This window comes from Euleptes europaea, chromosome 19 (genome assembly GCF_029931775.1).
Source record: "Euleptes europaea isolate rEulEur1 chromosome 19, rEulEur1.hap1, whole genome shotgun sequence".
In the NCBI taxonomy this organism is placed as follows: domain Eukaryota; kingdom Metazoa; phylum Chordata; class Lepidosauria; order Squamata; family Sphaerodactylidae; genus Euleptes; species Euleptes europaea.
In genome coordinates, this window is record NC_079330.1 from 21,375,032 (window position 1) to 21,497,260 (window position 122,229).

The 122,229-nt window shown below is 44.5% G+C and overlaps 2 protein-coding genes across 2 annotated transcripts; both read right to left on the minus strand.

The window, feature by feature from the left end:
• Positions 1-417: 417 nt before the first annotated feature.
• ANKFY1 (ankyrin repeat and FYVE domain containing 1) lies at positions 418-57,954 on the minus strand. The gene is made up of 25 exons (XM_056865301.1): positions 57,901-57,954; positions 44,016-44,208; positions 39,833-39,951; positions 35,641-35,776; positions 31,577-31,700; positions 29,282-29,431; positions 27,546-27,711; positions 24,289-24,493; positions 23,151-23,219; positions 22,158-22,357; positions 19,959-20,056; positions 19,253-19,478; positions 18,708-18,806; positions 16,252-16,405; positions 14,958-15,126; positions 14,029-14,147; positions 13,316-13,472; positions 12,191-12,391; positions 9,911-10,087; positions 8,602-8,749; positions 6,515-6,605; positions 4,948-5,072; positions 3,923-4,069; positions 3,089-3,179; positions 418-568 (listed from the first exon to the last, which is right to left on the minus strand). Exons 1-25 carry the CDS (start codon positions 57,908-57,910, stop codon positions 436-438), a joined length of 3,507 nt encoding a protein of 1,168 aa, XP_056721279.1. The 5' UTR covers positions 57,911-57,954; the 3' UTR covers positions 418-435.
• A 10,266-nt stretch (positions 57,955-68,220) lies between these two features.
• On the minus strand, positions 68,221-98,771 carry UBE2G1 (ubiquitin conjugating enzyme E2 G1). The gene is made up of 6 exons (XM_056864947.1): positions 98,670-98,771; positions 79,049-79,151; positions 74,521-74,618; positions 72,821-72,999; positions 71,289-71,413; positions 68,221-68,886 (listed from the first exon to the last, which is right to left on the minus strand). The coding sequence occupies exons 1-5, from the start codon at positions 98,713-98,715 to the stop codon at positions 71,327-71,329; spliced, it is 513 nt and encodes a 170-aa protein (XP_056720925.1). The 5' UTR covers positions 98,716-98,771; the 3' UTR covers positions 68,221-68,886; positions 71,289-71,326.
• Positions 98,772-122,229: the final 23,458 nt, after the last annotated feature.

The window sequence follows — 122,229 nt, forward strand, 5'->3', positions numbered from 1 at the left end:
GAATAGGATCATTCTCTCGGAGAAGGTAACAAAAAAAAGGGGCAAATCGAACAGAGTTACCCAGAATTTACTGCATCAAGGCCTGCTAAGGCCTATTGTATTACATGATCAGTTAATGCAAGAAGTTTCACTTTCAATGCCCCATACTATGATAAGCGGAGGGTCTAACCCAATTTGTGTTCATTTTCTCACTTTGCAACAGTCCCAGCTTGTTTCTGGTCCAGTTTCTAGCCATCATCCACCGTTAATGTTCGGCAATCGTACAATAGACTCATTTATACTGGAATATAGTGTTTATGTGGTCCCTTAAGTTGGTCGAAGTCTATCGTAACAAGGAAGACAAGTATAAGCTCCTCTCTGTCTCCATTACAGGCGACTGCAAGGCGGGTGGGAGGGGCAGGGCCTGGAAGCCACTCCCCCTTCCTGCAGGCCACACTAGGAGACTCCGCCCAGCGTCAGGACGTCAAAGCAGATGTTGCAGACGCGGACCGGCTTGTTCAGGTCGAACTTGATGATGGGGATCTCCTTGGTCGAGCACTTGTGGCACAGCAAACGCCCACAGTGCCGGCTGCAAGGAAGGAAAGAGGCTTAATGACTGAGAACTCTCACATTACTTCTGGTATCCAGGGAAACTTGGGGGAGGGGGGGAACCAGACAAGGGGCCTGCTTATACATGCCAGGAATCCCAGGGTGTTTTGTAAGTATCAGGCTGCAAAGCAACCCTCTTTGGAAACTGAGTGGAGTTTAAGCAGCAGTAGAAAAGAGCAAGAGTCCAGTAGCACCTTAAAGACTAACAAAATTTCTGGCAGGGTATGAGCTTTTAAGCAGCAGTTTGTGATAATGGAATTACAGGGAAGAAGGGAGATGGATCATAATAAAATTAAGCCCTTAATTCCAACAACAAGGATCTCAAAATTGTTAGATATCCAAGGACTCCTTTTTCTTTTGCCTTCCAAATTTGGATACCATCAGCTACATAGTTAAGCAGGTTCTAGGGCTTGTATGATCAAGATTCCAACCATGCCCATACAAGTTTTTGAAGGATGAAACCTACTGTGGAGCATGGCATGATAGATGGGGAAGGAAGTAGCCTGGAGACCTCGGTTCTCATCTGCTCCTTCCAACTGTGCTGGACCTCCACACTAAGTACCCTGGGACCGAACTGCCTGGTGTCTTCCTATGCAGGCCTTTGGGCTGCACCCCGCTGAGTTCTCCTCTCTGCATCATTGTCTCTTTGCATGCTAGCATTCACTCAGCTGTGCATCCTGGTCCCCCACCAACCAAGCTATCCTACTGTTAACTTTCAGAGTTGTCGGTAGTACAGGTTGAGTATCCCCTATCCAAACATCCAAAATCTGGACTGACCCAAAATCCAGGCCTTTGAAGCCGACATGCAGTCAGATCCCCACTGCCAGGCCTCTCCAAAGTCTGGAGAAGTTGGGTGGCTGGGACCTCGCTTTAGCTTCCCTGCCACCATCAACTCCACATGGAACACATGAAGCAACCTTATACTGAATCAGGCCCTTGGTCCCTCAAAGTCAGTATTGTCCACTCAGTCTGGCAGCAGCTCTCCAAGGTCTCAGGCAGGGTTCTTCCACATCACCTATTTGCCTAATCCCTCTAACAGGAGATGCCGGGGATTGAACCTGGGACTTTCTGCATGCCAAGCAGATGCTCTGCCACTGAGCCACAGCCTCTCCCCAGTTTGACTGCAGCGGAGTTTGACTGCAGCGGAGAAGGACGCTAAACTGAAGCCTAGGCTTGCTCGCAGCGCACCCAGACTTCAGTTTAGCGTCCCTCCCCACCGCAGTCGAATTTCAGATACAAAATACTACAAAATACGGACCACTTCTGGTCCCAAGCTGTCTGGATGAGGGACACTCAACCTGAAGCCTCAACTGCATTGGGAATTTTCACTATTCCTGCCAGCTTTTGGAAGATCATTTGCATGCATTTTCTCTACCTCCCAAAAGCGCAGCGTGTCCTACACCTCCACCCACACAGAGGTCATAACACTTCCCAGCCGCTGTTCAAGACTTAGTTAACTGCACACTATTTGTGTGTATGTGTGTAAAGTGCCGTCAACTCACTGCTGACTTACGGTGACCCCGTAGGGTTTTCAAGGCAAGAGGCATTCGGAGGTGGTTTGCCTTTGCCTGCCTCAGCGTGGGCTGAGAGAGTTCTGAGAGAACTAGGCTCCTAAAGGCAATGTTTGCTCTTGAGCTAAACCAAACTCTGCTTCTCCAGGAGGAAAACTGAATTGCAGAGGGCGTTCCTAGCCCAGGGGACAGGAAGTAAAAGTTTGAATCCTGCCTCCCTGAGCACAGGAGGGACATCAACTTTAAATACCTTTATTGGCATACCATCAAGCAGTCGATCGAAATCACCCGCTGATGAACGTGTCCTCTGACTTCAGAGTGAGAACTATGACTGGCCCAAGGTCACCCAGCAGGCTTCATGTGGAGGAGCAGGGAATCAAACCCAGTTCTCCAGATTAGAGTCCGCCACTCTTAACCACTACACCACGCTGGCTCTTGCATACTATTAACAAGCAGATTATGCTGCCTCTAAAGCAGTCTACTTAGGTAAGTGGTTCCAGGTGTCTTCTGTAATTGAAGGGGATGCAGCTCAGCATGCTTTGTACAAGTTTCGTATGAAACAGGTCCCAGATTCAATCCCCATCACCTCTAGTTTAGCAAAATCTCAAGTTATTGAACATAAGAACATAAGAAAAGCCACTCTTGATCAGACCAAGGCCCATCAAGTCCAGCAGTCTGCTCACAGTGGCCAACCAGGTGCTTCTACAAAGACCACAAGCAAAACAGCTGCAGCTGCATTATCCACCCTGTGTTCCACAGCACCTAATATAATGGGCATGCTCCTCTGAGACTGCAGAGAATACGTATGCATCATGACTAGTATCCATTTTGACAAGTAGCCACAGATAGCCCTCTCCTGCATGAACACGTCCACTCCCCTCTTAAAGTCTTCCAAGTTGGCAGCCATCACCACATCCTGGGGCAGGATGCAGGCGTATAATGGACCAATGGACTTTGTGGAGCCAAAAACTGACACAAAGGTTAATTACCAGTGATGCTTCCTTGTCGTGACCCCGAACTTGGCAATGCATTCATAGCAATTTGAGCCATCACACCAGGGAGGTTCCTTGGACAGCATATCTGAAAGAAAAAAAAAGAAGGAACTCTTGCTTGGATCTGCATAGCTCATGGCCCACCAAGGTGTATTGTGACCTTCCAGACCCAAGCAAGCAACATGGCCAGAGAATGGCCATAGTTTGCCTGGGTCAGTTCCAGGTTGTGAAGGTCTACAGATGTAGAATGTCCAGAAATTTTAAAGTCATGGGGGAAAAGCCCGTTTTCTGGAGGTGGGGGACAGGTGGGGCCTGAAATATATGAAATACTTTCCTATCAAAACTTCTTTTACTGACCGAACAACATAGTAAAAGGTAAAGGTCACCTGTGCAATAACCGGGTCATTCCTGACCCATGGGGTGACGTCACATCCTGACATTTACTAGGCAGACTTTGTTTACAGGGTGGTTTGTCAGTGCCTTCCCCAGTCATCTTCCCTTTACCCCCAGCAAGCTGGGTACTCATTTACCCACCTAGGAAGGCTGAGTCAGCCTTGAGCGGGCTACCTGAAACCGACTTCCGTCGGGATCGAACTCAGGTCATGAGCAGAGCTTGGACTGCAGTACTGCAGCTTACCACTCTGTGTCACAACATAGAAGGCATTGTTTATAACAGCATATAAAGCTGCTCTACCGCTGAGCCACGGCCCCTCTTCCCTGCACCTCCTATCTTCTATCTCTCTTCTATCATGGACCTCAATGTGGCGTTCCAAGCGTTCCCATGCAAACGCTGCTTCAACAGCACGTCAGCATCATCCCGACCTTCCTTACCTAAGAGCCGGAAGAGAAGCTGTTTTGTGGCAACTTGATAGTTGAAGATGTTGACCCCCTGGTTGTTGTTGACTCCCAGGCGTGCCCCAGCTCGCACGATGGCCCGGCACAAGTTGGCATTTCCCTTCATGTAGGCCAGGAGAAGCACTGCAAGAGAAGAGTAGGGAAAGGCTTTAGCTCTGTTCGTGGACCCCCTCCGATAGCGTTTAAGACTGGAACCATTTTGCAGCGAGGAAATAAAAAAATGCTGCAGCAGCTGCACATCAGAGAGAAAGTGTTCGCTTTTGCATAGCAACTAGCTCAGTGCTGCCTTCTCTGACCAGCAGCGGCTCTCCAGGGTCTCAAGTGAAAAAGGGTTTTGCCCCAACACGTGCAGCTTGAGAGGGCACGAATTGAATCTGGGACCTTCTGAAGGCAAAGCAGGCAGCTCTACCCCTGAGCAAAGGCTAGTCTCGCTTATCAGAGCCTTTCTCTCAAAATGGTAGCTTACAGTCCTCTCCTAGACCCCAAACCCTTCCCTGTCCTCGTCCAGGTAACACTATGAAACTGCCTGATTCAGTTCACGCAATCAGATATAAAACAAGCCCCTATGAGGTCATGCGCATCAGCAGGCCAACATCAGGAGACGACAGATGTTCTTATCTTTCTTAAAGAGGCCCTTAGAGCTGTTCTTCTGCCCTCCGCAAATCTGTTTGGTTTGGTTAAAAAGGGAGGGGGGAGGAGCTGCAACATGACCAATGTGCAACTCTGTTATGGGATACTTTTTTTCTGGTAGAACACAGAAGTGCCACACACTGCTGTACTGCGTCTTTTGCTCAGTGGGAGAACGATGCCAGGTTTAACCCTCGGCATCTCCAGTCTCTGTGCCTCTGCAGACAAGATTGAACTAAGTAGACCAGTGATTCAATCAACATTATAAATAAGGAATTCTGTATGTCCAGTTTGAGAACAATTAGGGAAGTCGTCTTTTTATTTTAGTGATTTCTATCCTGCCTGTCAACAGCCAGACTCCCCAAGCATCTTACCTGTGTTCCCTTCAGCATCTGGTTTGTCAAGAGGGTACTCCGGCATGCATTCCAAAAAGAGGTCAAAGATGGCTGCCGCGTTGTCTTTCCCATACTGCCCCAGAATGTGCATCGGAGACTGACCTCTGGCAACAAAGACATCCAACACATTACAGAGATACACACTCTATCTCTGATCCAGGTCTACCTCTTACACAACGTACACCTTTCAAAGAGACTGCTTTGAAGCAAAGAGATGCTTTCTAAATGCACTGGCAAACCGTTCCCAACGGTGTGTTGTGCCAGGATGCAGAAATTTATAGTGTGGAGCGGGAAGGCTCAGACCTTGCAAAGCAGCCAAGATCAGCAGACGGAACAAGTCATGACAGCCAGCACCACAGGCAAATATCCCCAGGTCTAAGGGAGGATCCAAGGGGTGTTTCCAGCACTGTTAGTCTTCCTCATGACTGAATCTAGAAGTTATCAAACTGTAGCTGAGGTAACTGATGCAATCCTTTTGAGATATTTGTACAGGATGCCTTGATAATGATAATCGGTTAACTCTGGGCACACTGGCCTCACCCCCACCACCACCCACACACAATTGCTGGAACATGAGCATGCAGTCTGTGACCATATAAAATGTATGTGCGTCAGCTATGTTCCTGATGGTCAGGAACACTGTTTCAAAGATTCACTATCGTGGGGTCAGCACTTATGCCTGCACAGTTTGTATACTGAGACAAGGAGCCTATGCATGGACCAGAGTGCAACAAGGGGGGCCTCATTATGACTGCCGGAGTACCACAGACAGGTGATATGATAACCATCTTCAAGTACCTGAAGGACTGTCATATAGAGGATGGTGCCGCGTTTTCTGTTGCCCCAGAAGGTAGGACCAGAACCAATGGGTTGAAATTATATCAAGAGAGTTTCCGTCTAGATATTAGGAAGAATGTTCTAACAGAGCGATTCCTCAGTGGAACAGGCTTCCTCGGGAGGTGGTAAGCTCCCTTTGCCTGGAGGTTTTTAAGCATAGGCTAGATGGCCATCTGTCAGCAATGCTGATTCTATGACCTTAGGCAGATCATGAGAGGGAAGGCATCTTGGCCATCTTGTGGGAGTGGAGTGGGGGGTTGCTGTGGGGGGGGGAGGTAGTTGTGAATGTCCTGCATTGTGCAGGGGATTGGACTAGATGACCCTGGTGGTACCTTTCAACTCTGTGATTCTATGACTGAAGACATCCATCCATTAAAGAACTTCCTGCACACAGTAAACTAGCATTCCACCACGAGTTAATTTCAAGTATCTTCCCTGATAACCTAGTTTTCCAAATGCATGGAACTTTTTTTGAAAGGGGCTTTTTGGGACAGAATTCGCCATTTAATAACCTCAGCCCCTACAGAAAAAGGCTTCAGCATTTGCCAATGGTACACGTCCAACTTAGACATGGCTCACATGGTGAATGCGATCATTAGCCAGCATCTCTGAGAGAATTTGGGAACCCAGTAGAGGAAAGAAAAAACACAGGGATCTATAGAAATGGGCAGGGGTTCTCTCTCCAGGTCAAGAACCTGGTTAGGTTTACCTGACGTTAAAGGCTTCTGCATCCACAGAGCATTCTGTCAGGAGGACACGGATGTTGTTCAGACGCCCCTGCATCACTGCCAGATGGAGGGCTGTGTTTAGAGATACGAAAGAGAGATCCGCCATTCAAAAACCAGACACTCAAGTATAAATTCATGATCCTGGTCAGTGCAATTTTTGAAGGCCAATCCCTGTAGGATTTGCGGTTTCCTTTTTTTTAAGCTTCAATTTTTAAACAACTTCTAGTCTGTCCTCAACACTGTCCACCCCACCCTCCCAACCCTGTAAGAACAGGCACAAATCCTCACCTTCTGCTGCCCATGCTTGGTTTGCCGTGAAGTCATGACTAAGTCCTTTTACAACACTGCACAAGTCCGGCTCTCTATCTCCACACCCTCCCCAGAGAACCCCCAATTCCCACTTGAGTCATTGGTCACCTTGGCCACGACCACTTCTCCTCCCTCCTCTTCCGCTGTCACACCTCAGCCCCCTCACCTCTACGCAGCACATGGTCATTCCTTTCTCATTGTTCTGACTATGCAATGTGCCTCTCTTGGTCTTCTCCCGGACTCCACACAAACTGTCTACCCTTATCTCTGAAGCTTTCTAGGAGCCTGGCTCTCCCTGCCTTTGCTTTCCACTCTCGTTGCCCCAGCCAGTGATCTTGGCTTCCTCAAACCCAACCGTCCAAAGATCTCTTGTCCCCACACACAGTTCTGTGTTTTTTTCTTGCTGCCCATTATGCCTGAAACTGCCTCCCGGACCACCTTTTCCTTAATTCCATTCTTTATGCTCGTGGACCAACAGGTCATAAGCAAAACAAATTCAGTACATTCCATAAATAACCATACATACAAAAATATAATATCTAAACAGTACAGTTAAAAAGAGGTATCATTAAAAACCATAGTAAAAATTTGTGCCACAGCGAGGATTACGTTTGGGTCAGTATCAGCCAATAACTTTGCAACTATATCTTGTTTTAGGGCAGGTCCCCACCTCTGAATGTATATTGTGATCCATTTGTCTCTGGTGAGAACATGCTCTTTACAATCTACAAAAAAATGCCAAATAGTGTCCAAACTCCCTGATCCCAGACCACCTGCATACAGCTTCTCCCATCAAATAACTCCTCAAAGCTCCCCTTTTCCACGTAGCCACTGCCACCACCCCTTTGTCTCCCCTCCCCTACTGAAGGTAAGCCAAAGTATCTGAAACTGGAATAAATGCAGATTTTCTCCCTGTTTTATCCCCACCTCTGCCTCCTTCCTCTGTCTCTAACAAAACATAGATATGAACACAGAAAAGAAAAATAGATTAGTAAGGTCCGATCTAAAAATCTTGAAGTCACAACATTCATTAAAACGTCTAACAGTTTAACCAATAAACAAGAGTTAGCCAACAATTATCTTTTATGAAATACATAGTAATGCGTTATATATCAGTGATGTTGTGACAGTTCTCAATAATCCTAATACCCATCTTATAATAAAAAGTTTTTTAATATAATACTTACAAAACAATATTTTCAAACTGAACATCATTATACAACCAAATGACCACTAAATCGAATTATTGGGTCAGATATAAGATACCACATTGGCAAGAATTCCTGCTCCCATAACAAAAGACAAAACAGTTCCCTTTTTCGCTGATGGATAGAGATCCAAATATAACATCGGCCCTGGCCAAATATCTCTCCATCATATTTTCCTCTAAGAAACAACTGCTCAGGACCTATGGGTCATAGGAGCAAAGGAGGAAAGGAAAGATACAAAATAGAATTTCAGTTGCAGAAAATTCCCTCCCCCCCCCCCATTCCCTCCTCTATTTCAAGCTTTAGAATGCAAGTTCCTTTAAGGGCAAGGGGACTGGTCATCTTGTACTCTGTAAAACACGACACACACACACCCCTGCTTAAGGCATTTCTTAGTTGCAGAACTGGTTTAGAAAAACAGCATTTCCTCCCCAGCCCAAAGAATATGACTGAGCAGGGGAGGGGAATGGAGCAAATCTGAATTTGACAACTGGATCTCTTGCAAGCCAGTATAAGGGGAGAGAAGGCCAAGCTGGCATCAAGGCAGTTACCGTTGTTCCCATTTTCATCCACGGCTGAAAAGTCTACCCCGTTCTCCAGAAGGACTGAGCAAATTGTGGGAAGGTCTTGCTGGGCAGCAAGATGGAGGGCCGTCTGGCGGTGCTTGTTCAGCTCGTTGACCTTGGCCCCTGCAAGCAGCTGTTGGCAGAAAGGAGGAGAGTTCTGGAAAAAAATCTGCTTTAGCAACAAGTGAAACATGTCAGAACAAGATGAGCAGCCCATTACTACTCACACACCAATTCCTGTAATACCCTCCCGGCATGAAAAGTTCTCAGAAGTGATGCAAAAATCTGCAACGAGGTTTTTAACTGGGCACATTGCTATTAACCGAACCCCTTATATTGCAACAACTGCCCTGGTGTTTGAGCACAGTCGGAAGTGGGGGTTTTGACCTGTAAAGCCCTGAACTATCTGTGCGTGGGGATCTGAAGGGCCTGTCTCCCATATGAAACAGCCCATGTCAAGAGATCTTCCTCTGGAGGTCCTTCTCTGGGTCCCTCCATACAAGTGGTGACTGATTTAATAAAAGGTATTACAACCTGCTTGCAAGAACAACCCATATAAAAAATAGGCCTTCTAAGAGAGTTGCTCAAAATAACGCAGACACATATGACTTGCTAGCTTCCAAGCTGAACGCGTGAAACGAACTCCACTGATAAGGACTATGAAATTATTAACTTTATTTATAGTCTGACTTTTTTGCTGGGACTCAAGGCAATTAGACAGAATAACTCAATGCAAACAAAGTAGGATATTCAATAGACAGTGCAACAGGGTTTGACGGGTAGAAATCTGGAATCAGATCTGAGTCAGAGATAAAGCAAGGCATAAGTATTAACATGATGCATTAAACCAGGGGTGTCAAACATAAGGCCTGCATGCCGGATCCAGCCCCTTGAGAGCTCTTATCCAGCCCACGAGCCAGCCGAAGCAGCCACCCCTCCCACTCTCTATCTGGGCTGGCGAAACATTGCCCAGCCCGACCAAGTGACATTTATGTCATATCCAGCCCTCGTAACAATTGAGTTCGACACCCATGCATCAAACAATGCTAAGATTACATAGAAGGGACCAACTTATCCAACAAAACTATGCACAGTGATATTGTTTACAGTCCCTAACCCTTTACCTCAAGCGTCATTCTGAACCATTATGTTATTGAACCTCTGCCTGCTGAGTTATTAGCAGCTGCTGTGGTTACCGAATAAGGAAGGTGAGCCCTGGCAGAAACCATTCACCCACCCACCCCTTCCCCAGCAATGAGTGGTGTAAAGTTAAAGCTGCTCCCCCAGCACATACCAGATTGCGCACAATGATTTCCGAGCCAGCTTGTACAGCGAGATGTAACGGCGTGAGCTTGGAGGCATCCTGGACCCTGGAGTTCACATTCGCTTGGACGCTGATCAGGAACAGCACACTCTCAATGTCAGAATTCTGAACAGCCACGTGGAGGAAATTCCGGCCTTTGTTGTCCATCTGAAGCAGTGGTTGAACAAAAATAAAGTGAGCAAAAATATCCCTGCGCAGCGGGTTTCCAAGCACCATGCCCTAAACCCAACACCTATATTCTTAATGCAAGCTCCAGATGAGTACTTTTGAAAGCTGCAAACAGACAAAAACCTTTGCTGAAGACTGTGTGGCGTATACTCTGAAGCAAGAACTGCTATGATGTGCATGTGTTTAGTTAAGCCAGAATGACAGCTATCTCCACAATTTAATGCTACCAGCATTTAGCACATCACATCAGGATGTGGCCTTTGCCATACGCATTAACTTGAACCTCCTCCCTTTTTTATCCTGCTTGTCCACCCAAAACCAGACACTCAAGGCAGCCGATGGTCCATAATCTACTAAAACATTAACATATACAGCAAACCACCCTGACACACTCTCTAAAAACACAACCGCAGATTGGATTTTAAAAACCAGGCGGCAGGTTTATCAAATGCATTTTTTAAAATCCCACCTTTTCTTCAAGGAGCAAAAGGCAGCCTATGCAGCTCAACCTCCCCATTTGATCCTCACAAGGAGGTAGGTTAGGCTGAGGGAGAACGACCGGCCCAAATCTCCCAGCAAGCTCCAAGGCACAGCGCAGACAGGAACCTGAATCTCCCAATCCATTGCTCTAGCCTAGCCACACCAGCACACAGACAGAAACCAAAAGCCCACAATCATCAATTTGATGGTGCTAGAAGAGACCTGGCACCTGGAGGCTAATGAAGCAGCAGGGGCAAATAACCTCCCAGAAGAACCCAGGGCTGGGGCGCTACCATGGGAAAAGGCCCTCTTTCTCTGCCCTCCAATGGCAATGGAAGACAGAGCGGGACCACTGCTGATAATCAAAGTATGCAGGCACTTTTGTTTGAGGGGAGACTGCCCTCCAGAGCTCCAGGGTGCTCAAAGCTTTCTAATCCCTTTACAGATTAAAACCACCACATTGAATTGGGCCCAGAAATTCACAGGAAGCCCAATGAAGGATGATATAATGCAATTTGCTGGTATCACCATTTGAAGCTTCGAAACCATTCTTGAAGGCAGTCCCATATAAAGCACATTGCAGTAAACTAACCTCAGGGATCTGACGGGGGTGGGGGGGTACTGCATCTTATCTCACATTCACACCCATACACGGACAGTAAAGCAAACACAAATCCATCAAAGTTGATAAAATCCTACATTCCTTCAAAAAGGGATCTACAAATTCCAACCACTAACATTCAAAAGTCATAGCAGCCACCTCCAAGCATAGATTCCCCACTCTCCTGCATATTTAAGAGCTCCCCCTCATGGGCCCCTCTTCTCAGTGGGTGTCAGCCAATTGCATCACACTAAGAGGTCACATCAAAAGAACCCATAACGCCTCAGCTCCTGTCTTGGGGGCATTTGCATCTCCCCATAGAGCCAGCATGGTGTAGTGGTTAAAAGCGATGGGACTCCAATCTGGAGAGCCAGGTTCGATTCCCCCACTCCTTCACATGAAGCCTGCTGGGGGACCCTGGGCCAGTCACAGAACCATCTCAGCCCATGCAGAGGCAGGCAATGGCAAACCATCTCTGAACGTCTCTTGCCTTGAAGACCCTACGGCAGTGGTTCCCAAACCTTTCGGGCCACCGCCCACTTGGTTCCACAAACTCAACCCCAGTGCCCCCTATCCTATAAAAAGCATTATTCAAAATAGGGGTTTGCATGACACACTAAAGAAGATAATAACAATAAAATTGCAAATCAAGATTAACTGCACATCTATTCAAAATCAAATTAAGACTTTTTAGTTGAAATTTATTCAACAAAACTGATGAACTTGATCCAGTGGTACCAGCTCTTCAAAGTCTGGGAAAAAAATTATGATAAGTTTCCACCAAATTTGCCAGCATGGTGCCATAGCTTGATCTATAAGAAGTGAACAACACAGTTGAAGGGCCCCACCTCTAGCGCCCCCCTGCTGTCCCCTTGCCTCTTAGTGCCCCCCTAGATAATCCCAATGCCCACCAGGGGGTAGTACTGCCCACTTTGGGAACCACTGCCCTACGGGGTTGCCATAAGTCGGCTGCGACTTGACGGCACTTTACACACACATACCTGCTCAGCAGCTCCCGGCTCCCGCTTCAGGATTGCTTCGGCCGCCTTGTTATTTTTGTAAGTCATCGCACACGCAAAAGGAGTCATGCCTTGCCGGTCACGCATGTTGAGATGGATGTCGGGGTGAGAGATCAGCAGCTGGATGATGACAGCGTGCTGATTGATAATGGCAACGTGGATGGGAGTTCTCCCTTCTGCATCCTACAAAGGAAAGTGCGAGTAGATGGGGTTTACAACACAGAGTATGCTCGACCGTATGTAGAAGCTGCCACAGAGGATCCTGTAAATCCCAAGAGGGATTACTACAAAATAAGGGACATTATGAAATTGGCCACAAGGTCAAAATTCTAGTTCACCTCTGGTACAGATTACTTGTGTGGATTCAAACACACACACACATTTCTTTGGAAAATGTATATGTCACTTCCCCAGAGACCTGCTTCAGACAGCTTGCAACTGAGGCAACAAAAAAAGGTAAAGGTCCCCTGTGCAAGCACCGGGTCATTCCTGACCCATGGGGTGACGTCACATCCCGACGTTTCCTAGGCAGACTTTGTTTATGGGGTGGTTTGCCAGTGCCTGCCCCATCATCTTCCCTTTACCCCCAGCAAGCTGGGTCCTCATTTTACCGACCTCGGAAGGACGGAAGGCTGAGTCAACCTTGAGCCGGCTACCTGAAACCAACTTCCGTCGGGATCGAACTCAGGTCGTGAGCAGAGCTTGGACTGCGGTACTGCAGCTTACAGCTCTGCGCCACGAGGCAACAGAACCAAGCCTTTAAAAAACAAAGCCATTACAAAAACCTCCAAAAAACCACTCAACACTCTTAAAACAAGACAGGGCACCAAGCATAAATTACAAACGGAACAGCCTAAAATAAGGTAGATACCATGATTCTTGGGCCAGAGGAGACTGCAGAATAAAATGGGAGAGATAAACCCCCTGAACTGAAAGCCTGGGCAAAAAGGAATGCTTTCACCTGCCATCTAAAAGCAAGTAAGGCAGCCAGCCAGGTGATCCTCAACAGGGGCCAGGGAAGGAGAGCGAGCCTGTTCCAGGCACAGAGAAAGATGCCAAGGGGCCTGCCAAGAGAGGAAGGCCCAGAAAACGTTCCCCATCTTGTACCTGTGCGTTCACATTGGCGCCAAACTCTAGAAGGCACTGCACCACCTCTTCGAGGCCCCAACAAGCTGCCAAGTGCAACGGTGACTGCCCATCATGGGCCTCCTCGTCCCCCTCTCCGTTGGCACCCGGCTGCCTTGGGCTGTTGACATCGCAGCCACTAGAAGAAGAAGACTTGGTTTTTATATGCTGACTTTTTGTACCACTTAAGGGAGACTCAAACTGGCTTACAATCACCTTCTCTTCCTCTCCCCACAACAGACACCCTGTGAGGTCGGTGGGGCTGAGAGAGCTCTAACAGAGCTGTGACTTGCCCAAGGTCACCCAGTTGGCTTCATGTGGAGGAGTGGGGAAACAAACCCAGTTCACCAGATTAGCCGCTGCCGCTCATGTAGAGGAGTGGGGAATCAAACCCAGTTCTCCAGGATCAGGCTCCACCACTCCAAACCACTACACCATGCTGGCTCTAAAGAGAAAGCAGCATGTCAGCCTAGCCCCCAGACCGCATTTGCACTTTTGAGAAACCACAGGTCAGATGGTACCAAGTCTTCCCAACACAGTCGTGCAGACAAGGAGCTTGCCAACCAGTTGGTCAATGGGAGGCCAAGAGAAGTCCCATTTCGTGTAGTCCATGAATGGCCAGCATCAGCCCTTGGAAATCTAGCTTGAACTGACAGCACAAGCACTCTGGCTTGCCAAACAAGCTTGAATCTAACCTGCGGATCAGGAAGCAGGAGATCTGTTCGTTGTTCTCATCAATGGCTCTGTGAAGGAGGGTCTGTAAACATCCGCCTGGCCCCGGACCCCAGCAAGTTGCATCGCAGCCGTGTCTTACCTGCAGGCAGAGACGCAGAAAGATTCAGAGGGAGGGGAGGGGCTGTGGCTCAGCGGCAGAGCATCTGCTTGGCATGCAGAAGGTCCCAGGTTCAATCCCCAGCATCTTCAGTTAAAGGGACTAGGCAGGTAGGTGATGTGAAAGACCTCTGCCTGGGACCCTGGAGAGCTGCTGCCAGTCTGAGTAGACAATACTGACTTTGATGGACCAAGGGTCTGATTCAGTGTAAGGCAGCTTCATGGGTTCAAATTCTGCTCATCAAGAGCTAGTGAACATCTGGGCAGGGTAAAGCGATCTGTAGACACCAGGATCACAGATCTTTCCCTTGTTTTCCCTCCCTCAGCTGTCCTTTCTGACTACAGGAATGCACATTCCCAGGGACACGGGACTTACATGGACTAACAGGCACCTTGATGGGGCGACTTCACTGAGGGAGGCAAAGAGAAGGGGGCAAAGTCACCCTCCTGTCCGTGGCTATTGATCACTGTGGGACCCACAACTCTGGGAATCAACTTTGCTGATATCAGAAAGGACTGCAGGACTGGAGGGATTTGGGGGAAAGGGGAAGATCGGAGTCCCTCAGAAACCTGCACTTATGGTTGCCAGATCCACTGATGAGGTGGAATTTTTCATAGTTCTTGTCTACCTTTAAGGTTTCGATAAAGGGAGGTGGAAATAACCGGTGACATAATTCTTATTAAAAAGCAGCACACATGACAAATATTAATTGTGCATTGGGACCCGGCGGCCATGCAACGTCTATTCTTTTAAAACGGAAAGGACTGCACAAGATTGGCCATCCAGCCCTACCAGAGTCGAGGCGATATCTTCCAGGTCGTTCTCTAACGCGAGCCAGAGCGGAGGATTGCCTTTGTCATCTGGCACGGACATGTCTGCTCCCCTTGTGCAGATCGCATCGACCACGAGCGGAAGCTGGTTTTTGATGGCCAGCTGAAGGGCCGTCTCTCCATCCTGCGTCCTGCAATAAGCACACATTACTGTATGTGGAACCAGCCACCGCAGGGATGTTGTCACTAGGCACCACTTGGCACCTTGCTGAGGAGCCTTTCCCTCTGGACTTTGAAATGCTTATCTGTCTCTACGCACACATCTTTACAATGCCTTGCTTAATCAAAAGAAACGATTCTTTCATTAAGATAAAAAGATTCTGCAGGTGTATTGGTCAAGTGCTGGTTGCTTTTGGATTCAAGGTCCAAACAATTATATTGTATTGTCAAAAGCCAAAGAAAGAGGAGTAACATTTGCTGGCATAATAAAGCAAAGAGAGATGTGAGACTGTTATTGTTTTGAAAGCAGAGCTTCCGGAGGAATTCTCCTTTCAAAATCTCTCTAAGTGTTGTGAGAGAATAAGTTTCACGCTACAGGAGGCCCCTGCAAACTTCTGGAAATGTTGCTCCAAATCTCTACCCGCTCACTGGGAATCAGCTGCCCACTGAAAACCAAGGTTTCCCGATGCCCAATGTTTGCCACCAACTCTCAGAACTGTGGGGCTCGCACAATCGCGTGTATTTCCCATTGTGTGTTAAGTGCCGTCAAGTCGTTTCCGACTCAGGCCATCCTATGAATCAATGTCCTCCAAAATGTCCTATCTTTGACAGCCTTGCTCAGATCTTGCAAATTGAGGGCTGTGGCTTCCTTTATTGAGTCAATCCATCTCTTGTTGGGTCTCCCTCTTTTCCTACTACCCTCAACTTTTCCTAGCATGACTGTCTTTCCTAGTGACTCTTGTCTTCTCATAATGTGACCAAAATACGATAGCCTCAGTTTAGTCATTTTAGCTTCTAGGGTCAGTTCAGGCTTGATTTGATCTATAACCCACTGATTTGTTTGTTTTGGCAGTCCACGGTATCCATAACACTCTCCTCCAACAACACATTTCAAAGGAATCTACTTTCTTCCTATCGGCTTTCTTCAATGTCCAGCTTTCACACACATACATAGTAATAGGGAATACGATGGCATGAATTAACTTAATATTGGTGGCCAGTGACACATCCTTACACTTCAGAATCTTTTCTAGCTCCTTCATGGCTGCCATTTCCCATTACTCTCCTACAAAGTCAGGTTGCTGCCCGAGCTGTACCTGATGTTGATATCGGCTTGATGTTCCAACAGGAAGAGGGCGCTCTTGCTGTCCTGCCTCTGGATTGCCATGTGCAACAGAGTTTGCCCATCTGACATGGTGTCATTGATAGAGGCCCCGGATCCGAGGAGCTGAGCCGCTATGATGTGCATGCCTGGGGGGAGTGGAGGCAGCATATTACCTCACACGATGTCAGGTTTTTAAAGAAAAAACTTTAGGTTTCAGCAAAGTTCACACCCTTTCCATTCAAGAACAACTGTTTCCATTCAAGGAACAACTCAATTAACATTTGCAGCTGTCCACAAATTCTGAGACTACCGCTCTAAACAGCAAGCAGGTTGGGGAGGGAGAATTCTCAAGGGGTGGTTCCTATGGGCATGTGTCAGGGCCTTACAAGGGGCCTCCCCTTCCCAGCATCCCTATCCACAGTGGTGCCAAGCAGCAGCCAGCTGGTGGCTTTCAGGAGGGAGGGGTATGGCACTGCTGCTAGCAAGCCACTGTTTGCTCCTCCTCTTTAATCTCCTGAAAAGCCACTGCTGAGGGTTCAATACAAGGGGAAGCACTCCCACTGCAGCAAGAAAGGGTTAATTGGCTAAAACCGTCCCTTCCCTGCTTCCCTCTTGCATTGCTGAGGGAGAAGCAAGTGGGAAAGAGCTACTTCTGCAAAACTGTTCTTGTTACACAAGCTTGGAACCATATATACTTTTGTTAAAAATGCTTAGTGAGGTTTTTTTATTTGTAAACAGACAGTGTTGGGCCCTGCTGTTTGAACACCACACATGACACTGCCTTATACTGAATCAGACTCTTGGTCCATCAAAGTCAGTATTGCCTACTCAGACCGGCAGCGGCTCTCCAGGGTCTCAGGCAGAGGTCTTTCACATCACCTACTTGCCTAGTCCCTTTAACTGGAGATGCTGGGGATTGAACCTGGGACCATCTGCATGCCAAGCAGATGCTCTACAAACTGAGCCACAGCCCCTCTAACTGACACACGGGATTGGCCACTGTGGTTTAAATCCAAGGCACCCTGGGCACATCAAATTAACTTGTATAGATACGTGCATAGTTCTCTGGCCTTAACTCTTTGTCTCATCCAAGCCAGCTTCAATCTCCAACCTGAAAACAATCTAAGGGGTGGGAGGGGAGAACAGGTGGAGATGACAGAGACAAAGTAATGGATATAGTACTAAGGCAGAGCAACAGAGATCCATGTTTAATCTCTCCCCACCCCTCCAACTTGTGGCCACTCCAGGCAGTAAACAGGTCTACACTGATTAACTTCCATCAGCAGTTTTAGGACTTGGATCTGTCTTGCCTTTCTGTTTTACTGCTGGTAAAAAAAAATGGCAGCAGATAAAGAGCTGAAAAAGAGGATCCCAAATAATTATTTGGGGCCGCTTTGGCCCCGCCACCATTCCCCCCTCCCTCCCCTATTATTTACCTGAGACAGATGAACGCTGCTTGCAGTCTCCGACCTCCAGGTGGAGGTCAGATCCAGCAAGCAGCGGAGATCTGAATGTCCCAGTGGTGCAGAACTGAACACTGGCCTCCACAGAGCCCACCCTTCAGCTCTGCGCCACATATTTTTTGGGGTCAGGTTCAATAAACCCAATTTTCTAAAAAAATTCAGAAAAGTCTAATCCATTATATTGGCTTTTTCAGATTTTTCAAAAAATTTCCAGGTTTATTAAACTCGAAAAATACTGGAAAGAAGGTGCACAGCCCTAGTGCCTTCTTAATCTGTCTAGACATGGCAAAGTTTAAGACGTCCAGGGAATAGCAAAGAAAACACTGGTCCTTAACCCCAGCGGTCTGAAACTATTTTTTTTTGTTACAGACATGCCAGAGCAAACCAAATGCAGAGTATGATATTATAGTACCACTACCACCAGTCCAGTCCAGGGTAGCTTTAAATCTGCAGCTGGAAAGCCGTTACCTATACGGGGTCTTCATAAATTGGATTCATCCCATCTACCAGAAGACTATGCAAGAAATTGACTATGCATCATGGCTTCCCTTTCCTCATCGGGCAAATAATCATAGGAGGGCACTACGACGAACTGCCCTGAGGCATGGATCTACTTTTTACAGAAGAAGAAGGAGGAGTTGGTTTTTATATGCCGATTTTCTCTACCACTTAAGGAAGAATCAAACCGGCTTACAATCACCTTCCCTTCCCCTCCCCTCAACAGAGACCCTGTGAGGTAGGTGGGGCTGAGACAGTGTGACTATCCCAAGGTCACCCAGTTGGCTTCATGTGTAGGAATAGGGAATCAAACCAGGTTCCCCAGATCAGAGTCCACTTCTCCAAACCACTGCTCTTAACTATATACCACGCTGGCTCCAACTCCTTCAGAGAGAGCTGCCTCTAAGTCTAGCTTGTCCTTTTTGTATTATTTTCCTTGAGATCCTCCACAGAGCACAGGCATGTTCCACGATATCTTCAAACTTACCTGTCCATAATGCCAGCCCCAATACTGTTTGGTCTCTGGAGTCCTTGAGACTGAAGTCAGGAATGATCTGCAAGTTGTTGGTGGCATGAAGGGCATTAGCTAAAAACACAAAATCACAACAATGTTAACATTCTATTACTACTCTCCAAGTTATCATTTTGCTTTTAAAAGAAATACCGGGGCTACAACTGTATCTGGTTACGTGTCCTAGTATTTGTGTGGGATCTCACATATGAACACATGAAGCTGCCTTATACTGAATCAGACCCTTGGTCCCTCAAAGTCGTTATTGTCTACTCAGACTGGCAGCGGCTCTTCAGGGTCTCAGGCAGGGGTCTTTCACATCACCTACTTGCCTAATACCTTTACTGGAGATTCCAGGGATTGAACCTGGGACCTTCTGCATGCCAAGCAGATGCTCTACCACTGAGCCACAGCCTCTCCCCAGAAACGAGATCTTCCACCCATAAGAATAAAGTCAATGTTTTAAATTAAAAAAAAGATAGGCAGGATGATTATCGCATGCCTTCCAATAGAACCTTTACCTTTTTGTTCCAGTATGACTGACACCACATCTGGGTGGTTATACGCTATTGCCATATGAAGGGGAGTCTGCAAATAGATATTATCTGCTGTGCTTGGGACAGTTGCCCCTTTCTGGGCAGGCACCGCTTTCTCTGTCTGGATGTTGGGGTTAGCTCCTTGCTGCAACAACTCTGCTGTGAGGTTGGCCAGACCATTTCGACAGGCTGTGTGCAGCGGCGTTTCTCCCTTTAAGAGAAGAGTTTGGTCGACTTAAAGACACAATTGTTGGAAAGGGGGGGAAGAGGGAACCCCTTGAATAGAACTTGAAAGCAGCATCTGTATATAGAAGAAGAAGAGCTGGTTTTTATATTCCGATTTTCTCTACCTTTTTTAAGGAGAAATCAAACCGACTTACAATCTCCTTCCCTTCTTCTTCCCACAACAGACACCCTGTGAGGTAGGTGAGGCTGAGAGAATTTTGAGAGAACTGTGACTAGCCCAAGGTCACCCAGCTGGCTTCATGTGTAGGAGTGGGTAAACCAACCTGGTTCACCAGATTAGAGTCTGCCGCTCATGTGGAGTGGGGAATCAAACCCAGTTCTCCAGATTAGAGTCCACCGCTCTTAAACACTACACCACGCTGGCTCTCAATCCATTCCCCTCCCCATGGGTTGCAAAAGGGAGCCAAACAAGCAGCCATTTATGGACAGGTCTTTAATTCTTTACCCATTTGTTCCTGTGGTTAACTTTGGCACCATGAGTGGCCAGGAAAAGCGCTGCAGCCTCGTTTCCTGCCCCAGCTGCCCTCTGCAGCAAGCAGATTCCTAGAGGCAACAAGAAAAGGGCACAGAGAGTTACAGCGGTAGATAAAAAACCATTCAGGTCACCCGATTCAGATGCATTTATTAATACGGCAAATGTCATTAAAAACATTGATATCAGTTTCAAAATGAAAACTGGAGAATATACAGTAACTAAAACTATGAGATATACAATTTATAGACAGTTTATATAGACCTCGAATTAATAAAACATTTTCCATTTTAAGTTAAATTACCAAGGCCCAGCTTTGTCTGACGGATCTTATATATTGCGGCAAAGAATTTAGCTACTTGCTTCACCCTCTGGTCTGATCCTTCCCATAGGAGACTCCTCGGTCTCCCTTCCTCGGAGCTGTCCTTTATTAGATTAAGTAGACGGGGCACCATCTTGTCTTAGCCAATGCACGGTCACAGCATAGAATTTTCTTCATCAGCATCCGATTTACCACTTACATCAGATTTACCCACTTTTTTAAATGCAATGTTGAGGGATTTTGCCAGATTTTAAAAAGAGTTGCAGGAGAGACATAGGGGAGAAGCAGATTACCAGCCCCACTGCTCACAATCCCCAGAACACTTCACATTTGAGCAGCACGACTTAATAGTACAATGTGAGCCTCTAGCTTTCTACTTTAAGAACAGAGGAGTCAAACTTCAGGAAAGAGGGCATCTCTCTTGAAATAAGCAATGTGCCTCACTGGCAGAAGAGTTAAAGATGCTCTTTTCCCTTTTTAGAAGATTCTATTCCAAAAGGGATCTGGATCTATCTAGAGAACATCTGAACTACCCTAAACTCTATTTTGATTCTCCCTCCCATGAAGCAGAATAGTTTGAAATTTCTAGTTTCATCAGAAGACAGTATTTTTTGCTTGAAATTCAGAAGCAATGAGCCGTTTGAAAATGCTTGCTGTGCCTATCTCCATATGATCTTATAACTAATTCTTTGCACCAGAGCAAAATAGACAGTCATTAGTTTCATAACTCCAGCGTTGCCACCCTGCTCTCTTCTGATTAACTTTCATCTTTCCTTTGTCCGAGTTCACTCTTTTCCTACAGGGCTACCATTAAGACAATGCAATTCTGACCAGTTTTTCAATCGCTCACATCACAAGTGTTCCAGTTCCCCATTCCCAAACAGCGTTTCAAACCGCTCAAGCCTATGATGTCCTTTATGGCTTTGAAGTAGACACAGTAGATTTCAAAGTCAAAAGCCGCTTTTTGCACAGTTAGACGTTGTCAAAGCAGCAAATCTGCACACTTGAGACCTCAAAACATCTAGTTGCTGGTGACATTTAGACTTCAGACAGCAGTCCTGCATTTTGGAGCTCTTGGGAAGTTGGAACTCAGTCACAGGTTATTACTTCTGTCAGTTCTTGGACCCAAGATGACCTAAAGAGATTTCATCTTAAGGGACTCTGTTCTTAACATCTAGTTATATCACTGTGATAGAAACCCTAAAACCTTGTGTGTGTAAAGTGCCAACAAGCTGCAGTCGACTTATGGCAACCCCATAGTGTTTTCATGGCAAGAGGTGGTTTGCCATGACCTTCCTCTGCACAGCAACCCTGGACTTCCTTGGTGGTCTCCCATCCAAATACTAACCAGTGCCAACCCTGCTTAGCTTCTGAGTTCTGATGGGCTCAGGCTAGCCTGAGCCATCCAGGTCAGTTTCCTAAAACCTTACTAGGGCTCAAAAGTACCAGTTACACTGTCTAGGACCATGGACCCCTGGGGTTTACTTTAGAATAACCCATTCAATTCCATTCGTCATTGAACCATCCTGTTGAAATGTACTCCTTTTTAGACAACAAGAGAACCAGTTGGATCAAGACCCCATTTTTCATGCCATTTCAGGTTCATTAACAGATACTTGGGGGGGTAGGACTCTCATTTTAATAGTTTTCTATGCCTGCAGAGCAGGGTGGGGAGAGTAGCCTGTTCACAAATATCCTTCTCTACCGGTGGAAAAGGGAGAACCACACCCTGACTTTCAGAAGTCAATCTGGAGCCATAGGGAAGTCATTTCCTACCCACACACAAAAGAAAACGTTAAATCCCAGTTTCTTGCAACCATCGATCTCTGCCCACCACCACCTCCACTTACCTGTGACTGTATCAGGAGCGTCTGTGTTGCTGCCACGCTGGATAAGCCTGGCTGCAAAGCTGTTCTCGTCAAAGGAGGTGCCGTTCTCCACTGGGACATCCTCAAAGGGGTTTACAGACGGGTCTGAAGAGACGGTGATATACTGAACTGCAAGCCACAGAGCAGTGCTTCCCTCGTGGTCCTTCAGTTCCAAATCAAGCCTTAAAAGAAAAAATGCAAGTGCCTTATTCTGAACCGTAACACTCCAAATGTAATTAGATTAACTTACTTCTACCCCCATCTTTCAGCCTCATCTGACCTCCAAAAAGAGGGTATATCACAAAGAAACACAATTTCATAAGAGGACTGTAATAGTAGTAGTGAAAACAGTACCGGCAACTAGTAGAGAATCCTAACCTGATGTCAAAGGTCTAGTTGAATGAAAGTGTTTTATCTGGTACCTAAAAGAGGAAGCCATCTGACAAAATGTGCCCAAGGAGGATACTGCAAACTCTGGCTTCTGCTACAGGTCTCACTTCTAGTAGCCACCTGCTGACTTTGAGGGGAGTACCAACGTTGAGATGCAATCTTGCTCTCAGAAGGACAAGGGTGCACTGGAGTGGATTCTTTCCAGACAGCCACTTTTTGAACTGTTCCGAAGCTGAAGGCTGCCTAACAGTCTAAGTGCCAAATGGGTACCAGCTTGCCGCAAACTGTATTTCATAGTGATACATAGCACATCTTGGACATCCATCTCCAGCTAAAACGGAAGATCTAGCAAAATCCCCTCATCTGGGGCCTTGGAAAATGGCAGCCTGTCAAAGTAACACAATACCGCACTAGGTGAACCAATGACCGGACTTGCTATAAGGCAGCTTCATATTTTTTTCCCCTCCAGTTACCGTCATTTCCTCATGCTCAGACGAAGTCACCTATTTTGGCAAATCAGAACCTCCACCCTATAAGTTACAGCAGCACAATTAAAATCTGTTGGATTAGCTTGTACAGACTTACTGTTTGCACTGGAGCAGCTGGCTAAACACTTGGTCATTCTTCACGATAATGGAGGCGTGCAATGGAGTCCTAGGAAACAGAGGTCAGATCCATTAGGGCAAGTCTCCCAAAGGCTTAGTAGCAAAGTCTCCTACGCAATTCAACCAACCACAGGTCTATTTCCAAAGAGCAAGAGGCTAACCCGTTTTCTTGCTTGGCTCTTCCAGAGCTGTTTTTATTTGTACAAGACCATAAAATCTATATTACTATCAGCGCGTACTAGTGATAGCTTCACCAACCAAGTTTTAAATTAATATTCCGATTTGTGAAGAACCTTTTGCACCAGCTCAAGAAGTTCCACTAGCAATGCATTTTTTAAATCCACTGCCCCCTCTTCCTGTGCATTATATTCTTCTCTCGACTATTCTCAAGGTCTCTCGCCAGCCATCAACTGAAATAGACAGTTGTATCGATATGCAAAGAACCAGTATCAAAGTTGTAAAAGGCTGCACAATCTAGCCTGAGTCCCTAGACTTCGGGTGACTCTAGCAGCATCTCCAGCTTCAAGCGCACACTCCGTATCGGACATCTGGTCCACAACAGCGCCGCCCTTACAACAGATCCCAACAATTCTCACATTGCAACCGTGCTGGTGGGCAAGCCAAGCAACATCGCAAGTTAGGAGAAGACCCAGGAGCCACAAGCAAGCAGAGCTATTCCCACATAGTCACCTTACTTCTATATGTGGAACCCAGGGCTACATTTCTTGCCGGGTTGGTTTCTGGCCTAAACACTTGTCCTAGTGCCGAGAAACTAGTATTTTTGTTAAAAGATACCGATGGGTTTGTTTCTCATAGGACTGCCCTGCATGCTCTGGCAGCAAAGAAAATAAGGCCCAATATGGCTGCTAAGGGAGCTGATCCTTCAAGTTGATTTTAATGGTCGCTAGGTCCCATTGGCCGATTGTGAAACCATCACAATTTTTAGTTATTATTTTTTTTTGTATGCATCGATTTAGCATAGTTTTATTATGTATATTTATTATTAATCCAGAATTCTATTAACCTAGTATTTCCTTTTATTATGTATCTGTGGTATCCTTGACATGTTTGTAATGGCCTATGGCTAAATGCAAATAAAACCATTCATTCATAGTCACCTTCCTTGGATGTCTTGCATGTTCGGATTGGCTCCTGCCTTTAGGAGGCACTCTGCAATCTGCGCCATCTCTGCCATGACATCCGGCGTGTGCTTCTTGGGGTTGTAGGAAGCCACCAGGTGCAGGGGAGTCTCCTGGTCTCCCAGTGTTGCAGCATTCACCCGGGCACCGTTCTTAACAAGGAAGTGAGCGGCAAACTTATCTCCTTTCAGGAAAAGTGAGAAGAGAGGTCACACTTGGGCCAAAGGTATTATCATTATAATGGTTTAAGATCTTCCCAGCATGCAGTGGTGGACCTACACTTTTGAGGCCCTGAAGCTTGAACTGTCATGGGGGCCCCTTCGCAACCAGTTACAAGAGGGCAACATCCAACAAGGTCCAAAGGGCCTTGTTGCCTTTGCAAGGACCTTGAGGCCGAAATGGTGGAGAACAGGGTGGTGGGGTGGAGTCCTTGAAAATGGGCCATACAGTGATGAAATAAAACCACAGAACTATTAAACTGTGCACCAACAAAGGATCTGAGGATCCCGCTGCTGTGTAGGCTGTGAATAGATTCTGGAGAGCTCAGTGAGCCCGTACAGCTGGGGGGTTCGAGCGCTGCAAACCCCCGAGAAAATTTTGAAATTTGACCAATTACAGGGATATTTTCAGGCCTTATGAATGGGTATTAGAGCATATTCTAAAGTCAATATTAAGTACTTCCACTCATTGGCTTATGATTCTATCACTAAAAAGCTCCATCGACTTCGTTGAGAAATTAACTCATTAAAAAAAAAGTTGCTTCAGGTGGCCCCTCCAGAATTAGGGGCCTTGAAGCTTAAGCTTCATTAGTTTCACAGGAGATCCACCTCTGCCAGCATGTCACTGAGATGAAACACAAAGGGCAGGAACAGTTTCGTTCACCACAAGCCCCAATGCTGTGATCTTAATAAAGCAGGGACTACTTTTACTTTTAGTGTGGTGGCCATTAATGTACCTTAAACTGTTATTTGCAGTTATTTCCCAAAAAGCAGTTGCTCTCTCCCCATCATTCCCCCACCCCTGCAACCATGCCACTGATTTTCGGTCCCACAACATCTGAAATCTAAAGATTTGCACTCTGTTGTGACCTAGCTCAAGTGACTTAGAGTGAGGACTGCACTCACAGGCCAGCAAGAAGAAGAGTTGGTTTTTATACCCTGATTTTCTTTACTCAAAAGTGGCTTACAGTCACCTTCTCTTCCACTCCCACAACAGGTACCTTGTGAGGTAGTTGGGGCTGAGAGAGTTTGGAGAGAACTGTGACTAGTCCAAGGTGAGCCAGCTGGCTTCACGTGGAGGAGTGGGGAATCAAAGCTGGTTCACCAGCTCATGTGTAGGAATGGAGAATTTAACCTGGTTCTTCAGATTAGAGTCCACCGCTCATGTGGATGAGTGGGGAATCAAAGCATGAAGATGCTGCGATTCATGCCAAAACCAGAGCAGTAGAGGAGCAAGCATTTGCTTGCTTTATATTTTTGCATTTTGACCTCATATGTAGCAGTCCTAGGTGCTTGTTTGTAAAAGTCACACTGGGCGCTAAATACGGAGAGATGGGTTAATTAAAAATAATAATAAAAAAGGAAAACAAATTAGATTATAATATCTTTTTGGTAGAAGATAACAACTTCTTTCCTATATGCGTTTAGGTAAACTTACTTTTCTACAAGCTGTTAGCCCAAAGGCAGAACAAAGAATGCCTGCCATTGCCTTGCATTGTTACATAATAGGAGCAGGCCAATTTATAAAAAAAAGTCCCACTAAGTTTAAAACCAAACCTCACGCAGTCTCATCTTGTCGGAGAAAGATGTAACTCAAGAGGTTTCCATACTCGTAAGCTCTCTGGACATCACTGCCATGGCAACCAATTCCCAGCCAACCACACGAATCCTCAAGACAATCCCTTCTCTTGTATTAACAACTGTATCTGTGTACATCAAGCCTCTTGGAGATTTTGACTTAGACTAGTGACTCTACAGTGGCCATAACCAATTGACCCTGGTTAGGATAACACACAGTGGACGTCTCCAGATATAAAGGGTACATCAGCAGAGAGCCTCCTCTAAAGCCAGAACTACATGCTCAGTTGCTAAACACAATTCCCAATACGTTTTATTTATTTTACTGAATTTATAGCCCACCTTTCTGCCCTCATCAGGGTCCACCAAGCTAGCTCCTACCAGCTTTCTAATGGCACAAGTGGAGCAGGGTTGGTTTCCCCACTCCTCCACATGAGGAATTAAAACAACCCTATCCCGCTCATCGGGTTTTCCCTGCTAATGATATCCAGCCTTCCCCTTCAGTGGCAAGCAAAGGGTCAAGGAACCCCATGGTTGCTGCCTGAAAAGGTACTTCTGCATAAGACTATAAGCCAGGGGTGGGGAACGTCAGGCCTGGGGGCCATTTAAGGCCAGCAAAATCATTTGGTCTGGCCCTTTGTGGGTGTTGGCAGATCGCTAGCTCAGGATCTCAGACTGGTGATCCGCCCCCTCCCGCGGACAAGAATAGCCTCTATTCAAGGAAGATGTGAGTTTGTTTTGCCAAGAAAAGGAACCTTTTTTCCCCCTTGCAGAAGAATCGTTAGCTATGGAGTTGCTAGGACTGCCCAAGAAACTGTGTTAACCCTTTCCCACCCAGGCCATGGAGAAACGTATTGGTCAGCTAATATTTAGGTTGATAATTTTGTATGGCCCGCGAATGATGTTATAAATATCCAAATGGCCCTTGGCGGAAAAAAGGTTCCCCACCCCTGCTATAAGCCATCACCAAATCAACATGGCGTAGTGATTAAGAGCGGCGGACTCTGATCTGGAGAACCGGGTTGGAGTCCCCACTCTTTCCACACGAGTGGCAGACTCTATAATTTAGTGAACCGGGTTTGTTTCCCCCATTTCTCCACACAAAGCCTGCTGGATGACCTTGGGCCAGTCACGGTTCTCTCAGAACTCTCTCAGCCCCACCTACCTCACAGGGTGTCTGTTGTGGAGAGGGGAAGGGAAAGCAACTGTAAGCAGCTTTGAGACTCCTTAAAGGTAGAGAAAAAGCAGGATATAAATACCAACTTCTTCATCATCAGAGACTAGAATTTCATATTTATAATGCAGATACACCCTGACCACCCAGAAACCTAATGTCAGTAGCTATGAATCTAAGATGCTTGCCCGCTGTGTGCAAACGGATACGTGGCAGGACACTGAACTGCCCTGGCGCGGATGTTTTTTTCGGTCTAGCGTCCTTACCCCTCTGAATAGCTTTATGCAGCAGACTCCAGCCTCTCTTGTCCACCATGTCAACATCTGCTTTGTGACTGACCAGCGTAGTCGCAATGCTTTCCAGTCTTCGAGAGAGCGCCAGGCCTAAAGCCAGGTCGCCATTATGATCGAGCTCATTGAGCTTCCCAGGTAGCTGTGGAAACAGGATTAGAGGACAGGCATTAGAGATCATAAAATAAAACAGGCTTCCAGTGGCATCTTAAAGATTGACAACATTTATTTCAATGTGACTCCAAAAAGCTCATACTGAAATAAATGCTAGTCAGTCTTTAAGGGGCCACTGGGATTTTGGTTTCTATAAGATAGAACCAGTATCGGAATAGTAGTGCCTATCTCCAAAGAGCCCTGACCTGGATGGCCCAGGCTAGCCCGATCTCAGCAGACCTCAGAAGCTAAGCAGGGTCAGCCCTGGTTAGTATTTGGATGGGAGACCACCAAGGAATACCAGGGTTGCTGTGCAGAGGAAGGCACTGGCAAACCACCTCTGTTAGTCTCTTGCCATGAAAACCCCCAAAAAGGGGTCACCATAAGTCGGCTGCGACTTGATGGCACTATACACACACATCTCTAAAGAAGTTCCTAATGAAATATACAGGGCACAGCCTGCTTCTAAACGTACATTTATTCATTTACATTCATTCTAAAAGTACACTTATTTAACTTCCAATATACCCCCACCTTTCTCCTCAATGGGGACTCAAGACAGCTAACATCATTCTCCACTCCTCCATTTTATCCTCACAACAATCCTGTGAGGTAGATTAGTCTGAACGTGCATGACTGGCCAAGCTTCCACAGCAGAGTGGGAATTTGAACTTGGGTCTCCCATATCCTAGTCAGACATTAACCACTACTACTGTAACTACCTCAACAAAGAAGTAATCACTACCCTATGGAGAAAAGTTAAATTAAAGCTTCTTTTTTAAGTAACAGCAAAATTACTACTTGCAAAGCCTTTAGCATTTTATACCGGTAAAAAACCCTCTATTTTGTAAAAAGAAAAGAAAACAATTGCAGGAAATACTATCATGGCAGGGCTGTGCTTATTTCATAGCTGCAACATGGGAGCAAAAGGCCAAGACGTAGCCAGCCATGTCTGACTGCTCCAAATTTCCAGGGCCATCAATGGAGCCGGGGGATGGGGGGGGGTGGGCAGGACCGCAATCTGACATCCCACCAGCATTCCTGGATTCAGTTCAGCTTAGCACCTTCTCCCCAAGGAACATTGGCATTAAGTTGTAATGGCATAGGTTCTTGATTCCTAAGAATGAGCCTCTTCTGAAGTGAATTTCATCTGAAAAGCAGGATAAATATATAATAAAGCAGCAGGGAACCTGGTATTGTGACAGACTCTCGGATCCTGAGGATTTAAACTTGGGGTCTTGCAAAACATGGTTCTGGCACAAGGCTAAGAGGCAAGCTGGAAAGCACGTGGACAAACCCAAAGACAGGAGGATTTTGTGGGGGTAAGACCGTTGCCATACATAGCTTTGTGATGCATTTATGCCGTCTCTTTCTTCCTTGGAGGACTATGTGGGGCTTCCAGGTCCTACAACCAGCATCAGCAAGGCTGCCGCTCTGCAGCATGCATACCTCCCCCATTCCCCTCCCCCTCTTTGCACTCTTTTTGCAAGCCATCTTGAGACCTTTGCCTCAGCTTTCCAAAATTAACCTCTGCAGAGATTCAGGTGGCCCCGCTGTACCTGTGAATCCATTTCGATAAGGTACAGGAAAACAACATCTTCCCTCTCCACTTTAATAGCTTTGTGCAAAGGAAATTCAGTTTTGGACTTGATCATCTTGTACAAGAGCTGAGCACTCATGCTGCTGAAGTCCTCTTTCCTCAAGTCGTCCTGGGAAGGGAAAAGAAGAAGCTGAAAGGCTGCTTGCCCCGCTCCTAAATACCACACTTGTATTTTAAGCCACTGGTTTATTCCTTCAGAGCCATATAGCGTGGCACCACACAGAACCACACACCCTGAGCAACACACCTCAGCCCAGGTATTGATGAATGGTGTGAAGAAACCTGGGTCTCCAGCTCTTCTGCACCCCCCCCCCAAAGACAACAAGAATATACAGGAATTAAGAAAAAATAGGGAAGGAATTAGAGGAAGAGCGTCTTTGTGGAAGATTCCTTCTTTTATTTATTTGCCAATTTAAACAGTCATAAGATGCAGCCGAGGAGATACTGTGTGCAAGCAAAAAAAATATCTCTGGATACTCTAAGGCTTCAGGAACCAAGAAATGACAACTGCTGCTTTAAAAATATGAAAGCTAGCAAAAACTCTGGCTCGATACAGCTGAACAAACCAAACTAAACTTTGTGACAGGGGTGACCTTATAAATTGCAGGGCTCGAGGGCTCCCTCGCACAGCATGTAAGGATTAAAGGTGGAAGTCTTCAACTCACTCAAGTTAGTCGTGACATCTGAACACAGGCCCACTAACTACCCAAGGTCTAGCCCAACAACCAGGATTCTTAACAGATTAAACTCTGGCTCCTTCGTGGCAACTGAACTGAGCCTACAGTACTAATAGAAGTGTGCATGACCCATGAGAGGCACAGAGCAGAAGAAAAATGTGGTGGGTCTTACACCAAACTATGCTGGGGGATACCCAGTGCAGCCACCCAAAAGGGAGAGTGGCAAGCTGGGAGAGAAGGGCTTTGGACTGCCTAATGATGAGGCTTTGCTGATGCAGGGAGAACACATGTGCTCTGACTCCTGGACACCACTACCCAATCCAGTTTCCATTGAAGAAGAATTGGTTTTTATATGCCGACTTTCTCTACCACTTAAGGAAAAATCAAACCAGCTTACCATCACCTTCCCTTCCCCTCCCCAGAACAGGCACCCTGTGAGGTAGGTGGGGCTGAGAGAGCTCTAAGAGAGCTGTGACTAGCCCAAGGTCACCCAGCTGGCTTCATGTGTAGGAGTGGGGAAACAAATCCAGTTCACCAGATTAGCACCCACAGCTCATGTGGAGGAGTGGAGAATCAAGCCCGGTTTTACAGATCAGACTCCACTGCTCCAAACCACCACTGTTAACCACTACACCATGCTGGCTCTCTTCACCTGATGTATAACCTATTGTACATTCAATTATTTGGTGCTTCTTTGCTGAACACAAGCTATCAGTTTTGTACGCAAGCATTTCCTGTGTGCATGGATAATTCCTCCCACATTTCATTGCCCTAATCAAGAGAATTTATATTTGAGTGTACGGCACAGGCTGATGATCTATAATAAGGCAATTTGCTCCCACTCAAAGTGTTTTCACAGAACAACCTCGAGAATGAAGCTGCAATTCAGTAATCACCGATCGAGAAACCTCGTTTTCAGTGCAAGCAGGGTTCAGGTGATAACATCCCATCTTATGTACCCGCATAAATATCCAGACGATTACTACAGGCAGCAAAGGGAAATACATGACTCTGGCATTGCTCCTTCTGCAGAAAGCTAGAAGGTCAGTTTAGACGGGAGGTACATTCAAACCAGGCAATTCCCCACCTTCATTCTTCAGTGGTACAGCAGAGATATTGAGCAGCCCACAGAAAAAAATGGTGGTAGTTACGATCAACCCAAAGAGCCATATTTACTTCCATCCCTGGATGGAGGCCTACACCGCAGGGAAGCTCCACAGCTTACCCATCCTTCTGGTGGCTGTTTTGAGGTGGGGGCCAATTGCTAACCATGAACCCCACCATGCAATGACCTTGCCCACTTTCCTGAAATACGGACGTGGTGGATTGGGTGCCCAGAAGTGCCACACGTGGCTCCCAAGCCACTGAGTATCACTATGGTACAGGCTTTGCAGCACATATGAACTGGCTCTTAAACTGCAATAGCAAGCAAAAACATGCAGGCGCTTGATTTAGCCCTATCCTTTACATAGAGTTTTGCCTTAGAAGTACAAAGGACCATCTATTATAGAGTTAAGTATGACAGATCCTAGGATATCATCTTCAAGCACTCCTTACTCCGATCACTTGGCACTTACCCAGTGACTGGCAATGATCTCGGCACAGTAGTTCATTAAAGTGCTGGCATTCAGCTCCTCGGCAGTCTGATAAAAGCGGATGCAGTTTCTGACGTTAACTAGTGACATGACTCCCTTCTCACATCTACCAAGAAAAACAAGGGAGAACAGGAGAAAAGGTCAGCAAGAGGAAGAAGAGTTGATTTTTATATGCCGACTTTACCTTTTTTTTAAAGGAGAATCAAACCGGCTTACAGTCTCCTTCCCTTCCCTTTCCCCAAAAGGCACCTTGTGAGGTAGGTGGGACTGAGAGATTTCAGAGAGCTGTGACTAGCCCAAGGTCAACCAGCAGGCTTCATGTGTAGGGCTGGGGAATCAAACCCGGTTCTCCAGATTAGAGTCTACAGCTCTTAACCACTATACCACGCTGGCTCTCAAGACAAGAATGAGGATTAACTATGACGTTTTTTCTGTTACCAGGGGTTAAAAAAAGAGCAGACTTTCTCACAGCAGGGGAGGGGCTGTGAGGCACTAGAAGAGCACATATTCTGAATTCAGAAAGTCCCAGATTCAAGCCCTGGCATCTCCGGTTAAAGGGCTTCCGGTAGAAAATACTGAGGAAGACTTCTCTGCTTGGACCCTGAACAGCCACAGCCAATCACAGCAGAGCTAGATAAGCCAGTGGTCTGACTATAAGGCCGCGCTCTATGTCCGTAGCAGCTGAAGACCAAGAGTGTTCAGGCAATCTATACCCCTAACTTTCCACCCAGAGCAGCTAAGCCACTCGCTTTATACTGGTACAACTGTTCTGAGAAAGGTTCTGGAGCAGAACGAGGATGCTCTTCGCCACAGTTCATCCACGTAGAGCTGTCCCTGCCCCCACCAAACAAAGTGACAGCCAAGCCAGAAAACAGCCAATTTCATATTTAGGGCTCAAAGCTGTTCTAGACTGTCAAGTCCTTTTTAAGGCTGCTGCATTCCAAAGCACCAAAGGGCCTGCAAAGAATGGGGGGGTGTCCCACTTATCAAGAAGAAAACAGCAACCCAGCCTCGCTGCCAGCAGCTAATGATGTGGGGCAGGGTAAGGAATTGTACAACATCATCCTCAGGAGAGGAAGCTTGACAGGGGGCTGCCTTTTCCAATGGTGCCACCACAAAAGAGGACATTACTGCCGTAGTCAGTCAAACGAAGTCGATGTAAGAATGCAGAACGTTTCAAATAAGTAGGCATTTTAGGGATAAATGGTTTTTAAAATTCATCCAGGTATATAGCAAGTGGTTCCAGGATAGAGCCACAGGCTGATACAATAAGTTTGCCAGGCACTGGAGATACATTGTTATGAATCTTAGGTAGGAGATAAAATTGGGGAACTCTATTTTCTGTTTGAAGTAGAAATTCATATGTAGATTTAGATAAATATCCTGCAAGTAAGCCCTCATCCAAAGTTCTAATAATTTCCTTTTTAATATTTCCTGTAGGATCCCCCTGAATGTTTTTATAGTGTGTCGTATTCTGTAGCTGACTATGGGCTTCTTGAATATAATCATTCCTGTCCCAAATAACAACTGCCCCAACTGAATGCAGAAAGCAACATCACATGCGTTTTCGACCAACTGGAAGCAAAGGTGGTTAAGGAGCAACTTATAGCTCCCTAGTGCCCGCCGACCCTGTACACAGAAAAGTCGGTTTTCTCGCTTAAAAACACAGTCTTCCAAGACTTTTTACATAGGGCAGCTCTGTAGCCGAAATCAACTGCAGAGCATCTAGCTCGATTAATTCTGAGACTTTTGAGTTTCTGTTGCCAACAAGACATCCTCCCTTCCTGAGTATCACACAACCTTTATTGGCATAAACATCAAGAAAACAATTACAAAAATGTCAGGAGTCAAGAGAAAATCTCCTCCTAGTAGCATAGTAGAGAAATTTCGCTACCGATTCAATGATATTCCTGTTCTTTGTTACAAGTTTTCAAATTTTACAATGATCAGATAGCCCCTCAAGAGATTGCACACTAGACTTTAAGTGAATGGTACGAAGAGCCTTATAAAATTTGCAGTAAAGTAGGACATGTTCGTTATCCTCAATCTTGTTCATCCCACAAGGACACAATCTCTCTGTGTATGGGATTTTCTCAAATCTCCCATATAACACCATAGAAGGATGAACATTAAAACGAAACAACATAAGTGCCCTACGAAGGGACGGTTCAATCAAACAGGAAAAGTATTCCGGAAAGGAGGGACCATACGGAATACCCCAGAGCACTGGAGAGCAACAGCCAGAAGCAAGGCTTTTCAGTTCTTGTAACTCCACATCGATAAGTCTTTGTTTGCATCTAGAGCATCTAGCTCGATTCCTTCTGAGACATTTGAGTTTCTGTTGCCGACAAGACATCCTCCCTTCCTGAGTAATAGTATCTAAGCATTACAGCCTTTTAATGCTTGCCTGGAATATTACCTCACCCATGTTTTAAGGAAAAGGCAAATGCAGCAAGTTTGGGGATCAAGTCAATGGACTCGCAAGACGCCAGAGCAGAAAGGATTTCTCCACATTAGGAGACTTATACTCTTATCAAGTTACTTGAAGCAAAGGGTGAAAGACATTGAACACCAGACAGACCTCAGAAAATCATCATCTTTCCAAGTCCCTGATAAGTCTAGATACATAGTCTCAACTGCAGCTTATTTTTCTCATCTTGAGCCTATTGATTATAGGAAGGCCTTTACCCTTGCCATATGACAGGCCCTACCATCGGCTGTTTTAGAAGGGAAGTATATGAAGATCCCTATATCAGAGTGGTTATGTCCGTGTGGGACAGGGGACATTGAAACCATCGAACACGCACTGATATGTTGCCCATTCTACTGCAAAGTTAGATCAAAGCTTATTTCCCCCTTGCTTGGTAAATTCCCTGAACAGTCAGTTGAGCTTTTGGCAAAGCTCCTATTAGGAAAAGATCCTTAGCTTAAGCTCCAAACTGCCAAGTTCTGCATTGTTGCTATCAAAATACGCAGAACTTTATTAGAGAATGATCGTTAAAATATTTTACAGTTTTTAAATTTTAAGGCGCTAATTTTAATCAGGGGTTGTTTTTATTGATCTTACACCGTTATCTGTACTGTGATTCTGTGGTGCAAAACTATTGAGTCTGGGCATTTTGCTGTGTTGGCATGTGATTGGTCAGTTGACTATATTAATAAATTTGATCTGACTCATACTCTTAACATAAAATCTGCTTAGCAATGTAGGTTTGAAGAGACATTCCCAATTAAGTTAACCAGATCTATAACAATACAGATTCTCAAAAAAAACAAAAAACAAGATGGGGAAACAGAATTCCATGCCTGCAAGGCTCCAATGGACATTCCACCCCAACCAGGAGATAGGTCACCTTGTACCAAAAGCATCTTTAAGCCATGTCTTGAAGGGAGGAGATTATGCTCCTGGTTCCCATCATATTAGCACAGGGAACGTCTGGTTGGGCAAAGTAATATTTTTGTGCCAGATAGCCAAATCAGTGGAGGAGTTCCTGCAGGGAGCAAGATGGAGCCCTAGGCAACGACTTATGCCACTGGACAGATGTAGATCTATAGCTGCCTTACAACAAATGATACCATTGGTCCATCTAGCTCAGTTCTGTATACTATGACTGGCAGTGGCTCTTACATAGAGGAAGCTCCTCTTCCACTAACATGTGCTTACCTGAACTTGGGACTTCAGTATGCAAAGCCATGACTTCTAAGAACCCGACACGCCAAAATGAAAGCAGCCCTTAGTTTTGTACTTTCACTAACACACATTAAATTAGAAAGAGACAAGGTGCCGCCAACAGTGGAATTCTTGGCTTCAGGGAAAGCTTGGACCATGGTCAAACCACCATCAGCCCACTGACAATACTTGCCCAGCATGCCAAGCCCAGGATCACCTACAGACACATTTGCATTATTTAAAACAGTGACATCTGAATACAAAGCCACCTCCCGCAAAGCCCCAGGAACTAATGATCTGCATTAGGACCAATAGCCAATTTGCACCCAGCTTGGCTAATTACGAGGCAGGCACAACGGCTTCTTCAGAGGCTTGCCTTTCCCTGAGGAGCTGCAGCTGAAACCTGTTTGCCAGTTTCATCAGCTCCGTCAGGAACACATCGTCTTCTCTCAGCTCCAGTTCATCCGTATAGATCCAGCGCAGCATCGCCATGGTTACCTCGGGGTCAGCATCTGGGGAACAAGCATTAGATATATTACTGGGGTGGGGACTATTGCGCTTCATGTCAATTTACTTTAGGAGTCACCAACCAGGGAAACCCTTAGTCAAACTCAGCCCTCCGGTGGGCGTTTGACCAGCCACTAGCAACCCAGATGCAAAATAACCATAAAGCACAGAGTGGCAGCTACAAGAAGATTGGTTGGTAGAGCATTTAACAAGGCTCCAAAAATATAAAATCTGAAATACTTAATTTTTTGCCATGCCACCAGTGATTTTACAGAACATGGGAGTATACCATTGCTGAATTCAGCAAGAACACTGTTGTGAATGAATAAAAGGCATGTTATTCTGATGTCCTGTCTTCAGAAGTGTAACCAGAGTACCACCCAGTCCCATGTCAAGAAACAGGAATGCAATCCGGTGTTAGCCCAGTCCCTGGATCCTGACCCAATGAACAGGACTGATGCCACAGGCAAGGAAGCTACATCTCTGATGCTCTCCTGACAAAAGAGACTCACCCAGCAATCTCCCCAGGTCTTCTGGTTTCCTCAAAAGAGCCAGGGTCGAGTCATGGTTAACAGTACAGTAAAACAGGTATCTAAATTCTGTGCAGTTGCCTACAAAGTCTACCGCTTAAAGTTGGGTCATGGCAATTAGATTTAAATCTATAAAATCTTTTAATATTTGGTGAATTTTAGATTATTATGTATTATTCAAGAATTTTAACTAGGTACTGTTTTCGTAAAAATCTATGTAATATTTTATTTCATGTATAAATGACGTAAGTGTTCAACTAGCAAATGCTGTGTTAATTAACCTGATACTGATTAGTGGTTAGGCTGTCAACTAGGCTCTGAGAGACGCAGGCTTGAATCTTGCTTTCAATTTGACTCCAAGTTATGGATTTCTAGCTCATGGAAAGATTGGGTGCTTGTCAACTCCCTAAAATAATCTCCAGGACTTCAAAAGGGAAGCCTTTCCTCGTGCTTCCAGGTCTCAGGTTCAGTTCCGCCGCTTAGTTTTATTTGTTGGGACTAATTTTATCGCGAGTTAATGGGCAGTAACTTGGATTGCTTTTAAACGGTGAACGGCTCAAAAACTAACAGGAGAAAGACATATAACCTTAGTAAATAAACCATTTCTCCAATGGGCACCGCATTCCCTCAACAAAAAGATTTTGGTTTAATCAGCTATGCAATCATATATTAATATTATGCAGCCATATTAGAGCAGCCTGGGCTTTTAAAGGCTCAGATAGGCCACTTACTCTGGTTTCTTTGACCAACATATCCATGCCAGAGAGGCTTCAGTTATGCACCCTCGGGCTTACTCCTCGGCTCAAGATGTTAGCAGATATGCTTGTTTTGGTAATGTACTGGGGGGTGATCACTTGCAGCAACAGCTTGATTATGCATCTGTTCCCCAAGACAAGGAAAACACAAGTCCTCCTGAGTCTCGGTCTAGGTGGGGCTTGCTCGTAAAGGTGGTATTTATAGTTTTTCTGCAGAGTGGGAGCTGGCTTCCCGCCCACCCCCTGGGAAGAAGAGCCAGCTGAAGTACTAACATTAGAAGCAGCCACGCAGCCAGAAACGCAAGGGATGCGATACTGACCGTGTGGAACAGCCACACACTCAACACCCCCGCACACGTACGCCCTCAGTCACTAAGCACTATGAAGGGCAGGTAGTCACTCTTTTCCCTGCAGTATCAACACTTTTTAGCTGCAGTTTCGGTAACGAAAAAAAGCCATCCTTAAAATTCTGCAGTTTCAGCACCAGCCTGTTTCTTATATCTAATTATCAATCCTGGCAAAAAAAAATTAAAAAAGGGTAATGCTTAGGCGTCCTAGGACTTCCATTTTGATAGCTAACATTTTAGCTGATTTATTACTGTTAAGGCTGGGAACTTTTTATACTGGCATTTTTTTAATATTTCTTGCAAGCTGCCTTGAAAGTACAGGTTAAAAAAAAATCACTGAACTAAATAAAAGTCACATTACTTATAAGAATGCTCACTCTAGGTGCATGTGCAATTTTAAGTAATAATCTTTACCAATCCTCAGGCAATTAATGCTTTCTTGAGCTCTTTCGTCAAGTCACCAAAGCTGAACTTGACAAATTTTACACACACTTGTTTAAAAATAGCAAAGTCTCAGCAATTGGACAGAGCAGACAAGGAGCCAGGAAGCCGGGTTCTGCTTTCTGAAGTCACAAACTACAACCTTTAAAACCCAAGGGAACCTCCACGCTCAGAGGTAGTCAACCTCTGAATACTAGTGCAAAGAGGCAACTTCAGAGCAAGGCCTCAGCCTCCATGCTCTGTTGTTGGGCCTCCAGAGGAGCTGGTTGGCCACCTGTGTGAGACAGAACGCTGGACTAGATGGACCCCTGGACTGATCTTCTCATGTTCTAAATCAGTGATTCCCAAAGTGGGCAGTACCACCCCCTGGGGGGACAGTGGGATTACCTAGGGGGGCGGTGGGGGGCGCTAAGAGGCAAGAGGGCAGCAGAGGGGCACTAGAGGTGGGCTCCTTCAACTGTGTTGTTCACTAGTTTACAATAGATCAAGCTATGGCACCATACTGGCAAATTTGGTAAAAATTATCAGAATTTTTTCCCCCATACGAAGGCAGGAGGAAACTGAGCTGCTCCAGGCTATTTTCCCGCCAGGAAGACAGGAAGTTTGGTTTTTGTCCTGCCTTCCCCGGATGGATCAAGGAAAATAACCCATTGCTCAAGATGCCTGGAGCCTCGGAGGAGAAGAGCTGGTACCACTGGATCAAGTTCATCAGTTTTGTTGAATAAATTTCAATTTAAAAGTTTTAATTTGATTCTGAATAGATGTTACTGTTTTGAAATTGTATTGCTATCATCTTCTTTAGTGAGTCATGCAAACCCCTATTTTGAATAATGCTTTTTATAGGATAGGGTAGGGGCACTGGGGTTGAGTTTGTGGAACCAAGTGGGCGGTGGCCCAAAAAGTTTGGGAACCACTGTTCTAAATGGTCTGGGACCATACTACCTGAAATCAATGAGTAGTCTTGTCAACTCAGGTGCTTAGGTTATCACCTAGGGCCCTTCTCTGTGAAATGTTTTTGCTATGGAAAATGAAATATAAGTCACCCTGTCTTCCAGTAGATATTCTACCAAGGAGGCCTTAGAGGTTTTTCTTTTTTACCGAAGCTTTTGCAAATTATGTTGACGTGGCACGCACTGGGATTTAAGTCTGGTTTTTAAATTAACTTTAGGAAATGGGTTATGGCTTTTAATTCTTAATTTTAAGATGCTGGCATTTTGCTCCATAATGGTTACGGTACTGTCCTTTAACCTACCCTGGGATACCGTTTTATGGATGATCAGGACATAAATGATTGGCTGGATAAAGTTTCCACCCCTTTCGGCAGACCCCAGTCCTTTCCCTTTCCCGTTAGAGTTGCTCTATTCCATCAGGCTGCTCACGTTCAACAAAACCACAGATTCTGCAAAAGCCTAAAGTTTCCTGCACAATTTTGGGGAAGTGCATGCAAGTCTGCTGGAGTTCTGATCACACCACTCAGTTTTTCGGTAAGACAGCTGCAGCCCACTGGCTTCAGGGAAGAGGAGGCAAGGTCTGAACTCCAAATAAACACACTCCAAGTCTCCAAAGATATACTGGGGCAGTTGCAACCGTGCTTTACATGACACCAGCACACAGGAGGCTTTGACAGAGCAATCCTCAAAACAAAGGAATAATCCGGCGATTATGGGCCGCTTTGTTTCGGGGCTATGACAAGCTCTTGCTCAGTTAAGATGAACAGACCCCCACACTGAGCAGCCACATCATTAAAGTGAAAAGAGGACAGGCCACTGATTTAACTAGCGTTAACACCCAGCTCTCAAAGGCCACCAGCGTGTTTCAGAGACAAAGGCTTCATAATTAATGGATCAAGGGCCTCTTTCTGTAGTCGCGGCACCTCCTCCTGAAGGATAAGATGCAACCCTCCTTTCCCAAAGAGGCCTTTCATCAGCTCTTCCAGAGGCAATGAAAGCATCTCTCTCTCACATACACTGCGCCCATCAGAAACCAACCTGACAGATCCAGCTCCTCAGTCGACACCAGGTTGGCCAGACTCCAAGCCTCGCTGCGAGCTGCCAATACAAATTTGTGAGCGCTGATACACTTGTCTCCAACCTTTATCTTCAGGTCACTGAAGAGATACAACATACACACATACCCCTGAGGTTAGATGACTGAATGAATCTACATAACTGTAATTAATTCAGGAGAATCTACCATGGGGGAAAGGGGGGGGAGAAATGTCACTGCGTTTGGATCCCCACCATGTTTTTGCACTCAGTGGCTACTTACAATTCCAAGAACCACAGAACAAAAGGCACCTCCGCCCTTCATTCTTGCAGAGGCATTTGAAAATGTGACGGAAAGAAATTAGAAACCAAAAGTGCAACCTATAAATTAGTCACCTCTAAGTGTGTTTTTTTCTTGTAATTCCCAAGTTCATTATACAACCCACCCGTTTTGAAAGAAAAGCGTCACAGAAGGAATGCAAACACTCTCTTACCCACTAATCTTGAGGTCTCTTACCAGCTATAACAAAGTCTTGCAATCCTATGAAAACTAACATGTTTAATTGTAGCATAATCTTTTGAGAGTTGTGTGGTCGGTGGCATAAAGTGATAACACTTAGAGGACAGAACTTATACCCAAAGCTGCAAAAAGCAAAGGAGTTATTCGAAAGAGAAATTTGAAGGTCCAAGCCCCCATGACGAGGTCTGAAACAGTACACTGAAGAGGGCAGAAGAAAACAAGATCCACTTAAAACAAGCAAGGTATATCCATAGTATGCAGTTTTCCACACTAATTTAATACCTGCCATTCCCAGAAAGCGAGCCCCATGGCGCAGAGTGGTAAGCTGCAGTACTGCAGTCCAAGCTCTGCTCACGACCTGAGTTTGATCCCGACGGGAGTTGGTTTCAGGTAGCCGACTCAAGGTTGACTCAGCCTTCCATCCTTCCGAGGTCGGTAAAATGAGGACCCAGCTTACTGGGGGTCAAGGGAAGATGACTGGGGAAGGCGCTGGCAAACCACCCCGTAAACAAAGTCTGCCTAGGAAACGTCGTGATGTGACGTCACCCCATGGGTCAGGAATGACCTGGTGCTTGCACAGGGGACCTTTACCTTTACCATTCCCAGAAAGTAATATTTATTTGCATTTTGCCTTACTTTTTAGCCAAAAATTAGTTCCCAAATCACCATGTAACAATTTCAAATACAGACCTCAACAATACGAATAGGTGCTCTGGAAGGCAGAAAGGTGACATCCAGGCATACACTAGAAGGGTCTCAGCTGCTTCTCACTCGAGCCTCTTGAACAGCAATGAAGTTAATGCTGCCTGAACAGGCAGTATTGGCAAGAACCCATATTTCTGACATGGCACTCTGAGAGCTAAATACATCACTGATCCCTTATTTCCCAGGGCCCTCGAATACACAAAGCTTTAAATCCCCCACTAGTAAGTGCAGTGAAATTGAAATCCCTGTTTCCCTTTAACAAAAAATAAAACCATTTGATAGACCAAGTCTAGAGCCAGTAATGAGCCCCGTGGGGCAGAATGGTAAGCTGCAGTACTGCAGTCGAAGCTCATGACCCGAGTCTGATGCCAACAGAAGTCAGGTTCAGGTAGCAGGCCAAGATTGACTCATCTCCTTCACACTCCACACTGCAGCCTTCCAACCTGTGTGGCTATTAGTCCACCCAGGTCCTGCAACCAGAGAAATAAAAGTTTCTGGGAAGGTGCAAGACAGAACCTTCTACTGATGGATTACTAAACCCAACAAAAAGGGCTGCATTGAAGGCCAACGACAGATGCCTACTCACACTTCAAAAACAATTAGGGAAACCACTCTATTCCCAAAGTGAAGGATATTATAACAGAACTGTTCAACTAAACCATCTCCTCTCCTCCAATGTCTGCAGGCCTGCCTAAAATAACACACAGCTGGAAAATACCCAGGTTCACACACTGGTACATCTTCAAACCATCTGCTATTTGACATATGATGTGTACCCACCTCTGCCAATGCATACCCACATGACAGCGGCTGCTATGCTTTTTAACCACAGCTGGCACCTAGAGCAGGGGTGTCGAGCTCACTTGTTATGAGGGCCAGATAGGATATAATGTCACTTGGTTGTGCCGGGCCATGTGTACCATAAAATTTAATGCCAGGTACCAGAGATACAAACTTTATAGGCAAAGCCAACTAACGATATTTTTTTACTTAAAGAAAGAAAAATACTTTACACAATAACACTCTTACAGTATTTTCTTTTATTTAACAGTTTTTGATCGTTGAGACCTCAGGACTGGGAGGGTGGCTACCTCGGCAGCCGAGCCCGCTGTAGGCTTGCCTGCCCAGATTGGGAGTATAGGGGGGCGGCTGCCTCGGGGGCCAGATAGGAGCTCTCAAGGGGCTGGATCCTGCCCCTGGGCTGTATGCTTGACACTCCTGACCTAGAGCTGTAGCACGCAGTATATTCATAAGCATAAAACCATAACTCCCCAAGCATGTAATGCAGAAAGCATCCATTTCAACCATGCTGAACTACAGAAACGAGAACATACGCAAATGGCCTATACCTCGAGCATCAAAAAGGTTTGTTTGGCCTCTCACAAACTAAGAATTGCAAGCTAGACATTTTGGGGAATTCTCCTCTGCCCCAAAAACAGAACTCTAGAAATTATTTTTAAAACACTGGAAGTTAGGATGAATCTTACAAAAAGGTCAAGGGGTAAAGTAGTCACTTAATTTTTTAAAACAGGCATGCCATTTTAACTAGCAAAGCACATCTGGTTCCTGGCCAATACTTGCAATAAGCGGCATCTGTGTACTGTTAAGTAAACTGCACCTCAAGGCAGTTTCCTTTAATAGGGCCATTTGCTACTAGTCACTCACACTTGCATTCATACAGGGCCGCCAGCTGGCTCCTCATTTGTCTGGGTCAGACCTTCCCACATTGATCCATGCAACGGTTACCTCCAGATTAAAAGGTAAAGGTCCCCTGTGCAAGCACCGGGTCATTCCTGACCCATGGGGTAACGTCACATCCCGACGTTTCCTAGGCACACTTTGTTGTTTACGGGGTGGTTTGCCAGCGCCTTCCCCAGTTAACTTCCCTTTACCCGCAGCAAGCTGGGTACCTCCAGACTGGACTACTGTAATTTGCTCTATGTAGGGCTACCCTTGAAAACACTTGGGAAACTGCAGGTAGTCCAGAATGCAGCTGCCAAGTTGCTGACAGGAACATCATGGTCAGCTCATATTACTCCAATTTTGAGGCAGCTGCACGGGCTACCAATTAGTCTCCAAAAACAATTCAAGGTGTTGGTGGTAACCTTTAAAGGCCTTAATTGTCTGGGACACTCATGCTTACGGGACCGCCTATCCCATTAAAAAACCCCGCACTCCCTTTGGTCATTCTCTAGGGGCCTCTTGCAGGTCCCTGGACCGAGGATGGCTCAGCCGGAGAAGGGCCTGCACAGTAAACAGAATCTAGGAGAGCCTGCTCTAGTTAAATATTGTAGCAGCATTTGTCCATCAACTCAGTATAGAAGTTATCCATGTGGACACACATACACGCACACCCTAAATATACAAGATAGAAAAACAAAAGCATACAGAAGATTAAAACTTCTTAGTCTTAAGTGCCACAAGACTGGGTGTTGTTGTTTTTTGCTACAACAGATTAACACAACTACCTCACAGGAAGTGGGTTACAAGATATATTGGTTTATGTCGCTAGCTAGTGAAAACATTTTGTAGCATTTTGCAGCATACAGACTATCCATGGCTCTCGTCTTCATCTCTATTTATAAAGAACTGAAATGCAGGATGTTTCATGGCATATATCAGGTATATCCTGCCCCAAGGAGCTTATAATCTAAAACTTGCCCTTTGGGATAAATGGTGGGGATGGAAGCAGAAAGAGAATATTCACTCTATTTATGCATACTGAAGTTCTGGTAGAGGCTATGCCAAAGGCTTCGTGAAAAAGTTGGGTTTTGAAGGACTTGAGGAGGCATCATGCAGCTATTCCAAGAGACAGTTCCATTTTTTTAAAAAAAGCACCAAGGGAGAACTGGAGAAATTCCCAGGAATATCAGGATATGAGAAGGACAGAGCCACAGAGGGCTCTGCAGGTAAGGAAGGGGCATTCGTGCCAGATTAAGGTGCAGAGAGCATGCTTCTTACCTGTACTGCTCCTGCCCATACAGCTCAGCTACAATGGCAAGCAGCCGACTGATGAAGGAGTCACTGGCATTCTCTTTGTTTGACTGAGCAGCCAGGAGGGTGCACCTTCTCTCCGTCTCGGTAAGCTTCTTCTGCAGCTTGACATATTCCTGACGGAGAAGCATCAAGTGTTTCTCCAATTTGGCCACTTCTTCTGCAAAATAAAAGAAAAAAAAAGAAAAAGGCAACTGAACACATTATATGAACAGGAAGGGGACTCAGCTTAATGACAGAAAATACACTTTGCACTCACATGGGCCCCAGGTTCAATCCTCTGCATCTGCCATGGAAAGATGTTCAGTGGCAGGTGCTTAGAAAGACCGTTCTCTGCCCAAGTCCCTAGAGCACCGCTGCCAGTCAACATGGACAATACTAAGTGGGTATGGACCACTGCTTGGCTTCTGCAGAAGGCAACTTCATACGTTCATGGGGAGGAGACAGCAGGCCAATACAGTACAAGCCTCATCTTCAGAAAGACTTAGGCCCAAACACGGGCATCTCTAGGTTAAAGATCTTATGCAGTAAAGCTAGGAAAAACTCTTGCCGTTGTTGTACTTTGGAGATGCACCCCATATGGAGATGGAACTGACCCAGAGAAAAATAATTTTGCTGTGGGGCACATCGGCCCTAGTACTTCTCCCCCTCCCCAGGGAGGGAGAGAAAGAGGTACTTGCCTCAACAGCTGCCTGGTATTACAGTCACTTGCAGGGGGTGGCTCAGCTAATGTACCAATATGCTGCATCCACCGACAACATTGAAGAGGCTTCCCTTTGTATTTCATTGACCTTCATGCTGCCAAAGTCGCCGGCAACGACCGATAGCTTCCATCAAGTACCAGGCAGCAAGATTTGCCAAGCGGCAATGTACACGGTATTACCTGTGCTCGCAAGTATTTTTAGAGCATGCGTAAGGGGCTTTCAAAATTTATAGGGGCAAATGACAGCCATTACAATTTTTAATTGGTTGTAAAAATTATTTGGAAATGACATGACATCATCAAGCAGCCCCACATTAGCAGAGGGAGCAAAAAAAAAGCTTGAATCACTAAATGCAACTCTGTAGGTCTGTTCTGCAGAACTGTCACAGACCGCTGACAACAGCATCAGGAAGAGTCCACAGCTTAGTGGGGCAGGACAAAGACAAGTAGTCTGGGCTGTTCCAGAAGACATCTGGACCCCCTTGAAGGTGCTATAGCCAAACATGTAGAAGAGCAGCACAGCAAAAACAAATGGAGCCATGATCCACTGTCCCACAGTGGTTCTTAATCTTTAATCCACTACCACCAACAAAGTACCCCTAAACACACACCCCTTTCCAAACAAACAAAAATAATACATGAACCCAGTACTCCAGTCAAAGCAAGTGTATCTAGATATATAATAGACAAGGGTGAAAACCGTTCTCCAAAAAGGGCCAGTTTTTATTTGAACCTGATCAGCGTTTTGGGGATAACCAGTTTCTCTCTTGCCCCCCGTAGCTCTTCTTTCTGGAGGTTTAGGACATATGCTTAGTCTCATGGATGGAGGAGGAATATTTGGGGTGAGGGTTGTCCCAAGTGTAGATGAGCATTTCCGGCTATGGCGATACCTTAAAGCTTCACTAATAAGCAAATTGGACAATCATTGACTGATGAAGCTTGCTGCGTAAACGGATGAAATTATATCCGGAATCTCCGTCTGATTGATTACCTTGATTTTTATCTGTGATCCAATTTGATTATCTGTGAACCTGCAATTTACCTTCTATTGGAACGCTGAACTGCAACTGAATTGGATTTTTAAGAAGAAACTGTGTGTTAAGGAAGACCTGGATTCCTGAACTTAGTTTTTGTTTTGTTAGTTGTATAATTTCTGTACAGCTAGTATTTGTTATTGAATACATTTTGTGTAAATAAGATTAATTTTTGTTACTTAGCCAACTTGATGTATTTGCCAAGTGTAGAAGGGGCATTTGTGTTTGATTTCCATTCGCTGTGGTGCCTCTGTAAGGATTTTTTTTTTGAGGGGGGGGGATCTAAGGTTTCATCTTCATGGCAGAGCAAGCAGTCTAAAACAACTCTCCATTGCTGGCTGTCAGAAGCTATATCAAGCAGGGAGAATCTGAAATACCTGCCTCCTATTTGCCTCAAAAAGCTCAGAGAGGCCTCCAAAAATTTAGGTCACCTCAGAGGTCATGCAGCCCACACCCCTTCAGAATCACTGCCCTGTAAGAATGGCCCAATACTTGTGAGTAGGCCCATTTCAACAATAACTCAGCAGACAGAGTGAAAGATCTCATCAAGCTCTCTTTTCATCTACATAACAGGTTGAGGCTGTTTGTTTAAACAGCAGAGGAAAAATCAAAAGGGTCTCCACTCGTTTGTTGTATTTTGCAGCTTTTTAAAAGGGGGTGTAGGGAAGCCACAGCTGGTGGTACTACACTGAGCTAGCCACCTATCACTTTGAACTGTCCCAGAACCATAAATAAACAAACAAGATCAAACGTTGAAACTGACCCATCGGTCTGTTAGTTTCATTCAGCCAACTCAACTGATGCTGGCAGAGCACTGTAATGACACAATAACCTTGATCTTCAGCACTTGATGAACAGTCTTCGCTGGAACACAATACAAAGTAATTCAGTGGAAGACCAGTCCACTTTGGCTCTGCCTACCTGGCAGACTATTCCTGTTACAAGTACCAAAGCTACATGTATGATTTGCATTTGTCTGCTTTTCCCAGGCCAGTGGTCGGCAAAGTGCGGCTTCCGAGCCACATGCGGCTCTTTGGCCCATTGAGTGCGGCTCCCTGCCTCCCCACCCACCCCCGTCCGTCGGCTAATGCGGCTCCTCCGCATGCCCGTGCCCAGCCAGGCAGAGGCGCCGCGCTCCTGCCGGGCTCCAGCGCACCCCAGGCGGGAGGAGCCAGCAGGCGAGCAGGAGGAGGTGCCCCCCTCCCCCGGCCTTCCCTCCTCTCTCTCTCTCTGGCGGGGAGGGATCAGAGGCGGCAGGGAGAGGCGGCGGCCAGCCACCCAGGCTGATGCTGCAAGGGGGGCGGAGAGGCAGGCTCCGCCTCGCGCTGGGCCGTCTCGAGGCTGGCGGGGCTCCGCCTGCCCAGCTGTTAGGCGGGGTGCGCCGGGCTGTTTCCCTGCCCCGCCTCCTGCTTCCCCGGCTGCCCGCGCCTCTTTCCCAGCCAGCTGTTCCACTGGGAGCCCGCCCCCCTCCCTCAGCTCCCCTCGTTGTCTGCGAGGGGTGGAAGAATCGTCGGAGTCGTCGGTTTGTCGTCCCGCGTCGGCTGGTAAGTCTGCCGACTCGGGACAAAATCCTCATCCCTGGCTGAGCATGGGTGGACATTTGGCTGACCGGGGGGGAGATAGCGGAGCCGGCTTCTTGGGAGGGGCCATGGCTCGGGGGTCAGCACGGACAGGCGAGACCTTCACCCTGCCAGTGAATGGGAGGTTCTGCCTTGGATTTGCCACTCAGATGCACATTTTCCCCATCCAGATTCTCAAAACTCTGCATGGGGGGTTATTGGCCATTTATGAATGGGATGTTTTGCCTTGGATTTGCCACTCAGATGCACAACTCAACAATAAGCCCCCCTGCAGAGTTTTGAGAATGCAGATGTGGAAAATGTACAGTGTTTGTCAGTCATTGTCATGATTTAATTTTATGGATACCTTACTTACTTTTTCCCCTCCTCAGAGGCCATGTCTACCCACTGGCTTTCTTGTCGTTAGACCTGGACTCTGAGGAGGGGAAAAAGTCCCCCTTCAGAGGCCAGGTCTACCAATTGGCTTCTATGGGCCTTCGGAGGCCAGGTCTACTGCCAAGAAAGCCAATGGGTAGACTTGGCCTCCCAATGGGACTCAGCCGGAGGCCAGGTCTACCAATAGGCTTTTATGGCGGTAGACCAGGCCTCCAGACGAGGACTCCAGACGGGGAGGGGGAAATGGCAGGGACTTACAATTTAATTTTTATCAATAAATAAGATCACTATTAAGTATGATATCAAGTTTTATTCGGTGTACCTATAGTTTAATTAAAGACTTAAAACTTTAATTAAAGTTTATTAAGTTAATAAACAGTGTACCTACCTATATAGTTTAAGTTTAAGAAATTTGGCTCTCAAAAGAAATCTCAATCGTTGTACTGTTGATATTTGGCTCTTTTGACTAATGAGTTTGCCGACCCCTGTCCCAGGCCTTCCGCAACCAACCTTTCCCATTCACCTGCCTGCGTTGGGTCACAGCACAAAAAAGGACCTCCCTATAAAGCAGGGGTATCAAACTCAATTATTACGAGGGCCAGATATGACATAAAAGTCACTTGGTCGGGCTGGGCCATGTCTCGCCTGCCCAGATCGAGAGTGGTGGTGGTGGCTGCCTTGGCTGGCTCCCAGACCGGATAAGAACTCTCAAGGGGCCTGATCCGGCCCCCAGGCCTTATCTTTGACACCCCTGCTATAGTCTCGATGATGGAACAACTATCCTAATGCAAGGCACAGATCTAACTATTAGCCAGAGATGTGCTCACAGTGTTACTGGTAGAGGTAAACTTTGCGTTATAAAAGTTCTGCTATTTCTGACCCAAACTGCAAACAAAAAGGAAGCACCATCGTATAAGCTTATGGGACAATACAAGTAATTCGTTGTGCATATACTAGATCAAACAGTCCAATAACTGTATGTAGGGGTGTGGGGAATCTTTCATAATCCTGAAGGAGAGATCCAGGAAAAGCCTCTTAAGAATTCTTCACTGAGGGAGAAACGGGTCATTTCTCTGCTGACGTCTACAGTGGAAAGATACGGAAACTGTCAGCTTGCACGTGTGGATATATTTTCTTAGCCATATTAGCATGCTGAAGACTGAAAATACTCCAGAACACACAGGATGTTGAAAGTAGTCAATCATCAGTTACAGGGGAAAGGGGGAGTGAGTAAGCCTGATAAAGCTCTTCAGAGCTTTTAAAGAACTTGGCAGGAGAGATTCAGGGGCAGGGGATGGAATTTCCAAAATTGCCCCTCCCCCTTCACAAAATTCTTCATGCTTGTGTCCTCCTGTTCCCCAACTTCAGACCTCCTTTCAAACTTGGCTGTTTCTTGTTCACACCCACCTATTTGACAGTGATTGGCAGGCACAGCATTTTAATGGTTCCCCACCACCATCACAAACCTTTTTCCGTTTTACGCACCCCAGAGCTTTAAGGGCATATAAAAGCAATCTGCTTCTAACTGTCTAAAAAAATAAGTGAACTTTGAAAGGCAATGCGGGGCTATCCTTCCCTCAGGAAGTTTCGCAAGAGTTGCACAATCTATTTTTGAAGCCGTTTAGGTAAAACAAATCACTTTTACTGTGGCTGCCGTCTGTGAAGCTATTCATTTAAAACGTGTTCCAACCACGGAGCCTCCATCAAGGCATAATAAAAGTGTTTGGTAGCATTTTTTGGGGGGGAAATAGGAAATCCAACCAATTCCAAACATTATGGAAGGAGGAAGTCTGTATCAACTGTAAACAGGGCATAAGGCTCAGAAGGCATGCTGTGTGAGGACAAGAGAGCTTGAACAAAACATTACGTATTGTAGTAGTGCACGCCAAGATGCTTAAGAGATTTAACTGTCCAAGCAACAGTGAAAGAGCAAAGACACTATCAAAACAGGAATATTGTACACTGCAATGGAATGCGTGTTAACTCAGGAGGCCCCCGCCATATCGGGGGCTTGCTCTCTGCCATACTAAGTCATCGACAGAATATCCTGGGATGCTCAAATGGCATAAAAGCGGTAACTGCACATTCCAGAGGGGTAGCCTTGATAGTCCATTGTGGCAAATTGAAAGACCGACGCAGGAATGCAGCTTCAGGGAGCACAATAGTTACGGGACATGCCAGTTGGGGGAGTATGGAGAGAACAGGACAGCACTGAGGCTCAGCTAACTGCAGGCTTGGGTAGAAAAGCTTCTTATAAAGTTTAGCTCCAGAGCCACGCTTGCATAGAATTAAGTCAGTTGAAGTTTAATTTTTCACAAGTTGTCTAGCAATTTCCCCACATTCTGTAGCCCAGAAGCCAACATTTCAATATCAGAAAACATTATACAAAACACCAACATGTGCACATTGATTCAGATTTACCATTTTACATTTTTTGTGGCAAAACTTGGCAGTTGTTTCAAAGATAAAATGCACCAGAAACTGAATATTCACTGTTGACAGGCAGAGTAAATAGTATCAAAACCTCACAAACTTCCCAGGATATGTCAGTTCTCTGGTTTCCAAGCCAAGAAAAAAAAGTATCTTCTCTCCACAATCGTAAAAGGGGGAGAACTTTTCTTTAAAGCAAAAGCTAAGCTTCTTAATGGTTTAACTGCTGACTGATAAAAGTCTAAGAGGTCTCACGTCTGCTCACCCACAAGTCATCTTCACTGGCCTCAGCTGACATGCTGATACCCAGCCCAGCACCTCTTAGTCTTTTACCCTGCCAAGCCTGCTAAAAAGTATCACACGCTGGTTAGTAACTCCTGGAGCACTAAGTCAGTAAAAACCAAACAGCTGGTCAGGATATAAAGTCACTGAGTGGGGGGATCTGATGATGATGACCAGAATGGTTTCCCAGCATTCAATTCTGTTTTAAAATGAAATAATATACTTAGGAGCTAAGTACTAGGCTCCCATGAATCTGGGATTTTTTTTCCAGCCTCATTTGACATCCTAGGATAACACACTAAGTTAATCATTCTTTGGTAACACAATCTGTGCCCGGAATGATCAGTAGCACAATGAACTACAGCGCATGCTACATAATGATTCCTCTCTCAGACTGGACTTGGGGGCAGGCCTTCTCTTGCTTACAGACCATTAACCTAAAACAACTTCTTACCAACAACTATGGCCCACCAAACAAGCACAAACCCAGTAGCCATTGCAACAAAGCAAAATACTGATTTTGTAAATGGATACAGATCTGACTTCAAATTGGACCATTCAGAAAGCAGTGACAGAACACTTTAATCTACTATAGGGAGGTCAGAAACAAAATGACAATTCTTCGATGAGTAATTTTTTTATGAAAGGCATTCCCACTTTTTCCCTCAGACAAGAGTTAAACTTCTTCTAAGGTGGTCCCATGTGTGGTCTTTAGCTATTCAGCTTTAAAAAATAAACCTCTACATGTTTTGAAAAGTAAAAACATGGTCTTAAAAAGCTTTTTCACTCAATGCCAAAAGTTAAAATATTTCGTAAGAGGAATTTAATACTCCCCTAAATTTCCCAAACAGATAAAATAGAAAAAAATCCTCAGAAAATGCCCTTCTGTACCTTGGCATACTTATGTCCCATCTCAATCTGCTGGTACATTAACCAGCAGCTAAAACTACCTTTCACACATTGAATATAAAAGGGCAGGAAAAAACAATCATCTTTTCCCTTTCTCCCAGGAATTTAAGTGTTTTTTAGCCTTACAAAAACACTGTAAGAGTGTGACTTGGCCCAGGCCATGAAGTAAGCTGCTTCAGTGAATAAGATTTTTAATGCAAGCTTCAAAATCCAAATCAGAGGCTGCCAGCCACTCTGCACATTATCCCACACTGACTCAACCATCCTGATTCTCGCTAAGAAAGGATGTTGAGGGGTTAGCAATGGAAACTTCCCAGAAGTTGGGAAGTTATTGGGAAAACAAATTTATTTCCAATTTTTGGAGGAAACCTGAAATTCTAAGAAAAAGTATTGCATAAATTTCACTTATCGGATATAAACCTTGCTACTTTAGGAATAAATAGCCAGCATGGTGTAGTGGTTAAGGTGTTGGACTAGGGAAACCCAGGTTCAATTCCCCATTCATGGCATGGAAGCTTGCTGGGTGACCTTGGGCCAATCACACACTCTCAGCCCTAACCCTGGCTAATATCTGGATGGAAGACCTCCAAGGAATACCATTATTGTGATGCAGAGGCAGGCAATGGCAAACCACCTCCAAACATCTCTTGCCTTGAAAACCTATGGGGTCGCCATAAGTCAGCTGTGACTTGATGACCAAAAAAAGTTAACGCAATGGTATTGTTGGGTATAGTTAAGATATTTAATTGTTTTATTCCAACAATGAGTAGCCAGGATGGTATGATGAATAGAAATGTCACAACAATTTGTAGACCTGGGTTCAAATGCCATAAAGCTCACTGTGTAACCTTGGGTCTGTGTACTACTTCAAAGTGTTTGCAAGGATAAAATGGAAGAGAAAACCATGTACACCACTCTGAACTCCTCAGGAGGAGGGTTAGATAAAAACGTGACTGAACAATATCCCCAGTAGACTAGAAAACTGCCCCACAAAATACCCGAATTTACCTTGGCTTGTGCTGGTTGGGAAAGTAAGTTGAAAAAAGAAACAGAAACGAAATCATCCCACATTATAGTAAACCAAATGAAGTTTATTTTTAGTCCTGATAATAATCTCTCTTCCCAACTAGTAGTACCCAGAAGAATAAAGAACTCCAAAACATCCATTTACCAGACTCCGCTGGGTTAGCTGGGTTAGTCTGCTGCAGCAAGAAAGAAGCACACATCCTTAAGACACCTTAAACATTAAAATTTACTACATAGCATGAGCTTTCACTAGCCTAACCCTCTGTCATCAAATGCAAAGTGAATCATAAAGTCAGCAAGATTTTACACCCCAAAAGAGGGGCGGGATACAAATTGGCTTGATTTTTTAAAAAACATTTCTGTGTGAAATGAAAAATATAGATACACACACAGCAACTGCTGTGATAACAGAAAACTTTGTTACATCCAGTAATACTGGAAAGAACTACCAGACCCGTTGAGCCCCTGGTCAATGCTAGCAACATAATCATAAACTCTAATTCAGTTTCCTGTTGGATTCTCTCTCTCTCTCTATTTCTCAAGTTCCTCTGCTGTTTAATGCTGACTTACATGGAAAAAACACCAAGTGTTCTGGAAGACTGAAATGTTCACCCACAGTATTTTTGTATTTTGGTTTAAATATTATCAGTTAGATGATATGTTTAAAAAAGGTATAAAAATTGGGTTTGCAAGCCAAGATTCAGAATTGGAGAGAATTTTAAATAAGGAGAGTAAGGGTTTAATATCTAGAATGTATCAATATATATTGGGATATAATTTAGAGGGAAATAGGATTAAACCAACAATGATTTCATGGGCGAAAGTTCATGGGACACACCATACATTTAGAAAGATGGGAAAGACTATGGCAGAAGGAATTTAAGTTTTCAATAGCAGGAAGTATTAGAGAAAATATGTACAAAATATTTTATAGGTGGTATACAACGCCGGTCATGGTAGCAAAAATGGATAAGGATGCCAGTGATAAACGCTGGAGATGTAAAGAATGCAGAGGTACATTTTTCCATGTTTGGTGTTCCTGTAAGAAGTTGAAAGAGTTTTGGAGAGCTATAATAATAGAATCTAATAAGCTGATAAAGGGGTGTGTAAAAAAATCCCCAGAAGCGTGTTTACTAGGTTTATTTAAAGAGGGAATGGATGTGGAAGATAAAACAATCTGTCAATATTGCTTTGCAGTGGCAAGAATAATTATTGCAAAATCCTGGGAGGCAGATAAAAAATTGTCGAAGAAAGATTGGAAAGAAAAATTAACAGTATATACAGATGTCTAAGCTAACAAATGGACTACATGGAAAGGATATGGAAGAATTTGGGAAGAAATGGAGCTTGGCATTTGTGTATTTAGCTAAATATGCAAAGGTGGATTTTAGAACTGTTGTGAAAAGGTTATAATATTTGAGTACTGTAATAGGGGAAGTAATGAAGAATTTGGATTTGGGTAATACTCTAACGGAAGTCATGCACTGGGGTATATAAAGGGGGTTGGAGGGGGGTGATGGGTTTTTATGTTATATTTTGTTTTTTCACATTTATGAAACTAAAAAATAATAATTCAGAAAAAAGGAAACTGGAAAGCTTCCAGTTCTGGTGGCAAACGCCCGTCTCCACCCAGCATTAACAGATCACACTATTAAGAACAATCCATATATTTGGATGCTGAGTTAAAGTTTAGTATAATGCTGATCTGTTTGGTAGCATATCAACTCAGGTCAAAGTGTTCTAACTATGCACAAAACTGGTAACATGAACTACTTATTTAAGCATCCTTCAAAATATTACAATCGAGTTTCTTTTCCTAATCAGAATCAGTTTCTGAAAAATCTGCTAAGCTTCCAGCTCCCAACTTTAATTTTTATCACCGTGGTCTTCAGAGAATTGAAATAGTATTGTTTTATACGTAAGCTGATTTTTAGATTGCATGTGGGTATTTTCAGATTCTTTGGCTGTAGTTGAAGGAATCAGAAGTAGGATTTACATTATACTTCTCAAAGATCTGCAATCATTTAACACTGTAGAATGTTCTCCATAGAGTGTAAAACACTGAGCAACACTTCCGTAATTATTTGACTTATTCTAAAAGAGAATTTTTAAAAACTTACAAAATATACCTCAGGTTTTCTAGTTCTTCAGCTCAAAAAACAGAAAAATTACTGAAAACCCTTCCCCCCCTTCTAATTCTATTTGTTTTCTGGTCTTCCACATCTTTTAGGAGGGATAACTAATTTTTCTTACAAATGTAATCTTGGTGTCTCTTTCCCAGATAACGAGAAAGTGGATATGATGTATTTTACAGACTTGGGGGGGGGGGGGCAGTATGGTACAGAAGTATTAGGTGGAGGTTACCAAATTCTATCACAGAAGGCACCCCCATGAAGACACTTTTTTAAATACTTTAAGGAGCTTACAGGCAGCTAGCATTCAAAAAAAGTGCAAAAGCTGAAGATTATGCAACTGTCCTGTACATGTCAAAATGTTGCAATCCTGCAGATGTGGCTTGACTTTCACACAAGCAAAGGCTTCATTATAACACACATCACCCTTTTGACTTCCCCAGAAGGTCCCATTGGAAAACAGGAAGAACAAATAAACTAATTAGAAAAGGATTGGCTTTTTAGGGTTTCCTTTTCCTCTAACTTCTGATGTGCTTGCAGTTGGGTTGGTTTTTATTTCCATGCCCTGAGTGAGCAGATGGCAGTAGATAAGCACAGCAACTGTGGGTGGGGAAGTTTTCAAAGTAAACAGGACTCTCTGTTAGTAAGCTGTGAGAAATTTAGCCACCAAGGATTCATTCATGCCAAGAAACCTGAATTATGGGGAATCTGGTGGTATACCAGCTTCTTTAAACTTTAAAGAGGAAGCTTGTGGGCACCTCAAGGTCACATACAGAAGGCAGGCAGTTTCTGTGGAATTACAAGCAGGGACAAAATAAACTTTGTAATCTTTAAGGCACCAGAAGACTCCTATTTTTGCTCCAATGCGGCTACATACCTGGAATTGCTGAACTCAGGAAGATGGAAAAGTTAACATGCAAAGCGTCCTGTTCTCAATTCTTAATGAATTGGAATTTTACAAAATGTGAGTGTGTGTGTGTGTGTTAAGTGCCGTCAAGTCGCTTCCAACTCATGGCAACCCTATGAAAGTCCTCCAAAATGTCCTATCTTTGACAGCCTTGCTCAGATCAAAATATACAATATACAAATTATATATTACAAAATATACAATATAGTAAAACAAAACAAAAGGTGACAGGGTACTGAGAATAAGTCAGTCATGTATATAACGGTACTAAGTCTTAGTAGGTTCAACAACCTCATAGTGGAAAAACAGAATGCCAACCTCTTCTTCCTTTCTAGAACATGCAGGAATCCACTGAAGCAGCCTACCTCACAGTAAAGTTTACTGAGTAAACCAGCACACAGAACCTGAAAGAAACCACCTCTAGTTGTCTACAAAGGAAAAAAGGAAGTGTGAGAAAAAGATACACACTGTTTTTTCAAGAGGGGGGTTATACACAGGTGGGCATGGCATATTCATGCTCTCCAACATGTCTAAGTCAAAAACAGCTTATAGCACCACTGTAACATCCTGCAGAAAGTTGCATCGTGCATGTTCATTTACTCTGCAGTTATCAACTGTTCTTTTGGATAAAGCCAACTGTTCTTTTGGATAAAGATAGACAAGAAAAACAGTTACCCTCCAACATGTTATCATAAGCTCATAATATGCCTCAGCAGCAGCGTGCAATATGGCAGTTGGGGCCTGTGTGATGCCTTAACGGTTCACATGCCCCTGTTTTCATGCATGCACACTACACATAAGATGCATCCACTAAGCCACCAAGATTTTATTTTGAGACCCAGAAGAAGGATTCCCTGAACAGCATCACCACCAACAATTCACACTGACAAATTTTAGTAAGGCAAGTCCACAAAGAAAGCATGAGAGAGAGAAAAGTTGCATTTGATAAATGGCAACAGTTGAAACATGAGACGGGGCAGGATGGCCTAAGCCCCACAAAACACTGCATGAGCTTTTAAATTCTTCAGAACTCTTCATCAGGCTGCATGGAGGGGGGGGAATAAAGACATCTCTTGGGCCATGATCCTAAGACCTCCGTCACTTAGCTTACTATCAGAATTATGCACTGAGAAATTTTACAAAGCACATCTGCAGGGATCAAACTGAGGGAGCTCACAAAGCAATACAATAAAATCATAACATCACAAGGACAGTAGGTATTAAAATAAGGCATAAGAAAGGCTCCAGAGACAAACATTTGCAGCTTATACATTGACAAGCTTATACATTGGGGAGGGGCTGTGGCTCAGTGGAAGAGCATCTGCTTGGCATGCAGAAGGTCCTAGGTTCAATCCCTGCAATCTCCAGTTCAAGGGACTAGGCAAGTAGGTGATGGGAAAGACTGAGATGAACCTGGAAAGCTGCTACCAGTCTGAGTAGACAATACTGACTCTGATGGACCAAGGGGTCTGATTCAGAATAAGGCAGCTTCATGTGTCCGTGTGACAGGCCGGTAAGCCACCCGTATTACTTCTTCAAGCTAATTCACAGTGGGTAGCCGTGTTGGTCTGTCTGCAGTAGTAGAAAAGAGCAGGAGCCCAGTAGCACCTTAAAGACTAACAAAAACATACCCTGCCAGAAAATATTTTTCACAGTGGGTAGCCGTGTTAGTCTGTTTGCCGTAGTCAAAAAGGGCAAGAGTCCAGTAGCACCTTAAAGACTAACAAAAATATTTCCTGGTAGGGTTTGAGCTTTCGTGAGCCACAGCTCACTTCTTCAGATACAGCTAGAATGTGAAAATATTTTTGTTAGTCTTTAAGGTGCTACTGGACTCTTGCTCTTTTCTACCTCTTCAATCCGACAGCAGCTCCCCAGATTCTCAGGCCAAGAAAGGTCCTGCCCAGCACCTGAGGTCCTTTTACCAGGCTTTCTGGCAAGCTTTCTGCAAGCAAAGCAGGAGCTAGGTCTTCCCTTGCACCGGGGATCCTTTTACCTGGAGAATACCAAAGGCCCTTCTGCATGCAAAGCAGCCGCAGAGCGAGCAACAACCGCCTCCCCGTTACAGAAGAGGCACTGAGACCTCCAAGCCCACCCCAGGCGGTGAAGACTCGCTCTTCTACCCTCCCTCCATGGAGCAGAAGCAAAAAACCAACCCCGCCGTGACACACCCCTCCAAGGGGGGGGGGGAAGAGAGAGAGAGAGAAAGCCGATTCCTCCTTCCTCAGGTTGCCGTTATTGCCCGACGCCCCGCCTGAGGTAAACCATCACCACCACCCCACACGCAGCTGCCCCGAGGAAAACGAGAGGCGGACAGGCACACCCACCCATCTTCAACCCAGTTTTTGAAGTATTCTTCGCTTCCCCCCGCCCCTCGCCCCTAAAATAGCTTCGGGAGAGGCCCCGCTAAGCCGCCCGCGCACGCAAAACGGCCTGACGGAGCCGCCGCCCCCCTCACTCGCTTCCCTGTCCCGTACCTTCCGCCATGTTGGCCCTGCGGCTTGGACCTCTCGCGAGATTTGCGGCGAGCGGAGACGAAAAGGAGGGAGGGGGGAGATAAGAGCGGGCCAGAACGGAGGGTTGCTTTTTTTTTTTTAAGGCGTTCGACTGCGCAGGCGCCGTGGCGCGCGCCGTCCTTGGCGGGCCACGCCCACTCCAGCTGTGGTCTGCGGAGAAAGGGAAAAGTGCATTTAAATTGCCCTAAGGGTACATTTCATGGTTGAGATAAAGTGGTAGCAGCCACCCAGGCAGAGTGCCCCTGAGCATGTCCAGAATGTTTTTTCTTCTTTTGAGTCAAATTGGTCTTCTTTAAGTTGGCCTCGGGTTGCCAACTACTGCTGGAGCAGAAATTGCACTTGTACTAAAATAGTCAAGCTTAGAAAAATATAGTACCAGGCTCTACGAAATGCATACAGATTTTAGTGAAAATGTGTGAAAACTGAACATACAATAAAGGAAACTTACAATGTATACTCTTAAATACAACCAAACCAAAACAATACAAAAATATGTATCAAACACGAAAATCTACTATGTCTTCTAACAACGCTTAAATGTTGGTCACAAAGGACTCTTCTAAAAGTTCATATGCATTCAAATCCCACAATGCATATGAACTTTAGAAGAGTCCTTTGTGACCAACAGTTAAGAATTGTTAGAAAACATAGTAGATTTTCGTGTTTTGATACATATTTTTGTATTGTTTTGGTTTGTATTGTTTTGGTTTGGTTGTATTTATCAAAACACGAAAATCTACTATGTTTTCTAACAACGCTTAACTGTTGGTCACAAAGGACTCTTCTAAAGTTCATATGCATTGTGGGATTTGAATGCATATGAACTTTTAGAAGAGTCCTTTGTGACCAACATTTAAGTGTTGTTAGAAAACATAGTAGATTTCGTGTTTTGATACATATTTTTGTATTGTTTTGTTTGGTTGTGTTTAAGTATATACATTGTAAGTTTATTGTAATGTTCAATTTTCACATATTTTCACTAAAATTTGTATGTATTTCATAGAGCCTGGTACTATATTTTTCTAAACTACCAGGTTCTAGCTGGAGATCTCCTGCTATTACAACTGATCTCCAGCAGAAAGAGATCAGTTCCCCTGGAGAAAATGGCCGCTTTGGCCATTGGACCCTATGGCGTTGCAGTCCCTCCCCTCCCCAACCCTGCCTTCCTTAGGCTCCGCCACAAAAACCTCCTGCTGGTTGCAAAGAGGAACCTGGCAACCCTACCTCAGCCCCTTAATTTAGAGAGCCTTTTCCTAAGTAGCAGAAAGTGGATTTAGGTTTAAAAGGAACTAAGGGTATGCACTTTTATTTAAAATAAATATAAATACGTACAGAATGCATTTTCTGTAGGGGGATAAAGATCTGTTTGTTGCTTGTTGGGGCAAATTTCTTGGAGTTCAGAGCTATTCTATGAAGCAACCTATTTCATCAACTTTTACAGAGAAGACAGAGAAAATGTATGATGCATATATATTCTTCCTTGATGCCTTGTTGTTTATCCTACTTAATTCCACTTTATCTGCACCCTGTGTGAGAGAGAGTCTGGAACCTCTGACCTCTCTCACCATCCATTATTAGGGTTGTCAGGTCCCTCTTCACCACAGACGGGAGGTTACTGGGGCAGAGCGTGAGGAAGGCGGGGTTTAGGGAGGAGAGGGACTTCAGTGCCATACAATCCAATGGCCAAAGCAGCCATTTTCTCCAGGTGAACTGAACTCTATCGGCTGGAGATCAGTTGTAATAGCAGATCTCCAGCTAGTACCTGGAGGTTGGCAACCCTCCATTATGTGTAACAGCCAGATCCATTCCAGCCCCTTTGCACAAAGAGTCACACTGGAAAGATGTGTAGTGGGATTCACACAAAGCCTTTTTTCTCCCCACCCCTACAAAAAATATGGAATATGATTTCCTCTTCATGGCTTCTGAACAAGTGGACTTTGACTTAGGAAAGTTCATGCTGGAATAAATGTTGCTAGAAGGGTTGCCAACCTCCAGGTGATGGCTGGAGATCTCCGCTATCACCTGATATCCAGGTGACAGAGGTCAGTTCACCTGGAGAAAATGGCCATTTGGGGTGGTGGACTTAGAGTGGCATTATACCCCATTGGAATCCTACCCTGCCATCATCAAGCCCCACCCTCAAAATCTCCAGGTATTTCCCAGTCCGGAGCTGGCAACCCTGGTTGCTAGTCATTAAGGTAACATGGACTTACCATTAAAATCTTGACTTACCTTACAGTATGATTAGAACTACTGATACTTAGCATTTATACAGCGCTTTCAGTGTTCAGTGCTTTTGCACACATTATCCCACTGCAATTCTTAGAAATAGTCCTGCAAATTAAGCCAGTTATCATTTACCACAATTTTGCAGATGAAAGGGTAGAGACAGATTTTTTTGCTACCTAGTAAGTTAGAAGCAGATAGGAGCTCAGAACATCGGACGTGGCCTGCTTCCCATCTCACAGCCTAATTCTCTTATTATTGAGAAGATAATTACCCCCTGCTTTCCTCCCCAATGGCTGCTAACATAATTCTTCCTAGCTCCATTTTATCCTCACAACCACCACCGTGTAAAGTAGGTTAGGTTGATGGAGTTACTGGACGAAGGTCACTCAGCAGACTTCCATACAGGGTTGCCAGCTCCAAGTTGGGAAATACCTGGAGATTTGGGGGTGGCACCTGGAGAAGAGGGTTGGGGAGGGGAGACACACCCCAAATCCAGGTATCTCCAGGTATTTTCCAACACAGAGCTGCCAACCCTACATCCCATAGAGACCACATCCAAGTATGGCATATCAAAGGAGCTTTGCTTCCTTTCAAAATGGGTAAAGCAATTAAAAGTTGGATTAATCCCTTTCTCTAGCTGACCTCTATTTGGTATTATCTAATAAAGCCAATTTTCAAATTTATTGTGCAGTGAGGCTAACCATTGGAGTTTTTAAAGGGGATTGGACAGATCCATGGGGTTTTTAAAGGGGACTGAATAGATCCATCAGTAATGTGGGATAGTGGTTAAGAGTGGCGGACTCTAATCTGGTGAACCGGGTTTGATTCCCCCCTCCTCCACATGAAACTTGCTGAATGACCTTGGGCTAGTCACAGTTCTCTCGGGACTCTCAGCCCCACCTACCTCACAAGGTGCCTGTTGTGGGGAGAGGAAGAGAAGGCAATTGTAAAGCTGATTGGATTCTCCTTAAAAGGTAGTGTTAAGCTGCAGTACTGCAGTCAAAAGCTCTGCTCACGACCTGAGTTCGATCCCAATGGAAGTTGGTTTCAGGTAGCCGGCTCAAGGTTGACTCAGCCTTCCATCCTTCCGATGTCGGTCAAATGAGTACCCAGCTTGCTGGGGATAAAGGGAAGATGACTGGGGAAGGCACTGGCAAACCACACCACAAAGTCTGCCTTGGAATCATCAGGATGTGACATCACCCCATGGATCAGGAATTACCCGGTGCTTGCACAGGGGACCTTTACCTTTTTAAAAGGTGGAGAAAGTCAGCATGTAAAAACCAACTCTTCTTCTTCTACCAGCTATAGTGAATAAGGGGAAACTCCCCATCCAAACCTCTGAAGGACTTAGCTTGGAGGTAACATCAGGCGAAGGCCTTGGCCTCTATGCCCTGCTTGCTGGCCCTCTAGGACAGCTGTCTGACTACTGAGCGAAACAAAATGCTTAGCTAGATGGAACACTGGCGGCACTCTAAAATGCATATGATGGAGAACAGCAGAGAATGCAATGCATATCCAAGGCCCTTCCAAGTTGCAAAGTATGTTGATAGTACAGCAGGTGGTAGAGAATGCAGATGCCTGCCTTTTCATACAGAGCCAGATCACATTACTAGAACACTGCAGTGGCTTTCTACAGTCATTTGGACATCATTCAATATGCTGATGTTGATCTATAAGCCAACTGCATGAGTCCTCGTTGTGACAGGCATTTCGCTGCTGGTCCTCCAACAGCACAGAATTGTCTCTGCCTAAAAACTTACTCAAAATCAGACTGTGAAAACATTTTAAACATTCATTTGCTTACTGGGCATTATCGGGCTGAGAGATATAGCCCCAGGGGAGGGGGGCAGAAAGCAGAGGGAGGGGGAATTTTAATCCTCAGAAGATCCATACATTGTTGTTGTATCATTTTAAAACCACTGTAGCCTACCCTGAATACTGAGAAACAGGCCAAGTGCCAGACAGTTCAGGAGTAGAAAAAAAGTCCAGTATACATCTATGGCAGTGATGTTTTAAAAGCTTGTTGTTTTCCACACCTCCTTCCTTTAATATTGAAGAATTTGTTTTTATATGCTGACTTTCTCTGCCACTTAAGGAAAAATCAAACTGGCTTGTAATCACCTTCCCCTCCCCACAACAGACACCCTGTCAGGTGGGTGAGGCTGAGAGAGATCTAAGAGAGCTGTGACTAGCCAAAGGTCATCCAGCTGGCTTCATGTGGAGGAGCAGGGAATCGAATCCAGTTCACCAGAGTCTGCTGCTCATGTGGAGGAGTGGGGAATCAAACCTGGTTCTCCAGAGTCTACCCTCCAAACCACACCATCACACTGGCTCTTGAAATTCAAGGACACATAACGAAGCTCACAGATAACAGAAAGTAGCCCTTCCTACCCCTCTAACTTACAGAATTCACCGCCATAAGATGCAAGTGATAGGCTTTAGGTAAAATGGCTTTAAAAAGGGACTAGACAAATTGATGGAGAATCTAACACTTATTAGTCATACCTAAACGAATCCTCCATGTCTGCCTCTGCACACCGGGGGACAATAGCAGGAAGAAACTGGCTCCATTCCCTGCTTGTGAGTTGGTTATTTTGAAAGGGGGAAAAAACACACACAAGATGCCAATATCCAGTCTCTGCAGCCAACTGACTGCTCCTGAACATTTATTCAGAAGCATAGCCTACTCATTTCAACAGAACGGACTCCTAAGTAAATGTGCATTGGATTGTAGCCTAGAAGGCTTAGCCTGTAGTTTTCTCCAAATAAAGTTACACCAGAATCAATAGAACATGCTTCGAATTAATGTGACACACGGAGTAGTGGGTAGATGTTCTTAGAGCAGCACTTTTCAAAGGTGCTTGTTAAGAAAAGCCTATGCATTTGCTGCAGAACTCCTGCACACTGCCAAAAGATGAGAGAAGGGAAGTCAGGGGCATCAAGCCTACTGCCTGAACTCACATCACACCCGACATAACACACAAGCGCCCTCTTAAGCTTAATATTGTGGAGGATGAGAGACAATCAGTAGCAGCAGGCAAGCTGTGCTTCAGATAAAAACAGATAAAAGGAAGTATTTCTTCACACAACACATAGTTAAATTGTGGAACTCCCTGCCCCAGGATGTGGTGGGGGCCACCAACTTGGAAGGCTTTAAGAGGGGAGTGGACATGTTCATGGAGGACAGAGCTATTCATGGCTACTAATAAAAATGGATACTAGTCATGGATGCATACCTATTGTCTCCAGGATCAAAGGAGCATGCCTATTATCCTAGGTGCTGTGGAACACAGGCAAGATGGTGCAGTCACCTTGTTTGTGGGCTTCCTAGAGGCACCTGGTCGGCCACTGTGTGAACAAACTGCTGGATTTGATGGGTCTGATCCAGCATGGCCCTTCTTATGTTCTTAAGCTTGCCCGCCATCATGGGTTTCATTGAGAAATCCCTTTGGTAAGACTGATTGGAGCCCCACCGTTTGGCAGGGCAGAATCTGAAAACCACTCTGAGAAAAGACATGAAAAGAAATTGGGAGACCATTAGGAGCCTATTTGAGCAACAGGTGTTTTAATTACTACCTCTTAATCCAAGGGGATGATGCATTCACAGAGCATTGTGGGCATTATTCCCTTGGCATGTACACCAGCCCCTTGGATGTACTGTGAGAACAGCATCTTCAGTCGGTTATCTAAATAGGGTCTTGGAGTCATGAGGACCAGCATGGTCAGTGTACGACGAAGAAGGAACCCCAGACTGGAGGTGGGGGGAGAATGTAAGACCGTCAACATTCACATATCCGATTTGCCAAAGTATTTCCAGAGAGCTGTCTTTCCTAACTTGGAAGTGGAAAGGAAATAAATGGTATACCAGCTTCTGCCACATTAATTTTTCCATAATTATAACAGAGTTCTAGTCAGCAGATCTGAGAGATCCCTCCCAAAAATTCAACCCTGCCCACCCACTCACTGACTGAAAGAAGGATATGATACACTCCCAAGCAAGAGGTAGTAAAAGTACTTAGCAGGATGTTACAAGGCACCTAATTTGCTAGTTCAAGTCCATCTCATTTCTAGGCAAGAGAGTCAGGTGGTGACACTCGCTTCGCATTTGATTGTACATGGTATCAATAGTACCAGCCCTTACTTTGATACTGGCCTATTTAGAAAAGATGTTTTGGCAAATAATCAGGGTGGTGCAGTGGTTCACGTGAGACTAGGATCTGGGAGACCCAGGTTCAAACCTCCACTCAAATGGAAGCTTGCCAGGTGACAGTCAACAATAGCCATGCATATTAGCTTTGGATTTCACACATTAACAGATCACTTCAGGATACAATGGTTCCATATTAACATACCACACCCTCATTAGCACATTATCTTGATATTACAGGACAATGGTTAGCACATTACCTTTGTTACTTTTTGCAGGACAATGATTCAGCTCAAACCCTTTTCTGACTATATATTACTCTTCCTACACACTTGACAGAGAGACCCTGTCCTTCAGTGTTACTCCTCTGAAGATGCCTGCCACAGCTGCTGGCGAAACGTCAGGAAAGAAAATACCAAGACCATAGTTACACAGCCCAGATAACCTACAAGAACCAATACACAGTGTATATTTTTTGCTATTGACTCATCAGCTTACAGCCCTGAGTCATCCATTAAATTCTACTCTTAAGCCCAACCAAGCACTGTTTTTTGAAACAAGAGAATTGGGCTATGGGAAGATGCAGCCATGAAGGTTCCTTCTTCCACCTCTCAGGCACAAAAGAAGGAAGATCACAAGTATGGCCTGGCTCTAATCAGTAGGAAACCAGCCAGACCCTTGCTGAGCAACTATCATGGCAAATGTCTCAAACAGCAAGGATTGGCCCAAATTTGGCTGTTCAATCAAGCAAATTTGGTTTTTTTAAGCAAGCCTGGATTTGACTGAGGTCTTATTTACTTCACTTACACCCCACCTTTCTCCCCAATGGGGAGCCAAATAAGCTTACATTATTCTCTTCTCCTCCATTTTATCCTCACAACAACCCTGTGAGGTAGGTTAGAGACAGAAATGGGCACAAGGTCATTAGCAAGCTTCAAATTTGAATCATAGTCTCCCAGATCCTTGCCCAATACTCTAGTCACTGCACTCACTAAAAATGACCCCCCTTTTCTACCATTTTGCATGGTGACCTTAATCACTAATATGGCAAAGATCTCCATTTACAACAGCTTAGTTAATATTCCAAGTCACATCCAAAGCATGGTAAACTAGGAAAGCTGCGCCTAGATTACTGTCCCAAGTCACTGCAAGGGGGAAAAAAATCTCTGCAAAACTAGAACTTTTTTAAAAAGATAGGACTGTCACCTTCCTAAAAAGAAAGGAGCTGTCACCTTCCTAGCTTGTGGTGACAATGTTAGGAACCCTTTCAGGGTTTTCAAAGCACTTGGATGCAACTCACTCAGACATCACAACGAGAGAGAGTCCAACAGACGTGCTCAGGTCTTGAGATGCTCCAATGCCAGCAGTGGGCAAGGAAACACCAGCCTTGCTGTAAGAAAAAAAGTAAGCTGAGATCCACATCAAAAAGTGAGGTCGCTTCATCCGATTCTGACTTGTAGCTCATTTAAAGCAAAGAACTTTGAGACACTGAGGCAGGGGAGTAAGAACAATGAGTATCTGAAAGCAAAAGGCTGGATCTGTATAATGTTGAAGACAACTCTACCTAGCTAGCAGTTTATAGTCAAAGCTCTGCCACTGTCAGATCATGTTTTCTAGCCAGCCCAAAGGCAAGAGAGAAACTGAAATTCCTCCTCAAACTATCCCCATCCCCATGCCTTTTCTTCACCCATGAGCCAAATGAGCAAACGCTTTGTGTCATGGCAAGCCAGGAGCCCTTATTAATTCTACATCCAGCTGGCTGCCTTTTGGATCACAATAGCTGCCCCAGAAATGCTGGGATTTTCTCCCCCTTCATAATTATGGAAATATATGGAACAACACTGCCAGGCGGCAGGACAATCCCCCATGTCTTACGTAAGCAGAAGAGTCTACACGCTAGCCAGCTGGCTGGCAAGAAGTTTCTTCCTCCCTCCGCCCACCTCAGCAGCAGCCAAGTAAATTTGGTTCTCATTTGGAGCAATTGTCTAAATCCAGCTATTGTGTCTGGGCATCAACAGCTTGTAAGCAGCAAATACATCTGTCTGCTGAAAAACAAGAACGGGCTCTTAATAAAAGAGTGTTTCTAACTCACGACATTTTTGAGTAACTGCAATGCCACATGTAGCCAGGGCAGCAAGGCAAATGCATCTCTGCTTTTGAACAGTACAGGCAAGAACCTGCTACTTCCATCTATTTAAGGTTTTAATTGCTGTTTCTTCTAATTGGCTTGTACCAATGGTAGTTCCCCTGGCAGTCATAATTGGTTCACTATTTTCCCTTCAGAAGCCTAACATATGTTTCTCTCCCTCCACCCCCCGCACTTGCTTTTGTTTGAAATCACAGCCCAGAAAGCAGGCGAGTCTGGCCAACTGTCCATAGAGTGTTGCGCTTACAGGCTGCTTTAGAAGGATACAGTAGTGGAGATTTAGTTTGGATCCATCCATTCAGACCCTGTGCAATTAACTGTGCCAGACAAAAGTGCCACAGAAGGCCCATTCAACCTAGTCCCTTTGCCATATTAATACATATCTCCTTCTGCTAGGAGGATTTACATGGAGTCAGAGGCCGTCATGCTTTTAAAATGAGGGCAGTTCATACGATTTGTCAAGAGCTGGTATAGAAACAAGTGTGTAATGCTGTACCATTAAGGACTTGACACACCTTTTATTTTTGTGTCATGTAACTTAGACTAAGTGCCACCTGCCTCCAGATTATACCAGAGGGAGGCTGCAGCTACTCCTTCGTGGATTCCAATTTAACAGCAAGCAATTTGCCTCCAGCCACTGCTTTTAAAGCTGGGGCTACTGAGTGGTGTAAACAGCAGGAACCACTTGCTGTAGAACCCAAAGGAACACCTCTACACAGAAGTGCTGTACAACCAGTTTGCAGACTAGGAAAGCTTTGTCTCCCCCACCACCACCACCAAGTTGGAGTATAAACAAGCTTAAAAGCCCCCTGCAGTGTAGAGTATCAAGACTATAATGCCTCTAATGAAAACATATAGATATACACCCTTTTTGCTTAGTAGTCCAAAACAGTAAGCGATTTCTTCAGGTTTCCCTACCAGAACATGCCTCAGCATTACGTCCTTGGTAACAGAGCACAGTGCTCAAGTAGAAAGGATGGCAATTTCGTTCCTCCTTCATACCAGAGACTAAAACCAAAGATTAGACTTGCCTCACCAGCTACTTAACACTTTGGCATATCAACTGCACCAAAATTGAATGCATTTCTATCTACTACCCTCTGCATAAGTGCTTCATCTTTAAGACAACACTTGGGGGTGCTTTAAATGCTACACATCAAGTTTCTAGAACTCATTCAATCTTGAAGTACAATTGTAGCACTTAAGGAGTCAGCTATTGATGATGTCCTGATAACAAGTACAGGCTGCCTAGGACAGCCACCTGGCAATCTGTGCAGGGCTTCCCAAAGAAGTGTGTTCTGTAAGTCCTAATACTGCAGACAGCCAACTTGACACCAAGCTATTGGAAAAAATTGTATTTTGGAAGAACTCACTACAGAAGGTGACAGAATTCCAAAATCAAGTTACATGAAAATATACATCGCAATTTATCTTTATACATTGTGAGGAAAACCTGCAGAAGATCAGAAGGCAAAGAAATACAGAGCGGGGGGGGGGGGGAGAGAAAGGTGTAAGAGGGGAGGGGGTGTATGTGGGTGAGAGAAACAGCATTTAATACCAAAACCAGAACTCACTTGAAAGCCTAGAAGATCTGCATGCTTTTATTTATCCAACCAAACCAGGCAAGAAATCAAAGTAAAGCAGTTCATCCTATATCAGGCTAACCATTTCCAAAGCAAAACTGCTCAGCCCTTTGGGAAAATATATCAAGCTCAAGGGAACTCCACAGCTGTAACTTCTATTGCTACATCCCATCCAAGAGATGTGCTCAGCTGGGCAATAGTGTCAGAAGAAGAAATGCACCTCTTGGTGATGACAGTGCTCAAGTCATTGTTAGAATCAAGGAATAGATCTCACTGTTGTGTTAAGGACCTCTGAAAAAAGTTGAGGGGAAGGGAAAGAATTACAAAGGTATTAAACTTTATTAAAGTGAAAGATTTAAATGAAGCATCAATGGCTCAAAGAAAAAAGTTAAACGGTGTTTTTTTTTAATCCTAATTTGTTTAGTCCAACATGCTTCACGAGAATTTTTTTAGGACTGATAAGAAAAACCATGAAGGGGGGAAAGAAAACCTGCTAAAATCTTTAGAATTTACACGATTCTTTACTTATCCTAACTACAAGACAGCATTATTTGGTACAATGTGTATTTGTGGATGTACATGAACAGTATATATATTATCCGGATCACGTTGTGCTATGTACACATCTTTACAATTCTTCCTGAAGGTTAAAGCAGTTCATTAGTTTTCAAAATGCGCAAATCTTTGTTGGCACTTGTTAGGCTCTGTCAGCATTGATAACTGGCATGTTTTATTGCAGCCCAGTTCCAGCCAGTGTCTGCCAACTTGGTATAAACAGAAGTCCAGCAATAGGTGGGTAGAGTGCAGGAAAAACAGTGCCACGTTCCTCAATTGGAGACCTGCAAGACACAGAAACCCATCAGCCAGTTTGACTAAACAGGATTATGGCATCTTCACACTACTGGCAATTCTAAAAGACATCTCTCTGTATTGACCATCTACATCCAAGAGATCCCAACATGAGAATCTACACAAAGCAACTGAGGTGTTTTCAGGAAGCAGTTAATGCTCACGACCAGCATCTGAAATGGCTGCTTAGTGTCCCAATTCAAAATTAAGTGTAGGGTAGTCCTTGAAAGGGCAGCTGGGGAAACGACTACACAGCTAGAATAGTAACATATTTTGCAGTGCAGTTAAGGTTCACATAACCAACACAAAACATTTAACTGCCATTTTCCTAAGGCAAAAAAATATGTCATTTTAGAAGCTCCTTTCACCAGCTCCCTTTAACATGCAGCATGTATTTCATAAATATTTTACTTATTTATTTTTGCAATTTGTAGCCCACCCTCCCAGGTCAAAGCCAGCCTCAAAGCAGGTAACATCATTTTAATATACAACAAAATATTAAAACAATAAGAGTAACAGAGTATGTTATCCAGAATGCTTTAAGCACCCAAGGATGCTGATGGGAATTTAATTCATACAGAGAGGGTAGAAAACAGGACCGAAGGAGGCACCAAAAATGTTCCATTCTCTTCCAGGATGCCTCCAAATTGTTTTTATTGTCTTCACTGCCTCCCAGCACCATATCTATCTATATTCAAATGCTAAGTGACAGCAGTGACCTGGTCAAAATGAACACTTATGCTTTCAAGTGACACAGAATTATTTTCAGCTATATGGAGCAAGAGATCTGTTGTTTTTAACCACTTTTCAAGTATGTAGCACTTTGCAAAATACACTACCTCGATTACCTTGCAATATGAGACAGTGCACTTTTGCAAAAACCTACGTAGTTGGGAGTTTCCATACTGTCTGTTGAAGATTTCTGTTCAATTTAGAAGCTTGTACACAACTTAAGATCTCGGTCTATTCAGGGTTTGCAGCAATGGGGAAAGGATTCACACAGAGAATGAGGCAATAAACACAGGGTTACAGTTCACTTAAAGGCTATGCACACCTTAGCTATAGCTGTCAAACTCAAATGCAGGTTTTAGTAATTTAATACCCTGTGCTCAACAGATACTACACTTAAGCATCCCAATACCACCAAGAGTAAATGGAGTACAACACCATGTCAAGATGGTAGTTCAACAACTTAAGTCATCAGTCGGCAGCAGAAAGGAATCTTGTCTGCAATGAGAATTCCTTAAAGCCAAATTCAGTCCTTACACCACATCCTAAAAACATGAGGGCAGGATCACTTTTTTTCAGTGTCCTACTCACTCAGTTAATATTCCCTGTATCTGGAGTATTTACTAGCTTTCTCATTGACAGGTTACTCCATAAAGGCAATTTCACATGGACACTGGATAGTCGGTTTCCCAGAGACCCCAGCTACAAAACAGGCCAATACACCCACTCAACACACAGCGCTGGTTCTCAGTCTCACAAGGGAATTCTCAGCATGTAATCAAGCCAAGTAGTAGAGGTCTAGGGACAACCAGCAGACAATATTCACACACACCGTATGAAAGTGTGTATGTTAAGGTATTTAGTTAGTTGACAACAAAGAAGAATCCTTAGAAAAAACATAAAAACTTCAAACTCCATGCTACAAATGAGGAGAGGGGATAGCAAGTACCCAAGGGCCACAGAAACGTGTTCTCAGATTCAAATAATGGTTTGTTGGGTATCTAGATGCAACCTCCTTTCTTTAGCAGTATTGGGGGGGGGGAGAGCGGCGAAAGGTTAATGTCTGCTCAATGAAACTGAGAAGCAATGAACAGAGGAAATATGTTTTGTGGGGATTTTTACCTCAATGCATTAAGTGTAAGGTAAAGGTCCCCTGAGCCAAGCACCGGGTCATTCCTTACCCATGGGGTGATGTCACATCCCGACCTTTACTAGGCAGACTTTTGTTTACGGGGTGGTTTGCCAGTGCCTTCCCCAGTCATCTTCCCTTTACCCCCAGCAAGTTGGGTACTCATTTTACCGACCTCAGAAGCATGGAAGGTTGAGTCAACCTTGAGCCGGCTACCTGAAACCAACTTCCGTTGTGATCAAACTCAGGTCGTGAGCAGAGCTTTGACTGCAGTACTGCAGCTTACCACTCTGTGCCACGGGGCTCTAAGTGTACAGGATCTAATAAGTGGGGTGATCACATTTATGAAGAGATGTTTTCTGCATACTTAGGGAGTGGCAAAATATACTGTGGGTGGTCTGATTTAGCTGCTTTGGTGATGGCCATGGAAGCCAGGTAATTCACCATTAGATGTAACAATGATGATATTTAGTAAACCTACCCTTTGTGGGTCCTTCCAGCTCAAATGGGAATTCTGTATTTTTACTTACTTACCCTGAAAAAAGTGAAGCTACTAGCTGCTGAATTAAATGTCACTCAAAAGCTGTCTCTTGGCTTTTTCTTACACAGCGGGCGACTTTCCTCTTGAATTCTCCATTTCTATCTTCCCTCCATTCTTTCTGTAAATCGAAATCCAGACGTCAAAAATAATGACTCAGTACAAGCAAGTAGTTTCATTACTGTATTTCCCCAAACCTCCTGAAATCTTTGAGCCTGCTATAAAGTTACTCTCCTATTCTTCTCTATAAGAATGACCCACGTTAGACATTTGAAACTTCCCCATCGCTAAACACATTTGACATGTTAGCTTTCTGGGCAGCTTCACAGCAAATGGCATTTCAATTTTTTTTTGTTTCACTTTGTTGTAACAAAACAAACTTTCCATAGGTCCCTTAGTGCAAATACTTTGCTGCCCAAGATCAGGACTTTGTCTATTCTGTGCAGAGAAAGTATCGAAGAGTTCTGTACCAAGAAAAGCCAGATTCTGCACTCTGAATAAAGGGATTTGCACAATCGTTCCACTTGCACTAGGTATCAGGACAAAACAGAACATTCAAAGTCTACTCCTTGGATCAGCGTTGTCCAATTTCTGGGAATTCACCAGCCACTGCCTCAATGTGTTATTTTAAAGGACCAAAGGGCTGCTTCTCCTGAATATGGAGTTCTATAACAGATTATCACATTCTAAAACATCTGCAGTACAAAGGGGACTGAATAACCACCTGTTTCCTAGAAAGAACTCCAGGCTCATCACCACCATCATACCAGGGACTGGCTCTGCCCAAACCCCATCCATTATATTCTGCAGCTTCTCTTTAATTAAAGAAGCATTTCAGTAGGCAGTTGCCTAGAGAATGTAGTCCTTTTGATGCCTATTTGGCTAATTAGGCTTGGCATAACACAGGCTCTTACGGGTTAAGATTTTTATGCCTATAGCTTTTACTTCATTTGGTCTTATTCTACCTGCCCCCCTGTGGCATTTCTTAGATACAGAGCTGTTCTAATGATGGAAGTGTTGGCATACTGAGGAACTTCTGAAGCCTCTTCTAAAATCTTTGGGCTATAAATCTAATAAAATAAATATGGCCAGTTCTTCACAAAGAAGCTCTACTCTTCTCCATATTGCACTATTCACCAGGAAGCAACTCTCATGACCCTTGGCAGACATGGTGAAAAGGAAAGAGTGGGTACAAATTAGCAGACTTGATGCATCAACCAGTAAATTTTTACTCCACGTCTGCCAGCCTCTGTTGGAGATTTCATTTATACCAATAAGTGGTTGTTTTCAGAAGCATCATTAACAGGCATAAATCCATCCATCCAGAGATACTATGGTACGGAAAACAAGAAGGTGGAAGATATCCATTCTGCCTAACCACCACCATTACCAGGCTACTTTTGTTCAACTCCCATCTCATTTGTTACCAGAAGATTTACAATGGAGAGAAAAGTGCTTGCCAAGGAACTGGAACTACTCCAACTGCACTACTGGGAAGAGATGCATTTACAAGCCACCATAGTCATACCGCTGCGTCAACGTTTGCAGGAGAGTCGCCATTGGGATCTGCCAGCATAGAAATTACACTAATCATTATGGTTTCCACAGTATGGATGGGAAGCCAGCGTTCTTCGGGTTTCTCATAGCCATATTTGTCTTCACCAGGCTCGTGAAGAATGGAAATACAGACATCGCCATTTTTGTCAACTATCAAAACAAAAACATTAATAGCATCAATGCAGTTCAGAAATTTAGCAAATTCATTTGTGTCAGCAAGTAATGTGACTGGTGGAGGCCTTTAACCTCAGTTATTATCCTAAAAGTCTGCCCTACTTCCATTATTAGGATATAGCTACATACTAAACTGCTTGTTAGTTACAATGGCTATTACAGATGAATCACTGCAGGTTACCTTCACCACAAAAGTTTACCAGAAAAAGAACGTGTAGAATGGCAATTCCATTATCTTCAAGTATTAGACGCAGCCTGTGATTCAAGTCACAAGTGTTTCCATGTTACAGACTGAGAAACAGAGGCTAAAAGTTATCTGCCTAAGATCCCTCAAGACATCCATGGTCCAGGGCAAGGTGTGGGCATGCTTAAAATTCCCTTTTCCAGCTTTAAGACTGAAACAATGCCAACTTGGTTATGCTAAACTTCACACAAGTTTAGGGAAAACTGATTACCAAAAGAAGAGTCTATTCAGCTACCAAATGCACAGATAAGAGTCACCTCCACCATTAAGTGTGTGCTGCCGAATGCATATACTAGCAATGAAATATTGTTTTTGGGCAGAGTACTTGGTTTATTTCAGACACTCTGGCCCACCATTCTACACAAGGCTCCCATTGTAGCTTACAGAAGTTAACCAAGTTTTAAAACCAAGTGTTCAGCTCTTTAAAAAAACTCCCACAAACGGAAGCATAAGCCTTTTGACATTAAAAACCCAAACAAACTACGTTTCACTAAAAGCAGAAAAAATATGCACCTTCACTTGACACCTAGAAGACGGCGGTGCAAGGGCCTGTTGGAGACAGGGTTGCCAACCTCCAGGTGGTAGCTGAAGATCTCCCACTATCATAACTGATTGCCAAGTGACAGATCAGCTCACCTGGAGAAAATGGCTACTTTGCAAGTTGGACTCTATGGCATTATACCCCATTGAAGCCCCTCCCCTCCCCAAACCCCACCCTCCTCAGGCTCCACCCCCAAAATCTCCAGGTATTTCCCAACCTGGTGCTGGCAACCCTAGCTGGAGATGTTTCGGGAGTTGAGGCTTTGTAATTAAAAGCTGTACTTCACATTGTATTAACAAGTAACCCTTTCAAACAAGGATGTAAGGTACATCAGTGTTGTCCCATCCTGGAAATGGGGGACTGCAATGAAGAAGTGTGGTTTGCCTATGGCCACCTAGTAAGTTTGTGGAAGACGCAAGAATCAAGTTTGGTTCATAGCTCACTCAGCCTTATTCTCGCTGCTACAATAGTTCGGGGGGAAATGTTTTCCCCGCAGCCACTAACCAAGCTGCCTAAGAAACAGACATTTTTAGTGCATAGGCAGGTTTGCAAAGGAGAAAGCAGTTCTGCAGAACTGACATACCTTACTAATAATCTTCCTGTCTCATCCCTCCACTCCATTACCCCAAACTTTGGATCTTAGCTTGCTTCCAATTCATACCAGATGAAAGACAAAAGATATTTTACACCCAATGATAGAATAGCAGCTTACCATTTGGATGCCATATTTCTGTGATAAACTTCATTTTTGGCGGCCTGAGTGGATAGTCCTTTGGGAAAGTAAGATGAGCCTTGAAGACACCGCCTTCACTGCGTGAAAAAAAAAAAGTTTTCAGCAACTGGTCTTAGCAAACTTCAATGGTTTAATTTCACCATGCCAAGACATCAATGCTTTGAATTCAAGTGGAGTCATCGCATCCTAGCTAGCACATGTCTAAAAGATGCTGATAGCCAGCATGATGTGATCAGTGTTGGCCTAGCATCTGAAAGCACCAGGTTCAAATCTGTGCCAAAAGAAGCTTGCTGGGTGACCATGGGCCAGCCACACACACACTAAGCCTAACCTACCTCACAGGGTTGTTGTGAGGATAAAATTGAGGAGAAGAGAAGAATATAAACTGCTTTGGGTCCCCAATCCCCAGTGTGGTGGATTATAAGTAAATAAAGAAATAAGCAAACAGCAGTGAACAAGTGTGCAGCTATCGACTGCTTAACCATTTAAAATGTATTTTCCAGATAAGTGCCTATTCTGGTACTTCAGTATTAATGTCTACAACCCAGAATATGACTCAGAACTACTATTTAGGAATTCCTATCTCATTAATGACTTCCTCAATGGAATTCAAATCTAGAACTTCACAATGTCAAATGCAGACGTTTGCCATATACACTTACAGTGCAATCCTAAAACAGAGTTACTCTACTCTAAGCCCATTGATTTCAGTGGGCTTAGACTGGTGTAACGCTGTTTAGCAGGGTCAATCAATTTTCCCAACTTAATGGAATTTTTGAAAGATGCAAAACCCATGCAGTTCCATGTCAGCTATGGTTTAACCTGAAGCCAGCTCCACTGATTTCAAAGAGTATTTACTTCCAATTATACACGCTTAAGATTGCAGCCTTAGTCTGTGCCCCCCGCCCCAGTATTTTGTTCAATGATTTGTACTAACTACACCCCGGCAGCAAAGTAACTTTGAACAGTCACATATGGGGCTCACAAGTGACCGCACATTTTGTTTTCCATCTTCCCCCTTTCATGACACTCGTGAGGAGGTTCTCCAGACAGCAGTACCTAGACTAAGTACCTCTAGACAAGAAAGCATTATCAGGTTTCTATGGTGCAGCTCCTCACACTGGCAAATATTTGTTGCCAAGCAAGAGCTGCAGAACCACCTGCATTACATCATCATCTCCTTTAAGTGATATCACCAGCTTACTGGCTGCGTGCCTAACACAACATCTTGTAAGAGTGTTAAGTGATTGTAGCACTAAGACAAATGCCTGAATCCATACTTGTCAAGTAGACCAACATGCAGTTTCATGGAGGGTTGGCTATTTGACCTCTTCACCTGCTCTGTTTATTAGAACAAAGATAAATTGGAAAATGTGATACCAATACTAATTGCAAAAACAAATTAGCTAACATGATATTGAGAAAATGAAATTAGCTTTTGAAGGAACTACAATAAATTATTTTAACCTCTAACAATGTTAAAGCCACCCTAACTCCTGCTTCTGGTAACTGATACCATAATATAGTAAAGGGAAGCTGCTGCCTATACAATGGCATTCTCAGCTTGATGGAATATTTGAAAGTGGTTATGTATGTGATCAACCGACCTGTGCCAATTCTACTTTCATACATGAGGATCATTTGTCTTATACCTCCTTGAGAAAGTGAATTTCCTACTGACTTTCCCTTGCAGTTTATGAAGTATCTCAGCTTGCTAAGCAACAGTATCAAATTTCTAGGTGTCACTAACCTGGCACATCTGAAACGTGCCCAGGCCTTGCCATTTGTACAGCCAACCTCTATCCTAGGCTGCAGAAGAGTCATGCACAGGTTCCTGCCTTATGGATCATCATGTGCGCACACCTTTTAGGAATTATAGCTAAAGCCACATTTAAAGTTAAACAGCCCAATTACTGTACCCAGGTTATTGCAAGTTTGCAACACCATTCCTAAATAAGCCAAATTATCCCAGAGCACAAAATAGTCTTCAAGAACCAAATTTTTAGTGTGAAGACCCATTTGGCTGGTCACCCACTTTCTGAAGTCATATAACTATATCAGTGATGATATACCCAGCAATACGGGCAATGCTTTCCTAGAAGGTCGGACCAGAACCAACTGGTTGATATTAAATCAAAAGAGTTTCCGGCTAAAATTTGGAAAAACTTTCTAACAGTTAGACTGGTTCCTCAGTGGAACAGGCTTCCTCAGGAGGCGGTGGGCTCTCTTTCCCTGGAGGTTTTTAAGCAGAAGCTAGATGGCCATCTGTCAGCAATGCTGATTTTATGACCTTAGGCAGATCATGAGAGGGAGGGCAGGCAGGTTTTCATCAGTGTTTAGCTCTCGTGGCCCTTTCTTGCATGCCCAGAGTAATGCCGATCGCCACTTTGGGGTCAGGAAGCAATTTTCCTCCAAGCCAGACTGGCCAGAGATCCTGGAGGGTTTTTTTGTTTTTGGCCACCTTCTGGGTGTGGAGGTGTGGGGGGAAGGTAGTTGTAAATTTCCTGCATTGTGCAGCAGGTTGGACTAGATGACCCTGGTGGTCCCTTCCAACTCTGATTCTATGAAACTAATTAAAAAAGGTAAAGATGATAATTTAATTGTTGTTCTCCCTACTTATGGTAACCCTCCCACAGAACAAGGTCACCATGGTGCTAAATATAGGGATCTTTCTAGGAAACGAAGTTAGAATGAAAACTATCATGCTGTGGAACTCACCAGGCCTACTGCAATACAGTATTTTTACAGTTTACTTGCTACTTGGTGTTTTAGCCAGGCGCACCTGTCTCAAAGCAATTAAGAGATTAGCTATATGCATTTATTTTATTTATTTACTTCTTTATATCCTACTTTTCCTGCTGGTGGGAGCTTCAAGTGGCTTACAACATTTTCCTTTTCTCCAGTGTATCCTCACTACAACCCTGTGAGGTAGGTTAGGCTGAGTGTGCGTGACTGGCACAAGATCACCCATCAAGTTTCCATGGCAGAGTGGGCATTTGAACTTGGGTCTCTCAGATCCTAGAGCAATGTTCTAACCACTACAAAACACTGGCTCTAAAGGTCTCATGTTCTAACAAAACAAGAATGCATGTAAATCTCAAGTTCAAACAAAATAAAACTTGCACTGTTTGCAACATTTGTTCTGTAGTCTCCCTAAAACTCTTAGAAGGGATATCTAGATTTTGCTGCGGTTTTTGATTTCACTTGGGTATTCTTAGCTGCTAGCAGTGACACAGACATCCAGGTAGAGGCTGAAATACAGGTTGGTACTTTATCTTTTATATACACTACTGCACTTTGGTATTTCCCCCCCAAACCTCCATTTGGTTTGCCCCACTCCTCCCTCCCACTTGCCTTGAGATCAGCTTCTCTCCCCGCACCCATGAGTCAGTAAAGACCAGCAGAATTAGTTTCCCGAGGCTATGCCTCCCTTTTTGCAGGCGCAAGTTCGTGCCTGCCAAAGGAGGTGTTTTCGGGGGGAAAGGACTCAGGGAACTGACTGAAGTCAGCCCCAGCCCCAGGAACACCCCTTTGGCACCAGTGGGAGCCCTTGTGCCATGTGTAGCACTGCCACACGGCCCCCAAACACCAGCAAAAGTGCCCCGTGCCGGCATTAGTGCCATTTTAGCAAGTGCAAGTGGCATTATCACCGGTGCAGATGTCATACCAGCTCCACACCCCTTTTGTCCCCCCTTCAGGATTGGGCTGTCAGTGTTTAATCAGTGTACCTTCAGCCACAAAAGAGCCCTTTCTTGTATCAGACTGATCTGATTTGGACTACTAACTGCTCCCAAACACCTTTGCTGAACCTGAACAGATAAGTAACTCTCACCTCTCTGCAAGTGGAGTAACTTGTATAGTGTCTGAATGCTTGGAGTGACTGGCTGTTGATGTGGGCTTCTAATATCAGGTGTTATCACAGTGATTAACATTTAGATTGCTCCAGTGGGCTAATTCTCCAGTCTGGGGGGGGGGGGGTTGGTTGTATTATTTCTCTCAATGAACTGTTACTGATTTTACTCTATGTGAATGTATTTTTTCCAAGCCTACAGAGGCACTTGCCACTTTTGTCAAAGATTTTACAATATTTCTCTGCCCAGACTGAGGGTATTCCTTATACCAGGTACAGAACCTAACCTGAAACTCCTTTGGTATAGGAGTGATGTGTGGTGGGAGGATTATGACCTTATACTGTGAATTTTGACTAAATGGTAAACGGGCCACATTTATATTGGCATGTATCTAGGGCACACATGTATCCCTGACAACACACAGTGACTATTAACCTTTGGACAGAAGAAAGCAGCATAGAGAAATTGCTATAACCAAGGACAATTGGCTTGAGCAATAGATAGAAGTTACACCAATATTCAGTAAACAAAATGAAGTACTAAGGCACATTTTTAGTAAAATCTATAGTCCAGAGCAATTTGAAGAGGGCTGAACTAGTTAGCAAGATCTTAAATGCTTAAGCAGTATGATTTTTGTTTCCATGACCAATACTTACTACAGTGTATCCGGAGGACCAATAATAAGGACTTCCCATCGATAGAGGTCATTATCATCTATTAAGCCTGCTGAAAAGCCTTCCACGGGGTTTTTGTTGAGCTCTGTTTAAAAACACAGATGAACACTGTTACAGAGTGGTAACATTTGCTTGTGCCTTTTGCTTCATAATACACATGCAGAGAACTTCCAGGACTTGTGCACTTTAGGTGAGTATTGTATTGCTTTTCCACTTTTAAGGTTTTCAGTTTGCTTGTTACCTGATGAACAGAAAGGCTGTAACCAAATGCCCAGATCAGAAAATCATTTAATCCATGTCAAGTTACTCATCCCTAGTCATTCTTCTACTCTTCCCCCTCCATCAAACAACAAGTCACTATACCAGACTGTGGCTACATGTCTCCTCCTAGTGATAAACCAAACCATTATGCTACAAAGCCCTACTGCATATTAATGATCACATTAGTTCCAAGAAAACAAAATTGCCCCTATAAGCCACTTTCTAAGAGCAACAGAATAATAAAAGCTTGCTGCCTTTAAGGATGCACAATTGGTACCATGCACAAAGCCTACTAAAATTAACCATCACATTTTGCTATGCTAAATTCCTTCAGGGTGCAAGCTGACTTTGAAAAGGTGTTAAGCGCTGTAACACCTAGAACACAGACTAACCACCCCGGAGTAGGACTCACTTGATTTGAAATCCAAACATTGCTAAGAAACCTGTTCAAATGTAGAATTATATTATAGACCTCAAACTTGCAGAAATCTCAACAACTAGTTCCTAAGCAACCTAACAATGAGGAGAGGTCAAATTAGCAATAAGAAGGGAGTGGCAGAAAAAAGTTAACACCTCCAAATGAAAGCAATCTCAAGTCATTTGACCTTGCTATCTGTCCTCCATGATGGTACTGATTCCAGCGTTCAAGAGCCCATTTGAAACAAGTGTTACCACCCTAAAGACAGCTAGTTGACCAGATCAAAAAAAGAATTCTGTTAGGCTTCAGGAGGCTCAGATCTGTCTATTTCACCTTGGATTCAGGCCAACCATCACAGTTACTCCATCACAACACCAAGCTAATTTGTTGTGTGTGGAGTCAAATCTCTAGTTTTGTTCACTATTATTGGCCTCTAAGATGCTAACTTAGAATTGGCAAGAAATGTTTAAGACTGAGATACACTTGGGGAGCGAGCAGCACAGCAATTCAAACGGCGGATCTTCTGAAGGTCCAATTTCTTTCCTTAGCAATCCCTTTGTCTTCCCAATTTCAACAAACAAAATGCAACACATTCATTTAAGGGTTATAAAAAGTTTCTAATATAAGCATCTGACAAACACCTAAAAAACACATGGGCTGGTAAATATTACTATCACCCATGTTGGTTGCATTGGTGTAGGCTCAAAAGGAAAATACTTATTAGCAGGGTGAAGAGATTCTCATAAAACAAAAACTGTGTGGATGTGGCTGAAAAAGAAATGGTGCCACTCAGGATCATAATGAAATTTGTACTTCTGTCACTTCAGTCTGGGCTAAGAAGAAGAGTTGGTTTTTATACCCCAATTTTCACTACCTTTAAGGAGTCTCAAATCGGCTTACAATCACCTTCCCTTCCCCACAACAAGCACCTTGTGAGGTAGGTGGGGCTGAGAGAGTTCGGAGAGAACTGTGACTAGCCCAAGATCACCCAGCAGGCTTCATGTGTAGGAGTGTGGAAACCAACCCGGTTCACCAGATTAGAATACTCCGCTCATGTGGAGGAGTGAGAATCAAACCCAGTTCTCCAGATTCGCATCCACCATTCTTAACCACTACACCACGCTGGCTCCAAGTATAGAAAACAATTAATACCTGTCATATCTTCTTTGATGTAAATTACCTGATGTCATAATTTTTAAATAAAAAGTCTGAGGATAAGGTAAATTTGATGTTTGGCCTAGTTATCTGGATCAACAGAGATATCTTAAAAGGCCAGATTCTATAAACAAGTAGTCACCAATTTTAAAACATGCAAAATCTCACTTCTTGATTCTGACATATTTACAAGGAAACAGTTTAACTGCTTTCAATTCAGCTTCTAGTTGTGCTCATGCATAGTAAAATGATCTATGTAACCCGGGGAAGAAAACTGTGATAATTAAGATCCTAAACTTTCAACAAAAATGAACATTACATACAAGATATCTGCTCTCCCCTGCGCCCACTCCCTGGTACAAATAATCCATAGGATACAAGGGAACACAATGTCAGGAATGAAAGTCCACTTATTATCAATGTAAACTACACATTTGTCAAGACCAGACTGTCATGCTCAGCTAAGTCTGCAATCCTAAATACACTTGCTAGGGCATAAATCTACTCAAAGCAAATGGGACTAACTTTTGCATAGACATGAAAAGCATTGTGCAGCTTGTAATTTACATTACCAGATTTTAACTCTTCCAAAAGTCTCAAAGAGCACGTAAAGATAAAATTACAGTGTAATGTTCCTCTGAAATGTATTGGATCACCCTCACAAGCTTCATAGAATAAAACCTACAAGAACATGCCCATTCCAGTTTCAGAGACATATTTAGGTTACTACCCACTTAGCAGCCAGTCCAAATTCATTTGCAACAGGAACAGCTGATTGTTTCCCCACAAATAAAAGTTTACAAGTATGTTGCGTGGGAAGCCTGAGTCAAGATTTTGCGGGGAGAATTTGACAGTTGTGTGAAAAGGACAAAAGTAAAATAAGGCATTGGCCCAATTGGATGCCACAGCTATGTTCTAGGCTTGCAAAATTTAGCCGATATGTAACTGATGCCCATGGACATGGTCCAAGACACGAGAGGCGCTTACTGCCTTTCCACTGAGGTAAAAAAGATTGCATATTTTAGTCTACATAACGCATTCTGCCACTTACATTCCTTTTTATTTTTCAGCTGATGTTTGTACCATGTAGCAGAGAACAGATTCAGCAGCACTCTTATCTTTAGACATTTCTCAGTTCCCTCCTTTGGGTTTCCTTACATCAAAGCCCAGGGATTTCGCAGGTTCAGAACTATTTGATATTGCCCATTTTAATGTTGACTCTGCCCTCACTCTAGGATGAGCCAAAGTTTGGACTAATTAGGCTTCCTATTACAGTTAGCAGTGAAGAGTGAAAGGAAAACATGGTTCAAGACCTTGCTTCTGCATTACCCTCTTGTAAGAAGGTTACAGTCTGAAATGGAAAAGTGACTCATTCTACTCTAATAGCATTTCCATTTGCTATACCATGATGGCACTGCCAAGAATTAAAAACCAAGTAAAGAGCAATGGCTGTGTGCATAGACAGATCTTACTCCCAGTTTATGGGATAGGTTATCAGTGTACATAGTCCCTACCACTGCACTAGTGCCCAAAATATATGCTTTAGAGAATGGTGCATTGCCTATGACTCTAGTTAAAAAGATATACTTGGTAAAAGCGTGGATTTGATTTAAATTAAATCAATTTAAATCAAGATTTAAATCACTAGTCAGTAAGACTTGATTTAAATCATAGTTTTCTACACAAAGACTCATTCTGGCTGGTATAATCTTAATATTTATAACCAGATTAAGGTTTTATTTTTAGAATAATAGCTTTTCAGATTCGTTTTACAGTTACATCAAAAATTTACTGATTTGGTTATACTATTAAAAATACAGTACATAGATAATTTATGATATTTATGTCTTATCTGGCCCTCGTAACCAATGAGTTCAACTCCTCTGAGGTAAGGGGTTGATTCTGTGTACACAGATTTGCAAAGGAAATTAAGGTAAAGTAAGGGGTTGATTCTGTGAAGTAAGGGGTTGATTTTGTGTCCATAGATTTCCAAAGGGATTAAGGTCTTTTAACTGTATGTTTATTGTATAACATTTTTACTGTGAAGAGGTATGTTATCGCTGCAGACACAAATTCAGTTCTGAGAACTGCAAAACCAAGCATCTATGATAATATCTGCTAGAGATGGAAAAACTGCCCAAAATAATCTAACAGAAACCTCTGGAAGAGGTTGTGAATGGTTTAATGGAATTCATTTGCCAAAAAAATTAAACATTGCATGAATATACAGTCTCATGCTACATAATTAAAAACCAATCCTTATTTCATGATGAATAACCTTTGGACTATAATGCATCTTAACAGAAAACTATTTAAACTATCTTTAGAGTTTTCCTCAAAAAGCATTTTATTTTTAAAAATCTGACATACAAAAAAAACCTGATTTTAATTTTAAAAATTGATTAAAATTTTAAAGAATAATTTTTAATGTAAAAAAGCATTGATTTTTATCCACCCTGCTGAGTAACAGTGCTTTATTAGGAAACAGTCCTCTACAAATTCAAGTCAAAGCAGCACCATTTACAAAAATGACTAAGCAGGAAGAGCCCTATGACTGAAGCACCAGCTATACTTGGAATCTCAACTTTTCAGCTTGCTTTGGCAGTTGCAGCCAACTATTTCATTGGAACACTTCTGCCAAAGCACTCTGAATAACAGAAAGACAACAGTTTTGCCTGGCTTTGCTGTGTAGCCTCTGTAACCACTGGATAATGCATTTTTCCAGCAGATACAACTTTTGAATAATTTCTTTCTAGTGCTCTTGGTTTTGTTTCTACTACTTTACAGTTTAAATTAGACTGCAAGCAAACGGGGCAGAGCCAGGTATTTTGGACAATGCTTACGTTATCTACCACCTTTTTATAATCTAAAAGAACCCAATCAGACTATTTTCTTAAGACTGCTGGAATCAAATGCCTGGTTCCCCTTAAACAAATGTATGGTTGGGGGGGGGGGAGAGTTGAGGGACCTAATTCTCATCCACCCATACACAGATCCACACCTGGAATAAAATGAAGGTCTGGACAGAAAAGAAATCTAGAAGGTGTGGCTGTTCTTGTATTTTTAGCATAACTGCTCTTGTTCTGAAACAGATTTATATGAACTGCTATAAGCATTACTAGCAGAAATCCTCTGACAATAACATAATTAAAAGCAGCCTTGCTTTCAAGGCATTGAATCTCAACACTGAAGCTTGAATATGGTATTAAATTTATTGTTATACAAAATGCTACAAGATTGCCTCCTACCAGAATCCAAAAGAGAGCGATGTTCTTTCCACGTTCTTATCATCAATTATATTTTGAGACTACAATCCAAGGGAGAAATTGTTTTGTTAGACAACACCTTAAAAAGGTGAACTTCCAAGCAGTCAGAAATTAGAAACAGCCCCATCCATTTCTCCAAGGGCCAACTCTTACATCTAGCAGCACTATTGAACTTCCACCATACAATTGTGTCAGGCTTACACACACCCATCCCTCAGGCTTGCACATGCTTGCAACTGCAGAGAGGAAGAACTGTATGACTCAGAAGCCTGTGTATACCACAGGATTGCACCAGCCTTTTTTGGACCCTTACAATAATAAGAATTCCCATGTAGTTTAGGAGGTGCTCTATATACTAGCAAGCATCATGAGAAGGAAGCTCAGCCGTGCTTCTTAATGTATGAATCAGTCCTCATTTTATAGAAGACATTGGCCAATTATGCATGGGAGGTTTTGCCTTGAATTTGCTGCTCTGTGTGTGTGTGTGTGTAAAGTGCCTTCAAGTCGCAGCAGACTTATGGCGACCCCTTTTGGGGTTTTCATGGCAAGAGAGACTAACAGAGGTGGTTTGCCAGTGCCTTCCTCTGCACAGCAACCCTGGACTTCCTTGGTGGTCTCCCATCCAAGTACTAACCAGGGTTGACCCTGCTTAGCTTCTGAGATCTGATGAGATCAGGCTCTTTCCCCATCCAAATTCTCCAAACTCAACAATAAGCCCCCATGCAGAGTTCTGAGAATTCGGTTGGGGAAAATGTGCATCTAGAGAGAAGCAAATCCAAGGCAAAACCTCCCACGCATAAATGGCCATTGGCTCTGGAATTATGTTGGAGCAGAGCCAAAAGAGGAGAAACTGGAGTGTAGAGGTACATGTCTGCATGAGCATTGCTATTAACCATATCAAAAGCTTCTTCAATAACTTGTCTGATGCAGCCTGGCAGCTGATTTGCTTCCATGTTCAACTCAAGGAGCTAATTTATTTATAGCACTTTTAACCTGCCTTTCTCCAAAAAGGACTCAAGGCAAGTTACAGTAAACCACACAAAACAGATTAAGATTAATATAAATCACCTAATCTACAGAAAAATGCGTGGGAGATCTCACAAAACATCTTTCTAAATTCCGCTTTGCAAAGCCTCCAGAAAACCAACAGTGTGGGTGCCTTCCTGGGTTCCTCCATTATGTAGGGACCATCACTGTAAAAGTTCTAGAGTAAGCTGAGACTATTCGAACCCATCTGCAAAAGGGAGCAGTCTGTAGGCCTTGATTGGCCAAGAAAAAGTGCTACAATCACACATGGGGTAGAGAGGATAAAGCAGGTATGCTTTTGAAAGTCCCTGCCTGTTGACATAAGCTAATAGAAGGAGTGCTTACTGAATGTATTGTTTTAAAATTGTGATTTCTGATTTTATTCTGTAAGATGTTTTGAGTCCTGCAGTGTGGGGGGAAACGAAGGTAAACAGCTAAATAAATGTAGGAGCAACTACAGTTTTTAAGAGAAACTACAGCTTTTAAAGAGATTAGACAGTTATATACATGTTCCTAATGAACATTTGTCTTTTCTGAAGTGTCCATATAAGGTATTTTTATCTATGTAACATGTAGATATAGTGGAAAGTTACAGAATCAGTGTTGTGTATTTTAACAGAACCGAAATGTGGAAAAAGCAGAGTTTTCTTGATTCTATCGCTTTTTCTGCTAGCTGTAACAGCATATATTGTTTATTGCTTACATAGAATGCGAGAAAGAATGGTTTCTATATTTATTTTATGCTTTAACCAAAGTCCTCCAAGCATGCAGCATAATTACAATTTAAAAAGTTGTATAAAACAAAGGACAGCAACAATTAACACAGCAGTTCCCAATCTAGATTCAGAGAACCAGTTGCTCCTTCTCAGGGCTACTGAGCTCCACACAGCAAATGCTTGAGGACAGTTCAACTCACATGGCCAGCCACCACCACTAGGGAACTACTGTGGTCTGCGCAAACAGAAGTGCCCCCCCACAGTTTCCATGAGCTCAATTATGCCATCATTCTCCAGACATGGTGGCTACTTCTGCAGAGGTATGCCCTTCAGTAACACTGAAGGTATGCTAGAGGCAATTTTGCAAGGTTTTAGCCCTGTGTGTAAGCTATTCAGTAGCAGTATAACAGAAGACCCCTCTAAATCATTGCTGTGGGTTGACACCTTAAAAGTAGTTTTCAACAGCAATCCTTTCAGCACTGGGCAACAGCTTGTATATTTTGCACACGCACACATAATACTGTAACTAGCGTATGAAATGTAATCATTCATGTGTTCTCTTGCTCAACTCTCAGGGGAGAAGCAAGAAGTTGTCAGGAATCCAAACATGATCATACTTCAAGCACACAAAGTCATTAAACTAGGTAGAAGGCAGGAAACGTATTACATATTAAAGCAGTTCTGTTGGGCACATGACAATCAATCCTAAGTAACAAACAGACTTAAGTCTGACCTCTTAGTATCCTCATCCCAGTACAACAGAAATGAATATTAACCAATATATTTCCATGACAAATGGGATTTGCTAGACAGGAAAAACCACTTGAGTAAACAAGACCATCCACTTGTTAAACTTAGCTTCTCTTTCCTGTTTTGTTACTAAAGACTAACCACCAATGATAGCAGTGGTAGAACAGTCTCAATGCCTGAGCTCAGGCTGGCCACATCTCTACTCATTCTGACACACATTGGCTGTTACCGAACTAGGTATTCCCACCGATGTATTAAGAGTTTGAAACTGTTATAAAAAATACTGTTCACACTTTGTTTGGCCCCTTTAGCTGTGAAGACACCTTCCAACCATTTTTTAGCGGTAGTATCCAAAAACCCTTTTAAAGCGATGTTTTTTATAACATTTCCAAACTCTTGATACATCGCTGGGAATACCTAGTGTGGTAACAGCCATAGTTGGAGTTGTTTTATTTTAACTTGGCTCAACATAGGCCTACTTGCTTATCTTTTCCACAGTTTATACACCATTGCACATGTTTCTGCTGTTTTGGTACTCATGTTTTTAAAATCTATGTCCCCTACAAAATGTGTGAGAAGTAATCAAGTTGGGCCATATTTTCAAACTACAAGAGTATCTAAGTGGATATTGACAGTCACTAACAGAACTGGCACAAGCTAGTCACTGAATCCTGCTAATCCAGTTATGTCCAGACTGAATCAGGAGCTACAATTATTAGCCTGCAGCATTTCAGTCAGTAAATTCAAATGAAGAAAACACACAAAAGCAAAGAGTTCCATGTCAAGGGCTACTAAGGTAGCCTGGTAGAGCAGCCCTTTATAAATTTGTGGGCTTTCTGTCTTTAGTCAACGGCTGTAGTCAAGTTTGTCCAGTGCCTTTGTGATTTTTTTGAGGCTCTTGATTTGTATTTGTGCCCTGACCTGCATTGCAGAGGCTAGCCCAATCTCATCAGATCTCAGAAGCTAAGCAGTGTCAGCCCTGGTCAGTATTTGGATGGAAGGCCACCAAGGAATATCAGGGTTGCTACGCAGAGGCAGGCAATGGCAAACCACCTCTGAACGTCCCTTGCCTTGGAAACCTTACGAGCTTGCCATAAGTCAGCTGTGACTTGACAGCAAAAAAGTGGTTTACCCAATCTTTGTACTGGAAAGGACTAGCAAGCTGTTGTGTTTTATGGACTATTTTAATAAGAAACCAAATCAGTTTGTCCAGTGATCAAAACATATAATTTTTAGCTGACAGAAACCTGTACTGGTCCTTCACATTCAAGTTTGAAGAAGTGCAGCGTAAAGCCAACTTCAGAAGAAACCAACCATCTTTTCAGCCAGGCTAATATTACACCATCCTGGATTAAGGCCCTGTCCTTAATGCCCTTTCTTTTTCTTACTTTCAACTGTACAATAAAGTAAACAAGTGCAGTGCCAGTACTCTCAGCCTGGTGCTGTGAGAAAAGGTTATACAGAACGACTGTCACTGCCTCTCACATACCACTGGCAGAGATGCCATCAAACGGTAGTCCCTATTAACCAGACTGCCTGCTCTTCTTCTTTATAAACAGCATTTGGAAGTATAAGGGCACCTGTGCCTCAACCCCACTCCAAAATACATTCTAAGATTGAGCAACCCAAGCAAGCAATACTTTGAATTTTAATAAAACTCCTCATAAGTTTAGCTTGTTCAATACTCTTAACTAGCTTTATTATACATACTTCATTTATAGGTCATTTATGCATGGTCGCTTTAACCTCCTTTATTCCCTGTTTCACCCAGGATCAAAGTAACCCGGGTTGGGGAAAACTGTATGCATTGGTTGGAATGATCAGGGACGAAATTGTGTGCTAATGGAGGCATGAATACAGAAAAGCAGTCTCCCAAGTTCAAATCTAGTCCCACCCCTTTAAATGCTGCTCCGTAATTGGCTGACTTTGCAGTACTCACCCTGAGAGAAGATTTCCTTCCTCCCAGACCCAACTGCAGCATAAAAAAGCATTTTAAGAACAAAAAACAAAAAAACGGAGAAATCTTAAAGGGGGGGGAGAGAAATCCAAGCCTCGTTTTTAAAAAGCCTTTCTTTTGCTCAGAAAGAGCTCAGAGGTAGCAGGAAGCACTTGAATTCCTGCCTCTTTACACACTGCTTCGTGATTGGTTGTCAGAGAATCCAATCTTCTGTGCTTCCCCTGTTTGGCTATCTACATGCTGCCTTGAAGAAGGGTTTGGAAAAGGGTGGGGCGAAGCTCAACCAGAGAACAGAGTATGCATGCTCTGTGACTCTGAAATGAGCCAGGATGAACGGTTTAATTCGGGCCAGAAGAGGAATGGGAAAAGCTGGGTTCGTTGTGTGTTGAAAGAGTGTTGAGCTTCCAAGGAATGAGGTAACATGCATACTGAAATATCTGATCCTGGCTGAAACAGGGAATAAAGGAGGGTAAAGCGACCATGCATAAATGACCATAGTTCTCCGCCCTCACCAAGACTCAACAGCATACAATTAGATCAGGATCGATCAGGCAAGCACCACAGTTTTGAGCATATGCATACTGTGAAGCAGTATGCAAGTTTTCACATGGAGAGTTTTGTTTGGGATGGAAGTTGGTAAAGGCACTCCCTGCTCTCTATAGTCTCTAAGTATTGATCCCCAAAGCCAATATTTAAACAGTGTGCAGAAGAAGAGGCTGGAATAGAAGAGCTAGTCAAATTCAATTTTGTCATACAAGTAGAAGGATTTTACTCATATTTGTCTCTCCTCTATTTCTTGTGTCCCTTATACAATTACAGTTCCTGAATATTCAAACATATTACATTAAATTTATTGTTACAGCCATTGGCGAGCACAGTATTCAAGACATATGTCTCAGGAACACTGCTCTTCATAAACCCTACAAACTAAACCCACTCCTACTCTAATGTAAATCTGGAAAAATTTAAAACATTCAAACACAGGTTTGGAATTTCAATTTGCCCCAACATTGTAAAGATTTACACCAACATTGTAAGGATTACAGCAGTCTTCTGATTCCTTTGTAATGCTCAAATAGGTATGAGTTTCCATTTAAAGTTGACAATATTAAATTAGCAGATAACTGGAAGTGTGCATAACATCCCCATAGGGCACGTGAAAGTAACAAACCATCCTTCAACAGAGCTGTAATATTTTTGATATCTAATGCTTGATTTCCCAGTTGCTTCTCTACAAAAATGAATTTTACACATACCCTTCAGTATGTTTTCAAGATTCCTTGAAGTATGACTGCATGGCAATTCACATTCTACGCTCAAATTCTGGACATCAAGCTACACAGTTAATAGAAGGTTTAATATTTGGGAGTTTTCAGAATGAGAGCTCTAAGTCAAGAGGAGAGGTATGGATAAGAGACAGCAAGGGGTCACAAATGACAGTCGTGCGTTTGCAATCTGAAGCATACATATATATCATTAAACACACCAGTTCTTTGAAAAGTAACTGTCAAAAGTCTCATGAAATTAAGTTTGATATCAGAGGCACGATCCCATACAGAGTTACGTACATGCAGATTTGCAAAAGCCAAACAGTTTCAACAGTAAGCTGCTCTCATCACTGAAGTGATTTACTGTGCTTTAAAATCTTAAAGCATCTGTTCACAGATTTAGCTTTTAGGGAGGTCTGAGGCACCTAGAGAAATGTTGACCAGTTATGATAATTTCTGAAAATTCTTCTGCTGGGTGTCCTAACATCAACTGGGATTAACACTTTATAGTGCTACCTAAGAGTTTTACTTCCCCTTGTATAAAGTACACAGGATTTTCATGCCTGACTCCACTATAAAGATGAAGAATCACTTGGCTTGGCAAACTGCGCGCCCTTGATCCAGTAGCAAAGTTAGTTACCAATGCTTTAACTGTTGTCTCGGAGGAAAGATTAGTTTATAATTTAGACTACTGTAACTTGAACATTTAGGGAAACATTTTTCTTTGGTTACGTTCACTAGATTGTCAAATCAGGTCCAAGGACACAAATATTAATAATTCCAAAATAAGCCAGTCACCTTATGGAAGGTCAAGAAATTAATTAAGACAATGGAACAAATCTATGCCCTATCTGCAAAGAATTAGGTGGATCCCCACCTCCAAAATCAGGTAAGTCTCAGAATAATTAAAACAGGAGGAGCCATGGAGGAGTTAAAGGGTCTTCAAACGATTGCCCATGCCTTTAGAAAGCTGACCTTACATAGTGGCAAGATAGTTTTTAAAGTAACTCTAAATGGGATGGATGAGATAGCTACCATGAATGGATGTACAAAGCCAGGCCTCTATAAAGGTAAAGGTAACTCACCAGGGCTGGGGTGGCAATAAACGATCAAATATTTCAGGAAGCCAAGAATGCCCTTGTCACTGCTTTTGACAGCAGAAGTCAGAGCTCTTTGTTCCTCAGCTAGAGTCAGGATCCATCTTTCTTCTCTCCATAGTGCTTACCAAGAGCCACCTACCATATAAATACATTTTAAGCTCATCTTGTATGATTTCTAAAGAATGCTACTCAATACTTTTTAAAAAAATATTTAACTGTTAATTTCTGGGATTCCAGGATAAAAACAGAAATATCATGCATGTATATTTATATTTTGGATTGTACTATTATAATTGCTTATATTTTCACTGCTTCATAACCATTAACTAGCTTGGTTTTGTGTTACCATTGAACAATTTGATACCTTAAATATATACTTGATAGGTGAAATGGCCAGCTCTAGCTTTCAATCAAGATTGCGGCTAGGTACCATGCACAGATAAGACATCCTACCAAAACTTTCCTTTAGCATTATTTGAGAACTTCTAGAGTTAATCTCAGGTTTTAGGGTACATCCTTATAAGCGGTATTCTGTTCTCCAGACAGAAAGTACATCCACTCATTACTTTTCTGGGATTGGTCTCATTAATGGATTCAAAAAGGTCAGCCAGGCTATGACATCAATTGCCATTAATATGTTCATAGGACCCATGATGCTCAAGGTCAAGCTTTTTCAGAATTCTACCTGTCTTGCTAAGCTTGTTTTAAAACTACACAAAAGGTTATTTAAACCCAGGATCAAGCGTGTCCCCCTGCACTAGTGTATAAAACAGTGCCTCAGACAACCATATGACTCAGCTTTCTAGCTGTCATAAAAAGTCCATTACACTGAGCATCTACTCTTCACATCAAAAATTTGTTTAGGCTTTGTGCTGAAAAGTTACCCTTCTTCCCAGGGCTGCACCAAATGTATGAGTGCTTCAATCCCCAATCCTGGTCAACATTAGTTTGGAAGCAGGATTCCTAGCAACAGTTCCTTTTCCAGTACTTTCTCAGCTGTATAGATGCCCATTTGTTTATCCCCAACTTTAAAAGTGCTCTAAAGAGGGAGGCATTTGGGCATCCTTGCTATACATCAGCTAAATACAAGTCGAGCACTACCCATCAACCTTTGCATTCCACTTGCTTCCAGATGCAGATCTAAACACAAGTCTGCTTCACCCACACAATCCTAAAGTCACATTCAACAGTAACTTCTCCTAGCTTCTCTTATCTCCATTAACATATGTGCACTGCTAGCCCCAAATTGACAAGCAAGCTCGAAAAATTTAACTTCATTTCAGAGCCTACTGAAAAAGGACATTGGCAACAGGAGGCAACCAAGTTTCATGAAAACTCAGTAGTGTCAAGACATGACACCGTCAGAAGTACCAAGGTATTGTATGATATCCTTTGCCAGAAAAAGGTATTGTTCCGGTTGTCTAAGTAGCACAGGAAGCAGCTTAGAACATGAGAAATTCCAGAAAGGACACCAAGATTTTTCATGAATGCTGTTACATTAATTCTTCACATATCTTCCCAAATTTGATGTTCAATTTAGCAGCATCTGCAAGTTGTCTTTTCCAATTTACCACAGCCGCCAAGCAGTTTGGAGAGGGGGTTGGGAGAGAGGAGAGGAAAAAACATACACCAAATACATACAAATGGGCCTGCCTTTAAAAAAAAATTTTTTTTTACATAAATTCTTTGTGAGAGAGCTCTCTACTGGGAGCTCTACAACTAGCTCCAGGCATATTCATGGAAGCCCTTGCATGCCTACACAAGGGAAAAGTTACAACAGCCAATTTTTTTTAATCCAAGAGACTTCTCATAATTGTTTACTTAGAAGTTACTAAAGTCTTCCCACTGAGAGAGTAAAGGTCTTGTTCTTGCCAAGCCCAACAGCTCTAAAACTTTCACACCAAAAAGCACTCAAAACAGACCTCAACTGCTCATTTTATGCAGCGGTCTTAGAGTACAGCACAACCAGATCTTCCAAGAGACAGTTCTCCCTCAAAAACACTCCCAACAAGCACAACAATCCAGAAGCTTCCCCTCTGAAACACTACTCATTTCCCACTGATGAACAGGGCATAAACTGGTTGTTCCCAGTTTGTGAAACTACCACTCACCTAGCTAATGCTATTACTGAGCTAGAATAAGGAGTTGTTTCTAACACCACACAGTCATCTCAAGAAGCAGCCACAAGCTCACTAGCCACAAAAGATATAACCAACCTATGGAGAGGCCAAGGCTCAGGGTGCGGTTGGAAGGCACATGGAAACCTCGCTGAAGTTAAGCAGGTCTGGTCAGTACCTGCGTACCCTGTTTTTACTGCCTGGAGTTCCATGATAGAAAAGCAGGATATAAATGTACTGAATAGTTTGATGCCAGGCTTCCTATCTCTCACAGCAGGTGCTGCACACCAGGAGGTTGCAGTTAAGTCGCCTGTGCTCAAGCAATGTTTAAGTATTGCTAACCGACAGATTGTAGTGATAAATACCTTCAGATGCCTATTTGAGTCTACCTCCATTTTTGACACCCACCTCATAAGGCATTTGAAGTGCGAGAGTGCACCAAGTGCACCATGTGTCACAAGCCATATCTCATAAAAGAGAGAGGGGTTTATTGTGTTATTAGCCACTGCAATAAATAACGTAACCAAAGTCCCGCAAAACACTGATGTTTTTGCTGCAACAGACTAACACGGCTGCTACCGTGGCAGTAGGTGCCTAAAAAAACAGCTATGCAAGTGTGACAGAAGTAGATAGTAATATAACTTGCTAACATACTGACTGTTTAAAGATTAGAACAGCTGAAACTTGGACACCAGTGCCAATTCACAGGAGGGGGTTGGGAACATCAGCTGCGCAAGGGAGTTCCCTCTTGGAGCAGACAGCCATAGGAAACAGAGCTTGGGAAGTCTGGATTTCCTGAGCAGTCTCTTTTTTAAGGGGGGTGGTGGAATTCTCTTATCAAGAGGAAGTCCTCGTTTGCCAAGATGTCTGCAGAGAACACAACTTTAACATAACCCCTGCTTCAAGAAGATACAAACAAACCCTTACCTCTCACCTGGTCCGCAACTACTAAAATGCTACCTGCATCCACAGTGACACCACAGACAGATGAAAAAGTGTCACCACACACGTGACTCTCAAGGGACCTCTGACCCGCATACTATTACCAACATACAAATTTCAGCATTTGTAGTATTTGTGTTAAGCTTAGCCTTATTAATAGTTGAGAGAACAGGAAGCTGGCACACAGAAGCAGGCTTCCATATGCATGTTACTTGCTGGATCAAGACATACAGGCACAAATTGGATGTCCAACCAAATACAAATACTGTCACCCCACCCCATTATTATTTGCAATGAGGGCTACATTCCTATCTACATTCTGACACAATAAGCCATACATAAATGCCCATTTTTACACAAGACCAGAGCTGCATCATGGTTTAGACGTTTACGATTTTTATAGCATGCAAACAACCATTAAGATTTTAGACACTGAACACCTGAAATGAAAATGTCACAAGGTGGTGTACTGGGAGGCGGGAGCTTTACAGACCTGCATTCATACCAATTGCTAATTTTCATTTGCCTGAGACTTGAAGGCTTGCAGACCATTTGCCTGAGACTTGCAAACCTTGACTGATTTCTCTGTATTTTTCACCCAAATAAGCAAAGAATCTTGTGTTTCTTCCTCCTTCAGGGGTACTAGAGACTGCTAAACTTGGGGAACACTGGACGATTGCAACTCAACACTTGTATTAGGAGGACTTCTCACTAATGTCTTGTTCTCACTTTACCGCATGGGGTCTGGTACTCTGACGACATGTGCAATAACAAGGTATCTCATACAGCACGCCATGAAACAAGCACTAACTTTCACAGTACTACACAAATGCACTGTACATTTTATGGAAAATGAAGCTGCATTTAGTTACTTGGTGTCATTGACACCAAGGTACATGTACAGCTAAAGAAAAAGAAGAGTTAGTTTTTATATGCCCACTTTCTCTACCACTTAAGGGAGACTCAAACTGGCTTACAATCACCTTCCCTTCCCCACAACAGACACCCTGTGAGGTGGGTGAGGCTGAGAGAGCTCTAAGAGAGCTGTGACTAGCCCAAGGTCACCCAGCTGGCTTCACGTGTAGGAGTTGGGAAACAAATCCAGTTCACCAGATTAGCCTCTGCCACTCATGTGGAGGAGTAGGGAATCAAACCCAGTTCTTCAGATCAGAATCCAAATCACTGGTAATACACCTTCCTCACCATTCATTCAAACCTAAAAGCAGCTACAGAAGATGCCCTACGCTAGTGTTAATACTTTAGTATTTATACTTGGATCTCTAGTTCTTCCAATATATTTTGTAATATTGCAGCAGTCTGTTCTTTCCCACTCTGCTTCATGCACTATTTTTAACACTCGTCTGCTAGAGCATTGCAGCCTAAAGCCACACTATACCCAGCCCCATATGTTTGTTTATGGTAATGTGAAGCAATCATTTTATGCAAGGTAAGTCAAATGGCTGGTATGCGGTTTTTACCCAGTGTCACAGTTGGCTCATTCCTCTTTAAATATGACCCTTCAGGAATTCTCTACATGTGCCTGTCGCTATGGCTGGGACAGGCCAAGCTCAGCTCTGTCCCCCTGAATCAACAGCTAAAGAGTATTAGCCAAGCAATACTGGCCAGACTACAGACAAAGGAAGGGGGAGGGGAGAAGGTGGGGAACCAAGTAAGGAAAATAAAGGAAGCAGCTAGACTTCCCAACAGTATCCTAGGCCAGGTTGTGATCCTCTATCAATGCAATCTCCAGTCTTCAGTTCTAATTGGCTTCTTCAGAGAGAACCCTCGTTACTTATGTCCCTATTACCTTGAAAAAAAACAAATTTAAGAACAGATGCTCTGAGAAAATATCACCTACCCTCAAACAGTGCAGGGGTTTAGAAAGGAACAGCCCTGGCAGACGTCCTAGTAGGATAAAAATTGGAAAAAAAACTACCCTGTGACAGTTCCGTTATGGATTTGAAACAATACTAATTAATCCCCCTGCATCCCCACCCCAATATACTAATCCACAGATGTCAACTGTGCTTTGAACAAAGCAGCCAATGTACACGCTCATTCTATAGATTGGGTAAAAGGGGTGGGGGAGAACATCAGGATGGCAGCTCAAAGCCTTCCCTAAACACAGATGGTTAAAAAGCACAACCAGCCCCCTTCTCTCTATGCAAGGTTCCTGCTAGCTTAGGAAATGCCAGCTTCATAGCACTGAAGGCACTATCAGTTCATCTTTCTGTTTTTCAGATATGACCCCAATTCACTTCTTAACCCCATCAAATCCAGTTAACCCCCCATCATACACTCACCTATCCTTGACCTCTACAACTAGTGCATAGTTCCCCTATGAGACTAACCAGGGCCTGCTTCTCTCTCCAATCATGACTGCTTATCTTCCTGCTCCTTCTTAAACTTGTTAACTTCCCCCTTTACCCTATGTAGCTTTTTTTTTACTGTATATGCTGTCCTCAGGTTTATCACCCCCTTGCCCACTCCTCATTTTGCACCCCAACTACCAAAACAATCACTTCTTCCGGATTCCTGGTGTTCAGTAACTACTTTAGCACTTGCACAAGAGACCTAAACTAGCCTCAATTTCATTTGCAACCTCTCCCTCCAGCACATTCAAGCCTTAATTGGTTCAAACCAGCTCAAGTCTTCCCTTATTCCCAAGTCTCACTCAAACCATTCTGGGCATTCCTACCAGCTACTGCTTTCTCAGACTTCTTTTACTTCTCTTCAACTACCACTCCCCAATCAGTCAACAACCTCTGTCTCACAGGTTCCTTGGTTTTCCTCCCACAACACCAAGAGCCTTCACAAATTCCCCACCTTGCTCAGCTTTTGACACCAAATCAAGTCACTTCTATATTCATTTGATACCTTGAACTTCCTCCTCATGTTCAAGCACTCCTTGTTTCAGTTGCCCTACAAAGCTTGCTTACTGTCTCCCATTTACTGCTTGACACCTTGATCAACCCTCCTATGCATATTCAGTGAGCCTATCCCTTCGGACTGTCCTCTTTGCACTCCCTCCCAGGTATGAGCAGGAATGATTTCTCATCCAGTAGGGGTGGTGCTTATGTTCCAACCCTCCCCCTTGGTGCACCAGTGACAGTCTTCCCCAGGCACCTTATTTTTTATTCCTGCTCACTTGCTGCACTATGAATTTGTTTACCCCCAAATTCCATGCCAGGCTATATATCCTGCCTATACTCACCAACCCCTCCACCATTCCAGCTACCTTCTTCTTCCCCCGCCCACTTATTGATCCTCCAGCTAGCTCATTCCTCAGAAAGCCTCTGCCAAGCTTGACACCCTACAACAAGCTCAGACCCAGTGCCTCACCTCCCAATACAGCAGTTTGCGGGCTCTCTGGATCAGCACCTTCCACAGCCTGTGCCTTCTGCCTCATACACACCAAGCGATACTCAGGCCTGTGTTTAGCGACCCCTTTCCCTTCAGCTATGTCACTTCTTCCCCTGCTCTTGACTCTGTGCATTCACACAGCTCTCCTTTGACTCACTTCCTCCCCTCATGCCATTTCTCCCAGCTCTTACTTTTCTCAAATAGGCCAGCTCGATCGTTTCCCTTCTACCTACCCATACTTCATTATTCCCTCCTGTTATCCAGAACCCCATACAAAGACACCCCCCACCCTGCTCTAGGTCCAACCCTCAGCTACACACATTTCACACCCTTCCCCACTACAAGCCTTTCAGCCCCTCAGGGAACTCCCACTTACCACTACACATATTCATCCAGCATTGCTCCAGCTGAGAAAAAGTTCTCTTCCCACCCACCCCAAATTCTCTCCGTGGGGTACTGGAGCGCAGGTAATCTTCCTTAACCCCACCATACACCTCCTGGCAGTAGTATTCCCCCCCTACAGCACCCCTTTGCAGAAGAGGGAGATCCCCCGAGGGCATGTAATCTTCCTTAACCCCACCATACACCTCCTGGCAGTAGTATTCCCCCTACAGCACCCCTTTGCAGAAGAGGGGGATCCCCCGAGGGCATGTAATCTTCCTTAACCCCACCATACACCTCCTGGCAGTAGTATTCCCCCTACAGCACCCCTTTGCAGAAGAGGGAGATCCCCCGAGGGCATGTAATCTTCCTTAACCCCACCATACACCTCCTGGCAGTAGTATTCCCCTCCTACACCACCCCTTTGCAGAAGAGGGGGATCCCCCGAGGGCATGTAACGTGCCACCTCGAGCCTTCCCTCCTCCCCCCCCAGAACCCCACCACACTTCCAACTGCCTCCCTCCACTGCAACCACCACCACTAAATCTTCCTTTCTCCACCTTCCCAACAGGCCATAACCGAGGGGGGGGGGACCTTTCCACCACCACCACCCCCCCACACACACTACCCCCCCCAACATTTCCTTCCTGCTCCCCGCCCCCTAACCTTTCACGAGCCCCCTCCTCGGCCTCTCTTTCTTCTCGTCTCCTTTTGGGGCCCCCCCACACACACCAAGTCCCTTCCTGCTCGTCGCAAGGAGACCCCTTTCGTGCCCTTCCCCCCCCACACACACACGCACGCTTCCTTCCACTCACCCCTCCCCCACGCTGACCCCCTCCCCCACCGCGCGAGGCACCCCCGGAGCGGCGGCCTGGGTCACTACCTGCCAGCTGTCTCCGCAGTAGCAGCGCGGACTGGAGCTCCGTCATTCTCCCCGCCGGGGCCCGGGGAGGGAGTCTGGGGCGGCGGCGGCGGCGCTCCTCCTCCTCCTCCTGCTACCACCACCGGGCTGGAGGGCAGGCAGCCTGCCGGCGAATCGTCGTCCGCCTCACCTCACCTCACGCCCGCCGGGGGGCCGGCCGGCCTGCTCGCCCTCTCAGCGCCGCCGCCGCCACAGCGCCTCGGAGTCCCTCTGCGGGGGGGGGGCGAGGGGGAAGGGAAGGGGGGAGGGGGGTTTCTGAGGGGGGAGTTTATTTTTAATTTATTTTCTTTTATTTTTTTTAAAGCGGCTGCTCCTCACGAGGCGGGGGGGGGAGGAGGCCGCGCGCCCCCCGCTCGCTCTTTCTCTCGTCAAACCTCCCTCCGCTTTTTCTCTCTCTCTCGCTTCTCCTCCCCCCCTCACGGAATTTCACTGCACTCAGGCGCCGCGGAGCGCAGGCGCACTAGGCGCGCACGCACGCGTCGTCGCCGTCTCCTTCCCCCTCCCCCCCCCCATCATATCCTTTCTCGTCTTCCCGGCCTATCGGCGTCGCGTCGGGCGCCATGTTGGGAAGGTCGGATCGATGCTGGAGGGAGGGAGGGAGGGAAGCGCCCAGCGAAGCGCGGAGGCCCTTGGGAAATAAATAAATAAAGCCCGCCGCCATGTTGGGAAGGGCAAGGGCGAGTTCGGGCTGACTTTTTTTAACGCTAGAAGTTCGGGCAGGACGGTGGAGGAAAGGGGTCGGGGAGGAGGTTGTGGCCCCTTCGCAGCTGCAAAAATCGTATTTGTGTAACACATTTTAACAAGATAAGTATATCTTAATTAAATAATATGGGGATTAATTTTATTAGCAAAAGTATATACAATTTATTTTGAGATGGAAGAGAGTGAGAGGGAAGTCGTTTTAAGTTAAAATTACTATTATTGTTTGTTTTTTACTACTTTTATTAACTTTTAGTAATAGATGTTGATTTATTTGTTGTTATATTAAATGAAGAAAATAATTAAAAAAATTTAAAAAATCGTATTTGTTTTTCTTCCAACCTCCCTTTTTTAAATAGTTGTGTTTGTATGTTTGTTTTATTCGTTTACTTCATTTATAGTCTTGCCTTTCTCTCGTTGAGGCTCGAGGCGATTACTGAAAACATGTCTTTTTATTTTTTATTTTAAAAAAATCTTCTGGCTTTGCCTAGAAAACCACACCTGCTGAATTTCTACCCAACACATATCTCATCTTTATGGGCGCAGGAGTCCAGATGGAAAATAAGGTGGCAACACAGTAAACATTTAGCTGATTAGACAAATAGGTTAACCAGTTCAACTGATAAAAGATAGATTGACCTGGATAGCCCCAAGTTAGCCTAATCTGGTGAGATCTCAAAATAGGGTTGCCAGGTCCCTCTTCGTCACTGGTGGGAGGTTTTTGGGGCAGAGCCTGAGGAGGGCGGGGTTTGGGGAGGGGAGGGACATCAATGCCATAGAGTCCAATTGCCAAAGCGGCCATTTTCTCCAGGTGAACTGATCTCTATCGGCTGGAGATCAGTTGTATTAGCAGGAGATCTCCAGCTAGTAGCTGGAGGTTGGCAATCCTATCTCAGAAGCTAAGTAGGGTCAGCCCTGGCTGGTATTTGGATGGGAGACTTCCAAGGAATACCAGGGTCATGACGCAGAGGCAGGCAATGGCAAACCACCTCTGACCATCTCTTGCCTTGAAAACCCTACGGGGTCACCATAAGTCAGCTGTGACTTGATGGCAAAAAAAAGAAGATTGATTTCTACTATCTTTAACTCGAGAACTTTAACCACAGTGCCAGCTAGAAGAGGCATTCCTCCTCCTCTCCCACATAGGAGAGAATGCCTCTGTTAATAATGTGTTCTGTGAAATGTGTATACCTTCAAAATACCAAAAAATAAAAAGCTACTTTCCTCCCCTTCAGAGTTATGGTTCTAGCTGTACATACAGTTAAACAAATATACTCATTAGAAAAGTAATTGCTTTTTTGTCTCCTCTTAGCAACTCTTGGTCCTCTGAGGTTGCTTGGGGTTGGGGTGTCCTCTTCACTGAGAACTTGGACTGGCAACAGACTGGAAGGAAAGCAGCTTGGTTTGCTTCTGTGCCTTTAGCAGCAGGAGGGCCAACTTCAGCAGATTGGTTTTTTTGGGGGGGGGGAGGGAGAATGGTTGGCAAGATAAAGTTGCCATCTCCAGGTTGGGAAATTCCTGGAGATTTGGGGGTGGAGCCCGGGGAGGACAGGGTTTGGGGAGGGCATGGACCTAAGTGGGATATAATGCCATAGAGTCCACTCTCAAAGCAGCCATTTTCTCCAGGGAACATATCTCTGTAGTCTGGAGATCAGTTGTCATTCCAGGAGATTGCCAGATCCTACATGGAGGCTGGCAACACTACCAGTAGCCCTCTCTCCCAGGCCTCGTAGCCAATAGGAAAAGAGTAAGCAGCATGTGTACTGTTCAGCCAGTGCCAAGGAGGGACATCTGCCACCTGCCACCATGTTTCACCATTTTTCTCCTACCCTCTCCAGGTGGATCAGTATAGGGTTGCCAACCTCCAGGTGGGACAAAGTGATCTCCCAGAATTACAACTGATCTCCAGATGACAGATCAGTTTCTCTAAAGAAGATGGCTGCTTTGGTGAGTGGGCTCTGTGGCGTTATACCCCACCGAGGTCCCTCCACTTCCCCAACCCTTCTATCCCCAAACTCCACAATCAAATCTCCAGGAATTTCCCAACCCAGAGTTGGCAACCCTAGTAAGTCAAAGCACAGAGGAACAACCATTAGATGGTGGTGGTCCCAGTCCCCCAGAAAGAGAAATTATGTGTTGGCTTCTTCAGAAGCAGGTGTTGGCAGCAGATCCTCCTGGTGCTCCGGGGGGGGTGGGTGGAGTCTTGGCAGTTGCCCGAAGATGCCAACCCTGGACATCCGCTTAATGCCCAGAAATCGGTTGGCAAAGTTTTTTGCAGCCATCGGGGGTTACCGCACTTTGTATTCCCAGCAATGTATTAAGAGTTTTAAAATGTTATAAAAAACATCGCTTTAAAAGGGGTTTTGGATACTACGGCTTATAAATGGTTGGAAAACGTCTTCACAGCTAAAGGGGCCAAACAAAGTGCGAACAGTATTTTTTATAATGTTTCCAAACTCTTAATACATCGCTGGGAATACATAGAAAGTACGAACAGTATTTTTAAAAACATTTTCAAACTCTTAATACATCGCTGGGAATACAAGTGCAGTAACCCCCATTGTCAAAGCATGCACTCTCACCGCCTGTAAAGTCGAGCCCGAGAGAAGTCCCAGAAGTTCTGCTGCTTGCATACATGCTAACAGGCTTGTGAGCATGCTTTACACTCCCTGCCCCCCCTACTCTGAGCTAAACAATGGCAGAGAGCAGATGAAGTGGAGGCAGAGGAGAGGAGGTTGGCCGCAAGATGTAACTGGAGTGTTCAATAAAAGAGGGGGTGAGGGGGGCAAGTGAGTAACACAATATGGAACATCCATCAACTTGGGGTTTGGATGAAAGCCAAATCTGGCTAACTCAGCTAGAAGTTGCAAATAATAATCATGGCCACCAGCCAGCCAAAGATAGACCCTTCGCAGGCCAATCCTGCCCACGTTAGCTCTGACAAAGGAAGTTCCGATGAGCTCATAGCAATCCCAACTGTGGATAGTTTGAAAAAGTTCTTCTGTTGCCCCGACTTGATAGTTTGAAAAAGTTCTTCTGTTGCCCAGACTTGAACACATGAAGCTACCTTAGACTGAATCGGACCCTTGGTCCCTCGAAGTCAGTATTGTCTTCTCAGACTGACAGCAGCTCTCCAGGGTCTCGGGCAGGGGTCTTTCACATCACCTACTTGCCTAGTTCCTTTAACTGGAGATATCGGAGATTGAACCTGGGACCTTCTGCATGCCAAGCAGATGCTCTACCAACTTTGCTATGGCTCTTCCCTGTAGCGATGCCTGTTCCAACTTGGGAAATTCCTGGAGATTTGAGGACAGAGCCTGGAGAGAATGGAGATTGTCAGGGATGTGATTCCACAGAGTTTGCCCATTTACTCCAGGGCAACTGATCTCTGTGGCCTGGAGGATGGCAACTCCACTGGACTGCCATTTTGTACTTTTCCCTTGCCTGTCCATTCCCCTCTCTCCCTTTCCTTTTACAAAGAGGGCGTTGTTGCCATGTTGTTTACTGGGGGGGAATGTAAAGTTGATAAACTACTAGCTTCATTAAAACCTGTCATTGATCAATCAAAATACAAGCACAACATTTAATGCCCAGGACAAAATCAAAATGTACTTGAGATCTCATTTTTTGGGTTTCCCTTAAATTACAGCATTGATCCTTAGCCTGAGTGACTTTGTTGTTTATATTATGTTAGTTAAACCCAAGGTAATTCTGAATGCAAAATTTGTAATAATGTTTTGTGTTTTGATAAGATCCTGTGGGTTAGAGAAACACGCCCCTAGAGTTTTAATTTACTACTAAAATGTAAATTTTATTAACAATTGCTATGTGGATTTACGTTTTTTGTTTATTTGTTTATTTTGTAACGGCCTTTGGCCATATGCAATAAAATTGAACCAAGAACAAACCACAAGCACAACAAAAACAGCACACCGTAAGAGAAGCGAATGGTTGCTAAGGTAAGGCGAATCGCAATCCAGACAGAGAGGGTGCTCACCAAATGTGCTGGGATTGTCTCACCTTCCACCTCAACAATACAAGAAATCCATCTTTGGGAAGGATATTTCATAGATGGGGCCCAACCACAGAAAAAAACATATCCCAATGGAGTCACCTGTCTAACCTCAGAAGGGAGGGACACTTGGAGCAGAGCCCCTATGGCTGAGCTCATTATATGGACTGGGGTACACACAAGTAAGCTGTCTTTCAGCTACTTGGTTAATTATTTTCGAGGTCAAAACAGCCACTTTGAATTGCATCCAGATGCCTGCTGGAAACCAGTGCAAATCTTTAAGCACCAGCATTATATGCTCAAAGTGATGGAATAGCTGCTGTTATTCTGAACCAGCTGATGTTTCCAAAGGCTTTTGCTTAAATGTATAACACAGGCCTATGTATAACACATGACAGTAATCCAGCCTGGACATTACCCAGGCAAGGCAAGGAGCTTAGGGCCACATATACGGTTCTCCCTTCCTCACCATAACCACGATGAAGTGAGCTGTGACTCACAAAAGCTCATACCCTGCCAGAAATTTAAGGTGCTACGGGACTCTTGCTCTTTTCTATGGCTACAGACAGACTAACACGTCTACCCATTGCAGGTTACGCTCACAGTGACTGAACCAAGGTCATCCACCAAGTTTCGTGGCCGAGTAAGGATTTGAACCCAGGTCTCCCAGACCCTAGACCTACATTCAACGAGTTTGTTACAGCCAAGGTCCCACCAAGGCATGCTATTGTGGTTTTAATTGTACCCAGTGGACTCAGGGCTTTCAGTAGCATAGTCATTGCATACACCTCCTTCAGTATCCACGCAGATGCAGCAGGGTGATGCGAGTTTTTGAGACACAAAGCATTAATACAGAGGGAGTTGTTCAAAACCACCTTGTGGGCCTAAGACATGACCTTGGATTTGAGCTCACTTCTGCAGATTGGGTGTTTTATTCCCTAGGATGCCGTGCACTACTTTTTTGCTGTTGTTGTTGGCACTGAAAAAAGCAAGAAGCATTTGTAAAATGATGACATGTGCATGCAGGGAAGCCTTAACTCTTCAGGCAGTCTAGGGCCAGCACTTAAATCCCTTAAAGCACTCACACGCACACACACACACACTTTATGAACTATCAGTCCAACTGTGAACACACACTTCTAACTAATCTATTAATAGAAGGCCTGAGTACAGCTCGGAGTGCTGACGGTTACATGCAGTACTCCAGTATCCAACACATACTGCACAGTATCATTAGGTCATCATCCTTATCTGACCTGGAGAATATCCAAGGGTAATGTCAGGTACTGTCAGATGAGAATCGGAACCTTCAACCCTTCAGCTACCATGGAAGGCCTGGGCGGAAAACCGGACCTCTTTTCCCTTTGCCGAATTGCAGGTTCCTAGAGGACCTCCTTGGCTGTCTGCCTGGCCTCCTGATAGATATGTAACCCTCAAATTCAGGTCTGCTCCAGCCCTGTACATCTGTTGATCAGCTGTGGCTAGCAAGCCACTAATACCCTGCTTCCATGTGCTCATAAGCCTTCCACATCCCTCTGCTTCTTTCCCCTCACAGAACTGCCTCTCCAGATACCAAGCTGTGTATAAGGAAGCTGTGAACTTAAGAACATAAGAAAAGCCATGCTGGATCAGACCAAGGCCCATCAAGTCCAGCAGTCTGTTCACACAGTGGCCAACCAGGTGCCTCTAGGAAGCCCACAAACAAGACAACTTCACAGCGAACACACAGTTTCTGAGGCCAAGGATCATCCACGTGAACCAAACCTTAGCTCTCCTCACCTTTCTGCCATCCAAATAGGTTTGCAGCTGTGCAGTAGCTGAGATGGTGGCATTTCATTTTCTTTTGCCTAGTATCCAACACAGTGTTTTTACAGTGTATAAAGTGCCATCAAGTCATAGGCGACTTATGGCAACTCAGTTGGGTTCTCAAAGCAAGAGACTAACAGAGGTGGTTTGCCATTGCCTTCCTCTGCATAATGACCCTAGTATTCCTTGGTGATCTCATCCAAATACTAAGCAGGGCCGACCCTGCTTAGCTTCTGAGATCTGACGAGATTGGGCTACCATGGGTCTAGCTAGCACTATAAATATATGGAGGCAGGCAATGGCAAACCACCTCCGAATGTCTCTTGCCTTGAAAACCCTACGGGGTCGCCATAAGTCATCTGTGACTTGATGGCACTTTCCATCATCTGGGCAGTACGTGAAATCAATTGCCCTCCACACTCCTGGATGGTTGGGTCAGGTGATTAAATGACATGGGTAGGGGAAATGGTGATACGTGTAATAATATTGATAATATAAACTTAGATGAACTCCAAATGGTAAGACTTTTCAGCCATACAGTCTCCATAGAGGCAAACTGTGAGTCCAATGGGACTTGCCCTAATTAGTGTGTTCAGGATTGCAGCATTAGAAAGGTAAGCTATTTTTAAAAAAATATTTTTATTAAAATACATAGAAAGAAATTATATGAACAGAAAATACAAAAAATTCCACCCAGGTAGGGTTGCCAGGTCCCTCTTTGCAACCAGTGGGAGGTTTTTGGGGCGGAGCCTGTGGAGGGTGGGTTTGGGGAGGGGAGGGACTTTAGTGCCATAGAGTCCAATTGCCAAAGTGGCCATTTTCTCCAGGGGAACTGATCAGTTGTAATAGCAGGAGATCAACTGGAGATCAGTTGTAATAGCAGGAGACCTCCAGCTAGTCCCTGGAGGTTGGCAACCTCCCAGGCCACATGACCAGTCGCCATGAGAATCAAAATGGACAGCAAAAAAAACCCCAAATTAATATCTACCATTAAGGGCTGCAAAAACCATCATAAAACATTTTAAAGTAATTATATGTTTTGAACACAAAATAAAAAATGTAATACACGAAAGCCAAGGCAATTCTAAGGTGGAAATCACCCCCACCTCCCAAACATTCTGTAACTCCCATCTGTGTGTGTGTAAAGTGCCGTCAAGTCACAGCCGACTTATGGGTTTGCCAGTGCCTTCCTCTGCACAACAACCCTGGACTTCCTTGGTGGTCTCCCATCCAAATACTAACCAGGGCCGACCCTGCTTAGCATCTGAGATCTGACGAGATCAGGCTCACCGGGGCCATCCAGGCCAGGGTGTAACTCCCATAGCCCAGAACTAAAATGAGGTTCCCCAGTTCTGAGTGTAGCTAAGCATCTTCATAAGCAGCCATTAAAAATTGAAAATCCAGGGCACCAGATTGGATCCCGCTCAGAGTCACATCAAAGGTGTCACACACAAAGGTAAGCTATTGATACCCAAAGGCATAGTTCTCCTCCATAACATCTCTGTGAACTTTTCAAGAGAACGAAACTTTTAAGACAAACAATTAACTTTACAGGAAGCATTTAGATTATCCCAAAGATAGACTTGGCTTCTTGAAGAATTTATGCCACTGCCTTTTCAAAAACACGTTATGTCATTCTCTTAGAAATGTTAATATACCTCATTCAAAGGTGTTTCTCTAGCAGACTGTCTAGCATTTAAAGACTGTCTCATTTAAATGAGTCGCTGTCTTCATTTAAGAATTCGGAGACAGAGGGAAATGCCTACAGGGCAAGCCAGGCCCTGATCAGAAGAGCGCAGGCAGGGACAGCATGAAAGGTTGAGGTCAGGAGGAATGTAGCCAGACATCCTGGAGACAGACGCCCCAGAGCGCTGCCAAAGACACAATCCTTTATTTATTCCTTTCAAAATTCATAAGCATCCTTTCAAAATGGCATTAACAACAGGTGGACTCTGATCTGGAGAACCGGGTTTGATTCCCCACTCCTCCACATGAGCGGCGCACGCTAATCTGGTGAACTGGGTTCGATTCCCCGCTCCTCCACATGAAGCCTGCTGGGCAGCCTTGGGTAGTCACAGCTCTCAGAACTCTTTCCGCACCACCTACCTCACAGGGTGTCTGTGGGAAGGGGAAGGGAAGGTGATCGTAAGGTGGTTTGATTCTTCCTTAAGTGGTAGAGAAAGTCGGCAAATAAAAACCAACTCCTCCTTCTTCTAAAAGAGCCAATGTGGTGTCAGAACTGAACTGCACGGTTGCCAACTCCAGGTTGGAAAATTCCTGGAGATTTGGAGGTGGAGCCTAGGGAGGGTGCGGTTTGGGAAGGGGAGGGACCTCAATGCCATACAGTCCACCCTCCATAGTAGCCATTTTCTCCAGGGGAACTGATCCCTGTTGGCTGGAGATCAGCTGTAGTTCTGGGAATAGAGGGGATGCTTATTAAATTTGCAGATGATACTAAATTGGGAGGGGTAGCAAATACGGTAGAAGACAGAGCCAAGATGCAGGATGATCTTGACAGGCTGGAGAAATGGGCTAGAACTAATAAAATGCACTTCAACAAAGACAAATGTAAAGTTCTGCATTTAGGTAGGAAAAATCAAATGCATAATTATAGGATGGGGGAGACTTGTTTGAGCAGTAGTGTGTGTGAAAAGGATCTTGGGGTCTTAGTAGACCAAACACTGAACATGAGTCAGCAGTGTGATGCGGTAACTAAAAAGGCAAATGCAGTCTTGGGCTGCATCAACAGAAGTATAGTGATGGTATCAACAGAAGTAAAATGATGGTATCGCTTTACTCTGCTCTGGTTAGACCTCAACTAGAGTACTGTGTTCAGTTTTGGGCACCACAATTTAAGAAAGATGTAGACAAGCTGGAACATGTCCAGAGAAGAGCAACAAAGATGGTGAGGGGTCTGGAGACCAAGTCCTATGAGGAAAGGTTGAAGGAGCTGGGTATGTTTAGCCTGAAGAGGAGAAGACTGAGAGGGGATATGATAACCATCTTCAAGTACTTGAAGGGCTGTCATATAGAGGAGGGTGCTGAGTTGTTTTCTGTTGCTCAAGAAGGTTGGACCAGAACCAACGGGTTGAAATTAAATCAAAAGAGTTTCCGTCTAGACATTAGGAAAATTTTTCTAACAGAGAGGTTCCTCAGTGGAACAGGCTTCCTCGGGAGGTGGTAAGCTCTCCTTCCCTGGAGGTTTTTAAGAAGAGGTTAGATGGCCATATGTCAGCAATGCTGATTCTGTGACCTTAGGCGGATGATGAGAGGGAGGGAATCTTGGCCATCTTCTGGTCACTAGGGGTGTGGAGGGGGGAGGTAGTTGTGAATTTCCTGCATTGTGCAGGGGGTTGGACTTGATGGCCCTGGTGGTCCCTTCCAACTCTATGATACTATGATTCTATGATTCTGGGAGATGTCCAGGCCCATGCCCACCTGGAGGTTGGCATACCTAGCTGAGAAACCCTCTCTCAGTTCACACATTACAAAACCATCACCTGCACTGTATCTTTGCCTCCTTCACAACCATTCTGTACAGCACCCCTCCCACCTTCTGACTGAGATAAAAAACTCAGATATCTCCATTCCTGCTTGCGTCTGACAAAAAAGGGAACTTTGACTCTCTAAAGCTTATACCCTGAAACTCTTGTTAGTCTCTAAGGTGCTACAGGACTTGAAACTAACCTGATGGGCTGTATACAAGTTTCCACAACCAAGCAAACAGCTTCTTGCCTGAGGCCATTTCAGATCAGAAAAGCAGGATGAGGTGAAGGCTTAACCCTAGGGTTGCCAGCTCCAGGTTGGGAAATACCTGGAGATTTTTGAGGCGGAGTCTGAGGAGGGCGGCGTTGGGGAGGGACTTCAATGTGATACAGCAATTGCCAAAGCGACCATTTTCTCCAGGTGAACTGATCTCTATTGGCTGGAGATCTGTTGTAATAGCAGGAGATCTCCAGCTAGTACCTGGAGGTTGGCAAACCCTACCCATGGCCCCTTTCCAGATCAGGCCAGCACTCACCTAAGAATTACATTCCAAGCATGGAACTCCCAGAACTGGTCCTGTCAACAGTACTGGGGTAGACAAGTAGGATTGCCAGGACCCTCTTCGCCACTGGCAGGAGGTTTTTGGGTCAGAGGCTAAGAAGGACGGGGTTTGAAGAGGGAACGGACTTCAATGTCATAGAGTCCAATTGCCAAAGCGGCCATTTTCTCCAGGTGAACTGATCTCTATTGGCTGGAGATCAGTTGTAATAGCAGGAGATCTCCAGCTAGTACCTGGCGGTTGGCAACCCAATAGACAAGAGATCAGAGGCCTTCGGTCCAGCCTACTGTTTGTTCACAAGCCTATTGTGAGGATAAAATGGAGGAATGGGGAGCCGGGCCTGTTGCCCTCATATCTTCGGAAGAAAGGCAGGATGAAAACGCGAAGGCATAAAGGAGATAAAATTGTTTCCGTGCACAGGACGTAAAATTCAAATGCAATAAAGCAATGATATCACAAAGGACGAAATGTCTGGAAGCCCAAGCAAGCATCAAACACTGTGCAAAACCCCGCAAGAGAAAGCCCTGCAGCCTGCTTATTTTACTCACCTCGAGAGAGTGGGAGTCACAACAGAGAAGTCATCACAGGCCCTGGCTGTTGCCACATAGACCAGATGGATGGAAGGGAGGATTAGAGTTAACAATAGCCCAGAACCTGGGTGGGGAAAAACCCGTTTCAAGAGCTTGCTGTGCATCGCTTTCCTTGTCCGTGTGAATCTGGCAAGAGAATCAGTTATGAAAAACATATACTAAGTATCCCCTACTGTTTATTTCTGAAAACATTGGTAGAAACATAAAAAACGTACAAATCCTTCCGGATTGGAACACAAAGGCCCACCTACACCAGAAATCTGTTTCTAGCAGTGGCCAGCCAAATGCATTCAGGAAGCCCAGAAGCAACAAGGTCACTCACTATTACCTACTACTAACTGATATACACTGCCTCTGAAAATGGAGGTTCTATTTGAATCATTATAGCAAAAAATTAGGGTTGCCAACCTCCAGGTGGTGGCTAGAAATTTCCCACTATTTCAACTGCTCTCCAGGCGAAAGAGATCAGTTCCCCTGGAGAAAATGGCTGCTTTGGCAATTGGGCTCCCGTGGCATTGAAGTCCCTCCCCTCTCCAAGTCCCGCCCTCCTCAGACTCCACCCACAAAATCTCCAGGAATTTCCCGACCTGGAGCTGGCAACCCTACAAATTACTATCCTCCATGGATCGGTCAAGCCTCTACCTGCAAGTTCCAAAAAAAGTTAATCATGCACTGATTTCTTTTTTCAGTTTAAAACCTGCTCATTAATATCTTTAAGTGCTCCTGAGTTCTAGTGGGATGGGACAAGTCTCTCTCTCCCTTCCCTAGGGTTGCCAGCTCCAGGTTAGGAAATACCTGGAGATTTTCAGGGCAGAGCCTGAGGAGGGTGGGGCTTGGGGAGGGGAGGGGCTTCCGTGGGGTATAATTATGGTTGCCAGCCTCCAGGTGGTGGCTGGAGACTTCCTGCTATTACAACTGATCTCCAGGTGACAGAGATCAGTTCCCCTGGAGAAAATGGCTATTTGGCAATTGGAATCTATGGCATTGAAGTCCCTCCCCTCTCCAAACCCCGCCCTCCTCAGGCTCCACCCCAAAATCTCCAGATAGTTACCAACCCGGACCTGGCAACCATAGGTATAATACCATAGAATCCACCTTCCTTAGTGGTCCTTTTCTCCAGGTGAATTGTTCTCCATCAGCTGGAGATCAGTTGTAATCCCAAAAGATCTCCAGCTACTACCTGGTGGCTGGCAACCCTACTCTTTCCCCCCACTTTGCTGGCATGATGTGGTGGATAGAGTGTCAGACTAGGATTGGGGGAGACCCCAGTTCAAATCCCTACTTCTACGGAAGGTCACTGGGTGACCTTGGACCCATCGCAAACTTAGCCTGGCCTACTTTACAGGGTTGTTGTAAGAGCATTAGAGTTAGAGAACAATGTTCTAAGCCATTCTGACTCCCAACTGGGGAGAAAAATAGGATATAAACAAACAAATAAATGCCAAATGCAATGCAAATTCGTGCACATTCTGCACCCCAAGCATCACTTTATAAATCTTGATCATTCCTCACCCCCCACCCTTTACTCATTCTTTTTCTAAATGGGAAAAGCCCTAAACTGATCAGACTTTCCTCCTTTGGAAGGTGCTCTAACTAGGGTTGCCAGGTCCCTCTTTGCCACCAGTGGGAGGTTTTGGGGGCGGAGCCTGAGGAGGACGGGGTTTGGGGAAGGGAGGGACTTCAATGCCATAAGAGTTCAAGGCCAAAAGCAGCCATTTTCTCCAGGTGAACTGATCTCGATTGGCTGGAGATCAGTTGTAATAGCAGGAGATCTCCAGCTAGTAACTGGAGGCTGGCAACCTCTGCTCATTTGGGCTGCCCTCTCCTGCACCTTGCTGTGTTACCAAGGGGGAGACGTGGAACACTGAATCATCTGGAAGGCAGAGGCATGAGTTCATTTGCAGAGATTCTGAACTGCAGCCAAGGAGCTGTTTTGTTTCCAGTAATCTCTGCCAGGGAGACCTCTCTATAGGAAGAGGGGAGAAAGAGACTTCTAATCCCATGCAGATCGTTTCAATGCACATCCCATCTCCGTTTTTGTCTTCAGAGGGGCCAATTGTTTTGCAAGCATTGGCAATGCAGGGAGGTTGGGTGCTCGCCGCTCAGCTGGTATGTCTCTCCCCCCCCTTATTTATTCAGATACATGCAATAAATTGCGTCAAAGGGCACCAGATCTCATGCAAAACATTCCTGGAGGCCTATAAGGAATTCAAGGAACATGTTGTCTTTGGAGGCTGCCAGGTTGGACGCGTGTTTGTGACTGTACTTAAAGAAAAATGTTCCTCTTGGTAACTGGATCGGGGGAACTCGGATGTTTTTCAAACAGTGTTTAGTGGAGAGCCCTCAAAAGCTTTTCCGGGGGTTTCTCGGTGAGAAAACCAGCCCCAATGGGCACACATCCCATGAGGAAAGCCACCTGCTTCCCTTCGCTTAAAATATTCAAGTACAGAGTCATGTAGAGTGCGCTCAGTGGTGCTTCACATGGCCCAACAATGAGACTAGTCCACACTGGCCAATGTGCCGCATGAATAGGGTTGCCAACCTCCAGGTACTAGCTGGAGATCTCCTGCTATTACAACTGATCTCCAGCCGATAGAGGTCAGTTCACCTGGAGACAACAGCCACTTTGGCAAATGGACTCTATGGCATTTAAGTCCCTGCCCTCACCAGGCTCCACCCCAAAAACCTCCTCCGGCAACCCTATGCATGAATGATAAAGACTGGAAATTGGCAAGAAATGCTTAGTCTTTATTCAGTCCTTGGGGAATACAACCAAATTTCTTTATGAATTCTAATTGAGCAGTTTCACACTGAAGTCTCCCTTGAAAGTGCTTTTGTCAAAGAATGGTGCCTTTCAGGTTAGCAACAGAGTGTCCTGGTAGATTAAAGTGTGCTGTCCCTGGTTTCTGAAGATTGCCATTTTCCTGCAATTGAATTTATTAGTTGAAATGCTGGACACAATTTACTGCCTTCCTTGCTGAGCCAATGGCCTTGGGGAGGCTTTGTGGAGGCCACACAATCCCTGAAGAAAAATAAGCATCTGAAAAATAAGCATCTGGTGACGTGATGGTATCGCTTTACTCTGCTCTGGTTAGACCTCACCTAGAGTATTGTGTTCAGTTTTGAGCACCACAATTTCAGAAAGATGTAGACAAGCTGGAAAGTGTCCAGAGGAGGGCAACAAAGATGGTGAGAGGTCTGGAGACCAAGTCCTATGAGGAACGGTTGAAGGAGCTGAGTATGTTTAGCCTGAAGAGGAGAAGACTGAGAGGGGATATGATAACCATCTTCAAGTATCTGAAGGGCTGTCACATAGAGGAGGGTGCCGAGTTGTTTTCTGTTGCCCCAGAAGGTCGGACCAGAACCAACGGGTTAAAATTAAATCAAAAGAGTCTCCATCTAGACCAGGGGTCGGCAAACTCATTAGTCAAAAGAGCCAAATATCAACAGTACAACGATTGAGATTTCTTTTGAGAGCCAAATTTCTTAAACTTAAACTATATAGGTAGGTACACTGTTTATTAACTTAATAAACTTTAATTAAAGTTTTAAGTCTTAATTAAACTATAGGTACACTGAATAAAACTTGATATCATACTTAATAGTGATCTTATTTATTGATAAAAATTAAATTGTAAGTCCCTGCCATTTCCCCCTCCCCGTTTGGAGTCCTCGACTGGAGGCCTGGTCTACTGCCATAAAAGCTTATTGGTAGACCTGGCCTCCGGCTGAGTCCCATTGGGAGGCCAGGTCTACCCATTGGCTTTCTTGGCAGTAGACCTGGCCTCCAGAGGCCCATAGAAGCCAGTTGGTAGACCTGGCCTCTGAAGAGGGACTTTTCCCCCTCCTCAGAGTCCAGGTCTACTGCCAAGAAAGCCAGTGGGTAGACATGGCCTCCCAATGGGACTCAGCCGGAGGCCAGGTCTACCAAAGGAAGCCCGCCCCACCCAACAGCTGATAGGCGGGTGGGGGGGCAGGAACCGCCGAGCCGCCCGCCCAGCAATCGCGCGGCTAGAGGAGAGGCTTTAGCCTCCCAACCATTGAGGGCAAGGGAAAGGGGGACCTGGCCATTCTCCACGGCGGGGGTGGGGGGGAGAGAGAGAGAGAGAGAGAGAGCTGCTCTCTCTCTCGCTCTCTCTCTCTCTCTCTCTCTCTCTCAGGCACGCCGGCTCCACAGCCCCGCTGCCCGCGCGAGCGGGCACGAGAGCAGAGGCTCCGAAACAAGTTCGGAGAGCCGCACTCAACAGGCCAAAGAGCCGCATGCGGCTCGGGAGCCGCAGTTTGCAGACCCCTGAGCTAGACATTAGGAAGAATTTTCTAACAGTTACAGCGGTTCCTCAGTGGAACAGGCTTCCTCGGGAGGTGATAAGTGCTTTTTCCCTGGAAGATTTAAGCAGAGGCTAGATGGCCATCTGTCAGAAATGCTGATTCTATGACCTTAGGCAGATAATGTGAGGGAGGGCATCTTGGCCATCTTCTGGGCATGGAGTAGGGGTCACTGGGGGTGTGGGGGGGAGGTAGTTGTGATTGTCCTGCATTGTGCAGGGGGTTGGACTAGATGACCCTGGTGGTCCCTTCCAACTCTATGATTCTATGAACCCCCCAGGTCTGCTCATTTTAGTGCTAAGAACAGAAAACACAACACAGCACGAAGAGCGTTCCCTGCAAGCGATCGGCAGCGCTTACTCCAATATCTCCTGCAAAACTCTCCTGAGTAGAGAGCTACCCTAGAGAGAGTTCTGTGACATGATACTTGGGACCGAAGCTTCATGGCAATCCATCAACTCTTCACTTGGAAAGTGCATAACCTTTAGAGAGTACAAATGGAAGTGAAGCTCTTTCCTGCTGCAAACATGAAACCTTGGGGGAAGCAAACGTAATTGGAAAACAAAGTAGGGAGTCATTACTGTCACCAGTTTCTCTTGAATTCTGTGCCATGCAATACCAGTGCAGCCTCAAGTATTGAACTATGGGTTTGTTTGACAGTTACCGCATTATGTATTCCCAGGAATGTATTAAGAGTTTGAAAACATTATTTGGCCCCTTTAGCTGTGAAGACATCTTCCAACCATTTTTTAGCCGTGGTATCCAAACACCCTTTTAAAGCGATGTTTTTTATAACATTTTCAAACTCTTAATACATCGCTGGGAATACATAATGCGGTAACCCCTTTAGTTTGCTTTATAAGATTCACAAAACCACCACCCCTAAGATCACAATTGAAGACAGCAGCTCAAACCAAGCAAAGACCATGAAGCCGTAGAGACAACGGACTTTTTGGTCTTAATATACATTGAAGCTGGTTGCCAGCCTCCAGGTACTAGCTGGAGATCTCCTGCTATTACAACTCATATCCAGCTGATAGGGATCAGTTCACCTGGAGAAAATGGCCGTTTTGGCAATTGGAGTCTATGGCATTGAAGTCCCTCCCCTCTTCAAACCCTGCCCTCCTCAGGCTCCACCCCAAAAACCTCACGCAGGTTGGGAAGAGGGACCTGGCAAACCTAATTGAAGGCCCCCCAGACCAGAAAGATTTCTAATGCAGTCCAGAAGTAGGGTTACTGACCTCATGGTATGGCCCAGAGGTCTCCAGTTCACCCGATTAGCCTCCGCCGCTCATGTGGAGGAGTGGGGAATCAAACATGGTTCTCCAGATCAGAGTCCGCCGCTCCAAACCACCGCTCTTAACCACTACACTATGCTGGCTTTGGCGGGGGGGAGTAAAATAAACAGTCACATTATTGCTCTTTCGTGTACTTCCCATCTTGTGGAACATTTGGGATTGATTGTCTTTCGGCAGATGGAGTCAAAGGTGCCAGCTTCCCAGTGACAAGCATATTCTTTCTCTTTCCCCACTCAAATGAACTCCCGGGTTTGGTCATGCTGCCACCCACATCTTGAAGAGCAGCTGTGGAATCCTGATTGGGTGGCGGTGTGGTGGCGGGGAGCTGGAAACAAGTCTAAAATCTGTGGTCCTGTGAGTTTGTCAAAAACAGAGCCTAAACCCCTTTAGGTTCCCCGGGGAGTCTTTGCAACTGAGGCTGAATCCTGGGCTGATGAACAAACAGGCAGTTAGCAGCAGGCACCCATAATGTAGAAAGATAGAGCCAGCGTGGTGTGGTGGTTAAGAGCAGCGGACTCTTACCACATGTGGTGGACATGCGATAAAGCCAAGAATTTTTGGGATATGATATACAATGAGATAAGACTGATTATTCAGAAAAATATACCCAAAACATCGGAGATGATGCTACTTAGTATAATTCCAAATAACGTTTTAACCCATAGAACATTTTTGATCTATGCCACCACAGCTGCAAGATTGCTATATGCAGCTAAATGGAAATCGACAGACATTCCAGAAAAAAAAAGACTGGATAATAAAAATGCTAGAACTGGTGGAGATGGCAAAATTAACTGCAATGATGAACCAAAAAGATAATGAACAATTTATGGGAGAATAGGAGGCTTGGAAGAATTATTGTGAACAAGAATTGCATTTTGGGAAAATGGAAGGTTACCGGTATCTTTGATCTGATCCATAATGTACTATCTTTGTAATTGGTTAAAAAGGAAAACAGATACAACATAGAAGTATCTAAATTGGATATTTAGATAATATTAGGATCAGTACTACAAACAATAGAACATACGACTTTATTTTGAGGTAGACGGAGGTGGTGGGGAAGTCAATATATATTTTAATTGATTAATATTTGCAACAACCTATGAAATTTTTTATGTTTAAGATTTATACTTTCAATTGTTGTGAAAACGATGTTAAATTTACTATATACTTGAAAAATCAATAAAAAATATTTTTTTAAAAACAGCGGCGGACTCTAACCTGGAGAACTGGGTTCGATTCCCCCACTCCTCCACATGAAGCCTGCTGAGTGACCTTGGGCCAGTCACAGTACTCTGAGAACTCTCTCAGCCCATGCGGAGGCAGGCAATGGCCAACCACCTCCCAACGTCTCTTGCTTTGAAAACCCTACGTAAGGTTGCCAACCTCGGTGGATGGAGATCTCTCGCTATTACAGTTGCCCCCACATTCCCTTTTTAAATATGATGATATTCTTCGATCCATTTCGAACAGGGGAGCCCCGGGAGCCCCATCCTTGGAATGAGCATGACATCCCCCACTCCTACTGGGTGACCTTGGGCTGGTCACAATACTTCAATGCCATAGAGGCCAATTGCCAAAGCGACCGTTTTCTCCAGGGGAACTGATCTCTATCAGCTGGAGATCAGTTGTAATAGCAGATCTCCAGCTGGTACCTGGAAGTTGGCAACCTTAAGTGGAATCCCCCTCCAAAATGTGGAGGCATGTGTTCTCGATTCGAGACAGAAAACGGCCCAGATGGAAGCAGCCATTTTCGACAAATCTGTATTTTCAGCATCAACACGATAAGGGCGTACATGGAAACCATGGACTGCCACCTTTGAAAATCAGGCGCTGGGGGTAGCCATAAAAGATAGGAGCCCTCCGTTCACCTGATCCCCGAGGTGAAATATTAGCCCACAGAACAGACAAGGAGGAGGCGGGAAGCCTCTCGATTGTCCAGCTTGGAATAAAGCCTAGGAGGAAAAGTCTGCTTTTTTGCTCTTAGCTGGCTGCACTTTGGCCCCTGACATCTGACAGCAAGGCTGGAGCAGAGGACCCTCCCCAGATCGGGGTTTCAGTACAGCTGTCATCGTCAACAGTCTGGTCCTGGATGCTATCTTTGGAAGTGCATGTTCTTGGCAGCACCCTCGGAGAGTGGCAAAACAAACTAGGAGCTCAGACTAGGAGTTCAGCTGGGTGGGGGGACTGTTGGTCCAGGGAAAGAAACCTAGAAATACTTGTTGTTTTAAACTACTGAGTGCAGATTATTGCTCTCTCTCATTTTTATAAAAGATTTATTATGCCTATATTGTTGCCCGTGTCGTCGTCCCCCCACCTCTATAGGGAAAAGGGCCAGAATGGTGTTGCAGTTGAACTAGAATCCTGGAGACCCAGCGGCCTCAGTCCCTGTGGTCAGACCTAGAAGCTCGCAGGGTGGTCTTGGGCCAGTCACTTCCAGGTACTAGCTGGAGATCTCACCCGGAGAAAATGGCCGCTTTGGCCATTGGACTCTATGGCATTGAAGTCCCTCCCCTCCCCAAACCCCGCCGTTCTCAGGCTCTGCCCCAAAAACCTCCCACTGGTGGCAAAAAGGGACCTGGCAACCCTAGAGAACTTCCAGGGAAACTGTGTGGTTTATACTTCAGAATGGGGAGAAGGCCAAGCATGGGCTCATTAAAAGTTAGCTTGCTTCTCTCCCTTAATTTTCACTCCTCTTCCTCCAGACCTTGTGAGAAGGGAGGTTTAAAACCCTGAAACTTAGCCCAGTCTGTGTTTGGCTTGGGACATGTCTTGCGCATGACCCAGATACAATTTTTATTGCCCAAGTGGAAAGAGTAAACAACAAGCAATGACAGGGCAGGCCGGGAGCTCCTTATTTACTTTGCAACGCTACCTAGAAATCCTTTCCAAGGTTACAAGGATCCATTATCATGTTAGGCAATGACTCCGTGGACTGCTATTATGTGGCGTCAGGTGAAGAGATAAACCATATCTACGGATAGGTAATAAGCCAAAGAGGTTTATTGAATGGGCACTCATGGGCCATTGATTAGGGTTGCCAGGTCCCTCTTCTCAACCGGCGGGATATTTTTGGGGTGGAGCCTGAAGAGGGTGGGGTTTGGGGAGGGGAGGGACTTCAATGCCATAGAGTCCAATTGCCAAAGCGGCCATTTTTCTCCAGGTGATCTGATCTCTTATCGGCTGGAGATCAGTTGAATTAGCAGATCTCATGCTACTACCTGGCAGTTGGCAACCCTAGCCATTAATAGGGTTACCAGCTCCGGGTTGGGAAATACCAGGAGGTTTTGGGGGTTTTGGGGGCAGAGCCTGAGGAGGGTGGGGTTTGGGGAGGGACTTAGAACAGGAGCAAAACAGCAATTAAAATTAAAGGGGAGGGAAGCAATCAGCCATGAAAAATGGAAAGAGCTGGAGGACAGACGTTAGGAGATCAGTTCATCTCAACCACCTAATGAATGTTCACAGTGGTAATTAGATTACTGAATACATACTTACCACCCTTTTGGTTAACACATCTGAGGAAGGAGGCACTTAGCTATGATTTTATCCTGTGATCAATCAGCTAGTTTGTAATGTGTCATGGGACAATGGGACAATGGGACTTTGTCAGAGGTGGCTTTATTATTTTTGCTTCTAATGCTCTGTGTTAATACCATGAGACACAAAAAACGGACACACAATAAAACTATCCCAAATGTTTTTTAAAACACATATATTCCTAGCCTGCTCCTAGTTTTTAATATATATTTGTAAGTTCTTGTAGGTTATCCGGGCTGTGTAACCTACAAGAACCAATGAACTCTGACCGTGAAAGCCTTCGACAATATATATTTGTAAGTTTGTGATGACCTCTGGTGGTCTGTTGTATTATTGACTCAATGGAGAGGTACCATTATAATGGTTTCTACACTCTGTTCTAAGGCTTCTTATGGTTTAGCGCTATTGTTGAAGATGGAAATGAATAAGGTAGCCTTCCTAATTATGTCATCCTACAATGCAAACCACATATTTATGTTTTCTATTTGTAGTCCATCCCAGTTTTTTGGGTACTGTTGCAAGATTACAGAACGTATGCCATTAGCAGACGTTTTCTCCAACAAAAGGCTCCAAAACCGCACCACGAAGTCCTTAACGTCTTGGCAATGCTTATGTCATTTTGCTACACAAAAGGAGCTCAGAGACCCAGGAGTAAAATCTGGACTCCTACAAGTGCAATGCTAACAGCTTAACTCTGCTTAAGGCTGCACTTGTTAAGTCTCCCTGCTCCTAGCCCTCAGCTGGTTAGACCTAAGGTGCCAAGGACCTCTGTGACATCAGAGCAGCTAAGCCAACAGTGGTCAGAGGGCAGAGCCATGATGACATCTCTGACTACCAAACCCAACTGTGACATCAGAGCAAAACATAGGCCATGGAACTGTGAGTGTGATATAGTGGTTAGACTGTTGGACTAAGAGCTGGGAGACCGGGGTTCAGATTCCCACTCTATCATGAAACTCCCTGGGGAGATCTTGGGCCAATCATTCTTTCCTGGCCTAACCTACCTGACAGGGCTGATGTCAGGATAAAAACAGAGGAGCACAGAATAATGTATGCTGCCTTGGACAAGCTGCTTGGAGGAAGTATGGGATAAATAAGCTCGTAAGAAATAAGTACATAAATAAGTAAGAAATGCTAAAAAATAATCACAGATCTTAACAGTTGGATACAGCAGTGTTATCTGTCAAAACAATGCCCTTAGAGCTCAGGAACTGGTGGTTTTTCAAGGAAAGGAAGAAGAAGAGTTGGTTTTTCTATGCCGACTTTCTCTACCGCAAGGGAGAATCAAACCGGCTTACAATCTCTCTTCCCCTCCCCACAACAGACACCCTGTGAGGTAGGTGGTGGGGCTGAGAGAGCTCTAAGAGAGCTGTGACTAGCCCAAGGTCACCCAGCTGGCTTTAGGTGGAGGAGTGGGGAAACCAACCTGTTTCGCCAGATTGGAGTCCGCCGCTCATGTGGAGGAGATAGGAATCAAACCTAGTTCTCCAGATTAAGAGTCCACTGTTCTAAACCACTGCTTTTAACCACTACACCACGCTGGCTACCACAATTTCGGGAGGGCTCTCAGCTCAATGCAGCAGGAAATCCTCCTTACCTCTCCTGTTAATTTCACATCTCAGGGGTAGTCCGGTCTTGATGCCGCAAGAGCTCCTCAATGTTGTTTATTCAGAAACAACAACTGAAGGGTCAGAACCAGAGAAGGTTCTTTTTAAAGCTTGAACAGCAAGAGTTGTTGGTCAACAATGGGCAGATCTGATGACATCAGCATTGATAAATAATGCTGCTCCCTTGAGGTCTTTCTTTGCCACTTCCCGTTACCAACACTGAGGAAGTAGCCCTGTGTAAAGCACTTTTAGCCACTGGTGGTTGGCTTCAGGAAGCTTGCTACATATGCATGCTTCCTGAAGTCCATTTCCCCCAATTTGAACAGTGTGTTCCAGGCTACGAGTTTCAACATCACCTAGGTCCGCTGGAGCCACTTAGCAGCCTGGTCCCCTGGTGTTCCAGGAATATGCCTAATAACTAACAGTAGCAAGAGGGGCCCCAGAACCACAGGCAAGATAGAGGAAATCCCATTCCCCGCTTCCCCTAGTCTCCCCCCTCCAAGCTCTACTTCCAGCTCGGTTTCCCTCTTCCTTTACTTCCTCTTCCTCTAGATGTAGGGTTACCAGGTCCCTCTTCGCCACTGGCGGGAGGGTTTTTTGGGGGCGGAGCCTGAGGAGGGCAGGGTTTGGGGAGGGGAGGGACTTCAATGCCATAGAGTCCAATTCCCCAAGTGGCCATTTCCTTCAGGCGAACTGACCTCTTTCGGCTGGAGAACAGTTGTAATAGCAGATCTCCACTAGTACCTGGAGGTTGGCAACCCTACTTGATCGGAATGTGGAATGGTATGGTATGGTATAGCTAGATCTTGGAAGCTAAGCTAAGACATTGCTGGTAACATATTTAAGGTCCCACCCCACCTTCTTACAAAAAATAATATTTTTCTGCAAATGGAGGCCAAAATCATAGCTGTGGTTGGTCCTGTTGTGCAGATCTTTTGGTCTGTATGGCAGTCCGCCCTTGGCTATTAGATACGTATATTGGAATTCAGCAACAGCAAAAATCCAACAATTAAATAGCCAACAGCAGTGCACCCAAGAAGCAAGCAACCCAAGTAACCAAAGATGAAATACATCAAATCCTGCACAAATAGGGTTGCCAGCACCAGGTTGGGAAAGACCTGGAGATTTTTGGGGGTCCAGCCTGAGGAGGGCGGGGTTTGAGGAGGGAAGGGGCTTCAATGGGGTATAACGCCATAGAGTCCACCTTCCAAAGGGGCCGTTTTCTCCAGGTGAACTGATCTCTGTCGCCTGGAGATCAGTTGTAATCCCAGGAGATCTCCAGACACCACCTGGAAGTTAGTAATTGAAAAAGGCTACAAGTGCTTAAACAGGAGAGTTGAATTCAAACAAAACAGCACAAGTACAAAAAGCCAGCCGAAGGCACATAAATCCCCAAACTGGAAAATGCTACTTCTTAGCACTCTATTATATTCTACAGAACTCTCAAGCATACGGAAGACTAGGAAGCTTGACAAAATCGTTATGAAATGGGAATTTACTGGAAGCCCATTGCATCTTTATCACTCCGTTGCTTTTGAACTACTAAACACTTTGCGTTTCATGTACATTGTGATATTTGACCTGTTGGTCTTGCACTT

What these genes read in the sequence shown, in the direction of transcription:
- ANKFY1 (XM_056865301.1), bottom strand. An exon ending in AGATCATTGCCAGTCACTGG is followed by an intron (nt 29,432 to 31,576) that starts GTAAGTGCCAAG and finishes TTCCCTTCCCAG; the next exon opens with GACGACTTGAGGAAAGAGGA. An exon ending in TTAACCACAGGAACAAATGG is followed by an intron (nt 19,479 to 19,958) that starts GTAAAGAATTAA and finishes CTTCTCTTAAAG; the next exon opens with GGAGAAACGCCGCTGCACAC.
- UBE2G1 (XM_056864947.1), bottom strand. Translation starts at nt 98,715, where the DNA reads ATGACGGAGCTCCAGTCCGCGCTGCTACTGCGGAGACAGCTGGCAG. An exon ending in ACTGCGGAGACAGCTGGCAG is followed by an intron (nt 79,152 to 98,669) that starts GTAGTGACCCAG and finishes GTTTTTAAACAG; the next exon opens with AGCTCAACAAAAACCCCGTG. An exon ending in GGTCCTCCGGATACACTGTA is followed by an intron (nt 74,619 to 79,048) that starts GTAAGTATTGGT and finishes TTTTTCACGCAG; the next exon opens with TGAAGGCGGTGTCTTCAAGG.